The sequence below is a fragment of the Xiphophorus hellerii genome, chromosome 13 (assembly GCF_003331165.1).
Source record: "Xiphophorus hellerii strain 12219 chromosome 13, Xiphophorus_hellerii-4.1, whole genome shotgun sequence".
NCBI lineage: Eukaryota > Metazoa > Chordata > Actinopteri > Cyprinodontiformes > Poeciliidae > Xiphophorus > Xiphophorus hellerii.
This window is the reverse complement of record NC_045684.1, coordinates 17471101-17588710: the sequence shown is the minus strand read 5'-3', so window position 1 is coordinate 17588710 and position 117610 is coordinate 17471101. Positions and strand designations below refer to the sequence as shown.

Sequence of the window (117610 nt, the reverse complement as noted above, 5' to 3'; positions counted from 1 at the left end):
ATCTCATTTAAATTACATTTAAAAACTGTACTTAGGAGGAAAAAAAACTCCTCTCCTGCATATCAAAATTATTCTCATTTGTTTATAACATAACTACAAGAAACAGTGATAGTTGTAGTAGCCTAATAGATTAGAAAAAGAAAAAAAAAAGGATAGAGCAAATCTTCAAAATCCAATATCGATAACTGACACGCATAATAACTTGCACAAATTTGTGGGTTTTTGACGCTCACGGTTCTTTATCTGCTGATGTAACTGGATGTTTTTCATGTACAGCCCCTACAGGGGTTCGTTGCACGCAGATTCGCGTCGCTCTGCAGGACGTCGCCCCATGAGTCATCCCCCGGTGCTGCTGCGTTTCAGCACCACGGACAGCTCCGGCGCCGACTCCCCCAAAACAGCTGAGGACTTTTATTGGCCGAAACAAAGCAAGCCCCATCTCATCCTCTCTGGGTCACATTGATGAATGTGTTGTAGTAAAGAGAGAGAGAGGGGCGGGAGAGGTGGACGGTGAGAGGGGGTACGTCTGTTGATAGTCATCATTTACCATAAATGAGATCTACATGGAGCCGCAGTGGGAGGGGCGACAGGCATGCCGCATTTTTCTGAATGAAATTACTCCACGTACACCGCCCCCCCCCTCCCCTCCACGTCCTCCTTCATCCTTCTCGCCGCATACCAAATGCGTGCCTCTGATTGGCCGAGGCTCCCAGTCACTGACGTCAGCCAAGCTCTCTTGTGGACGAGTCCCGCGGAAAAGCGTCCATTCTGCCCACCGTAAGCGCTCCGGAGAGATTGAAGAAGAAAGACAAAAAGGAGGTGGGGATGCGAACCGAGCTAAGAGACAGACAGAAGCTCGGGGACTGACGTTTTTCTAAACACCCGCGCAGCATCACCTCGTCTTCATCCGTTTTTCTCCTGGATGTGATCAGAGGAGAGTACGGATTATATTCAGCTACTGCGAACCACTTTTCTAAAAGGTAAGGGGCATCATTTGGTGCATCAATAGTCATGCTGTTTTGGATGCACGTTTTCTTTTCTTTTTTTTTTGTCGTGTGTGCGTGAATGTGGTGCAGTGAACCTGCAAGCATGACTGTTACACAACAAGGTTCTCCGCACAAGGAGGTGGGAAATACCTCCTCCTTGCTCTGGGATTGGAGAGCAGGGAGGATGAAAGGCTCCTGCGTGCCGCAGATCCAACTTAAAATAGAAACGAGAAGGTCTGAAAAATAAACTAACAGGAACTTCTATCTGGTATGATTGGTATTTTTTTTTTGGAAGAAAGTAAATTACTGTACTGTAAGTTATGAAATCATGTCAATCCCGGATTTTTACAGTGACGCGGTTTTATGTTGTATGCATTATTAATAATTAATTTGCTGCATTAAGAAGGCCTGTCGATCTTTCAAGTCCTCAAAACTTACCAACAGAATTTGATGTCACTGATACTGTTGACCAACACGTTAACATTTACAAAATCTGATCCTGATTAGCAGAAATTAACTGACTTATTTCACATTTTGTACACGTTATGCACTTCAGAATTTTTTATTAGGATTTTAGCTAATAGACCAACACAAAGTATTACATATATTTGAGAGGTAGAAAGAAAAGGACACATGCTGTGTTGATTTTTCTTTTCTTTTTTTTTAAAAGGGTGAGAGAGTACAAAAACCCCGAAAAACATGGCGTGAATTTCTCTAATACTTCACGATTTGTAGAGAAACATATTTGCTGGAAGTACAGCTGGAAGTTTTTTGAGGGTAAAATTACATCAGGTAGAGATTAGCTGCATGTGAACACCAATTTTTAAAGTTTTGACACAGATTGCCAGCTAGAGGTCCAGACTTTGATTGAGCTCCTTTGACAACTAAAATGTTTCGATCTAAGCAATTCCATTGCAGCTCTGACTGCATGTTTAAGAACATTCTGCTGGTAGAAGATGAACTTCTGCCCAAGTGGTTAGACTTTTAAAACCCCTATCAGGTTTTCTACAGGAATGGCCTTTTTCTTTCTCCAATCGTTTTTCCCATCATCTCAGAGTAACTTCTGTGTTCCTGCTGGGGGGGGGGGGGGGGGGACCTTCGTACAACATGGTGCTGCCAAAACAATGTATTGTTTTCTTTCCAGATGACAGTTATGTGTGACATTGTGTTGGTCTGTAACATATTTTTACAACAAAACACTTTGACAAAATGTGAAGCTCCAGGGACGTGAATGTCAGGCAGTGTAGGAATACATAAACAACTAATGGCCTTTAGAAATCAGTTTACCTAAGATGACAGTTTCTAGATGTATTATTTTGGAGGATACATTTCAGAACAAACATATGATTCTCTACCCAGAACTAGGATTTCCACAGAGACTAAATGAGTGCAACAGCTGAGGTTTTCCATAATTGCATTAAGTACACAATTTCCACGCAACTGCCTAAGAGGCTCAAAACTACACAACGTTCCCTGGAAATTCCAGCTTAATGGACACAGAGAGATGCAATAATGAATCATTAAAGGTACTCTCATTTTCTTCTGTCTTTCTTTCTTTTAGGTTTCACTGGTGCTACTGTTGAACCAGCCATGATCCTCAACGCCTCAGAGCTGCCCTGGGATGAGTCCTCAGGTCTGGAACCTTTCTTCCCGCTGGACCAGCAGGAAAGCTCCACTCAACCCGAGCTCCCACCCCTCACCATCTGGGGCGTGGCCCTCTGCATTTCAGGGACTCTCATTGCCACTGAGAATGCCATTGTGGTGACCACCATCTTGGCCACCCCATCTCTCCGCGCCCCGGTCTTCCTGCTGCTGGCTAGCCTTGGCCTGGCGGACCTCCTGGCAGGCGTGGCCCTCCTTCTGCACTTCCTCTTCCGGTTCTGCGTGGAGCCCAGTGATTGGTCTGACCTGCTGACCTCTGGGCTGCTGGTGACCTCCCTGACCGCCTCCCTTTGCAGCCTCATGGGTGTCGCCCTGGACAGATACCTGTCGCTGAGCCACGCCCTCACCTACGGCTCGGGCCAGTCGCGGCGCAGGGCCGCCACCCTTCTTCTGCTGGTCTGGTTGGGTGCTTGTGTCATTGGCGCAGGACCTGCCATGGGATGGCACTGCCTTCAGGAGCCAAACTCCTGTTCTGTAGCACGACCTCTGACCCGCACCTATCTATCCCTGCTATGTGGTGGCTTCCTAATGGTTGTAGTTGTAACGCTGCAGCTGTACGCAGGGATCTGCCGCGTTGCAAGGCGGCACGCACACGCCATTGCAACCCAGAGGCACTTCCTACCCACCAACCAGCCGTACCCAAGCAGACACAGCAGTGGGAAAGGTTTCTCTCGCCTGATCCTGGTCCTGAGTGTGTTTGTGGGCTGCTGGATGCCCTTTTCCCTCTGGGGGCTGCTCGGAGACGCGTCCAGCCCTCCCCTGTACACCTACGCCACCTTGGTGCCGGCGGCCGGCAGCTCCCTGCTCAACCCCATCCTCTACAGCCTGAGAAACAAAGACATTCGGAAGGTGCTGCTCCACGCCTGCTGCCCACACAGATCCTCAAACACCACGCGCACTCACTACCCAGTCGATGTGTGAGATCAGTCAAAGCAGGACTCAATCTATGCCAGACATATCGTTGTGCATGTGCCAAAACTCTCAGTGTCGTAAACGTTCAAAAAGTGAAAAACTTTTCCCTCCCCCACTGAGTGAAACACGCCTACACGCCCAAGCAGCATTTTTTCAGAGCTGAAGGCTTCCAAATCAGAATGCACTGAAAAGTGCTGGCCGGCAGCCAGCTTGGGACTAAATGTACTGTCCGGTGTCTACTTTGTGCCTCAGACGACTGTAGCTCCGCTGGATCTCCAGAACTAAACAATCAGAGGGACGTTACAAGTTTGGACTACATCAGTGTGAGCACTTTAAGAGGAGAGAGAGCGCTGGGTTTTTAACACCTCATGGTGTGAAAACGTGTGATCCAAAGCCCAGTTTTAATTACTTGAATTGTGTGAGAAACAAGCGAGAATATATTTTGCACATGCTGATAAAAGCACTTTGAGATGTACTGACCGTGTGTTTTTTTTTGTTGTTGTTTTTTTTTGTTGCACAACCTTTTGGAGATGGATGAATGTTTTATACTGATGAATAATAAATAAGTCTTTTTTTCTACTGTATGATGTCGGCACCGTTCTTTTTCTTTTTTTTTTACTGCAGCAGGAAGCTTTTAGTGAATTTGTGTCTCTTTCTCTTGCTCGTTAACTCACTTGTGGATAAACTGATGCTCAAGCATTCCGAATAATTTGGCTGCCAATGCAATCTGCAACCTCATTACAGTCTTTCTGAATCTCACACATCCCTTTAAAATCTACAAAGCAGCCACGGCTTGAGGGAAAAGCGATTATGCAAGAGGGTTTTCTCACTTTCCACTCGTTTTCTGATCTTTAAACACCCCCGCACGTTTAGATCCAGGCGCAGTCGAAAGGTGTCCACTGCTGATAAAAAAAAAATAACAGTGAGTCATGGATAAAGCTTGTGGATTGTTTTTAAAGGTTTATCTCTTAGGAACTATTCATAATGCGCTGCATAATGCTTAAAGTTCATTTTTCACATTATATCATGTCACAACCACAGATTTTGGTGTTTTTTTACTTGACAAACCATAGCAGAACTTCATTGTGAAGTGGAAGGGAAAAGCCACAGTTGGAATAAAACATGAAAAATCCTATCTGCAGTTTGCCACAGCAGACAGCAAGCGAGTGAAGGAAGATGTTTTAGTCAAATGAGCCCAAAGCTGAACTACTTGGGATACATGCAAACCCCAATAGATAGCAGAAATCTGCACATCATCCCCAGTGTGAGACGTGGTGATAGCAGCATCATGCTGTGGGGATGCGCTTCATTCATCAGAGACAGAGAAGCTGCTCAGAGCTGTTGAACGAAGCTAAATGCAGTTCTGGGACAAAACCTTAGAGAAGGCAACATACTTAAAGTGGAGCAGAAGTTCAACTTCCAGTAAATCTAAACATAATAATGACTTAAATTAAAACGCCTGGTGCTATAATGACCCAGTCAAAGCCCAGACCTAAAGTAAGGCTTTCATAAGTTTTACTATGTTAAATTTAAAGGCTTTCGAGCAGAGTATGTTTTAAACTCTAAATCTTTTTGAATTGTGGAAATAAACCTAGTTTAATTCAGCTAGCTCCTCATAACTCGTGTAACTTTTAAAAAAGAAAAGCTTATTAAATTACATTTATAATTTTCTGCTCCGAGATGTGATCTCAGGGCCTGAATTGAAAGCCTTATAACACAAAACACAATGAGCTTTATAAATGCTATACTCACAAAATGCCTGTTTTCAAGCCAAACTTTGTTAAACATAGACTTCCCACCAAGAAGAACCTGCAGATAAGGGAACATAGACATTTTGTCCCTTAAAACCAAATATTAAATACAAGGTTTTGCAGAGACAAAATTTTAAATGTTGTGCTAGTCAAGAGTTTAACTCCTTTTATAGTGGACAGTGGTCCAGTCTTATAATGTTTATAAATACTATTACAGCCTAATACAGTGGACACCTACTAATCTATTTGCAGATTTTTCTGTGGAATGCAACTTCAAATTATTTTCTGGAAATTTGCCTACTGGCTGATTTCTCGTTTCTAAAATATTTTGTAAAAAAGAGTGGAAGGCCAAAATACTACTTGGCACACTATAGGCTGGTATTTACAAAGCAGTCAATCCAGGGGTGGCATTCATCGTACCTCAAGGACAGGTCAGTTATGCCAAGATGGTTTTTACTGTGTATTAATACATATTACGGCAAATGTGGGTCTCAAGTACACACAGGTTTTAGCTACTGAGGTTACGCTGCATAGAACATATGGATATATTTAAAGTCTTTTAAAAATTGCAATTAAAAATATTCAATTTAAGACTGTGAATCCAGCAGACTCTTTGAAAAGACTAGAAAATTACTTTTATATCCAATCAGACTGAGCCAGAGTCATTTTGCAAATAATGGGCAAAGCTTTTAGTCCCTGAGCTGAAGAGGTAAACTTTGAGCTGTAACAGCAGAGAAAGATTTTTATAAAATATTGATTGAGGGGCGCTGAATACATATGCATAACGTTGTTCAGAACAATCTCACAGAAATCTAGACCAGAATTTAAATTCAAATAATATTTATTGAATCAAATCATTTGGAACTTATGGAAGGAAAAGCATCAATTTGGCAAGACATGCTGTGCAACTGTGCAGCAGAACTGATGCACTTTACATAAAAGGCACTTTAAATTTGATTAATCAGTTAAACCTGCTATTAAATAGGCTGAAAAAAAATTAAAGCGTAGACACTAAACTGCCAGTAGAAAGGCACTGGATGAGGCAAACAAATGCCTCATTTGATCAGCGATTATAGCAACAGAGTTTGATTCATCCCCCCCAAGAAAAAAAAATAAAGATAGTCTCAGGAAAAAACATAATAAAAATAAAATTCAATACAAATACCTCATATTTATCTCCATGTGTTCAATATGGCAATATCTTACAACCATTTATGGTTAGTTAATTTATCCGGTTGTTTACCAGTTATTTGTTCCACAGAGAAAAGGAATTAATATAGAAAGATGGGATATAAAAAATGGCAAAGATGTGCCTGAGAGGGGATTTAAAATTACAGCAATAATTTGACTTCATGATGGAATAGAAACACACATCTCTGGCATAAAATTACTTTAAAGTCAATATTTCATGTCTCTTTGGAGGGCACACAGCAACCGTGAATTGAGGATGTTATGCGCGTATGTGCAAACCTGTTCTATTAGTTTTGTCATACAGTGAATGAAACGAGGCATGAAATTCTGAGTAACAAAATAAAAATCAAAAGTGATTCGTTTATGCAGAGGATCAGGAGGGAGACGAGTTTCACGTCACACAATACTGTTACATCAACCACTATGAGTTGCTTTAAGAAGGCTTTGGCAAACTGGGTACAAGCAACCAGTCACACTTTCGTTCTCCACACAGGGCCTCGGAAAGTTTGAATAATTGGAATAAACCGGTAAAGGAATGTGATTATAAAAGCGTCATGGTGCCTGCACAGAGTGGCTTAGAAAAACAAACTGATACTGGAAGAATGTAATACAGATGTTGATCAAGGCTAATAAGGTAAGATGGTGGTAGTGAAGCTGAGAAGAGAAGTCATCATTCAGACCACTCTTCGTCGTCGAACTCTGAGGAGTCGTCCTCGCTGTCGCTGCACTCCACGGCGATACGGCGCGACAAGATGGCGGCCACATCGTTGCCAAAGTGATCACTCTTCTCCTGCTCCCGCTGAGCCTCCACCTTACGCAGGTTGAAACCTAGAAAAAGAAGTTAGTCGATGTTTAGTTTGTAATGGGCTGCAAGGAGCCCCTGCAGAACCAGGAAGATAAAACCTGGTCTGCTGAAAAACTGCATGACCATCAGCAAATGTGAACATTTTGGCAGATTTGTGTTGCTATGCAATCCTAAAGAAAACAATATTCCAGTGACTTCATCCTGGAGTCTGGCTGTTGTAAGCTCAGAGAAGTTTAAAAAAAGCCCAGACATACATTGCCTAAGAAATAAAGCTTGCTTAGCTGCTTGCCTAAAATTGATCGTCTATAAAAATGAATCTGACTTCAACAAACTGCAAGGTTTCAATCCTGAAGAAATGCGAAAAGCACACCCGAACAATAACTTTAAAATAAATGATCTCTGAAGCATGGTGGTGGAGGCCTGATGATTGGGGATTGTTTTCAGGCTGCAGAAAAACTTTTCATTTCCACTTAAGTTTAATTTCTCACTAAGGTAAGAAAACTTAATGTTTATGCATTTATCTTATATCTAAGGTTCAGGACCTGAGTGAAGTTGCCAACCCAACTACTTTAGGTTAAACAAAATTGGTGTTTGTGCAGCAAAAAAAAAATAAATGTTTGTTCCGCTGCCATTTTTAAAGATATAAATAAATGTTGCCAGAGGTCATCAAAAGTCAACCAGCCGGCCAACATTTACAAAATCAAACGAAATAAGGTGTCAATTTTTAAGATTAGATAAAAAGGGGGTCAGAGATCAACCTGTTCTCTGATTCAGATCAAACAAAACTGATATGAATTAATTTTGCTGTTTGTGCAGATAAAAAATTGGAGCACAGTTTATTGACCCAAATTTGTTTGATTTTGTAAAAGTTTGGTTGACCTTTGATGACCACTAGAAACATTTATTAATATCTTTAAAATGACAGCAGCACAAACAAAAATGTTCCTGCACAAACGTTTGACACCAACTTCGTTTAATTATAAGAAGCAAGTACACTCCCCCACCAACAGAAATAAAGAGTTTGAGTTAAATGTCAGCCTTTCAGCTGTACATGATGTCACTTAACACTGGTTATACCAAAACATTAAAATGACTAATTCAATAAAAATTATTGCTCACTGCTCTCAGTGAGTCGGAACCTGTTGAAAGCAGACTCATGTTTCCATTGACGTGTTTCTGCTACGTCTTACCTTGTCGGATGGCCTGCAGCAGGTCACTGCGACCATCGCTGACAGGAGCCGGCTGAGGTTTTGGAGCAGAGCTAGGGGCCGAGAGAGGTGGAGGAGCACTGTAGTCAGAGGGTGGAGGAGGAGGCCCGGGGGGTGGAGGAGGCGGCGGCGGGGGTGGAGGTCCTCCACCTGTAGGGATTGGCGGTGGAGGAGGAGCCATTCCCATATCGGGCGGTGGAGGCGGAGCGGGTGGAGATGGAAAGGAGGGTGGAGGTGGGGAGGGAATGCCATTGAAGCCAGTTGGAGGAGGAGGAGGTGGAGCAAAACCAGAGGGTGGGGGCGGGGGAGGAGGTGCAGGGGGTGGGGAAAGGTTTGGGCGGGAGTTCGGTGGGGGAGACATAGAAGGAGGGGCTGGAGGAGGATGGGTTGGACTCAGCATGCTGATTCTCTGCTGAGCTGCTGTTCCATCATTAAACCTGCAGAGAAGAAGTCGCTATTAGACATTAACAGACCTTAATGGAGACTTCACTTCCCTCCATTAACAATTTATATCTGTGTGAGGTTCACCACGGCTGCTTATGTTCAAGTTAACAAAAAGATGAGCGCAAGGCCACAGCAAACGTGGCTTCGCTTTCACCACATGCTGCCAAGGGCGACCATGTGCCGACAACATGTGTGGGCAGAGTGCATGATGCTACAAGTACGTACGCCATGTCTGGGGGTGGAGGAGGCAGGATGTCGTCAGGGCCAGGCGGAGGCAGAGGCGAGCCAGGCTCACAGTAAGAGTCCGTGCTTTGCTCAAGGACATCTGAGTGGAAGTCCTCCCCGGATCCGATGCTGCCATGCCGTTCCTCTGAGGAATTTCTGAACGCAAACAAAACAACTTCGCTATCAGCGTCAAATCAAGCACATCAGCTGCACCGACCGAGTGGAGGAAAAGATCAGAGCAATAGAACAAATTAGCAACTTCTGCTAATTAGAGGTGAATTTAAAGGAGCAGGTAAAAATAATCCCCTGAACATTTAAGGAACACAAAGTCTAACCTGGAAATATAGAAATCTTATGTAATTTTGATTTTGATTTTTTTTTCTTAATTAAATCCCAAATTAATAGAAAACTCTTCAATCAGATCTTGTTTCACATGGCATGAATAATGCTCACCATCGTCACGTATTCTGGGAAGATCCGGTCATAACATGTTTTTGGCAAGACACAAACAATAAACTGGGCAAAATACTAAGATATAATTTGCTTTTGAATGTCTATGTTATATACTAGAAAGTTAAATACTTGGTTGGAATTCTGAAAGACAGCAATGACAACAAAATGTAATGTAATACAATCGCTATTAACATCAAAAGAAGCAATGGAATAAAACTGACACATATAGTAAGACTGCAGAAAACACAAAGAATAGAAAAATTTAACAAATGGACAAGACCCAGGAGGAAAACTGGTGACTCAGAGTACTGAAAAATAAAATTGTAGAATATTCAATGAAGAGCATCTCATATAGTCATATATATATATATAGTCATATAGTCTACAGATTGCTGCACTGAAATACAAATATTGTTCTTCAAAAGGTTTTTTATATCTGTTGTCGTTAGAACTGCAGTCCCATTCTTACTTAGCGGCACATTTTATTTTACAGTCTAATATATTTTACATTAATACAATCATTTTTACATCCGATGGAAAAGACAAACAATCAAAAGTAAGAACAAAATGGTGGAGGCACATTTTTTGTTGTTTACTGGAGAGATTTTGTGACCATCAGCTCTACACCCTTCCCCCTGAGAACATTCCCAGACAGCACATGCCGCCCCATCAGTGTGTACAGATCCGTTGATAAGCAGGGGGAAGGGGGATGAATCAGATGAGCGGCTAATGTGTATTTTGCTTTGAAAGCCAAATCTGAGGCAATAGATTCAGAAAGTCAATATTTTCACTCCTTAAATCTTTACCATTCATAAGTGATGTATCCCTGCCCTCAGCATCTAAAAAAAACTTAAACACTGCAAAATCTGCATGGAAATAAACACCTCTAGTGGTTCATTACTAAAACTCCCTTCTATTGATCTAGTGACATGTCTGGATCAATATGTCTTGTTTAATTTTGAATGCCGTCAACTTTAGGGAATTTCTTTGTACGTCTGAGCAGTTCTTTTTATCTTGCGTCTGGTCTACCTCAGTCACAGTCTCGCCTCTTTTTCAGTCTGTAACAGTGTTTCTTTGAGGATTTCCCCTCTATTTAGCTCCATCTATCTTCCTATCAAACCTGAACAGCTTCCCTGTATCCTGCCGAGGGATCTCCAGAGCATGATGCTGCCGTCAACATGTCACTGCACGCATGATAGCAGGTAGGAGAACCTTTACAACATTCTTTAGTCAAAAAGTCCAAAACAAATTTTAAAAAATACAACAGCTGTTGGTGAAGGAATGAAATGACTAGCGTCCACTGCCATTTATTCTCTGTTCGATAATAAAGGCTTTAGTTGCTTCTTCTAATAATAAAAAAGGTTAGAGAAAATGTGATGCATTTAAGCTCTTCAAATGCATAACAGCCATTAAAAAGAACAAAAAAAAACACGCGGATGTCGTATTAAAAAAAATTGGTTACACTTTTTTCTTCCTTGAAAAGCTGACAAAAATCAATTGGATACCAGCTGAAAACCATGGCAACCCAGCCTGTCCACTTTAGGTAACCACCAAAAAAAGTATGAGCCAAAAGAACTGAACACAGAAATTGTATTTTTTTAAAAATCTGTCAAATCTATGGTCTACTACAAATACTACAGTTGCTGTAATCCAAACGATCAATAAAAATGTAATAAATCAGGATTAAAATGAAAGGTTTAAAGTTGTTATGCGTGCTGTATCTGCTTGTTACAGTTTCTATTAAAAAAGCCGAAAGCAAACAGAAACTTAAATCATTTGTTCCAATTACTCCTCTTTCTATTTATAGCAATTCAGTGTACACCGAGTTCTAAAAACGGCATCAAACTCCCTGAAAAAGGAAATGAAATTCGTAATCAGCTGAAAGTTCATGACTGAAACAGCCCATTACGCTCCAGCCTGCCGGGTTCATGAACACACAGTACAAACTTCAAAAAGCGGCTCAAGTGAGTAATTCTTTACTCACGTTTCATTCTTTGGTACGACAAACTCCTGTCCCATCTTCAGCCGCTCCCATTCGTCCTTCCTGGTCTTGATCTTCCGAGGATGAAGCGTCCTCGGGTTCACGTTGTCTTTCTTCTCTCTCTGCTCAAAAAACACAGAGTTAAATAAAATGGTGGATGCTGTAACATGTTACTCTAACTTTGGGAGTGTGTCTCACTCTGTGCTTGCGCTTCTCCTTCATGATGTCCTTGGTGTCCTGCAACATCTTCTCCTTCCACAGGTCAAAGAAGTAGGACGGATCCGTGTAAAACTTCAGAGCCTCTTTACCATCCTCCCTGCAAACAATATTTATAGGCATTATTAGCAACAGTCGCACTTTGTTGTGAGCTGTGAGATTATAATCTTTTAAAGAGTAAAAGTACATATAAGCCATTTAACTTCAGTAATAAGATTTCTTCACTTATCTTTCTGCATGTTTAAAATAAACTAATGGTGTCTAATCTAAGTTAACACGTTCCTTGCTTTGCCATCTTCTTGTTATACAAGTTTTTTTTCATGCTTTGTGGGGTAGATGAACTTCATTAAATTAAACCATCAAAAATTACAGCTCTTCTCCTAGTGTAAGTTATGCCCCAGAAACATTGAAAACCTTAAGTTGTAGATGCTAAAATATGTCCACAATTTAAGTTTTGATGCATGTTTGGGGGGTGTTCTTCATATCTGCATGTGCTGCTCCTGCCTACTCCATCCTACCTGTACTGGCTGAGCTGGTTGAGGGGTGGCGGAGGATTACAGGTGGTGTAAGTATCCTGTACAGGGACAGGCAGAGACGGCCTGGTGAACAGCTGCTGATCCTGGGTCAGGCTGCTGCGGAAGGCTTTCCTGGTAGTGATGGCCTGCAGAGAAACTAGGAGAAACAAACGAGAAGTTGCATAAACAACTTAGATCATCAAGAAAGAGGGAACTTGGAGATAGTTTCTGGAGGAACTTCCAGGACGAAGAACTTACCCTCTTCTTCTTTGGGGTCCAGTTGGGTGACTTTAACCTGTAGGCGATCAACTCTTTCGCCCAGCGTGTTGACTCTGGTAGCAAAGGCTCCAGCCTGGATAAAAAGCTCCCCAAACACATCCTCTGCATATTTACCTAAATAACAAAAAAAAACACACCACAACTTTCTTTAGCCTGTTAAATGTTATACAAGTACATTCAACCGGCAGGTATGAGCAACAATAAACTAAACCTGGCTGGTACTCACTGAGGCTGCCGAGCTGCCGGATGATGTTGGCCAGGCTGATGTTGGTCACACATTCCAGTTCGCTGCGGATGTTTGAAGGGATGGTCTGACGGCTCACGTGCCGTGGCTCTATATTTCGAGTCACCAAAGGCATGATGGGAGGCGGCAGGCAGGGTGGCCCAACCCTGACACAAAGGAAGAGAGAGGATTGTTTACTGATCTGTGGAGGTGGGTAAGATGTTGTCCAAACTCAGAATTACTTCCTTATCGATATGTATAGCTACTGATAATACAGTTCTAAAGGTATTCATATCTATCAAACTTTTTCACATTCGCTTTACAACCACAAACATTTTATAATTTATGTCGTAAACATTAATTGTGAAGTCATAATTTGTAGTGTAACTTCATAATTAGTAAGCTATGCTATGACAGGTTTTCTTTCAAGACTTTTTTATTTCTTCCAAAAGAACTGACGAGCTTTCCTGTCCATGTTGAAGGAACGCAACACCACAGCATGATGCTGGCACCACCGTGTTCCACTGTGGGGTGAGCGCTTTTGTGATCAAGTTCACGGCACACAGCGCTCACATGACAGCCTCCGAGGTTTCAAATGCCCACATTGCGCTTTCTGGGTTTGACGTGACAAAATGTGCAAAGGTACAAGGGTGCCGAATATTTTCACAAGGCAATGTACATTTATATATTTTACACATTTATCGTATCTGTAATATAACTGACATTCAATTTATTTAAAAATCTTTCTAACATTTAAATGAGGAACTGAAAAAGAAGAAGAAAGAAGAGCAAAATGTAAAGATGTTTCTCTTTGGCATTCTGGCCTTAAAAGGGCATGTACTATGTACATGCATTTTTTATTGGCTGCTATTTCACAAATTTTCAAATAAAACACTAATTTGCCAAAAGTCTTGTATATGACCATCAGCAAATTAATATTTCATGTTTCACCAAATGCTTAGTGCTAAGATATGAATAATTGAAGAGAGGAATGTTAACTGACAATTTTATTACAAGCAGTCTGTCTGTTTCTTTAGCTCACATTGAAAAATGGCCACACTCAAGAATTTCCAGTCCATATTTTTGACTTTTTAATGACCTGAAGACTAAATACATTTCTTGCCAGCTACTAAAGCGTTTTTGCACGTCTAAATAAGTCAAGAGGCTCATGACTAAGCAAGCACTGCACACACATATAAATAACACAGAACTAAAGCAGAAGCAAAACTGCTGCTTAGCTCAGATCAGCATCTACTATGCAGCAGCTGAGTGAACCAAACTGAAAGGTTAAAATAGAGAAGAGATTGCTGAGGATAGCTAGTTCCCTTCGATTATGTTTGCAGCTGTGTAAATATATGAAGTGATATGGAGCTGACCTGTGTACCTAATATCAGCTGCAGACAGTAACAGGAGAATATGGTTGACAGCTCAGTGCCTTCAGTGGCTCCTTGTTGGGCCCATTTTGGTTGCCTAATTACAAGTTTGTCCAGTTAAAAATGATGTACTCAACTGAAGAGATGATTCATAGCGTAAGCATCACAAAGAGAGCTGCTTGTGTTGCACTTTTTCCTCCACTTGGTAAACTTGTTGCTATGCTCCAAAACCCCAAAATGAAGCACTGACACTGATGGAAAAACTTCAAAAACATAAAAGCCCGGGGACTGCCTGCCCTGTGCTCGGCAGTGACAGTGAGCCAGCCTGTGGATTTGAATAACTGAGTTTTGCTTCATTGCTTAACGTCAACACAGCTTCAGTACGGTCTAATACTACACTTTTATAAATCAAATCGGTAAAAAAAAAAAAAAACCAGCGAACGCTTTCACGCCCAAACATTAGCTAAAACAGGCTAAATGTAAGTTGGGATCTCGGCCTTGTCGGAGCAGGAAGTAAACTTGTAAGCGCTCCTTATCTCGAAGAAACCCTCAAACAAGGGTGCTTTTTGTACCCGTCACCATATATAAACAACACTGAATCAATTTCACTCCCTTACCGTTAAAACGTGCACCTGTAGGTTCACTCTGTTTTATCTGTTGGCTGTTAGATCGGAAGGTTTTCTCAAGAAATGTTGAGAGATACGGCACAGCGAGTCGAGCCTGAACGGCTCGCGCAAGTCCCGGAATCGGCAACTTCTGATTGGTTGACGGACAGGATTTCTCGACGGTGATTGGCTATGGAGGACGTCTTGCGCTTTCGAGCCGAAGAACAGGATGTGGAAATTTCAACGTAAAGAGCGCAACTCCACCCAAGCTAGTGGCAAACATCTGTCCGTAATTTTCGTAAGGGAGGGCAGAGGCAACGCCGCATTCCAGAGTGCGCTCCCAGCGAGCTGGAACGCGTCCGAGGAATGACTGGCACTGGAGCTTTCTGCGTAGGGAAACACTTAAAAGTTCATGGCGGTGAAGTGCATCCTTCCTCTCAGCGGCGGTATTTTAAACGGGAAGTGCCGAGCCTTTCACGGAAAGAAATAATCTGAAAATTAAATTAAGAATGGAACGGCCTAAAATCTGGTACTGTGGCTGTAGGAGAATAGCTATAGATTTGTCTTACTAATAAAAACCTTAATAGTTAGTTTTTATTCACTCATTTTACTCTGACGGCTCTAAATAAAATGCAGTGCAAGCAAGTGCTGCCAGAAATCAGCTAATTAATAGCCCTCCTCCGTGTATTTTAGTCTCAGTACAGCTTTCCTGTAAAGGCCTGAGAGCTTTGTTAAACGATTAGAACAACCCCTGAACTCACCATCACCATTGTGAAACATGGTGGTGGCAGTATTATGCCATACTGATACTTTTCTTCAGCAGGGAAAGGGAACCTGAACAGTTTCTTTGAATACAAATATGCCTCTTTAAAGATTAGAATTTATTTCAAAAGAAAAGATTAATTTCGCTTACGGATTTTATCTTTGCTTGTGCAGGCTGCCACATAAATTTCTGGTGAATTATATTGAATTTTTGCGATTGTAACGAGAGAGAGAAAAAAGGAAATTAAAATAGCTCTGTAAGGCACTGTGTGGCGAAACCAATTTGAAACAGGCTAATTCTCAGAAGATATAGTAAAATTTCTCATTACGATGATCTCTACTGAAGGAGAGAAAAATATTTTAATGTCTGTACTGAGATTTATAACACATTTTTAAATATGCACACTTTTAAAAAGGGATTGATGTTTTTCCACAGATGTACAGAAAAATAAAGCTTTATTAAATATTTTCTTTGGGATAATGTTGGTTAAAACAATATTCCACAAGAGGTTGTGATTATTTGTTCAAACAAATGAGCTTTTTCCAGATAATTATTAACTGTGCATTCAAATAGAGGGCAGTCATTTCAGTTTATGTAAATAGCTCAAACTCAAGACAAAAGTCATCTCAGGATGCCAAGCAAAAAATACATTTCTGTTCTGTATTTTATTACAAGCTTTGCAGAAAATATATTCTTTGAATCACATTATTTTGACCTGAACAAAGAACATCAGCCACTGTTACCAAAGAAAAAGATAATGTAAATCCATTAACTTCCACTAGAGGGCGGTGTTGGATGAAGAAATTTGTGGTTAAAAAAAAGGCAGATTTTTTACACAAAACTGCATCATTTTCAGGCAAAACATTCTTAGTCTTGTTTGTTTCCCTCCATAACAGCATTTTCTGAGTATCAGTGTCGTGTGTTGACCCAGCTGAGGGTGTAGGAGCTGTGAGCACTTTCTACAGTGTGTTTCAGGACACTGTGATCCTCTCCTGAGGAGCTGTGAACCAGGTGGAGTCCAGCGGCCTCGAGGCCCCGCAGCACACTGAACCAGTAGCGGAGCACCTCCTCGTCGCTGCCCCCCACCTCAAAGCCCGCCCAGTGCAGGTGCACAGCGGCGACCAGATGATGAATGTTCTGCAGAGTCCCGGCCTCGATCCAGTTCTGAAAAAGCCGCCACTCAGCACTTAACAGGTCAGCATACAAGAAATGAACCTGAAAGGGGAGGGAAATATTAGCATTTTTAATGTACACTACAATTATTAAAGACTTTTTAAGCATCTACTGAAATAAAGAAACCTTTCAACATTCTAATTCATCGAACATAACTGCATCAATGATCACACAAAAGAAAACAAATGTCCACATAGCTCAGTGTAAGTTCACAAAGTTTAATGAAATACTCTTAAGATTAAAGACTAGTGTGATGTCACATATTTTCCAGTGTTTGTGGTGTTGAACAAGATCTCATGAATCTGGCAGTATGGTTACTTATGACAGATGAGGTGGTTCTATTAGTGTCTTCAGGCTATCGCCTTCGTTTTGCACTGAAGGGGCTCACAACCGAGTGGTGAGCAGTTGGGATGAGACTCACACACCAGCCTGTATTAGTATTTTACCAACATAGAAGTCCAACTCAGACTGCAGGTATGTAACTCCCTCTTGTGGCCGCCGGATGTAACTGGGGCCCCCTGTGTGATTCACTCACTTAAACCGTTGCCATAGCAGTCAGAGATGGCGCAGAGCCCTGTTACCATGGCAACAGCCAAGTAAAAGTGCTTTCCGGGTAAGCTGGGGTAAAAGAGACTCTGAGGTGTGTTTGTTTGGCCAAAGTTTTTATTGTTTGTGCTCGTGTCTCTTACGGTGTGATGCCCCAGCATCGCCATGATGTCGTCCAGCGTGTGAGAAACCCCGCCCGTCCTGCCACTCGCTCCGTGCCTGCGCCTCTTAGGTGCTCGCCACTCCAGCCACAATTTGTGCTGGCTGACGACGCCCCTGTTGCCATGGTTACTGGCCAAACTGTTGCCAAGGTGACCAACAGATGCACTGGAGGTGCCGGGATCAAAACTGTGGGTTTCGCATCCGAGTCTGGAGACGGTGCTCAGAAAGTCTGCATCTCCTCCATCCATGCTGGCGAGACAAAAGGAAAAACACAATAAGGCAGAGGCTCGCAGAAGTGGTTTCTGCATGCGGGATTAAATACGCAACACATTGTTCAGTGCAGCCATGGCAGTGTTACGAATGCCTGATTTTGGGGTCCAGATACCTGAAGGAGTAGGCAACGCAGAGTTTATCTGCAGCTGGAAGCAGCCAGTCCTCGGCACACAGCAGCCAGCGAGCTGAAGCCACAGGGGACGCCACTGCCTGGGCCTTCCCTGGGGGTAAAACCCTGGAGCAGTTCAGCTGGGGACAGGAGAGGAGAAGAAAAAGCACATGACATGGAGCTCTGAGAACCATCTGTCTTATAGCTAGCATTAAAATGAGAGGTTGTTACAGACAAGAAGAAGTGGCTTGATGAGGAGCCTTGTGAAATTTGGCAGTTTTATCCATTTTTAAAACTTCTCTTAATTTTAGACACTTTAAACTTGGGCTGGACAACTAAAAAGCTTAAACAACACTTGCATGCAGCGACATGAGGTGTAGCAGTAGAGCAGGGTGTGCTATATGCAGAGGCTATAGTTTTCCACACAGCCGTCCTGGATTCGATGCTGCATACATTCCCCGTTTTTCTTTCGTCCCCGTCTTGAAGCTGTCAAGAAAAGTCACGGGTGCCAAAAAACAAACACACCAGCACTGTATCCCGCTTTAAGTTTCTTAATAACTTTCCCTTCCCAGTTTTCCAGCACTTGGTGTTGTGTAACTAAAATTCTTTTTGGGAATTTCCAGTCTGAAACATATTTTCTGGCTCCAGAATCGGCAGAATTTCGCTGCCAGCATATTGACAGCACCTGACTGATCGTATTACTGCTGTGTCAACCCCCCCACGCATGTCTGCAGTCAGAGAAGTGCAATGTAGCTTATGAAAGCAGGGGGTTTTCTTCTTTCATTATTGATTAGTGTTCAATTCTGGCAAGATCTATCTCCTACATAAATTTGCAGCCTCTTCTATGCTCAAATGTTCCGGGATACCTCCAAGAAATGATGCATATGTGAGTCTGACAGGTGGTTCAGGTGGACAAGTTGATTGCAAAGGTTGGGGTCTCCCTGAAGGGTCACAATGCTGAGCTGTCGAAGATGCGATTGAAAACAGAAAGTTTTTTTTTCTTAAAACCTAGCTTTTTTTCTCAACTTTACTGAGTATTTTTTGCTGCTAACACTAATTTGTTTTTACAATTTACCTAAAAATTTCAGATGACAGTGCCTATCAAACGTATTCACACCCTTTTTACTTTTCCACATTTTCTTGTGTTATAATTTTAATATGTTTACATTGGATTTTACCGTACAAACTAACAAATAAGTGCAAATTTGTGAAACGAGAAATAGTTACATGGTTTTTCGATTTTTGGGGGGGGGGGGGGGGGGGGTTGTTTTGTTTTTTACAAATAAACATTTGAAAAGTGTGATGTGCATTTGTTTTCAACCTGCTTTACTCTGATACCCTTAAATCTAATCCTTGAAAAGTCAAAATCCAGACCTAAATTTGTGACAGGACATTAAAACTGTTGTTCACAGACATGCTCCATCTAATCTGTACAAAGTTTGAGCTATTATACAAAGATTGAGCAAAACGTTCACTCTCCAGATTTGTAAAGCTCATGGTGTAGTACCCTATAAGTCTTACATGCAAAAACTGCAGCAAAAGTATAGCTCTACAAATTATTAACTCAGTTCGACAACAATACAAATGCATGCCACACTTTTAAGACTTACTCATACAACATTTGGAAAACAACTTACAGTTTTCTTTCGACTTGTGTGTAAAATCCTATTGAAATACCCTGAAGCTCAAGGTGTGATGTGACAAAATGTGAAACGCTAAAGGGGTATTACTACTTTTTTAAAGCATTGCAAGTTAATGTGGGATTTTTCATTTACAGTTCTTCCTCATTAGTGCCTTGTTATGGCTGAAGAGTTTGTAGAAAACTAGAAGACATGTCTGCAATACCGTTGTAAAATTTGCATTATTCAGCCCAATACATTAAACTTTAAATATAGTTTTGCACAAACATTAAATAATAAATTTAGGAATGCGCTGGAAAATTTGACGAGATAACTTTTTGCAGGCCTAGACAGTTCACTGTTGGTACGAAATCTTAAAATGGCTGTATTTGTTGAGAATCAGGGTGTTTCCGTCAAGCCTACCTGTGGCCTTGTGATATACGTGATGATGCGACCGAGTTCTGCTGAGAAGGACGGCTTGTTCACTGCCCATGGCTGCATCTCCATCACTCTGGGTCCCACCTGGGAGCAAATGTAAAAAAAAAAACTATATATCAATATACTGCGGCGAAGGAAATAATAGATGATTCTTGGGAATTAGGAGGGCAGCTGAATAATGCACGGGGATGACAGTAAGAGAAGGTGCAAGGGCTGAGGAGGCAGGTCACAGGCGCTGACCCCAGGGCCCGTTGGCAATTGCTTGAAGCTCCTCAACAGACAAACAGACATGCACACATGCACACAAATACCCCTCTCTACTCCTAACGCCATGGCAACCTCTGCAGAGCAGGAGGGGTGCACCAGAATGAGTCAGAGAGTTTAGCCTTGGGCAGATAAAGAGAGGGAGAGTGAGAAAAAAGGAAAGCGTAGGGGAGCCGGAGAGGAGCGAGGAGAAGGAAGGGTTGGGGCAAAGAAGTAAGGGATGGATGTGAGCTCAGAAACACAGACAGAGGCTGAGGATGGAGGCACAATCTGTCCATCCTCGGGGCAGAGACAGAAAAGACAGACCAGCTGTCATCCGACTCTGATCTGGGGTCAGGACAGGGCTTGCCCCTTACCCCCCATCTGTTCTGACATGCAGGTAATAATCCACAGAGCTGCACACAAGCTGACCTAACCCATGCTGGATGAGGACGCCTCATCAGCTGTGGTTTATTTTGCATTCCTTGGCGCAGAGTGCACAGTTTAAATTACCTTCATCTACTTGGGGGATTGGATTAAGTACTGGTCTCCCACTCACTCTGTGACTGGTTTACCTTAACATGTGACAAACTGAGAACTGGGAAAATGTTTTCCAGCACTTTCAGGAGTAATCTGAATGTCTTCATGCTTATTTTGGTTCTCATAAGGTACTTTATCCTGATATTGTATTACTTTATAACTCTGTCACTCAATTAATTTGCAATCTCTTTCTTGGCATGTTTTTTCATTGTTTAGTGCAGAGGTCAGCAATGTTTATGATCCATGACTTATTCCTGCCTTTGTTGTTGCTAAATTAAATCTGTCTATATATCCACTAAACCTTACGGTGGTTTACAAAAAAAAGATGACTTTTAAGGTTTTACAAGTACTTCTATAAATAAATATAGTTGCTTTGTTTAAGGTTAAAGAGATATACTTTTTTTTTTTTTTTTACTTTTCAAAATCAAGAAAACCAACAGACATTTGCAGAAGGAGAACAAATTATTTCCCTTAATTGAATGTGATATGTTTGTGGAAAATGAAGAAGAAATAAACAAAAACCACAGAAAATCTGCGAACACCTTAAATGCTTGAATATTAACATGTTTCTAATGCAGGAATTCTACGCAGGTGTTGTGTTAAAACATGTAGAAAACACATAGAAAATGTTACTTACTAAAATGTGGCAACATTATTTATTTTTTTGTTATTGGTTTCTTTCAAAAGTTTGTTTTGCCAAATGTCACTGAAGGGGCCTCAGGGGCCCTGGAGCCACAAGTTGCACACCTTAGACTTAATGCTTTAAACACTGTTTAAATCTTTCTTCTCGTCTAATTGTGGCACATCTTTTAATCATTTTCTCACCTGGAAATCCAACTCCTTCTCTAGAAAGCAGTAAATGTTCTTGAGGGTTTAAGCACTCCAATGTCCTCTGGGACAGATTTACCAGTTTTTAGTTTATGTGCTGCCCACCTGCTGTGCCGGGCTGAATTGTTCTGCTAAAACTACTCATTATTTAAAACACTTATACTGCAACTTTTCACTAAATTAGACACTAAACTATTTTCACTGACATAGAAATACAAGTTAAGCATATATTTGAGATTTTCTTTGTGATTTATATGTATGTTGTTGCTATGTTATGTCACTTTTTTCTAGTTTCTTTATTTTCTGTCTCTGTTGTTTAACATGAGTGTTGCTTTAATGCACCACTTACCAATAAACAACAACAAATCCTGATTCTGGTTATGAAGTGACCTGTGACCCCAATAGTGTTCAAGCACTACAAAGTCAATTGGTTGCATCAACAACTTATTTATGGTTTTTATTTATTTATGCGTACTTTTATTTGTATACGTTACAACATTTGCAGCAAAAAAATATACTCATATTATTATAGATTGTGTTTATTACTTTGGTTCCTGAAGTGAATGTCAGGATAGCACACTTGCAGGTGGACAATCATTTGCACACAATACAACAGGCTTATTAACCCAACCGTTTCAGCTCTTTATTCTTGGCTGTATTTCTTTTCACAAAATATAAATTTATTTTTTATGTTGTTCATGCCCGTTTTAGCTTTGATGTTATTCAATTACATGATATGATTCCGCACATTAAACTGTCGCTGGAAAATAAACACATTTATTACAATTTTTTGTTTTTTTTAGTTAAAGTGTAACCTTATGGACTCATCCTTTCTGTGAAATATATGAGTAATAAACACACGTGAACTTAACTTCGAAACTTCACTACAACCTATTTTTATACCAACCTGGCGCTCGTGCATCTCGTTTTCCTCCTCATACGCTCGCGCCCCATCCTTCACCTCCTCCTCCTCCGTCCCCTCTCTCCTGGAGCTGGCTCCCCAAGCCTTGCCTGTTGACCTCCTCTTCGGCTCTATGCTGATAACGGTGAAGGCGACAGCTCCGTCCCTCTCCTCCACCCACAAACGCGCCACGACGAGGAGCTGCAGGGCGAGGAGAACGGGTGGGACCAGCAGCAGCAGGACGAGGCCCGCTCTCGACCGGGGCAAAGCACCCATCTCCCGCACGCCTCCTCCGTGGCAGCGACGCTGAACATCTCCCAGTAATCCAACTTCCCCCTCCGACCTCCCCCGTTTTTCCCCAGGGCAGATAAGAGAGGAAAGTTCCAGCTGGGTCCTCCTTCGTCCCCTCCCTTCATCCCCGGCCTCCTCCTCTTCCTCCGCCTTGTAACCCTCAGGGGAAACTTGTGATGACAAGGCGCATTCTTCAGTCACCGGTGGTCCCCTTCAAAATGCTGTTTTATTTATCTAACAACTGTAGAGTCAACAATTACCAAATGTAGGCAAAGAAAATAGTTTTCCGTCAGGTGATGAGAAACGAAAAAACAAACATACTTACACAGGATTCACATTTAAAAGATCAAGATTAATTTGCTGAAAAGCTCAACTTTATTTCAGACAGAACTGCAATAGCATAGCTACAGTAAAGTCCATGACTGTAGTCACTTATATCTGAATAACTATATTTTCTTGCTGGCTTTCTTAAGATCTATTAAAGTTTTTCTTTATTTACGGATGAAAGTATTTTATTTTTACAAGTAGCTTCACATTGGCCCATTTTTCATTCAACCATATAAGCTCGGCCTAATTTTTATTTTGTATTTGCTGCTATAAATGCTTTGGTCCTGTCGTTTTCTTTCTTTTTATATTTATGATCTATTCCGTAAATATTTCAGTTTATGTTTGAATGATGATGCCTCTCAGTTACTGTATCGCATCTTTAATATATCATTAAGAAATTCATTTAGAAAGTAGCCTAACTGAAGAAAAATATCCATCTTCCTCATTTTATAAGCATAGATGCCCCATTTTATTCTGAGCAAGAATAAGATGGGTCACATTTTACACATAGAGCATCCTTAATAGAAATATCTAAATGGCTACGCCGCCGTTGAGTTTCCCAGTTTCTTTGTAATCTTCACAATGAACTTTGAGCAGAGTTTCAGCCAATGCTGCTTTGTGATTCTTCTTTGTGTTGAGAAAGGATGAGCTCTTAGCCAGAAGGACAAAGAGCTCTGGTCAAGAAACTGCATCATCTTTTAGGTTTCAGCAATCTAGATGATTGTAGAAACTCCCAAAAAATTTTGGGCTATTTTCAGTTCTGTGGCATTCTCTGTTTATCTGGATTTTATAAAAGAAACCTCCTTAAAATGTTAAAGTATTTTTTAATCAAGCTATCTAATGCTTACCACTCATTGTAACACTCAAGTTAGATATTTGTATCTTTGTTTGGTTTTTTGACTAAAACACCAAATATTCATTCAACTGCTTCTTTGTCGCCCAGTGTCTCACCTGTTGAATCTTGTTTATTGTGGTTTTGATTTAAGCACTTAAAACAGTATTTTTGTTCTAGTCAGACTGAAGGACGGCGCCACTTAGGAATATTGGGCTCTTGCCAGCTTTGAAAACCATTTTTCTTTTTACCTTTCTCACAAACTTTTGTTATTCTGTTGCAAATGCTGTCGTTAGCAACGTTTATTGGTTGTTATTTGTCAAGAGTGATGCATTCGTTCATGTCAACGTTTTTTGCGCAGCATCACTTCCTTTAAAATTGCTGCCATTAGCCCTGTGTACTCTCTTTGTTTTGCTGTCTCGTAAAAGGTACCCCTGGTTCAGTGCTTCCATATTTGGCAGCAGATGGCTGCACCCACTGATGTTAGTTGTTCCTGTTAAAAAGGATTGTTTCATTTCCACTATGACCACTTGCTTGCTCAGGATTTAAGAACGCTGCAAAGTCAATGTCCACATAGTTGGCGACTTTTTACCAATTATCTTTAAATGATCATCTGAATGTGACTGCATACGACTGCTTGTATTCAGGTCTGAATTTACACCAAATTTATTCTTTATAGCTGGACATGAATTAGATCTATTTGTGTTTTCCACCGCCTTCAGATAACATTCACTGAAAATTGGCATTCGAACGTTTCAGTACATTAGAATGTGCGTTCTGAAATAACAACCTTTAATCAGGTATTAAACCTACAGTACTTTGCAACATCAAGCCCACATTTCTGTATAGAAATATTTTTTGTTGGTCTGGTGTAATGTAATCTTAGTGTTGTGTTGTAATTAGCCGTTAGCAGAAAATCATAATAATTAACAGAAATAATGGCTTTAAAACATCAATCTGTGTGTAATTAATCTCTACGCTTAGTAAATTGAGTTACTGGAACAAACTTCTCTAATTTGTGGAATGCAACAGTATATAAATCAACTGAACTACCGAAAACCAATGGAGATTAAAGTAGAGAGAGTAAAGTGCCCTCAAATGTAAAAATGTTATATTGAAACCAAATATTGTACAAAGAGAGCCGTGTGGATTAGCTTCAGGGTACAGATGGATTACAGTTAGCAGGGACTTTACCAGCTATTTAAATGCAGATAAAATGTCAGTGTTTTATACAAACATAGAAGAACATAAAAGTGAGAAAGAAAGAGCAGATGCCCCCTCCTCCCCTCCCAGCCGTTCTGTCTGTCATGTCGCGTTGTTGACAGAACGTGTCCCCCCTCTGCCATACAGTGGAATGTCACAGCAAACACGTTTCCTCCGGCCATGTCTGAGTCTATTTAATCAGCCTGTTGACAAACTGTACACAATCTGCGGCCCGTAAACTTCCCCCATCTGCTTTCACTCGCCGTCACTCTGCGCTTCCGTCTGGCATACTCGTACACACAAGCTGTGGATTTACAATATTTCTGTCCATCAGCGAGTTACCTTCTAAACATGCCCCTCACATTCCCCCCCCCCCCCCCCTTTTTTTTTTTTTTGATTGACCCTTTTCACAGTTTCTGCTTTAACTCTTACAGCTGGGATTAGGATTCGAAATGTTAAAGTAAAAGCTCTGTGGATTTCTCTTTCCTGTGCATTTAAACCCTCGTCTGCATTTTTATTTTTTTTTCTCAGTCTGGGTTCTTTCCAGCTACCAGCACATCCCGCATTACTCTCCTCATCACTCATTCCTCTCCTCCCCTCTTTTTTTTTTTTTTTTACTTCCCGTCGAATCGTGTCCTTGTTTGAACTCCTTCCCTCACAGTTGCAGGCAAAGCCCGGCGCTTACAAAGGCTCTCAAATCACACGCAAAACACCTCCTCTTATCTGCTGAAGAAACTGCACGAGACAGACAAGTTTACCAATGGCAAGAACGTAATGTGTATTTAAATATTTTGCACCTCAGATACATACATGATATGTAACAGACAGATATACAATTTTTTTTTTTTTGCAGCACAAAAACCACCAAACAACACAAGACCACGAAAAAAAGAAGGGAGAGAGTGAAAGAAAGAAAGAAATGAGGCCCCACCAAGATTTTGTCATCTCTGGAGCCTCAGTCCTTTAGACCCCACAGGCACACACACACACACACACACGCCCACATACACACATTCAGGAAAAAAAAGCAAACAAACTCACAAATACATGCATCACTGCAGTCACGCAAATCCATCCTCTGTCTGGAGTCCACACACACACACACACACAAAAAAAAACAAGTCTCTTTGGGGCCATTGTGTAATTTCAGTGTCTCTTTCCCTTGTAGTTAAAACAGCAAAACACAGGATGTTGAGTCTCCAAGCTGCAGTCCTCCTCCTACTCCTCTTCTCCCCTCCCTATCGGAGCAGAGAAATCACGGTAAGACGCAGAAGAGAGGAAAGTTGATAATGGCTCCCCCACCCCCATTCTGCCACCATCCTCCCCGCGGTCTTGGAGCTGAAGTCGTATGTACAGATGCTGGTATTTGAAGAGCAGAAACTGATTTAGTCTGCTTTTTCTCTTATGGGACACAAACATCAAGAAGAAGTGCACAGAGCGGGACGTTTGGCTAGGCTCATGGTATTTAAAAAAAAAAAAAAAAAAAAGTCGATTTTTGGGCTCAGATGCGGCTCAGGTTGCGGCACAAGACAGTTGAGTGGTTTGAGTGCAGAACATTGCAGCTGGCTTTAGCGGTAAATGGAGAAGTTTTGGAGACAGGAACAGAAAGAGCGAAACGGAGAGAGAGAAAGAGAGAAAGCAGAGTGATCCTAATTTGTCTATACTGCAGAACAGAAATGGAAAAGGACTCTGCGAGATACTGCATGTGTCACAGAAGGACCCAAAGGGATGGGGATATAGTTTCCTCTCTGTCCACCGCCGTCTGGACTTTGTCTGTCAGATTCCTCTTGGCCGTTCCCAGGACAGAGTGCTCACGTATGATCATGGTTAGGTAGTGATCTAATCTGCACATGCGTTTCTGTCTGTGTGTATGTTTTTCTTTTTCCTTATTTGCCTGTGTCTGTCTGAGAGTGCCGTGAGTGTGCGCGTGTTTTCGTATACGTGCATGCTTGAGTTTCATGGGTTGATCTTGATTGTCAGTGCTGGAGAATTAAAGCTTTACTGTCCAAGGCTGGCAGCTAAATTCTCACCCTTCAGTTCAGTCTCTCACAAAGAAGTTCCCTTTAAAAAATATGTTTGCAAATCTGTAAAAGCTTGACTCGAACCTGAGAAGAAACACAGAAAGAGGGAGAAAAAAAATGTAAAGATATAAACATTTTGAAATTGGAAATCACATTGTAGAACTTTTATAAAATCATTTTGAAAAAGATATTTGTAGACTTGCCATATTGTTAGCAAATTTTAAATATATTTAGGATTATGATTAGCACAAAGTACCTTTCAAAAGTATTGAACATCTTTCTATTTTGACACTTTTCAACCAGAAGCTATATTTCACTAACACTACCTAATAAATAAATATGGTAGAAAGAAAATGAATTGCTTTCACAAAGAAATTTTTGAATAACGCTGCAGAAATTTATATGCATATATAAGGGGCATCGATTTGATGCCTCTTAAATTAAATTAAATAAAAGTGCATTGGTAAATATAGTCCATCTGAATTTAATTGAATTGAATTTAGGTATAAATGCAGCAGAAGAGAACAAACAGCATGATGAAAACCTGACAGCTCAGGGAGAAAATTGTGAAGAAGGAGAAGGTGAGAAGGGCATTAAACAGAGAAGCAGTCAAGAGGCCTGTGGTAATTCCAGATGAGCTGCAAATATTAACAACGTAGATGAGAGACAGGACAACTAAAAGCCACAAACCTGGGCTAATTAGAGGCGTGGCAAGAGGAACAAATGTGGAGACTTAATAGGTGCTTACATGAGCCATATGGGTTACAAAGCAAGCTCACATGAAACCTAAATTAAACTTTTTAGGCTTGATATGAAAGGCCATGTGTGGTGGAAATCACTGCACATCACCCTGAGCGCTCTCCAGCCACACAGAAGCATGGTGGCGGCAGAATCATGCTTCGGGGACACATTTCTTTAACAGGAGCTCTGTGGACGAAGCTAAGCGCATGCAGCCAGAGCAAAAATGCAGTCATTAGAGCAAAGCGTGTTCATGTTTTAACGACTGGTTCAATCTGATGTTCGTAGAAGCTCTAAGTTCAGGCTGACTGAAGTTGAGATGTTTCGTAAAAAAAAAAAAAAAGGGAAAACATGCTAGGGAAGCCATACCAAAAAAAGATTGCTGCTGCTGTAACTGAAGTAATAGGTGATTCTACAAGCTCAGAGGAACTGCACACTTTTCTATTTGTAAAATATTTTGAAATATGCCCTATTTTCAGCTGGTCTCCAACTTCAAATCCCAATATGGTAGCAGTAAAGAGAAAAATCTCTTTCCAAACAGAACTCTCTGAAGTCCAGAATTAGCAGATCTACCTTGATGAAGCTTTGCAAAAGCTATCCCAAAGCCATTTTTAGCTGTTTTCTGACATTTGTTTTGTTTTTAACTTAAGCGCTGCTCAGCTGGGCAGCGATAAGCTAATTGACTCGGCCACTGCAGAGTCTTCTACTTCACATTAAATTTTGGGTTGTTATTGAGTTGTAAGTGCAATCAATATCCGTCCACCTTTGCCGCATTTGGCTGAATCGGAGCTGACAGTGGATCTCTATGCATTCCAGACTTGTATTTTCAGCCAGCATAGACTATAGAAGAGGGACATCACAAGTGTCTAACCTCATTTTTTTTTCAGCGATAAAACAAGCAAAATGGAATGATAACTTATCCATAAGCAATCACATCATGTCGGAAAACGCTACACCTGGCACAATAAAGAGCAACCAATACAGTTGGATAAATGTTCCTTAGCAACTGGGAGATTTCAATAAATCCAGGCATAATTCTGAATGAATATTTTACATTGTCTGTTTCATGACATGGATCCAGTTTTTTAATTGATACATTTTTGACTTATTAATTCAAAAATATGCTTCGATATATGGATCACTGCACTGTAATAAGAACAAAGTCATAATGCACCTCTGCATTGAAACATACCCACAGCATGATGCTGACACGACCATGCCAGACAGCTGCTTCAGTTTTCTTAGGTTTTTACATATTCCTTTACACTTACTTCTTGTCATTGTGGGAAAATAGCTCAACCTTTGTCTTGTCTGAACATGAAACGTTTCTCCAGAAGACATTTGTCTTTTACCTGTGGACGGCTGCAAATTTCATTCCAGCTTGAGTGAGTCACTAATTTGTTGCAGGCCTTGCTACATTGTTGTTCCTGTGTTTTATAACCAATTTTCTTCCATCATGGGTTTACAGGTTTATTCATTTAGTTTACACTTGAACACAATTAATTGCCTGAACAGGACAGCAATCCCAAATACATATGAGAACTGTTTCGGAGTGGATTAAGACTGACATTAGCCTTTTGAAGGGACTTACAAGAGAACAACTTCAACCCTATTGAAAATTTGTGAACTGTGCTTAAAAGCCAGATAAATGAAATATGCATCTGGTCAAAGTTCAACTTGCTGTTGAATGTTTAGCCAAATCTTGGTGGGAGGCGCAAGTATATATTAGAGGTTGTATGTTTAATTTTGACATTTCAGATAATCTATAAGACGTTTTCACTTGATATTGTATTTGCATGTTGTACTTCGTTCCACTCTGGATAAGCAATGACTGAATAAATGATTAAAAGCCTTAAATTAGTGACATTATTGACCATGATCAATATTTCCAAACTTTGAAACAATAATGTATAAATTGAAGAAAAAAAGAAAAAAAAAGGTAACAAGTACCATAAATCCCCCACTTTATACGTACATGAGACCTGATATTTTATTGGAAGATGAAAAAAACATTTTTGGAAGCAGCACCCACAGAAGCTGGAAGAGGCATCGCTGTCACTTTAGTTGATTTATAAGGAATTTTCTGACCGTAGCTCCACATCTGGTCCTTCTTCTGCTCACAAGTCACACTGTATTCTTCTAAGGCTGGCGTTACCAGCGTTTTGTTTCCAAGTGGACATATTGACTTGGTTAAAGCCATTAAAGGGCCAGACACTGGAACAAATTTACTTTCCCGGGAACGAGGATGTATGTTGCTTTAAATGTATTTTTCTCTTTCTGGTCAGTTTTGTAAAAAAAAAAGGTAGAATTCTTCTAGAAAAATGTTCTCTTCAACAGATGGATATTCTTTGGGCATAGACGTCAACTGTTTATAAAGTCAAAACTTTTGTTTGCAGAAATTTAACTTTGTTATTGATCACCTTAAAATTAATTATTGAGATATTGCCTCTTGAGCTGTAGTTCTTGTTCTGACAGTCATTTTCCAGGCAGCGACTAATGTCATTAGTGTCTTGGTTTCAACTCACATCGGCTCATGTGGTTCCTATATTACTTCCACAGCTAAATGTTCTGTCTGTGCTTATAGCTTGCATCTACAAACTAGCTCCTCCATTGCCGTAGCTTCTAACTTTAGTGTAGCCAAACACTTCTTCATAGCACAGTACAACAGCACACAAAAGCACACATTTAGTGGTATTTAAACTTCTGAGTGTATTTGTTTTTAAATATCAGCTGAATTCCTGGTTTGTGGGAACATCTTTTGCTTAGTTAACCACATCAAGAGAATTAAATGTTAATTCATTCTTTACAAAATCAGTTAAGCTCAGTCAGATTGGATGGATAGAATCTGTAAAAATAGAGATTTTAAAGCCTTGTTGCAGATTCTCAATGGGACTAAGGTCTAGATTTTGACTGGACCACATCATATTTGTTCCTTTGTCTGATACTGCTTGCTCTCTCAGACACCTGGGTTATCAGCTGTAGATGTTATCTACAGTTCAGCAGAAAAGATTATCTGATCTTTTTATCCTTGAGTGAGTAAAATTACAGTTACCAGTGCTGCATGTGATTACTATAGGATAACTGTTATTTTTTTAAATTCCATTTTATTTTCTCATGGTTTTTCAGGTACTCAAATAAACACACTTTAGTAGTTTGTGTTCTTGGATAATAAGATGCTTGTCTAAAAAAGAATGAATGAATAAATCATATCAGATTCAGAAATCTGATATGAATGTTCAATAAACTCACCTGCTGTTACAGGCTGGTGACACTGAAGCTGTCATCACTGGCTGGGTCCAGGAGCTGGCACAACACCCCTCCACCCTGAGCGGTCTGGGGGGTATAGCGGTGTCCCACGCCCTGGTAGGATTGCTGGGGCAGGGTGTAGCCACTGGTGTCCTCCTGATGGGGTGAGGTGTCTAGAGGAGGCTTGGAGTAAGGGGAATGAGGGAGGGGACCCTGGCGAAGGCCTGTGCTCATGCTGTGAGGGACCAAATCCCGCTTGTGGGGGGCCATGGCAGAGGAAGGGCTGCACTCCTCATAAAGCCCAGGTGTTGAGTGGGAGAGCAGGCCAGGGCTGGGGTTGGGGTGTGCGAGGGCGGGCAGGTGAGCGTTAAGGTGGGGCTGACTGCTTTGGAGGTGTGAGGCTGGATGAGTGCTGGTGTGTGAGCTCAGGTTTGTGTGGCTCTGGTGTTGTGTGTCACTCATGTGTGTGTGCGTGTTTACAGTTGGGTTAGTGAGGGCGTTAGCATGTGCATTTCCATGAGGACTTGCGTGTGGATTGCTGTGGGCGTGCACGGTTGTGTTTGAGTGCGGACTGGGGCTGCCGCTGTGTGATGTCTGTCCGTACCAGTAAGGAGAGCTGCAGTAGCTGGGGGAGTCATACTGGGAGAATTGGGGGTCTTTCGGAGGCGGTCGGTGCGATGGGCTGAGCGCTGTGCCGCAGTGGGGGGTCAAACGTGGCGAGGGGGAGCAAGAGGGGGAAAAGGTCCTGGATGGGAGAAGGTGGTAGGGCTGGGTCGGAGGAGGGGTGGGCTTCGGGGGGTAAGGGGGAGACGACACACTGGGTGAGAGGGAAGAGGAGGATTCACCAGGGTATAAGGCTGGATATCGCTCTTCAGAGGACGGAGTGGAGGGATGGGCTGAGTAAGGGGAGGGGTACTCACAGGTGTCCTGGAGGTAGCTGGAAGGTGGAGCAGGATTAGGTGTGGCCAGTGGAGAAAGACTGCTACTGTCTCCGCTGTAATAATCCAGCCCCTCCTGGAACAACCCAGAACCCTCTGGACCTCCAGCTGACACCATCAGTCCTGCTCCTGACACAGAGGCCATCTTGCCTCTGCCTTTGGACCCAGTTGGACGCTCTCTCTGACATGAAGATAGTCCTCCTCTACCTCCTCTGGAGCCTCTTCCCCGTCCTCCAGCCCCTCCCCGCTTAGGTCCCGGAGCGGCTGTTGGGGAAGGACTAGACGGTGAATCCGAATGTAAGGCAGAACCTCCTTCCTTTTCTAAATGCAGTTCAGTCCGTTTTCTGCGACCACGCCCGGGTTTGCTCATCCCCCCACCTTGGAAAAGGACATCCTGGCTCCAGTTGTATGACGGTCCTGAAGCACTCTCATGCCAGTCCATCATTAGTTTCTCCAGACTGGACAGACTCGATTGGCCTGCACTCACAGAGGCAGCCTCGTTCTGCCTATAGCTGCCTCCAGTGGAGCTGGGTCCGATAACAGGCGCTGTTGAGCCAACGTGTGAAGAGTCCGAGGAGGATTCTGACAGGCTCTCAGGAAACGGTTGTCGCTTAGCCTTCTGGGGGGTGTAGTTTGAGATATCCAAGATGTCTTTGGACTCATTGGAGCCATATTCACTATAGCCATGATACTGAGACCCAAAGTTGTCTGCTGACCAACCACCAAAAGCTTGCCTGAGGAAAGAGATCATACAAGCAAATTATACACTTGACATTCGACTATATTTTAGATTTCACAAGTTGATGTTACAGTTCCACCAGTCAGAAACAGTTATATATATGATTCAAAGTTTTAAAGGAATTAAACACCCCTTTTAAGGATTAATAGGTGAATACTTTCTAGAGCACACTGGAACCTTGTCATCTAAAAGTTCAATCACGTTACCTGCAGCTCCACTGGTTGGAGTTGTACTGTTTGTAGCCCTCTGTGGCAGAGGAGCTGAAAGGGCTCCCTTTGGCCACAGACATGTACCCTCCTCCAGGTGATGTGGGTCCTGCTGACTCCCCTCTACCCATGGGGGAATGGCTTACTCCTGGATAGCCACTGTAGCCTCTCTTGGTTGCTCCCTGGTAGTTCAAATAACCTATCTGATTGGCAGGTGTCCCTTTGCCACCATACCCAAAGCTGCAGTCAGAGGACCTCTGTAGCCCTACGGGTAGAGAGCAGGAGTAACCAGAAGGGTAGTGACCATAAGAGGCTGGGTGGGGGGAGCTGGGAGAGTGCGAAAGAGATGGCGGTGTGGATTTAGGATACGTAGAGGTGGTGGGAGATACTTGGGCTAAGCTTCCATAACTATAAGGGGGTCTTGCAGAGGAGCAGTGTGCCTGTGCTGAACCTTCCACCCCTGCATTTGTTCCTTTAGTGCTCCACTTGGGGAATGGAGGAGACCAGCTGTGAGAGGCCGCAGAGCTGGATGGATCATAGGCAGAAGATGAAGATTTCCGGGGGTCCGACTGGGAGGAGATGTCCAGGAGGTCTGAGGAGTCATCAGAATCGAGGAGGGATCGAAAATACCCGGCAAATAGTCCTTGTGAGTCCTCTCCTGCTGGCCCACCCCCTTTGCTTCCAGCTGGACCACTGTAGGCCCCTCCTCGTCCAACATTACAGCTGGAGAAGCCCCCCCTTGGAGATCCACAGATTTGATACCCACCCAAAGCTCTTTCCTTATCCATAGCCCCCTCCTCGTCCCATACACCTGTCCCATTGGGCCAGTCCTGCCCCATGGACACCACTCCCCCTTTAAATGCACCATTTTTTCTCATTCGTCTCCTTTTGACAATTTTCTCACCCCCAGGCTCTGTTCCCACCATGCCCCCTCCCCTACCCACTCCTCCTCCCACACCCTTCCGTCTTTTCCTCGGTAATCCATGCTGAGACAGGAGGTTCAGTTTTCGCTTTTTCCCAATAGATTCAAAGAAGTCACTGAAAGTGCTTTTATTGCACTCACTGCCCATGATGCCCCCTCCTGCTCCTCCACCTCTGCCGAGCCCCCCTCCTCTGCCACCTCTGGGTCGCCTAGACCCGGTGAGCCTGTGGAGCAGGGTGGATATTCCAGGGTTTTCCAGGGGTGTGTGAAAGCTTTCTGGCTCACTTGGTGTCCAGCAACGAGGAGGGGAGCAGCGACCAGTGGCAGGGGGCTGCCGGTTTAAAAATGCCAATTTGGAGAGAACATCCCCATATTCAGCTTTCACATCATTTGTGTCATTAACGTAGGAGGGAAACGGACAGGGGAGTTTAGTCCGACGTCGCCTCCTGGGCTTCTTGGGCTGGTCTCCAGTAATCCCAGTAGTCCCAGCACTGGGTACTTCGACCTGTATTCCTGGTAAAGGCTGTTTAGGAGGTCGCCCCCGCCTGCGTTTGAGAATCACAGGGAGCTCTCCAGGAGGAAACATCACCATCACACTTTTCCCATTGTTCTTCATGCGGAGGAGTGCAGTTGGCTCTCGTGTCGCCTCAGACCCCTCCGGACTGCCGTCATTAGTCTTCTCAGTCCCCGTAACAGTTTCCAAACTGGAAATTTTGTAGCTCTTCTGTCGGCGACTTAGGCTAACAGGAATGCGAGGCACCTTTACAACAATCTTCCTTACCTGTTGAGTAATGGAGAAATAGAAAACAAAGCATTAATTTATATGTAGTTTAAGATTGAATGAAGAAGAAATTATAGTACAGTGATATGTAGGCAGCGCTTTGCAAAAGTATTCAGACTTTTTGAACTTTTCTCACATTAAATCTTGCTTAAACTACAAATATGTTACGTTGACATTATGTAAACAGACAAACTCGCAGTTACGGAGACGCTTTAGAACATCCACAGCTTTGAATAACTTACATAGGTTATTTCAATCATTCAAAAAACAAAAGCATGTAAAACAGCTGCAAATCTACCAAGACATGGCTGTCAACCTAAACTGACAGAGCTGACAAAAAAGCATTCATCAGAGATGAAGCCAAAAGTTTCATGGTAAGTCCAGAGGAGCTGAAGGGATCCACACCTGAGGTATAAGAAATGTTGAGTTGTACATTTTACAAATCTGGCCTAAATGGAAAAGAGGCAAGAAGAAAACTATTGCTGAGAGGAAGGCATAAGATGCCTTGTTTATAGTTTACTATAAGTCTTAGGGGACACAGCAAATAAAAGGCAGTAGGTCCTTTTCTTAAAGAGTGATACTAATTTTTTTGGCCTACACTCAAAACCCTGTATGTAGCAAACATACTCACATTGCACAACACCCTGAACACACCAGAACCACAGTGAAACATGGTGGAGGCAACCCCATACTCTGGGGATGCTTTTTTTCAACCGAGGCAAGAAGGTTAGTCAGACTTGAAGACAGGTGAAGCTAAATAAGGGGTAGCCTGGAAGAAAACCTGCTGGGAGCTGCAGAAGATGTGACACTATGTGATTCTACAAAGAATTGTCTAAAAGGGCCGAATACCAAATTTTGAGCTCTTTGTAAAAAGGAAAAACATGTCTCAATGTATCAATTTGAAATACACCATTGTTTGTGGTTGCAGCAAAAAATCAAGCTGTGAAAAGGTTCATTTTGTTGGGAGCACTTTTGCAAGGCACTTTATTTGTTAATATTAATACACTTACACCAACATAACGGCCCTTTTTGCTGTTACTTGGAGGACAGACCCCCATGCCTGCACCACGTTCTTCCTTCATAGTTAACAAAGGAGCAGGTGAAGAAGATTCAAATGTGAGATGAGAGGCAGCACTCTGGCGGAGGGCCTGTGCTGCCAGACGTTGCTTTAAAATACTCTTAGGAGCTGCTTTGTGCACATATTTCAGCGGAGGCTTACATCTGGATTTAGGTCCAGGTCTGTGCCCAAGTCTGGGCCCAGGCTTAAGTAGAGGTTTGGGAGCAGGCTTAGGTTCACTCGGAGTAAGAGGCCTATCTGTATGGCAAGTAGCTGCAGGTAGAACAGCCTCCACAGAAGAACGCTGTTCTTTAGCATCTGCAGTGATTTCGTCCTCTTTAACCATCCAGATCTTCTCCTCTAATGTTTCCTCCTCTTCTCTTCCCCTGTCCCTGCCTTTCCCTCCATCCTCAATGCTTCGATGCAGCCGAGAGGATTTACGCAGATGCAAGGGGAAGCGAGGACGCCCAGAGCTGCGGAGGGCATACTTCTTCTCTGTCTCTACGGGTAGAGAAGAAGGCACCGTTATTGGGTTAGGGCCAGAGGGGAGTGGAGCGTAGTTTGAGGGCGTGTCGAACTCCGCAGTCCGGGCTGCTGGGGCCTCCAGCGGATTGGTAGTTGCAGGATGATTGCCAATCGCCAAAGGCAAAGTCTGAGGTGAAGTTGTGTTCATGGCCTCTACTGTGAGAGTTTTAGAGAGTTCTGAGTCTATAGAATCACTGTGATTGCTGATTTCCATGATTCCACAGTTGTCCATGTGCGGGTTTGAGAAAGCTTCTGCATGCACTTCTGGGTCTACATGTGCTTGCATGTTTCTGAGCGTCTCTGAAAACGTGTCCGCCTCGGCTGTCATGCAGGTGTCAGAGTGCCTCTGCAGGTAGGTGCCGTGCCCCAGCCCTTCCTGCAGGTGAGCACCAGTTGCCAGGGTGGATGGGGAGGTGGGGGCAATGTCAGAGGTTACAAGTGCCAGTACATCATGAAATGGATCTTGGAACGCGCCATGGAGTGTGAGCTCCCCTGACCAGGACTCAGGTCTTTCCAGTTTCTCCAGTCTAACCACAAAACTCTTCTTCTCTGGCCGAGTCTCCCCACGACCTGCCGGAGCGCCAGTTTGGCCTGAATGCTGAGGATCCGATGAGCCACTCATCCAGTGGATAGTTCTGCAGGTTGTGACGCAGGATGTGAAGAGATGGTTTCAGCTGTCTCTGTATGAAACTTTCAACAGCTTGTAGGGGCAGAAGATTTTTACACCTAAAGATGGAAATAAAAATAAAAACCAGGACGGTTAAAATATGTCAACACCCTTGAGTTGAATTTCAGAAATTGGGAAAGACTTTCTTTCTTCTTACTGCTGCTAAACTTTTACAGACCAGACAGTCAACGAATTTGGCAACGTGCCAAAATCCTACTCTGTAATGCACCCTCTTTTATTAACTGTGCCACCCACACACCAGCATTGTAAAATTAGATTACATTTACCATTCATACCCCACTCAGTCGGTTGCTCCGACCAAACGGCCGTGGCGCTGATTTTTGATTCTGAGGCGAGCCTGACTCGGTCTGCCTGACTGGCTCTGTTCTGCAGGGGATCATTGGGTCATCAATACTGCAGTGGAGAGCTCACAGACTTTTCTCTCTCTTCTCCCTGGCTCTGTCTTCTGCCCATGGTTGCTAGAGTGAAAGAAAAAGCAGACGGAGACAGACAGAAGGAGAAAAGGGACAGAGTAGTTGGAGAAGGTGGAGGGGAAGGCACGTGGAGAAGGGAGGAGCACAAAGAGAAAGAGAATAAGTGATTAGTACATGATGTCACAGTGTGAATTGGGCCAGACTGGAATCAGTATTTGAGAGAGGGCTGCACCGTCTCGCATCAGACACAATTATGTTAGAGGATGACTTGCAGTATAAATTGTTTAAGTTGACTTGTGCCTAAAATTTCTGATCTTGTAGCAGATTTTGGGAACAAATTTAAGTACTGGGTGCATGTTATGCTGATCATAGCGTCACGCCGCTGTATTATGTAAGCAGCTGGGAACATTTTGCACATACAAATCTCACTGAACAATTGAAACAATGTACTGTAGCTAACAAAGGGAGAACACATGTACATGTACAGCTAGTGTCATGTTTTTTGCCAAAAACTCTGCAGATTCCTGTTGGGATGCAACAAGAACGAAAATGTGTAAACAACATCTGCCACCAGGGGGAAGCAGAGAGGTGGTGAAAGTCGAGGTATTGAGAGGATGTAGAGATGAAGGTGACACAAAGACAGGAGTGATGGAGGGATAGCAGAACCTCAGAGAGGAGGAAAAGTGCAGACCCAGGTTGGAAGAAACAGAAGAACGAGACTTGGACCACATGTGCTGGCTGCCACGCATGCTCGTCAGGCACAAACACAGGAAGGCTTGCAACATTTGTGAACAGATATGCATGCACGCTGCTGGCTCTTAACTCTGTAGCGCACACACTCCACATTCAACACAATTATGTCCATTGTCAGATCTCTCTGCCTTTCCCTTCCAACATATGGCTCTGATTATGGAGGGAGGGAGGGAGAGAGGACATTGAGCAGGAGGCAAAGAAAGTGAGAGAATGAAAGGGTGGGAATGTATGAAAAGGCGACAGGGCTGCAGAAGAGACAGGAAAGTGAAAGATGTGACTGAAACAGGAGGGAAAGAATCGTGACTGGACAGGCAGACGGGGAAATTAAGAGGGAAAAAAGTTGTGGAGGAGCAGGAGGAAGAGGATGAGGCAGTCGAGGAAGAGGAGAGGGGGAGTTTTGCCGGAGCTGAGTGCTGGGCTGCACGCATGAAGCGAAACAACCTCTGCTGCTCTGAGGAATGACACAACTGGGACAGACAAACATGGAGATGAACACACACACACATGCACACACTGCTCGTACTTCTTTAACCCCATCACCCACTCTCTTCCCTTCCCTTCCCGCTGCCACCTCCCTGACTTTCTCTGCCGTTCTCACTTTCTCTCCGGTCTAATTAACGGCGCTCATTAATCGTGGCTTCATCTGACCAGTTTGTGAGGGAAGGAGAGGAGCACATGCTTTAATTAAGCGCCGCATCACATGTGCTCACACATACACGCTGTCACTCCCCGACACATACCAACACACACATGCAAATATGCCCCTGCAGCTTCGTCCTCCCACACATCGATTTACACATAAAGACAGTCACAACACGCACACACGCATGTGCTCCCCGCACGCAAAAACAAAGACACACATGCAAATGCCCCTCTTCTATGCTCTACAGGGGGCATTTTGACAGGGTTTAGATGCGAGCCAATCAATCCTGCTATGATTCATTGTTTAGGCAAAGCACTCCTGGCATCCTTCAGCCGCCATTCCAATATAATCATACGTAGCGAATGTGTTTTGGTGCATTTTCCCGTGGATGGCTCTGGGGCTTTGGAACACACAGCGGTGTAGTATTGTCTCGGTGAAAACAGACGATGGTATGCGCTGCTCCCACATCATGATCTGTTGAATCTGCCGCACAAAGACGAGCTCTTGTATGAGAAGTGTTTGAACACTTTTGATCTGGTACAGTTTTTCTTTTTTCCTCCACTTTCTTCAAAAAAGTTTTTGGTGTTATTGTGCAAATGCGGGGAAGCCAGCGACAACAACACAACAAGCCACAGAATGCCTGTGCGTTAGTGTGTTTGTGCAGAGACAAGAGGCTGCCAGTTTCGAGTTTGGGCAATTGCCCTGTTACGCAGTCTGGGAGGCGCAATGACTCTGTAGATGGTAGTTGTACAGCATATCTATTCTCTCCTCATCTATCTCACTGCCACAAAGGCTTGCAGACTCACAGGCCTGCCAGCAGAAACCCTCAATGAGGAACTAGACCCAGTGCGTGTGTGTGTGAGCTTGTGCACCCCTACGTGCCACTGATGGTGTGTGTGGACAGGAGTGTGCACATGTGAGAGTGTGTTTTCCTGGGTGTGTTTGTAAAAGCACTCACTGAGCTCTAACGGGTGTGCAGTTGTTGCTAAGAGACAGGCAGCAGCACCGAAACAGCATGGGGGGGTGTAGGGGGGGGGGTTGTGGGGGGGGCACAGAAGAGAGAGGAAAAAGAGAGGTGGTGAGGAGGAGGGGTAGGGGGGAGGGAGAGAGGGAGAGAGTGAGAGAGAGGGGGGGCTCCAACAAGAGGTTTAGACAGATAAGGAAAGGGATGAAGGAGAGAAAGCAAAGAACGAGATGGAGAAAGTGTGCGTGAGGGCCAGGGGAGAGAGGGAAAGAGGTGGGGATAGGGTAGGGAGGGGGAAGTGGGTCAAGGGGGTCCACAGAGACCGAGTGACACGGGGTGGAAACCCAGCCAGCATCGCGGCCCTGCTCCCTCCACATCACCTCAACCCTGATGCAACCTCAACCTGCAGCCCAGACAGCCTCAGCCTCTCGCAACAACAACGGCAAACATCAGCAAGCGGACGAGGAAGAAACGGAACAAGTTGGCGGCTATTTGAGTTTGTCTGTGAGAGAGGTCTGCAGAGGAAGACAGAGGAGGAGAACTTAGTGATGTGTTGCATGATGAACAAGCCACGTCAGTGTTTAATCAAATACTTGAAAAATAAAGTTTAGCTCTATGCAGCGGCGGTTCCTACATGAACGCGGGCGATTTCTCTCCTCTCCATTCTGAAGACTTCCAAATACATAACTTATCAGAAACACTATGAGATAAAACATATTGATTAATCACTAAAATCATCAACAACTTTATTAATAGATACTGTATATACCAATAGATATCTACCTTCTGCACTAACATAATGGCCAGCATCTAGATCCTGACAGGCCTGCAGTCCCGATGAACAGTGCATCCCTACACCTTTCTGTCACAGCCACCAGTAATGTCTTTAGCAATTTGTGCTGCAGTATCCAGTCTGATGAAAGCAATCACGTTGCTAACCTTCACTTCACACGTGTTTTAGCCTTGGTTCCCCATAACCCTGCCACAGGTTCACCATTGTTCCTTCCTTGGATCACTTTTGAAAGGTGCTGACCACTGCAGGCCAGAAACTTCAGACGGGCTGCAGATGTGGAGATGATCAGTCCCAGACATCCAGCCAATAGGATATGACCCTTCTCAAACCTGCTCAAATCTTTACACTTGCAATTTTTTTCTTACTCTAATGCATTGAGGTCTGAGGACTCAATTAGGGATGCACAATGTATCGGCACTAACTGGAGCAGAGAAGCAGTGGTGAAGTCAGAAGTGTGTTTTTTTCTGAGGTAGTGCGATATATGTGTATATATGTATATAATATCTGTAAATATCAATTAACATCAATAACAGCAATATTAATATGGGATATAAATATCAACCCAAATCTTCATATTGGTACATCCCTAGACTCAATGTCCACTTGCGGACATTGAGTGTTACTAGTAAGTGTGACGGCGAACAAATGAGTGCTACGCATCTCACTTCCGGACATAATGTTCTGCCTTGCTGGTATATAAAGTTTTTCAAATCACAAAGAGGGATCCAGAATCGTCATACACTAATTAAGACCAGATTTTTTAGAGTATTTTTGGTACTAGTGCCCTTTATTTGATAGTGAATTGACAGAAAGTGAGTGGTGAGAAATAGGACAAGACATGCAGCAGGTCCTGGTGAATAGGCCAGGACCTGAACCCGCAACAGCCGCGTAGAGAACTAAATGGGTCATGCGCCCTAACACCCCCCACCCCCTACACACACACACACACAAAACGCTGACTGGTTTTTAAATAGTCAACATTCTCATTTATGATAAATCTAGTCAAATTAAATTCATTAGTGGTGAAAAAGTTAAATAATCTTTTAATTGAGTGAACAGTCACAACAACATACCAGCTTCAGTGTCATCAGCGATCTGCATCTGAATTCTCATACAATGGTTAACACGAGGATGCACACATCCTCATAGACTGCACATGAAAAAAAGCAATAGGAAACATAGACCGGGCAACTCCAATAGGACAATATTATGACAATATTACTTCCAATCAGAACGCAACCTCATAGAATAGAATAGAATAGAATAGAATAGAATAGAATAGAATAGAATAGGCAATCTGCAAGACATCTCAAATACCTCTGGCGTCTCAATAAAAGGAATGATTAAACCATGTGAAAAAGAATTGTAACTCTTGAAAACTAGTACTGTTTACACTGATAGAGAATCTTTACCATAAGTACCGTAGTTTAAATATTTGTTTGTTGTTGTTATTGAAAAGAAAAACAACATGATGACATGTGTGGCACCAATCCCTGCAAAGGTTGTGGATTTACAGGACAAAGTTGTTTGAGAAATTTAGGTCCTGATTAAAGTTGGAAAAGCTAGCAGGGACTGTTGGAGCAGGAGTGAACCTACCATTATTTTGCACATTTAGTTTTGAGGGGCTGCAGCTCAGCATGCACACACAACGCACACATGCACATCAGAATCCCACCAACACACTAAAACAAGAACCCCCCCAATCCACCCCTTCCACCCACACTCTCCTTCACCGTGACCTTTCTTCTCCTTCTCACATCCCAGCCACCCTCGACGAAGAAATCCACCACCACCTCCCCAGCTGCAGGAAATTCCTAATGATCTCCATCACCAGTGTGTGCGTGCTGCATCTCCTGCCAAGAGCAGGCACGAGCACGCACAACAAACACGCACACCAGGCGCACAACTCAACAGAGACCAACACATAAACCATATGTGCAGACAAACACACACACAAAAAAAAGCAGACAGACGTTCAGACGCACATCTAAACAGACTTCACAAGGACCAGATACAGTGGCAGCTCAGCCAGAGATGCACGCAGGGGACTGGAGAAGAAGCGGAAAGCACGGGAAATCAGGACCCTCTTCACCGCAACGACCACCAAAAAAAAAAAACACATGTGACTGCTTCGCTCCGATTTGTTTCACAGGAACATGCATGCCGAGGTTATTTTAAGACAAGGACCATAGTACCCCCTTCCTTTCTCAGACCCCCTCTGCTTGTCTCCCTCATGCTCAAGCATCCCCTCTCCTCCCGCCCCCACTTTCTTTCCCACAACCCCCTCTCCCCAAACACTCCTTCTTGATCTCCAACTTAGCCTGACACTCTCCCCTGCTCTTCCTCACTCTCCTGCAGGCAGTTTTCTGGCACTGCTTATGGCCATCCTTTGAATCAGGTCATGTGACCAACAACAACACCAGTGGGGAACAGAGGCATGCATATGTGGATGCGAGAAAGTAAAAACAATACAGATGTAAGAAAAAGAAAACATCTACCTAGCCGAAACCGAGTCCAAGAACTCCAGTTAAATAAAGACATAAGTGATGAATGGGGGTTTCCTGATACCTCCGAGATGTTTTTACTGGCCGTCCCCTTATGAAAATAAGTCTGTGTATCCTCCAGGTTATACATTTATTTCATCCAAGCCTAATTATATAACATTGTTAATTTTAAGGTAAAGCTGGAAAGGAAATAAGCTCTCAATATCTCTAAGAAAGTGTAGGAAGCTTAAACTAGACTTTCTCGGAGTCAAGATGTTCAACTAACTAGCAGAAATTGAATAGATAAAACTACTCGAGGTTCTTTCCAGTCAAAGGCATGAAACAACTGCAATAAAATGTTTTAATGTTAAGTGTACAAACTTTTAGACTGCTTGAAATGTCATTGCTTAAAGATGACATATTTCCTTTGTCAAATGAAACAACTAACACCTATCCTTCAGGTAGCCGGACACATTTGGGACAAATGTTGATTAAAACCAGAATTTGATACGTCCTAATAGTGAGGGAGAAATCTGTCACCCAGTTTTCCTTAATTAAATTAACAGTTGGATTAAAACAAAATGTACACAAATTGGTTTGTAAGTTTTACAGTTCGTCAGGAGAACCTCCTGCGCATGTATTTTCAGCAGAACGCAGCTATCTTAGACATGAACGACAAATAATGAACTCTTCCTCTTCAATGTTAAAAAGTACAGAAAACTTTCATTACAATAATCCTTTGCTGAAATGGCCGTAGAAGTTTAAAACTACAACTTCCTGCTAAAGCTAGCTGCTCTGCAATGCTAGCAGCTAGCTTAACATTAGCTTGTGTTTAACTGGGAACAACAGCAAATAATTCAGTGTCAGATGTGGGGTTTTTTTTCTTTCTGCCCTCATCTAATACAGTGCAATAGCAAAAAGCTAGTTAGAATTCCAGCTCATGAAAAAATTATAATTTTTGCCGTTTGTGGTGTAAATCTGATATTAGGGTAATCTGTTATGTCCTTCAGCCACTATACATGCTAATGACTGGTAGTGAGTAAAAAGGCTATCACAACAGTCATTAAAATCAGAACCATCAACAGCATTTGAGCAGATTAACATAAATTCATTCAATATAAATCAGGGTTCAAATCAGAAGAGGGTTACGTTAAAATTGTGCTTTTTAATTTATGTTAAAAGGATGAAAACAAGAGCTGTTAAGATTTGGTATCAAGGAACACCAAGGTTTTAAAAAGTAATGATTTTAGAGCAGCTTAAATTTTCCCTCATACCAAATACAAAGTTCATATTTATTTTGATAATGCTAGAGAAAATTTCAGAGTGGCTGGATTTTCGCTGACTCTATGCACCGTTGCCAACTCCTTAGTAAGAAAATTAATTTAAAGTCTTTCAATGACATCATCACTAATTTGCATTATTAGTCACTTGCATGTAATTGTAATTGGAGCTGCAGAAGAAATGAACAATCTTGTGAAAGCTACAATACAAACAGGTTCCCTAAATATGTTTAGAACATATACTATAGTTTATATATCAGTTTTCTAGAAAACAGTTTTGCTAAGGAAACTCCATTAAGCTACAGTACAGCAGTTATCTTACAACTTTTCCAACAACCTACGTTAACAACCTGAATGGTCTAAAAAGATGCAAAAAAAAAATGCAGAGAATCATTTCAATGCAGTGATTTTATCACATGCTTTGAGACCAACGACAGCACCCACCACATGTTCAGAAGAGTAAGAAAGAAATTTCATTACACAAAAACAGGAAAAGACAAAAAGCACTAAATTTGTTGGTAATTTAAAAAAAAAAAAAAAGACTGAAAAGTCAATAAACATAAAAACAAAGTCGCTACGGTGGAAATTGCAGCTTTATGGGGCACGGTCGCTCTGTGTTAACACACTCCCCCCACCCTCACCTGTTTCTGCAAACTGTCCATCCCTCATTACAAGAAAGACTCAGCTAAGGTAATGCTTTTTTTTTAAAAGTTAGAAAGTCAACTCTGGCGTAAAGCAGTTCATTACAGGCTGGCATTAACCTTCTAATATTAGCTTTTAAACATTTAGTGTAAGACACTACTAAATTCAGAGGGTAAATATATATTTTTGCTCTGTTAAAACAAACAAGCATTGTAAATTATGCTTTACATAATAGTAAGACACTACTAAATTCAGAGGGTAAATATATATTTTTGCTCTGTTAAAATAAACAAGCATTGTAAACTATTGCACTGTTTAAGCTAATACATTAAATTTTATTTTGCTACTTCTGACAAAGACTAATTGAATCCATGACTTCTGATCAGAACAAATTAGAATAAATGTTGCTTTATTTGAGTTAAAAGTTGCATTGTTTTTGTGCAAATCCAGTGACGAGTGTTGAAGATGCAACTTTAACTGATACCATTACTGGTTGCAGCTAATGAAACGTTTTGTTCTTCTTATTGATTTTCCTGATATTACTCCGTCCCTTGAAGTAAGCGTGAATCAGAAGCAGATCTTAATCTTCTTTTATTTATACACAAACGTTGCTTGGAAATCAAGTTGGCTTGATCCTCTGACTTTTTCATTGTACAGAAAGAGCAGATGAAAGTTGTGCTTCATGCATCATAAAATGTACTATGATGTAAAGTCCAAAATGTGTTCACATATATTCCTAATTCACAATTTCAACCCCACATAAACACATAAACACACATCAACCTCACACACACAAAGGACACACAAGCCAGATGCTTGGACCCCTACAAATGCTCAGACCTTGAGGCCAGCGTGTTGGACAGGGGCCCCCATGCTGCGGCCCTGACTTCCCCAACTCCTCCTCCTTCCTCCATACTCCTGCTCCACAGTTGCTGTGGGAAACGCTGCAGCAGCGCCCGTTGCCAAGGAGAAGGCTGCTGGCTGTTTGAACAACAATGGCCGCCTTGTGAACATTCCAAGTGTAGGTACTGACAGCTCGTCAGCCGCAACCCCAGCAGACACACCTCAGGAGAAGGCACGCGCTCTCGCCGTCCACCCCTGCTGTACCTCTCAGGGCTCTTGGCCCCAAGCCCGAGTGAGGCAACGTAACGCATTCAGACACAAAAAAACCCCCCCACACATCTGTGCTACACTCTGAGAAATTATGACTTCTACTGTCCCTCTGTGTGCCTCTGTATCTCTTTACCATCTCCTTTTCTTTCTTTCTCTCTCTCTCTCTCACGCAGAAACACTCACACGTTGTGCAGTGCATTCATCCATCCCTCCCACCCCCCTCTCCCCGACTACTCTCTGTCTTTCCCTCTTATCTCTTCCTCTTTCCTCACCCCCATCCCACACCTCCCACCCCCTCTTCTTCCACAGCCTCCTGCTTTCACTCGCTTTCCATCTCAGGAAGTGTGTGTTCTCACTCTCACGCACACGCATGCAATCTCTATCTCTCCTGGAAGGTAGCGGATCCCTACAGTCCCTCGGGGGCATACACTTCCTCGGAGAAGGGGGGAAAAGAGAAGGAGAACTTGAAACAAGAGAGGAAGAGGAGGGAGAGGGTGAGAACTGTATTCGAGGTGGGGATTTATAGACAGACCCCTTAGTGCGCTGATTATCGACTCATATTGATGGGACAATACTGATGGTGGACATCAAGTTGGATTTTAATGTGTGTGTGTGTGTGTGTGTGTGTGTGTGAGGTCTCTGCTGATCCTCTGACTCATTGTTTTTTAAAAACACATACCCAGACTCATGAATACGCGCAGAGCAGAACCCAAAAACACTCCGCAAAATCAGACAGACTGTAAATTCTAATGGTCTACAAATAGGTGTGTGTGTGTGTGTGTGTGTGTGAGTGTTGAACGCCAGACGCCGGGAAGCGTGCGTGCGTGCATGTTTTCCCCATCTCTCGCTCCTCTTTAATAATTGAGCTGATTCTGTCCAGCTTGTTAGGGAGGTACACAGCCGTTTCACACTCCGTCTTTCTCCAGTCTTCCTCGTCCTCTCGCGCTCCGTCTCCTCTTTCAACTTGTCCCTCCACTCGCTCGTCATTTATCACCCCTTCTCCTCCCTGACCTCTCTCTGTTCCCTCCCTCCTTTCCCTCCATACCAGCTCTCTCGCTCTCTCTCCTCCTCTCTTTCCTTGGTAAATCCCTCCTGTTCTCTGACCTCTCCCTCGCCTCTTGCAGCCTTGCCGCCCTCCATCCACTTCCATCCATCCATCCCGGCTGCCCTCTATCATCCCTCTCCCGCTGCCTCCCTCCATCCCTCCAGAGGTGAGAGGTCGCAGCTTCCTCTCTGCTGTCAGACTCAAACCGGCTGCAACCAGCTTCGCCTGGGAGGGGGGGTGGTAGAGGAGGTGAAGGAGACGAGGAGAACAAGGAACGTAGGTAAGAAAAAGAAAGGAAGTAGGATGGGAAGGGGCTGACAAAGAGGACGGATAGACGGGGGCAGAGAGGTTAAAAGAGTGAAGGAGGCGAGGGAGAAGAGAGGGGGAGACGTCTTCTTTTTGAGTCACTGCCTTTGGCGCCGAGGAGCCGTTTTATGAATGTATCGTGTGGGAGGTGACAGAATGGAGCATACAAACACTGCTTACACTAACACTAAATGGTTGCTGTGAATGTGTGTGTGTGTGTGTGTGGGTGCACTGGGGTGTGTAGATGAGTGTGTGCGTGTGTGTGTGAGTGGGAGATGAACCACGTTTACCTGCCTTCGGCGAAAGCCATTTCACTCCAGGTGACGTTTAGATTAACGGGAGCAAGAAAGACAGGTCTCTGAATCCTCAAGGGCAAATTAATGACTTATTGTTTTAGCCAGTAGTGGGAATACGGAAAGCTGTCAAATATTCCAAATATATCCTGTTACAAAACATTAACAGAAGAGTTTGGATTTTTTTTTTTACAGAAAATACGTTGGTGAGTGTAATCGCCTCTGTATTCGTAGAGTCGTCTGCTGACAGCTCTATTCATAAGTGGAAGAAAAGCACAAATCAAAATTCTGTTAAAAGGGAAATTTTGTTTTCCTGAAACATGGAATGCCGTGTGAAAAATCAGACGTATGCCAACTCTAAAAAGTTACAGGTTCAAAACCATAAGCCACACCTCCTCTACAGCTTGACGCAGGTGTTGCCTGGTCTGGTTTGGGTGTCCGACCTCCCCGGGGTGAAATCACCGCTGAGGATCTTGCAGAAGAGTTGTGGCCAGATCATTCGGGACACTCACAGCCAACAGTAAAATCCTAAACTCATCGGTGTGTAAATTAAGGAGGGATCCATGAGAATGACAAACTTTTTAAGACTTCTGCTTCCTGCCATTCAACATGGAATAGGTCTCAACATCTTGGTGTTATTGGTTTGTTGCTTGAAAAGGTGGCGCTCTTGTTCACCAGATTATATTGAGCATAAAACGGTTAATGGCATTTAAAAAGTTACAGTTTCCAAAACAATAAACGTTTCTGCCACACTGTCCCTACGGTTTAACATCAGTCCCCTTCCCTCACCTGCTGATGGTCACTGGTGTGAAAGCTAAAGGAGCGCCATCCATCAGTCTCATTAGGGCAGCGCTGTTTTAAGACTACAGCTGGGAATCTATGAGCTGCATGTCTGCTAAGCATCTGATTAGAGACGCTACAGAAGCTGATTAATTCAGTGGCTAATATCGGCTTGTTATACTGTTACTCCAAAACAGCAAAGGACCAGGATGAGAGTCAGACTGTATAATACCACATCCATATATTATAACCACTTTTAGAGAAAGACGTCGGAATGGCAGACAAAAATTGCATAAATGCAACAATTATTCCTACTGCTGTTAAAATATTGATTATTACGTAGTACAATTATTCAGTTATCTTATTTGAATACTTTGACTTAAACTCAAATACAGAAGCTGCAACATTTTGCAGTAATCTTCAAGTACATGTTGCATAAGCCCTTTTGATCGTTCTGCTCTGCATAGACAAGTTAGTATGTTAAATTTGGCTAGTTTATTTGTTAAGATAAGTGCTAAGTAGCCAGATCTACAGTGTTGATAACAGTAGATTTCACAGAACGTTTCCTTAGTAAGAGGGGGTTTGTAGTTAGTTCTCGTGCAATAAGTGTACGCTTGTTTTTCCCATCCATTCTCTAGACCTGTTAGTCCATGAGGAGTCATGGGGGCTGGTGCCTATCCAGCGGTCATTAGGCGAGAGGCGGGGCCACATTCTGGACAGGTTGCAAGGGTAACACAGTCACACACAGGAGACAAAAAAAACCCATGCACACACACTCACATCTAAGTGTGGTTTGTGACTAGCAAAAAAAATCCAAGCAGATAAATTCTTGGAAGCAATTAAAAGAATGAGAACACACTTATTTCAGCAATGGCCCGACACAAAGTCTTGCAAAGTAGCAACAGATGAGGGTGGGGGACAAAGAACACTCTGGTCACATAGACACTTTCTGTGATCTCTGATTAAGATGACTAAAAACCGCAGGAACGACCTGACAAACCACGTCTCTGAGATGTTAAAAAGCCGACTTTATAAAGAGTAGCTCAACAAAAAAAGATATATTTCAGTACACAATGCGGAAGTGTACTCAAAAACTAGGGATTGGCTTTTATTGTATCATTTATTGTTATCGTAAAAAGTTTCTAATAATGATAAGAATTTGATTTATTACTGGTAAGATGAATTTCAATTAATGATGTTTGAAAACACCCAGAACTGACAGTAATGTTAACTATGTACTGACATAGTTAACTGTTGGTTCCATGAGATCATCGATAAAAATCAACAAATTCACCACTATGATTTTTTTTAAAGCTACTCTGTGCAGTTTAGTCATAAGAATCACACATCATGCAACTGATGTCCTGAATAAGGTGCTTTCAAAATGACTATGTTCTATTAAGATCAGTGTTTCTTTGTGGGACTTTGAGGACTTAGTTTGATGTTTGCAAAAAAAATACGCAACCCCCCTGCCTTCTGACCCACACACACACACAAACACCCAAAAAGCTCAAAGCACTTCAATGCAAACCAAAAGCCAAATTCAGAAAGATAAAAAAAGGAAATGGTGTTTTTGAAAATTTACTTAAAACAATTGGATCCGATGAATTTCTTGGAAGCTGATGACTGCTGGAGATAGGCACCAGCCACAAGGGTCGGTGATGCTTATTGACGCATTACCAGTGAGGCCGAGATGCACAGTCTCCCCATCCAGAGGTGATGCATTAATAAAACGTAATGCGACCATTCAACAGGTTGCACGAACCTTGACGTAGTTCCAAACTTTCTCTAAATTCACTGCAGGAATTCAGGGGAATCGCCATTCATGCCGTACCAATCAGTGAGTGTTTCCACATGACTGTCCATTCAGGATACATGCATACATGTGTCCCTTCTGCCTTCTCCATCTCCAAATATCTGTATAAAGAGGGCTCCTGACTATGGCAACCTCACACGCTGATAGGCAGAGGAAAAGAAGACAGGTGATTGGTTGAGCTGTCGGCTGTCATATCGGCAGGGTGTATCTTTGTGACACCGTTAGACGCGCGCACACACGCATAGCTCCACACACACACACACACTGATTTCCCTGTGCTGTCAACCTACACACCTACGAACTGCAGCAAAGTGCAAACAAAGGCTACTTCCCTGCACACACACACACACACAGAGGTAGATTTGAGACGAGATGTGGTGTGTTAGGTGCGCTGACCCTGCCGATGAGGACAGGAGGAACATCAACGGAGCTACAAGGCCGTTGCTATGACAACTAGCCCCGCTGCACAGGTAGGAAGCACAATAGGTCTAAGCTGTTCACATTCACTCTGTTTGTCACACACACACACATGCACACACACCCCCACACGCACGCACACATAGAAGGTAACACACTCAAGACAAGTCTGACAGACAGCAGCTGAATGCCAAGGTAAAGCCATTTCCCTTTCATACCAACATTCACTGTGGGGAAATTATTCATTAACTGCTAATATAAGAGAACTAAGTCTTTACCCAGTGACTCAGATCGTGAGACGGGGTGTGTGTGCGTGTGTGTGAGAGAGAGAAAGAGAGAGAGAGAGAGAGAGAGAGAGACACTCTGAGCATCACTCTGCATACTAACAGCACCTGCACCAGGGCAGCCTGTGCATGTCTCTGAGGGGCCCTTAAATAACCAACTGTCACTGTTGGTGACACTGGCGATGACTTCTTAGTTTTCCTGCACTCTTTCTCCTCCCTTTTGCTAAAAACCACAGGTAAGAGCTCAAAATCATGACTCTCCAAACTCACTGGCTGGATCACCACTGCAGGATGAGCTGCCGCTGCTGCTGCTGCTGCTGCTGCTACGTCCTGTCCAACTAAGTGGGGTGGCAAAGAGACTGGCTGTCCCCGAACTACCCCTCCATCCCCCCGCCTCTCAGCCTTTATATGTAACGCAAACATCTGGGTTTAAACATCCGGTGCGTGGCAGTCATGTGTGTCTGAAAAGTCCGGTCAAACTCAGGTGGAAATCCATGGAGCCAGTCACGCAATTTATGACACAAAATCTGTCTTTGTTGCTGCTTGCAGTGTGTACATGCTGCCATAATGAGGCTAATAGGTGAGATTATTATAAATACAAAGGGACAAAAAAAAAACAACAACAACAAAAAAAAGGTGGGGTTATGTAGGGTTCACTGCGCGCACATTCGCTGTGTGTATTTGAACATCATTATCGCCACATGCATGCATGCCTACAGTTGAGCCCAGATCAGCTGTAGGCATGCAGAGCGGCGGCAGGTAACGGCACCGACGTGGTTAAATAAAAGAAAAGAAAAAAAAAACTCAACGTGAAGCGCTGCCAGATGTGCGCGGCACAGCTGGATGAGTGGACAGTAAGCGTTTTCTCGTGTATCTGCATAAAACACTCACCCCCTGGTGTAAAGCTTGTTTTGCGGGATGTCAAGGCGGGCTGCCTGGCTGGCGCAGAGCTCAGTCCCTCTTCTCGCCCGGTTCACCGGAGCCGTCAGCAGCCGTCACCGAGCGGCGTGTCCCCGCTTAATCTAGAGTTCCTCCGCTGCGCCCCGGCTGGACCACCACCGTCCTCCCACTTAAACCTTTTAAAAGCCGCTCCTCCTCTGGCTCAATATCAGCGTCTGCACCCGCTAAATATGGGAAAGCAAACAAGACAAAAAGGGGAGAAAATGAAGAAATAAGGAGCAAAGAGGTTCTGTTGTAATCTTGTTCCGAGTAAAGGTACTGACAAAGCCCCGTTAAAAGCCTGCGCTCCGGTTTCGGGGACAGACGCGGGACTCCCCCGGTATGCGGGAGCGCGAAAATCGACCGTGCGCCCGTGCGCCTCTGCCTCTGCAATTCCTGCTCTCTGTCTCCTGTGCGCCCCAGTCTCCGTGTGTGCCTCTCCAACGTGCCTGGTTGTCCAAAACACGTGGGCACCCGTAGCTGGCTTTACTCTAACCCTCCGGAGTTGTGGGAAATGTAGTTTTTCAGCTGGAAGGAACCAATCTCAGAAGAGAAACAAAACAGGAAAAAAAAGTACACACGATAAATTAATATAATGCGTTTGTTTTTTTGTTTGTTTTTTTTACTTTAAAAAAATTAAGAAAATTTTTTGTCTTCCTTAATGGTCTTTGAAGCTGTAATGAGGATCTCACTAGGAGCTAAAAACCAACAAAATGTAATGTAGAAATCAACTTAAATACCTCAATGACGGCCAGAGTATATTTATGTCTTCAAACTTCAATGTAATTAATAAGTGACAAACTTAACGGGTTTTGAAAAATTATAATTAAAAAAATTTGGCATTTACTCTCATATCATTAAATCCAGTGCAACAACCAAAAGAAGAAACCCATCTAAAGTATAAATCTAAGGATAAATAGAGAGCACAATTAGGTGAAAAAACAACAATATAAAAAAAATAACAAGCTTTGCACACTAATTATTGTTTAACTCACCCTCAAGATATGCGAGTAGTGAAGGTAGCAAACCCACATACTTACCAAGATATAGTCAACCACCAAAAATGACAGGCTGGGCAAGAAGAACATTATTCTAAGAATCAGCTGAGAGCTGCAGAGATGTAAAGCTCAGTTAGAAGAACAACACTAAAGATATTTATTATATAATAAATCTGAAAGACAGGATAGCTAGTTTTGTATTCCACAAACCTGGACAAAAAGGAAGGTATTGAGGAAGTAAAGTCATACTTGTATCGGATCATAATTAAATATGATCTTAAAAATCTTGATTTTCTGAAAAATGTCAGTTTGACAGCTGAAATTTATTTTCTTTTTATTAACACAATTTAACTTTATAATCTTGCACCTTCAAACGAAATTCTCATGAAATAATCAGGTTCCCAAAGTTTATTCGTTAAAAGTGCACAACCTTCAAAAGCAGTAGCTATTTCTTTAAGTTAAGGTACATTTTAATTTTGATTTACCAAAAGAACTTATAACAACAGTGATAGGTCATTAAAATAAGTCCCCAAACACAAACAAATGAGAAAACAAAACATCACCTGGAAAAGATATCTGATCTTTATTACAATAAAATGACAAAGGAGTTGCAACATGAAGGTTACATTCGTGGAAAAAATAACCATTAAAAAACATTTAAAACACTGTTCCTTTACATTCCGCTGCCAGAGATCTTTCCTCTTTACTTTTTTGCCATTTTCAACCCTCCAGTCTTAAAGGATGACAACTGTATACATAAATGTTTACTAGATATAGAAATGTTTGTGATGCACAGATATATTTCAGTTAAATTAGAACAATGAATGAGACAATTCATACATAAAGCACATTTCCTTCCACTTTGAGCGCAGCATGTTCAAGGAGACAGATATAGCTCTAATATCAGACCGTTTCTTTTTAAATCAAATATCATAACTATAATAAAATCAGGTCTCTGCTCAGTTATTGCTGAAGATCTAATCTTTTTTTAAATATCAGAGTGAACCTGTTAATAATCTGGTCAGATAAAGAACTGCGAGGTTCACTGTCAGCTGTCGGAGCTTTCGAGAGAGATGTGCAACTTGTTGCAGGCGAGACTCTTTTTGCATCAGCACATTTTTCACACAGAAATCAGTCAATCTGATGGCATTCTCCTTGCAAAACTAAAAAAAAAAAAAGAAGAAGAAGAAGAAGAAAAAAGAAATCAAAGGACCTGAAGAAATATGGCAGCTGAACAGATCATGCACCCACTGGACTCTCTCAACCCACCCCTCAACACAAGCATCTACATTTTCTTTCAGTTGCTTGTTGTCATGGTTACAGAGTAAAGCAACATTACTGCAAGGCCGGTTCAGGAGAGCTCCAACTCCTCAGCATGGATAACTGATCTGCTCTGAGCAGGATGCAGTGACGATCAGCAACCAAAAAACAAAGGAAATGTCAAAAGTCATTGATATGTTTCTTCATACGAGTTAAGTGTGGATCAAAAACACTGAGGGCACAAATAAACGCTCAACTTCAACATGCCCCGTCATTGTATTTCTGCACGGTGGGTTAAAAGCTCCGAATCTGTCTGACACGATTCCGGTCACAGGTTTTCCCCGGGCTGGTACTGCGGCTCTGTGGCGGTGAAGTAATCCTCCAGGAAGGACTGCAGGTACTCAAAGGTGGGTCTCTCGTCGGCCTCCCGCCTCCAGCACTGCAGCATCAGTTCGTGGAGCGAGGTCGGACAGCCGTGGGCGCCTGGCATCCTGTAGCCCCTCTCCACCTGCTCCAGCACCTCGCGGTTGTTCATGCCTAAAGGGGATAGAGGAAGAAGGATTGAACTGAATTATGTGCAAAAACAAAAAGAAAAAAAAACACAACAAACATCAAATATATTATGCACATTTGAATAAAAATTCAATAACAAAAACTGTAATGGAACACTTTAAAATATATTAATGACAAAAATAAAAATCCTGCCTTTTCAAAAGTGTTTCTATCTTTTGAACTTTTGGCAATTTGTCTAGAATATACAGTATATTTTATTTGTATTTTTGTGATGCACCAAAATAAAGTACCCCTTACTGTGAGGTGGAAGAAAAATAATGAATGGTTTTTAAATTGTCTTTCTTTTTTTAAAGGTTTTATTGGCTCTAGTGGCCTCTATTTGATAGTGAATTGACAACAAAGTGGGTAATGAGAGGAGGGGTAGACACGTGGCAAGGGTCTCTAGGCCGGGAATCGAACCTGCAACGGCCCCATCTGGGACTAAGGCCTCCATATGTGGGTTGTTCTTAACTCCTGCGCCACCACAGCACCCCTAAACTGTCTTTCTAACAAGAATGAAGGCTACAGCGGTTTGTTAGAGAACAAACCGCATCATAAAGTAGAGAGAACATAGAAGATAGATCCAGGAGAAAACTGTCGAGAACCTTTTTGATGTTACTAGAAAAAAAGGCAAGCAAATTTGAGCAGATCTTTTTTTTTTTAATCTTTCTCTGTCATTTATTTTTGGTCAAAGTTAAGAGCAACTGTGAAGGGACCCAAGAACCACATGCAGCGATGGAGCTGCATGTTGGAGAGCCCTGACCTAAACTGACAGACTGGGGAAAAAAGAGCATTAATCAGAGAAGGAGCCAAGTAGCCTGTGGTAACTCTGTAGGAGCAGCAGGGAACCACAGCTCAGGTGGGAGGATCTATCATAAAGACATCTATAAATCATTACAATCCACAAATTTCTCATTATGAAAGTGTGGGCTGAAGAAAGCTGCTCTTGCAAGGAGGTCATTAAAAGTTCTGATTAAAGTTTGGCATACGCCAGGTAGCAGAGGACACAGCAAATGTGCAAGGCGCTCCGGTAACACTGGGGTGTTTTAGGTGTGTTGGTCCTGATGTTTACTAGTCAGGTTATGTGCAGAAATAGTGCAGCAATTCCAGTGCAACCAAACATCATCACAACTCCAAAACCTCCGAAAGGTTTCGCTTCAGTCTTGGTATTATTGTCCTGGTCAACAAATGTCTCTGCTAAAAGAAAAAACGACTTTCTTTATATCACCTGAACAACAGCAGCAGCATTAATGTGCACACATGCAGAGTGCAAAGAGAGTGTTTTTAACATTATATCAAGAATCTCCAGTGTGCTCACAAGACTGAAAAAAATCAAATCAAATGAAGGGAAGATGCACAACATAAGATCCTTTTACAGGATGAAAAAAATAATAAATAAAAACTTGCAGAAGAAGAGGAGATAAAACAAAATGAACACGTCTTCACTAAGACAACTGGGAGATTATTCAACCCTGTTCCATCTTCTCACACAATTCTTCTTCATATTTTATCAGATCACCAAGTCGAGGTGTAAGGTATCAATAACATTTTGCTCGTGAAGGAATTGCATGAATTATCTCACTTATTAAAACATGTAAACTCGGGAAGCCTCAGGATCTGCATGCTAATTGGCACAGGAGGGTGGTAGATGCTCAAGAAACGGTTACCCCTCCTTTTACCGTAAGTTCTCATCTACAAGTGAGGAAGTGCTTAGGCTACGAAGTCTCCAGCAGAGCAGCTCAGTAGCAAGGTTTGTTAGTGTGAAAACCCACCATGTGTCAATAATCAGCTGTCTCACATGCAAAAACTAAACAGCTTCACTCTGAAATGATCTGAATTTAATCTCAACCAGCCGGTCTGGTCCAGTACCTGGGTAGGGAACACGTCCCTTAGTGATGAGTTCAGTCAGCAGGATACCGAAGCTCCAGACATCTGACTTGATGGTAAAGCGTCCATAGAGTGCAGCTTCTGGAGCCGTCCACTTGATGGGGAACTTTGCTCCTGAAACCATGGTAACACAGTCAAGATGTGTGCTCATGTATTTAGGATAGGTTAGGACTAAAAATGCAGACATAAAAACTAAACAAATAACTTTACAAAAAGATGCAGATGAAGACTGGATTCTCTTTTTCTTACTCGCGCACACATATTTTCAGTTCCAGCCCACAGTTTGTTTCCACTCAACATGGGTATGAATGTCATATTAAATTTAGACTAATAAATTTCATGTTGTTTTTTTTTTTAAGTGTTAGGTTCACAAATATTAACACATTAGAAACTGGCTTAATGCTGTGGATGCTTAAAATTACACATACACAGTTCAAACATTGGCCATTCTTCTTGGCTTCTAGTCAAAGTCTTTGGAAATTTATTCATAAAGGTAAAGTTGAGCCTTTAAAAACAAGTTCAGGTATGCGTTCATATCTTTGTCTGATTAAAACATTCACATGTCTCCACAGTTCCACCACTTGAAGCTGTCACATTTACCTGGAAGGAAACTAAAGCCTAAGCTGATTGGAAACTAAATGGTGATAAAACACCAGTGTTTCTGTCTGCATGAATGTGAAATAAAATATTCCCAAATAAAACAAGCCCTTTCTTCCACTCTAATCTATAATTGAGATTTTATGTGTAATTTTGACCCTGAATGTTTAACAGAAAATCCACAATAAATTCAAACTTGTGCACCTGATTCTTGTTTTTAAAAATGAATGCATGTTCATTCCACCTTTCAGAAGCATTAGTTCAGATAAGTTTTAAAAAAAGCCAAAATTACTGACATTTTCATCCATTCTCATCAAGGTTCTCATCAACCTTGACTTGCACACGTCTGGCAGAAGCTTATGTTTTATTCAGCTACCTTGTCTGGCTGTGTACTCATTGTCCTCAATTAGCCTGGCCAGGCCAAAGTCAGCGATCTTGCACACCAGATTGTCTCCAACGAGGATATTAGCAGCTCGCAGGTCACGATGGATGTAGTTCATCCGCTCGATGTATGCCATCCCAGCTGCAATCTGCACACGAAGAGAAACCAAACATGCTCACATCTGCAGTGGAGCTAAAAGCCTCACTTTTGTCCACCACATGCTGTTCGACTCGAACCTCACCTGTGCTGCCATGTCCACCAGCTGAGGCAGCTTCAGGGTCTGCCCTTCTCCGTCTTTTAAGAAGTCCAGCAAACTTCCTATGAGAAAAAAAAACAAAAAAACAGGCACCTTTCAATGACGAATTGAGAAGGTGGTCGCTTTTTAAAACACAGGAAAATATACTTTCCTCAAAAATTTTAGAAACAAGAATTTTAAATAGAAACAGAGCACTGGTTTTCACTGCACTCTTCTTTTGGGAAGTGATGTAGTAAAATCTTTTTCACACATGCATGGGTGTTTAACAGCGCTACAGCTAAAAATCAGAATCAATATTGCTTCTGTTCTTTTCTTTTCTTACATAAACTGAATCCTTATGATTGAACGAAATCCCTTTGAGTTTTATTAACCATGCGTTTCATTTAAGAATTGAAAAAAAAAAAAAAATTCAAAGTCACTTCAAAAGTTTGACGTCAGCAAGGCTTCCCCCCTGCTGCGGTGGAGGCAGTTCAAACCTACAACATGTCAGAGCGGTGACAGTTTACTCAACCCGATACCTTGGCTCATGAACTCAGTGATGATGTAGATGGGCTCCTCAGACACGACGGCGTACAGCTGCACCAGCTTGTCGTGCCGGAGCCTCTTCATGATCTGAGCCTCCTCCAGGAAGGCCTCGGGGGACATGGTTCCTGGCTTCAGAGTCTTCACCGCTACCTTGGTGGTGCCGTTCCACATGCCTGGCATACAGACGAGTCGATGTTAACGGGCGCACAGAAAAGCAGGGATGTATGTGCCAATTTGTCTGTCCTATTGACAGCTACAGTACATGTACATGCAGTGTGTCTGCTGCATATAAAAAGCAAACAATAAACAAAATGGAGTAGTGAGCTGATACATGCGGTAAATACTGATGCATGCACATGATTGGTATTTTGGAGGGCATGCATGATGTTAATGAGTGAGCTGACGGACAACAGATGAAAGAAGTTTTGTCTGGTTTTCTTACATCAATAAAAGCAGACCCTTAGTCACAGTGTCGGTCAAAAGTATACATACTCTCATTATGGACATAAATTTCATATATTTATTGATTTTAAGGAAACATTAGAATCGTGGACTGATTATAACTATAATCATGGTGTTTGGGAATATTGTTCATTTGCTCCAAACTGGCTTCCTCAACTTTTTTTTGAACTAGGAACCACCAAGATTGCTGAGCCAAAAACACCAGTGTCATTATCTGAATGGAGCAAGTTTAGCATCAACATGAAACACGGTGAGACCAAGAAAAAAGTTCCTGACCAAAAATCAACACCTTCAAATTGACTGAAATCTGCATCTGCCCCAGCAGACAAGCTCCTCTTACCTCTTCTTTATCAGAGGAGTTAAATATTGAACACATTAACAAAGTAGGTTTGGGGAAGTGAAACGGGGGACTTTGAAGCCCAAGAAACGACTATTTAAAGTAACTCTAATATTTCAGATTAGAACAGTGATGAAATATCCCTCCAGAATAGTACAGAGATCTTGGTGATGGCAACAAAAAGAGTTGCTCAACAACATTTTCTAAACTTTAGAGGAGGTATTCAATTCACGCTATAAAAAGAATGGCTCGAATGTGTCCTTAAAGAACCTAAAACAGCGTGAGATTTATGTCCGTGATGGGAGTATGTGGACTACCTGCAGCTCTGTACATGTATGATGCACAGATGACACCAGGATGATAAACCTGTACAGCTCAAAAAATATGTTAAAACACTCAGATTCAATCACTGGAGAACTCTTTCAGGGTTATATATTTTAAGGTAAAAATATCCAGTGTGTTCTCTACTGAGAAACAATACACAGGCATAAAAGGAAATCTTGAATTAGACACTGAAGTAAAGCAAAACAATCTTTGTTTCTCTGTTTTTCCTGACTTTTAGAGTTTGCCTGCATCAGTCTCACCCATCCAGACATCCCCGAAGCACCCCTGTCCCAGCTTCCTTTGCATTGACAGGGTTTCCCTTGGTACCTCCCAGGCGTCCCGCCCAAGGCCCAGGGTGAGAGGGGTGGAGTTGAGGCAGGGCTTGATCAGGTAATAACAGAGTCCATCGTTAGTTCCTAAGAAGAAAAGGAGGGAGAGGGAGTGCCAGAGATGGTGGGAAAGAAGTTTGGTGATGGAGGATGGGAGAAGAAAGGGTGAAGGTGTGGGTTGGAGAGTTGGTGAAAAGATGGAAAGGGGTGACAAAATGTGATGTGAGTTTTAAAAACATGCACATGCAACGAAAGGAGGATCAGGAGAACAACTCAGCACATCTGGATGTGGAGTGGGAACTCAGCTTCCTCTGCGTGATGTGCCCACTTGCAATTTTTCAATTTATGTTTAAGGTAAGAATTTGTTTCTTTCCGGTTTTACGTTAAGAAATGTTCACACTTTCTATCCTGTTACAATTATACATTTTTTAATCAGGCGTGCTTCTGTTGTTCTTTTTCCCCGTCAGCGAATCCCCAACAGTCCTACCCATCCAGACTTCTCCAAACTGGCCGTTGCCCAGTTTCTTAATCAGCTGGAGAGACTCGCGGGGAATCTCCCACATATCCTTGGTCTTCACTGATAAGTCGGCCAGCTTAGGCATGCCCCTCTTACAGCTGCCCATCAAGCGGCAGCACAGTCCCGCCGCTCTCTCTGAGACAGAGAGAGACGGAGAGACATACAAACAGACAAAACATAGAGAAAAACAGAGCAAATGCAAAGGTAAAGACAGAAAAATGCAAATTAAGCAAACATACAACAGGACAACACACATAAACATATAATGTACAAAGCAAAAATATGCATAAATGTGGCAGAAACACCGGGATGCTGTGCGAAAGACAAAGAAAAATACATGTGCCAAGATGCAAACTAAATTATGTGCGCTAATCCCAAAATGTGCCACTAGGGGGCAGATTGACACTTTCAACTAATTTAAGGTAAGACGGAAGTGAAACACATTATGTCATCCAAACTCTTCTTTTTCGAGTTTATAGCTGAAGTAAAATGGGTTTCTTACATTTTAAAAAAGCCAGAGTAACTTCATTCTTCCTATTAATCATATCTAACTCAGTTACTTTTACAGGGACTGTTTATGCTTATAAAAGCACAATGCAAAAAGCAGTATCAGGTAGAAGTATTTAAGATTTCCTTTGAAAGGTATTCATACACTGAACTTTTTCACTTCATGTTACAACTACAATTTTTTTTTTTACATCTTTTAGAGGGATTTATAATGCCCAGGCTCACGTATGATAACCAAAACCAACACAAAGTGGGTTATTATGAAGAAGACAATAATTTTTTTTTTTTAATTACCTAACAAGGTGGTGGCAGCATCATATTGTGGAGACACTTTTCTTCAGCTTCGGTATGGAAATTTTAAGGACTGAATTTAGATCTGACTGAGGATCTGTGGACTTAATAATTGAAGCTCACAGAAGCTTTGCATCAAATCTGACAAAACTTGAACTATTATAGAAAAATAAGCAAAGGTTTCAGTTTCTAGATGTGCAAAGTTGGAACATATCCCCAAATGCATATCCCCAAACACAACTGGTCACCCTGGATCTTAACGAGGGCTGTCAGAGTAACTGGTTCTCAATTCAAATACATCCCACATTGCATTTTTTTCTAAGCCATGCATTATTTTCTCCTGCTTCACAACTGCTGAATCCTCCCAGCTGTGTGGTTCTACTGCAAAGCATCTTTGCACATGACCATTTATAATAGTCATACATTCCTACACAGCACTGGCATTAAAGCACACTGAAGGTCATGGCAGTAACTTGACAATATCTAGGTGAAAAAGTTCAAGGTTTATGCTAAAGACTTGCAAATAATGAAGCAAACATCAACTGAAGCAATATTTCAGTATGACGACACCGAAACAGGAGCTTTGAAAGCTGACAGGCGATCAGAAAAGAGGAGGATGAATTTGTGAATCTGCTGGCGTGTTACCTGTGTAGTGCTCTACCAGCTGCTGAACAGTGTCAAACTGTGACCTCGTGGTGATGTAGTAGCCACCGTTATCTAGTTTGCGGATCTTGTAATGCTTGACATGATCTCCCTTGTTGTCGTCCCAGTCCCGGATGGACAGTGAATAAGCACCTGCATAAGAGAAATGTGAAAGGCTACATGAAGGGAAGGTTGGCTGATGTGAAAGAGTGGAAAGCTTTGATCGTTTTTAGACTCTCTTTAAAGAGATAGTGCATAGACGTGTTGAATGTTTCTTCTCCTCACCTTTGGTGGTCTCACTCTCTCGTATGAGGAAAGTTCCCCTCTGGTTGCCCTGAGCCAGCAGCTGTCTCTCCGCATCCTTCCTCCCCATCTTCCCAAAATACCACCTGTCACCATGAGAGCGCCACACAGGTGATTGGAATAACATCACACATCACTTGACCTCTGCTTTCAGACTACATGTCAATCACTAAGGAAGTCTTAAGTGTTGGCTTAAAGCGCAGCACACACAAAAAAAAAAAACTGTCACTGTTGTGTGTGTTTTAGTTTTCTGGTGCAAACTCACTCTTCAGCCTGTATGGAGTCAACAGGAGCTACGTAGTTGGAGGGGATGTAACCTGAGTTGCCGGTGTTCAACGAGCGAGCTTCCCACCAGTCACCCTCCCTGTAACCAAAGTCAATTTATAAAAAAAATTACAAAAAAAAAAAGAAGATATTGCTGGATAACAAATAAACAGTATTGGTCAAATGTTAACATCATGTAAATTGATTTTGGATTTCCTGAGCAGGACAAAATGTTTTTCAATAACAAAGGCTGGTCGAGATGCCCTGCAGCCGCTGAGACCTCGGATGTTTTTTAATCAGTGACATTTATTCACAATGGGAGGAATTTAATGCATACAAAAACAGTCAACTGACTTAGTTTGGCTTTCACAGAACTCAATATGATGTCAGCTCTTAGATAAATCCATATCTGTTGCTGTGGTCCTTTCATGTAGCGTCTGCAGACATTGAAACGCTGCTTATGTTGTTTCCTAAAAATATTCACCCCTCTTGACCTTTTTCTACAGTTTGTTATTTTACAATCAACGGAATAACTCAGATGTTTATAACCATTCTTAGCAAATACAGATATTAACGATATAAAAAGATATGCATTTGTATTGTAGAGCCACCGTCTTCTGCAGCCATACCTGTAAGAAACATCCAGATTTTTTTTGTCCATTTTTTAAGCACAATAAGCTCAAGCTCCATCAGATCAGATGGGCCAATTTCCAAGTCTTGTTGTCTGATTCTACATTAGATTTAGGACTGAACATTAACTAGGCTACTCTAAAATATGAAAACGTTTTTTGAACCCCCGTTTCAGCTCCTTTAACAGTTCATGTATCATACAGTCATCCAACCCACCATCACCATTTTTCTCAGGTGGTTATGTATTTAACACTGGCATCCTTGTCACTCACGGAAAAGATTTTTTTGGATTGCACAACAATCAGCTGTCCTATCAACAGATTCTCCCACATAAGTTGTTTGTCTTTACAGCTGTTTATTTCTCTAACAATCCCCTCAGGCCTTTGTAGAACAGCAGGATATTTCATTACACACAGACTCTCGTGTTTTCTCATTAGGTGACTTCTGAAAGCAATTGGTTTGATTTTATTAAGAGGTTTCAGAGTAGAGGGGGTTGAATACAAATGGAAACCACAAATCTGTGAAGATTTGATCTTTATGTCTCCCTTTTTCTTCCACTTTATAATTTTACTCAACATGAGCTCGACTGTCTCATACACATCCCATTAAAACACCCCAAAGTTTCTGGTAGCAACATGAAAAGTGTGAAATAGTTTAAGGTGTATGAATACCTACTTTTCAAGTGTGTGTTGTTCTAACTCACGTGTTGTTGATGATTTGGAATTTCTCTCCTTTCTGGAAAGTGAGGTCGTCTTCGGTGCGAGCGTCGTAGTCATACAAAGCTACGAAGAGAGTGACTCCACCACCTGCAGCAAAACAAAACATCCCTCCGTCACTTAACTCCTGTTCTTCAAATATTTGTGCTGGCACAAATTAGAAAACAGACATCGCAGGACAGAGAAATCATTGAAGGAAGATTAGTACTTTAATGTCTTAAATTGGAGATGATTTGCCTACCCATGCCTCCAGGCCGAGGGTGTGCATTGGTGGTGGGAAAGGCTGAAGGGGATGGGAAGGGCTTGTTGAAGTCTGGGATGGTCTGAGTGGGGTCCGGACAGTAGCGTCCCTGGGACAAACCTCCAGGCAGTATTTCTGCATTGTTCGCAGACAAATTGGTAATATCTACTGTTCCTGATGTTGCTCCTAAAGATTTGGCGGACTTTTTCTGCTTGCAACAGGCACACCCCATAATGGCGACGGCGTCTGTAAACGCAAAGAAGATGATTTATTCTTTCTTTGTAACATTTTTTTTTTTTTTCACTTTTAAAAAAATAGCCACTACACATAGAAAGGAATTCGTGTCTCATCACTGCAGTTAAATTAATTACTGGGAGCTGATGTGAAGTGAAAGCAACTCGGATTACTAACACACATTGATCAAAATAACCATGGAGAACTGCAGAAAGAGAAGTCACTAACTTTAAACAAAAAAAAACTTCCCTTAAACAGTAGGAGGTGCAGGAGATGGAGAGTAAGGAATTAATTACAGGGTGGGAAGGAGAAGTTAACTTTTTTCCTCACCTGATGTCTTCCTCTGTCAGATCATCTGTCAATCACCATCGCCACTGGAAAGAAAAAAAGAGGGGAGGAGTTGAGTGACGGGGGGTTTGTGGGGTAGAGCAGGGCAAAGCTGGAATGACGGGCAGAGAACTGGAGAAGGGGAACTGTAGGAGCAGTAAAGCATGAGGCAGTTGCAAGCAGAGAAGTTAGAAGAAAAAAAAAGACAGACAGCTTGAGATAAGGTTTGACAGAGAGAGAGAGACGTGAGGTTAGCCACTTCCCGTTTTGCTTTGGCGTTTCGAGAGAGGCTATTAACTTATTATTTCGGCCAACAGCTGTGTACACATGTACATGTGCGTGTGGATTTTTAGAGTTTGTGGCGTAACAAGCTTTCAAATGTCATCACTGGAGCAGAGGGTAACAGACATAAAGCGGCTCGGCCGTGAAGGTGTGTAATGGCTTTGACAAAGATCATTGTATCAATCCCGACTTCCAGTTTTGAGCAAACCACACTGTTTCGGCAGAATGCAGGTTCACAAAGCAAATAAAAAACTAACGCAAACACAAAGAGGAAGAAACATACAGTAAAAACTGTCATTTTTTTTATTTTCAAGCAGAACAACAAGGGCTATAAACATAAGCTGTTCTGGTTAGTGACGGTGCTTTGAAAATATTACAAGAACGCATTAAGTAATATTTAAAAGATAAAAGTGTTTGCATATGACTACCAGCTGTTGGTTACTGAGCTTAAACTGCATCGATAAGAAGCCATTAGTGCAAATATTCTACAATGTACATGAAGTATCAGATGTTTAAAAAGACTAAAGTTGATCAGTCCCTTTTATCACATGAACTGACTTTACACGGTTTTAATAAAAATAGATTAATGCATGCAAACTGCTTTGCAGTGATGGGGAATTCCTGATCTTCTTATCATTTGACTCAGGTCAGCAGGAAAAATGTCTATTTCAAATCCTATAGTATCACCTCAAGGTTTTGTAAAATTGTTCAAATTCAGCAAAAAAAAAACATGTTACCCAATTATTATTATGAGGGCAAACACGTATTCTAAATATTTTTTTGAGGTGAAAAGCAAAAAGACTTGTGTCTCAAGTTTTTTTGGGTTTTTTTTTGCAACATACTCTTAGCTGCTTTAGAAGAAATTTCTTCAGATGCCAACCTTTTTGTTTTAGGGGATCTTATTACTGAGTAGATTAAAGAGCTTGACTAAAAACAGAGTGCTGCAGAGAGAAACAAGATGCTACATTAAAGCTTTTTTATTATGATGATGTCTTGTTTTTCTACTGAATGTTATTATCAGTTTTTATCCGACATACATTATGTAGTGGTGAGAAGAAAAAAAACATTATAGATTTGTTCTGTTTTTGCTTTTTAGTCTGGCTTAAATGTTCATCAAACAAATTTTAGATTAAACTAATATGACCAGACTTACTACAAAAAGCTCTTTTCTCAATTTGATTTCATTATTAAACGTTATATAAACCAGTCTGACCATATGTTAACATTAATTGGCCTGTAAACCCAATAACTGGTTGTGCCACTTTGGCTGCCAACAAGCATTACAGACAACTGCAGATGAATCTTTTATATCTTTGCAGAATTGTTCTACTTCAGCCACACTGGAGGGACTTCAAGCATGAAGACCCACAAAGACCTTGTGGAAGGTTGTGCCACAATATTTCAACCAGATATAACTTTGACTAGGCCACACCAAGACAATCCTGCTTTTATACTCCTACAATTATACTTTGAAATCTACACTTTCTCAGTTATTTGTTTGATTTTAAAGTGTATTTTGATCACAATCACTTTTGTAAAAGGAGACACCCTTGTGTGTGTGTATATACTGTATATATATATATATATATATATATATATATATATATATATATATATATATATATATATATATATATATATATATCCATGTGCTTTCTTTAATTATATTTTTAAAATGCAGAAGCCCAGAAAAAGCTACATCATTTGATTACACAATTTATAGAGTTAACTTGTCAATACCTTTTCAAGTAAAATGAACTGGGTCTTTCACAACACTGTGAGCTTTCAGCCATTCTAATATGGATATAATTAAGAGAAGCAACTGTAAAGACAAGATAATCTATTTCTGTGTTGGAATATTTCATTAAAGCTCAATTGGCTGTCTTCTAGATGAAGCAAGACAGTGTAAAAGATCATTAAAATATAATCAAGTCAGAACTTATAAGACCACCAATAAAATCCTAATCTCAACCCTCTAATGAAGCACCAAAGTAAAAGCTATGTTAGATGCTTGCTCTTTCTTGTTCCTGCAAAAGATGACAAGAGGATAAGAAATGTTCTGCTTGGTTACGCAATGTTCCTCTTAAAAATAAAAAAAGCATGTTTCATCAGATTATGCATGAGGAGGCATGAAGGTCTAAGCTGCTATTAAGAAACACAGAAAACCAGGGTCAGATATAGTCTTAAAACGAAAGCCGCACCACCCAGCACAAATATTATTACAGTAATGCTGTTTTAAAATTGCAGTTGCTAAGTTACAAAAGGCATGTCTGTCAAAAAGCCCACTGCAGGCTAGCCAGGAGCAGACAGCCTCACTAACTAATCTTGCTGACATCAACAAGATTTCAAAGTTAAACACAAATTTAGCTGATTGTTATTCTAAGTTTTTGTGCTAGTCTATTAAAAAAAGATTACTCTGTCTGTAAAAATAAACATGTTACCACATTTTAAAAGAGTTGGTAATGAATGTTTTTTTTTTCTATGAAAGCATTTAAACCATGTTGCACATTTTTTGTCTAAGATGTGTTGATAGCACTGTGGTATCTTTACTCCAGTGGGTTTTTTTTCTACTTTTCAGAAATATTTCATGTCTCCAAGACAACACAATTAAAACAAATCTTTTGAAAACCTTAAACTTTAACTTTGGGTTCTGGAAACTGTAAAGAAGCAGACAAACAAAAACACGCCAGATTTTTGGAATGGCATCTTTTGATACAAAAACTTCATCAGAAAGGCCTGTTTTGCTATGTTATCATTGACAAAATCAAGACGAAGATGCATGTTCTCCATTCACATAAGAGCCTAAAGAAAAGCATTAACAGCTATTATTTTTTTAAAAATTTTCATGTCACAACCACAAACCTGAACGTATTTTGTGGTTGTTTCTGCAGCTTATCTCGTGTCATAGAGGGAACACAACAAACATGAGGTCAAACCGAGACTTTTTTGGATATGTGCCGCAGTGTGGTGGCAAACAAACAGTGGACACACCGTTCTCAAGATGAAACATGCTGATGGGAGCATCGTGCCAGGGGATCATTTTCTTCACCAGAAACAAGCTTGTCGGAGTTGATGAGAAGATCAACAATGCCAGGACCGTAGAAGACTTAAGACTGGAGACCAACAACATGTTGGTCTTTCATATGTAAATCCATTCAAGATACATTCAACTTTGAGATTGTAACGTGACAAAATGTGGAAAAAGGTTTAAGAGGTGTCAATACATTTACAAGAAACTGAGTATAAACAAATGTTAGAGATCAGTTTGTAGCAGGACTTTTGTATCTATGCTCTGTTTTAAAATGTGTAGTCTATATTTGGAAATTATAAAATGCTGGACCAAACCATCACCACCCAGACAAATGCAGGTTTTTAATTTAGAACTGATTACTTTTGGCTGAGCTCACACATACATCAGGATAATGTCTCCAGAGTGCTCTGAGATTCTAACCTGCAACCTTTCGAGATGGCTAACCTTCCAGGCTGCAGCCACCCCACCTACTCAGGAATGCACAGGAAGTCACAAATGGAGAACAATACAAGTTATGGCAGAGAAGGAAGAGAAATCATTCATTACTTTCATTGTGACAAAATGGCAACTGCAGGTTTACTCGTTCCCCTCTAAAAACCTTCGACGTTCTTATAGAACTTCACAGCAGCAGCGGCTGTTTCGGGGCGATGTAATGCAGCAAAAAATACAGCAGCAAATTCACACACAAAAACATTCTCTCACTATCAGACCGGCCATCGTGAGAGTTACAGGAAGTTAGCCCAGTTAGGGTTTCCTGTCCACCCTACTGATGGCTCCCCCCTTTTCCTGGAAACTGAGGCCAGAGTCCATCTACATACACACCCAGACCAGCTGCAGAGCCGCAGAAATACCCCAAGCTCACACTTACCTTTCTGTTACTGTTCTCCACTCTGCGCTACAACACCTTTCACATTCTCTACATCCACTCCTCAGATGTTGTGCTCGTTATTGAGCGAAGCAAGGAAGGTAGAAGTGACAGGAGGCATAACTGAGGCCATTTTGATTTAACTAGCCTTCCTTTGCCCTTTTATGTTCAATTGTCACTCTTCCTGCCTTTTTGGGACTGGCAGGTGACCACAAACAGGTATGATATAATAAAACAGTCGCAATCACACATATACTGGGAAGTGTTTTATCGGTCATTATTCCCTGTTGGGTTCCTGTTGAATAGATAATCCTGTCATTGTCTTGTTTTCCACCCTCTGCACACAGAAGCTGTAATAAATTTACAACTGGTGTGACTGAAGCTGATTTGTGGGTAGAAAACAAAAACAACATTTTTCTGTGATTGGAAATTCTCACATGCTCAGAGCAACTCACCTTAATATGTTTAATAACCACTGAAGTTCAGGTTGCAAGCTTTCAAAGTCATAACATGTACTAGGGTTAAGAGTATGAGAGTGTGTGGGCGTTTTGTGGTGTTGGTGATGAGTGGTAAAGTGGGGGGTTGCACAGTTAATCTCCTTTAAACATCACACTTAGTTTGACAGTCTAAGCTCACATTTCTTGTTAATTACATATGACAACAATGAGATACAGTGCAGGGGGGATAGCTATTACTGCTAACTTTGACTTTTAAAGAGGAAATATAGCACTCAAAAGGTGCATTAGTGCTTTTTTTTTTAACCAGTATTTATTGAGGGTGAAGTGAATTTTGGAACAATCGCTGTTTTTCGGCTATGGCCCTGCGTAAAATTGCCCTTATTCATGTTCAGGACTGAGCACAGACTCAACCTAATGTTGCGGACTTGTTGATAAATGTCATAGGAGATTTTTATAGCAGCATACTAATACAAAGTAATAATTAGACTACCCTGTGAAACAAAACCTGCTTCCTTTGTTGGAGGAGAAGTGTGATGCTCATCTCTGATACATCTGACTGCACCACTGGTAATATTCACCAGACATCAAAGACCTTTACTCAAGCTTCACATGTGACATTTTTTGTGGGCTGTCATCTCACCTAAATACATATACTTGTGTTTGTCTATTTAAAGTCAAACATGGTTTCCCACTTGACTGACTATAAAATGCTTTAGCGGAAATACCAAAGACGTTGACTATATAAACGGTGAGTTCTCCAGAAACGGAGAGCCACGGCGAGCTCTCCGTTGCTCTGCATGGTCATGCTGTGGAATTAAAGTTATAATAAACTTTTATGTAAAAGTCAGAATCACAGGTAATTGCAGCAGCTGCATGTTTGATTTTTCATTTCATAAAGCAACTTTTCAAATGCAGCTTTTCATTAGAGGCAGTGCTATAATGCTCATGCTGCACGTAGGTGTATTATTTATTATTAATGCTTTACACCAGGGGTGCCCAAAGTCGGTCCTCGAGGGCCGACATCCTGGTGTTTTAGTTCTCTCCCTAGTTTAACGCACCTGGATCCGATGATGGCTCGCTAGAAGGCCTAAGAAGAAAACTGACATGCTGAAAAGGTTGTTACTACCGGCAGGTAAAACATGCAGGACGCCGGCCCTCGAGGACGGACTTTGGGCACCCCTGCTTTACACAATGAACTTGCGCATTCATTTCCGCTTAATTGGTAACGAGAGAACAACATTTTTGTTGGTTTCTGAATCAGAGTGGGCTTAATCAGGACTGATATCTCCCTGTCCAGGAATACCTGACTTTTAAAAAAATTGATCATTATCAGGTTCTTGTAAAACGTATTGATAGGAGATGATTTTGAATTAAACTTGCTTCTTTATCAGGCCTGCAGGACCGCTCCTCTTGTAGAATGGAACTGTGCATGATTATTCTTTAGTCTAAATTTAGACATTTTAACTTCATTTTTTCTGTGAGAACCTCTAATCTGTTTGTTGAATGGAAATGTGTCAGTTCCCATTTTTTGTCCCAAAACCACCTTTGTAAAATAGCTGTTGTATACTTTCACTTTTTTTTGGTTAATTTGTTTTAAAAAATGAACCACATCATGACACTTCTACCACTATAGTATTGAATGGTATTACCCAGAGGTTGTGGATGTAGCTTTTTTGCTGATTTTACTGATTTTGAGGTTAAGTAAATAGATTAGACAGACATGGAGTTTGTAGTTTGAAGACTGTAGTTTAGAAACAGTTTAACTTTCATGTTAGTCTAAACACTACGGCCATCTTTATTTTCTGCAACCCAAGATTGCAAACTTGCATTTTTTGTAAATGGGGTACATGATAGCTTCTTTCAGCCAGCTGACCAGCAGGGGACAGCAACAAAATGGGAGAATTGCAACATTATGTTACTCTATGCTTCAAACAGACAAGGCAAAAGTATCACATTTTTTCATCATCTCATAAAAAACAATTTAAACCATCAGTGCAGCTGTCCTGGGTTTGACATCCAACATTTCCTGCCTGGTAACTGTCAATAATAGCCACTAATGCCCAAAAAAAAAAAAAAAAGATTAGAGTGATTGCAAGAAAACCTTCCAGATCAAACATAAAGTGTCAAAGTACCAGTGCAAGCATATAAACTACAGGGCAATAATTACCAGAAGGGCATGAATGCTGCAATTTTTTCATTGATTATTAAGAAGGCGATAAATATCTTTCAACATTTTGTTTTATGAATTATCAATAAAAACTGACAGATTTTTTAAATTTATGTTCTTTTCTACTTTACATTATGATTGTATGAAATATATATACAATATATATGTGTGTGTAGGCGTGTGTGTGTGGGGGGGGGGGGGGGGGTGTACAAAGGAAAGGAAAAAGTGTTTAATAACTTTCAAAGTGCATATTATATCCTTTCTAGGCATGATAGAACAATCCAGTTCAGTTCAAAATGATGTTTTAGATTTTTAGGTGCAATATGTCTTCCGTTAAAACTGCAAAATAACTTTTTAAGTTCATCTGCGAAGCAGATACGTCTTCATAAACATCAAGAAAAAACTTTATTTTCTTAGGTATTTACACTCTGCGCAACACAAAGAGCCACCTACTCCCAAATAACTGGAGAGGTAGTAGGTACTGGAAGGTGAATCGTTTTGCCCATATCAACTGGCAATCAGACCTTTCTCCATCTTTGATGCAGAAGTTCGTAAAAAACGGTACTGAAGAAGAACTGTGAAAATGTCACTTTCCACTTCCGCACTCGAGTACATTTCAGTATACTGCTGGATTTGTCCAGTTTAAACAATGTAAGGAAGCAACAAAACTTTGACCTAGAAACTACTACCGAGCATTCTGTGCATTCTTCTAAAAATCACAATAACATCAACCCCTCCGTCAACACCGACACTCCCGCCAACATCCATATCCAAGTGACACACCCTTTCCTGCACAGTGGACTGCAGATAAGCTGCTCCCAGAGGGAAAATTCACTGCAGTCAAACACATACACACACGCTCGGTCCTAAATCTGTCCTGTTTTACCGATTTCTCCTTAAAGCCATTACTTTTACCACCCGGTCCTCTTGGTGTATTATTTTTACCTTTTTGTGCTCAGACCTTTCTTTCTAACTCTGCACCATGAACAGGAAACTCAACAGGATGCAGAATGCGAGTGGGGCAGGAATGATAGGACAATGGGAAGCAAACTGTCACTGAACCCTCTCGCACACACTCCAACAGAGGGGAGAGGGAGACGGAGTTAGAGGGGGAACAGTGGAAAAGTAAGGCGTCTCAGCCATCGGGATGTCCTGTTTCTGCATGATGTCATCACATCCTTAAGATACAGAGGCCAGACCCGGATTGTTGTTTGTAACTCTCAGAGGTTTCCCCTGTTTTCTACACATTAGGATCGAGACTTTGTCCAACAAGAGGAAGTTGACTGCCTTGTGTCATATTCAGCTCAAACCCAGGTGTTTAGGACTCTTGCAATGTCCAATTCTAATTCTTCCTACAGAAAATATACACAAGTCCCTTTCCTTCCTGCCTGTATGTAGCTCCAGGGCTATAGACAGGAACTGACCCCGTAAAGAAACAGGAAGTGATGGAGTCCGGCCTAACAGTGGTTCTGCCCATCAAAACTCTCACAATTTCTTCATCGCCTTTAAACTTTTTAAAGTTGTGAAACTTATACTTTCAGAGATTACAAAAAGGAATCTACAAGGATTAGCAACCTGCCCAAGCTTAATGTTAAAACCATAAAAAAAATCATTTTTTGATAGATGGGTATGTTGAGGAAACAGGCAGCCCAGCCTTTTCCTGCAGGTGGTTTCCTGCAGGCATGTACTATGAATAATCTATTAAAGGAATATCTAACACACTGACAGAAATAAAATCTAGCTGGAAAAATTTAGGAATGTGTACCCATCACTAATCCAAACAATATATAATTTGGTTTGCTTTAAGGCAGTTGTTAAGTGACAATGGAGCCATTTTTACCATTCTGCCCTTTATAGAGAAGAGTAAGTTCACCAAGCGGCAAGTTCAGTCTCGATTTCCAGTCTCGGGAAATCGAGACTGTCTGGCAACTTTTGGGAGCCAAAATATTTCCATCAAATTTGTTGTCTTTCAGACAGCTCACTGTCTGTGTGCAGCAACAGACAGAGAAGGGGCTGGGCTGTGTTGGTTTATACTTTATAAAGACGGGAAAAAGTCCTGCCACTTCTCAAAGAAACAGCAACTTTTTAAGATTAGCGTCTCTGGACTGAATGACGGACATTCATCAAGGACAAAAAAAAAAGTTTAACATAAACAAATGAAGTACTGAACAAATAAATACTACATCTCTTGAAAGTCTGTGCTTCACTAAATTCCCTTCAGGGTGAAAGCTTGGGAGGAGACACTGCCAACCCTCTTGATGGCAACACAGGTTATGACCAAACCCTTTAAAGTAAATTCCAATTTTTTAACATTGCAGCATGATTTCTAAACATCCTCTGTGGTAGGCCATGTGTCCATCATGAAAAGTGCAAGAACAAATGCATAACCGCACTTCATCAACTTCTCGTAGGCAACCGTAGCCGAACTTCCCTTTATTTAACAGACAGAAAGTCGCTTCTCAGCTTTCACGTATGTCATCAGAAATTTGACAAATTGATAAGTTAGAAAAGCAGCGTTAAAATATAATTGGACTGCTCGGGATATACAATCTATACAGGTTCTGTATAGATTCTGGTTCTGTTGTCATTTAAACACTTTAATGTGTGTGTGTGTCTTTTTTGACACACACAAGAACCTTTGAACACTTCAAGAATAGATGTAACTTTTTTTTTTGCAATGGAGTTTACATTACAGAAATAAGTCACTGAATTAACTCAATGTGTACATACCTGAGAAAGAAGCGGGCGTTCAAGCGGTGAATCCAGGTGTGGGTTGCTGGAGAAGAGTCGCGCGCTGCTTCAAAGAGCAAAATAAGTGAAGGGGGGAGAAAAGGAGCGCGCGTGCACTAAAAGGACCAGCCCAGAGGGCGGCGCGCGTGGAGCGGACCCGTGGACACTTCATTCAGCGGAAACAATGACTTTTAACGCAATTTCCAAAGAAAGCGGTCTGTTATCTGCACCGAAGGAGGGACGTAACGCACCTGAAATAACTATTAGCGACAGCAGACACGGCTGAAAATTGTTCACCGGATATGGAAGAGGAATGACTTCAATATATCGGCGATTTTTAGATAAATAAACCTTATCTAGATCAAAGTTTTAACTTTAGAAACAAACAAAAAAAACTAAGTCTGCCTTTACTTTTAACAAGTAACTTACGTTTCACTTAAAAGCAGACAGCCATGCTGAATCAGCCTCGGTTCCTGGGTGATGTGCAGTTGCAGCTCAGATGTGACACTTTGACCGAGTGGTGCGAAAGACAGGAAGAAGACTAAGGAGATGTGCGACATCCGCGTCAAAAACTATATGCATGCATGAAAAATTAACGTAACTTCTTAGTGTACGGTACGTTTCTTGACTTTTTGTGCTTCCACGCATATTTCAACTGTGGCAAAATTGACCTCTGGCAACTACAGCACAGATACACATTCACGATTAACTGTGGCCTTTGGTTTACAGACATCCGCTAAACAAGTTAATGTAAGGAAGCTTGCTACCATCTTGTGGTGTAAAAGTGGTACGACATGTACCAATGTAGAAAAGCCCTTTTGTTCAGGTTTGTAACAGCTTAAATATGTCAAAATCCTATTATTTTCAAACCTGTTTTTCGAGTTTATAAATTTCAATTAACGGAAGTAAACCCAGGCCATTGAGCTTAAAACACGTTATCTTGGAGGGTTAAATCAGAGCCGGTCCAAGGCATAACAAAGCAGCAGTGAGGATCCCCCTGACCAACACTCTTCAGATCATTTTCATCTTCTACTCAGCTGGTATTATAGAACTCTAGAAGCCACAAACACGATTTCTAAAAAAATAGTCTTAAAACAAACACTAAAGGAATTGTTGGTTGAGCTGTGGTGCCTGGTGATATTTGAAAATCCCTTGTATCAAATTCGACATATTTCAAAAAGCAAAAGTGGATTTCACCAAATAGATTCTTTAAAGATCAGTTCGTGATCAAAGATAACGTTTACTTTTTGCCAACATTAAAAACAACTGCCAATGTTTTGGCATCTAAGCAAAAGCAAAGGTGTGATTTAAACTAATTGTCTAGATGTTGTGGCAAAGCAATAATAAAAGATATGGTCTTTTGGAAGCCATTTTCAGAAAAATATGATTTCTATCCTTTAAGTTTTAGTAAGGGAAAATATTATAACTTATTTCCATATTAAATTTACTATTTAATAAGTGCCCAGACTTCTCCAGACTTCGGAATCAAGACAGAGGAAAAAAGGCAAAAACATTTCACCATTAAAGTATCTTTATTGCTTATAAAAATACAAGATATTTTAAGTTTCAGCTTACCTGAAGACAGTAACTAGAATCTTGATGATTTTTTCTGAGTAGAGTGTTAATTAAACATCAAAAATAAACATTTCTTTTTAAATCAATGATTTACTAATGCAGTAACAAACTGACCTGACATAACCAGGAGTGTAGCATGTAGATTTTACAGATGTGTGCAAGATAAATCAGAACGCTCAAGGCTCTATTGGGGATTTCCATCCTGACATACTCAGTGCAAAAATAGGTAACATTTTTTTAAATACATCCACATTGCAAAGCAGCATCAAAAACATTTAACACTGAAACATACGATATGAATTTGCAAACATTCACTGTAGTGTGTGAGAATAAGTTTTTCCATCACAGCGGCTCATCTGCAAGAAGGTGTGCAACAAAGTCATTTAATGTAGGCAGTTATCGACCTCAGAGTATAAAGAAGAGCAGCCTGTAGCCGAGCTCCCATCACTATTAGGTTGGCGTGAACCTGCAGGAAAAAAGGGAAAAAACAAAATGCCATGTCATCTACCTCTGGGTAAAAGGGTGAAATATTTTCAACCCCTGTCTGTAAAGCTTCGTTTTCTGATGACATTTAAAAGAGACAGAAACGACGGTAAAAGTCTGAAATGCCAGTGATTCATTCTTTGTTGAGAAGATACCAGGGAGGAGTTGAAATGCCAAGTGATTTGTGATGACAGAGGTCAGGTTAGGTGTGTGTCTGAACCAGTCCGTACCTTTTCGGAGTGTCTGAAGTGTCTCCAGAAGGCGTGGTATGTGCTCGCAGTGGTCTGCTCAGGGTGACAGGCCATGGTTTTAACAAAGACCTTCAGAGAGCGCTCCAATAAAACATTGACACTGCCGTAGTCGTAATCGTCGTACCTGCAGATGCAGAAAAGACTTAAGACGGTGGGAATATGGTGGGCATTCGGTTTAGGAGGTGTGAGAGTGGAGAGTGCTACACCAACCGTATGCCGTAGAGGCAGTGGATGTAGTTCCACAGAGCTTTCCTCAGAGTGTAAGTGTCCACGTCTTCATGCATGGCCATCCTGTTATAAGTCAAGTTGCTCACAACCTGCAAAGTTGCATCACCATCATCAACTTAAACAAGCTTTTTTTATGTTTTTACACACAAAGCGATCACGGTTTTAAATATCCTTTAAAAAGTATTCATATAATCTGCTGAATAAAGCATCCTTGCAAAAGTTAACCACTTGGACTGTATGCATTTTATTTCAAGCATGTGTTGTAGCCAAGTAACAGAAAATGAGTGAAATCCCTGAAACAAGAATTGAAAGACTTTTTTTCTGCAAATTTACAACTGTGATACCCGACAAAGAGGACGTTAGAGTCCTAGCAAATGGTCAAACAAAAACTACTGCCCACTGTCTTGTTTCAGGTGTCTTAAAGTTATTTTGAGTGACAAACAAAAAAAAAAGTAACCTTTTAGATTTTAGTTCTTTATCTGTTAAGGAGATCAAGCCATAAAGGCAGTGTGCTCTTAAATCTACAAGTGATTCATATAGAGTGTGTTTTTGCTCTCGGGTCATTTTCATCCTCATTGTTTTTAGGAGATTAAAGGCGAAAGTACCTGAAATTCCTCATCCAGGAACTGACCCATGTCGGGAAGCAGCCTCTGCACCAGAGAGAATCCGTGATCTTCCCATGAATAATCCTGCAGATCAGATGTTAGGATTTTTAAGATCATCGTAGGAGCAAATGAGATGCACAAGCAAATCAGCTAATAACTGAAATTAGTGATTTTACTCTGGAAAGGCCATGATCAGTGATGGACAGTGGTGAGGAAGTTGTTACTGAGTGAAGACTCGACTTCAGGCCTACAACTAACAATTATTATTCTAATCAATTATTCTATCAATTATTCTGATGATTAACATGATTTAAAAAATGGCACATTTCTGCAGATTTTTCATTTATCCACTTTAGTCTTTATTTTATGCAGTATTGGGACTACAATAAGAGATGCAAATAAGTAATTCAATTTTTTTTTAAAATAAGAAAAACATTTTTGCATAAAATGCAATAACATCGCATTCCTTTAGTGCACACTTGAGCATTTGCAGCAAAAGATGCATCTGCAGCTAAAAAATATTTCTATTTATTTATTGAACTTTTATTTAACCTGATAAGTTGTTAAGAACAAATTCTTAGTTACAATAATGACTTTAACATCAACATGTGAAAAGCTGAGCCCTTTCTGCTCGACTTGGTAACAACACAGTGTAAGGCTGATCTGGTGGTTATTTTTTCATTTAACTGATTAATAGCTAGGTGGCAAAAGGTGCTTAAAATGTTATTTAGTTTTATTTTTGTACTGAATTTGCACCAGGTGAAGCTTAAACTGCCACATAAAGAGTTCTGGGTAGAACATATTTACAGACATTTTGCATTCATCTTAAATGCAAAATGCATTTCTTTGTACTGTTTTGGCTTAATCACTGGTCGGAATATGTTTTTTGAGCAAATGGCCTTTCTTAGTCTGTATACTCCAGTTAACAATGAATCAATTACTATACAAGTTGACAATTACTCATTAATCAATTCATCACGATTGATTTGATTGACCGTTCCAGCCCTACTCGACTTTTTCTTTAGAAAATAATTCAACAACTTTTGTGTTTACAGTTAAAATGTAACATTTAGAAAATATTCGAACAGATAAAACTGTGAACTACCTGTGCTCTCATGATGGGTGGGGACTGTTCTCCTCTGGGGGCAAAGTCCTCATATCTGAACTCAGGTTCCTCAACTAGACACAACACCAGCTCAGGTGGAGCTCCTCTTACCACCGCTAAACAAACGCAGTCAAAGAAGTCGAGTTAGCAAATATCCAAGCGGCCGACGGAGTGACCGACAGTAAACGGGAGTATTTTTACCTGTTGGTATACTCTCGCTCCTCTCCCTTTCAAACCGAGTGACCATCTCCTCCTGTGTGCACTCCTCCTCCTCCTGCTGCTGCTGCAGCTCCACCATTCTCTTCATCAGTACCTCCACCTCCACCGCTCCATCCACCAGCTGCAAACCATCGAAATTATGATGTTTATATACACACAAACGACAAAAACGCCGACAGGTTACCGGCCTTTGTTAAAACCGGTAACCTGTCGGACTGCTGATGGGAATGACTGTGACTCACCTCCTGCCTGCCATCCTCATGAGCCGGGCTGTAAGGGCTGCGAGGAATGTGACTAGGCGACGGAGGATGGAAGGCGTAGCCCCCAATGTGGTCCGGCTCTGGGTTTAACCCACAGCCCCACACAAAGGAGCAGAGCGAGTGAGTGTGTGCCATCAGAATCACGGCATGGATCAGTTCGGCCAGGGACCAACGCGGCTCTGCCCCGGCACACACCAACTCCTGCAAAGATTGGTAAGAAAGAGCTTGATAAATACTTTTGTTGGGTTAGAAATTAGAGATATGGGTAAATAATATGCTCATCATGTGAACACATTTCAAGACTATTTTAATGGCGACGGCCACAGTTTGTCATGAAAAACTGGTAACATTAGTATACCCTCAATTAATAAAGTTGTAGATGAAACGGGATCATATTTTAAATTTTTTGAAAGACCAGACAGATGATATGAGAATTTTGATTGAGAAATACTGAGGTGTCTCACCAAATCCAACCTGAAAATCCATCATGGCTGCCTAAAATTGGTGACAACTGCAGTAAAATGATTTGCTTGGTCTTCTGAAATTTACATCTCATTAAATCTTTCACACAAAGCACTATAAGGCCTGTTACAATAACAAATTTAGTTTGATTATAAATTGTCCCAGAAATTATTGTGATAAACGATAGTGTTGTTTTGAGGCCATTTTCAAATAATATATTGATAATGGCGTAATAATGCAAGTTCGCCCTCCCAATGAACAATAAACTTGAATTTTGGGCAGAACACTCCACACTGGAACTGGAAGACATTTTAAATATTCAAAATAAAACACTCCAAAAACAATAAATAAAACGGAAATAAAACCCACACAAAACCGAAACCATAAATAAAATGGATTATGAAGTCTCTAAACAAAACTGCCTTTCAAAACATATGAACCGTCAGAACGGAAATGATCAAGCTTATTTTAATTTATCGTGCAATTAATTGATTATTTGCTCTTTGTGGCAGGCTTAAGCACTATACATTCTTCTTTTACAAAAATGTTGGCGAGATTTGACCGTCTGCTGAGAAAAATGTAGCATTTTAGAGCAGCTCTGGCTACCTAATGCAAGAACGAAGTTTCCAAAATATTTCACCAGGGGAGTCACCGAGGAGGTGAGTTTGGATGCAAATCAGAAATCTGCTATTAACTATTACTATTAACAAAAAATGGCAAAACATAAAGTTGACTTCAGACAGGAAGTGAGTGGGCGAGCAGCCGATATGTCTGACCTGGATGTGCTGCTGTGTGATGAGCCAGGGTCGGTGTGCCAGCAGCTTGTTGAGGGTGTGGAGGCTGCGGAGTTTGACGGGCGCGTGCTTGCTGCCGCTGAGCCAGCTCTCTTCCCCTCCAGCCTCCAGGAAAGCCTTGCTGTGCTGCTGCACCATGTATGAACAGTGGTGTCGGGCTGCAGCCTGAAAGACACCAGGAAGGTAAACTAAAAATAAACACGGCAGTATTTCCATTGAAAACATGGCCTTATATTTGAGGTACGCATCAAAGTCAAACAATGATAACGGGCGTTTTGTGGTTAGAAACAACAATAAATATCTGGGGTAGGTGGAGCAGTTGGTTTAATAAATGAGAAACGAGTCACTACATTATTATGAAGAAGCAAGTTGGCAAACCTGTTAGTGACTTGTCATGGCAGCTTAAGATCCCTCAAAAACACCACAAATGTGTTTTTTCCCTTGAGTTCTCTGTGGTAGGCATTACTGCAGTTAAGTTAGGCTTAACAACACTGATATTAAATGTTTCACAATAAATCAATACAGTCATAATTGGAAACATAAGCACAACATTTGTTGATGCTCTCATGGAACCAACGGGGGGAAAGTAGCTTGCTAAAAACAACTCGATGAGAATAAGCCCGGTAAATTAAAATACATCTCCAAAGCTCAGTCAGAGAACTACAGAATAGTGTATTGTCGAGGTCAATGTACGTTTGCTTTTTACAGAAATAATTTTAAGCAAATACTTTGAAACATTACATTTTAAGTGGAAGCTCTCTTCCATTGCATTTTTTTTGGTATAATTTAAACAAAATTATTGCATAAATATGAACTTCTGTATTTACACAAACAAAAGCAATATCAACATATATCTTTAAACACAGCAAGCCTAGTGAAAAATAACATTAAAATAAAAATCTTAAATCATCAAGTTATAACCTCAGGGAAATATGGCAGTTAGTGCAACATATTAAGTGGCAGGTCTGTTGCATTATTTCTGAACAGAGTGAACTCATAATTATATTAACTGATAACTGATTTTGTTGTTTTTCCAGATAAATAATAATAATAATAATAATAATAACAACAACTCCTTCTAAATAGCAACAGGAATTCAAAGAGATTTCCTTACCATTACGGAAACGTAATGTCTCCAGTCACGGGGCAAAGGGCCGTCCAGTTCAAACAAAGCATGCTGGATCCTCAAGAAGCAGCTCAGATAAGACGGGTGGAGCGCCATGACCATGGTGAGATGATCGACTCGACCCAGTGAAAGAAAAGACTCAATGAGGATGTCCTGGTTTAGCCCTTCTATCAACATCTGAAAAACAAAAAGAGGTTCAAGTTCAAACCTTGTCGAGGAAATTTTTACTTTTTCCTATTGTAGATAATGCGGCTTTATTAAAGAATCCAAAATTTCATCTAAATATTTTATTTTTTTAATAACATCTAGCTAATAACGCAATAATTTCTGTTGCGGAAATTAAGCTTCATGAGCCACATTTAACAGGAGTTTTGGCAACAAAACTCTAGTATTGCATCTTTCACAGGCTAATGCAGCTCCTACGGCAATGTTGCATCAGAAACGATGGCCTCACTGTTTCTGAGCCAGTTTTTTTACCCGGCTCATTTAGTCATAAATACATAAATGTCAGAGCATTAAAGATAAGAAATCTAAAGAAGAAAAACAAGTACCATGTATATTGTCACTTTATCAGACAGTATATGTATATTTATTTTATTTATTTTATGTATATTTATTTAGTATATTTATTGAATGTACATGTTATTCACTGCAAACAAAGGTAGAAAATTAATTTCGGTGACTTGTTGAAAACTCAGAAACCTTAAACATAAAGCGCTTGTCTGACAGAATACGATCAAAGCCTGGCCAAATGCATGGAAATATGATTTGAATATTCATTTTCAATATACGCATCAAAATTAAGGACTCCCATCAGTTTTGGTTTATGGATGCTTTTTTCAGTTGAAAAAAGAGAAGATAAGGATTAGAAACAAATCTGACAAGCATGAATATGGACATTTTTGTAATTCCTTAATGTTCTGATGGTTTTAAAACTCCTGTTGATTTTAAGTGTAAGAGACCTTAGAATGAGAAAAAAAAACAAAAATGGAATCAACAGTTCAGACCTCAAAGAAAGTTGAAAATCAGTCCATATTGTTTTCCGTTTTCTATTCTATTATGGTTCTGCACAAAGGTGCTTGATATCTGGTATTCTGTCTTTGGATTTGCATCAATAGACATTAACAATGTGCAAACACACAACAACATTATTGGCATACTGTAGAATTTAACTACAATCAAGTAGGAAACCCCTTATAGAGGAGGTGATCTGTTGGTTTTAATCCAGAAAGGTGGCAATGGGTGCTGCAGTAATAGTATTATAAATCAAAGAGAAAAACCAATATAAAGGTCTAGTGGTAGTTTAGTGAATAGTGAGACAACAAATTGTTCCAATTTACCAAATCTTAACATTTAAAGCTTAATGTGAACCTCATTTAAGCATCAGAAATGTCTGCAGCTACACACCTCTTTTGCAGGAATGAAAGCACTTGGACCAGAAGCCAAGGCTCGAGGTACTTCAATCCCCTCCTCCTGGAAATAGAGAATAACACATTTCTGTCAGATTGAATCTGATGATTATTCTATTTGAAGAAAAATGACAACCTTCTTCATTGTAGCAGCAGACATATTTCTTCATTGTAAATATGGCTTTATTGCTAGTTTTAGTGCTTAACCAGAAGGCTCCTGCTCCTAAAAAAATAAAGTACAAACTTCAATTAAAAAATAAAAACGACCAATTCCCATAAATAAGGGAAGATATGTAATTTTGCTTTAAGTAGAATTACATTACAAACAGCTGATTATTAGTTATCTATTGACAACCTTTGTCCAGCTAGTCCCAGATACAGAAAGTCTTGGATCTGGGTTAAACCATTGTTCAACTGTTAGTAGGCAACCATAAAAGTCACGTATTTACCGTTTAACGAACATTTTTCTACATTTTTCAGCACAAACCATACTTTGGTAAAACAATAAATGAGTAAAAAAAATAATAATAATAACCGCATGAAATCTAAAACCCCGATCAGACCACAGCAGCCGACCTGCAATTGGACACCCGTTTCATAACAAGCAGTTCTTAAAAGAACGCAAATTGCAAGTGAAAAAAACTCACCGACATCTGAACACGAGAGATAAATACTTCAAGTGAATCTCCTTGTTGCTTCTAGCAACATTAGTTAGATTAATAAAAAAAAAAATGGTAGAAATGAGTCAAGCCGGTGTGACTGTTACTTTAGAGCGCTGCTTTGGGACTAGGGGGGTGTGCCTGCCTGCTGCGTGTTTTTCAGGGCAGCGGGAGGAGGCGTGTCCGGCCTGCTTGTTTGTGCTCACAGCAGCAGGAGCTTGCATCACCTTCACTTCAGTGTCTGATGAAATATCCCGCAGTCTGGAGGTAATCAGGACCATTTCCAGCTGATAAATGATTATCAGGTCCAAGTTTATGGTGACTGCGTGGGTTACTCGTTCTTAAAAATAAAAGCCGTGCAGAAACCAACTTGTATGCAGTTCTTATTTGCATAATAGCTGCATCATCGAGCTCCAGGTTCTCTGTTGTTGCGATATGAAGCACAAAAAAAATTGCTTTTGAACAGCCCAACATTACCTGTGCAATACACAGCAGCTCGGTGGCCCTTATCCGAACCTCCTGAAGGGGACACGACCTGGACAGCCGGAGTAGATGAAGAAGCGTCTGTTTGCTGAGCCGAGCCGAACCGGCCCGGTCCAATTCCAAACACTCTAGAATCTTCTGGCTCAGCTTCTCCAGAGCCGTGGCCCGCTCATCTTTGTCCCTACTGCACAGCCGAGCTAAGCTCTTCGTCGTCGGGCAGATTTCGGACTCTGAATCGGAGAGGTGACGACATGAGCTCCCGGAGCCCAACACCTGCCTCGGGTTGTCTTCTCCATTAGCCTGGAATGTGAAGCTTGGTGGGGAACTGCTGGCCATGTCCTGGTACACCTGAGCTGAGGTTGCCTGTTGTTCTCAAGCTAGCTCAACCTAAAGTAAAGGTAACTCTCAGGTAGTTTGAATCAAACATTAGTTTACGTCAACGTCAAATACTTGGAACAATATTATCGTTCACTCCGCATAAACTCACACAAGGATGAATGAGCAGTCAGAGCCTCCCCCCGTCCTTCCTTCTACCCGGCTGCCTGAATGTGTCGCTTCCGGTTAGCTCGCTAAACTAGCTTGTAGCGTCAGCTAGCAAATGCGTTAACGACGCTTTTAAAAGCGGCAGACTCGTTTATTTTTAAACATGGGGGTGAGGTCTCCAGCTCTTGACAGAAATACACGTTTAATACAACGTATGATTATTTACTCTAATTAAATTGCAAGAGCCAAGGAACTTTCTGGCATTCCTGGCTGTTTGTGTTCAGATGTTTTAGAGCCCGTTTTGTGACGTCACTGTGGTGAAACTTTTCATGAATACTTCATTTCTTAGTTTAACACTCTACAAAGCTTTAGATAATATCCAACTAAACATTTTCTAGCTTAAGGAAAGGCATAGAAGTTGTTGGTTATGTCATGTATCTTATAAACTTGCTTTCACTTCTAAACTGCTTTGATTCAGTTTAAATTACATTCAAAAATCTATTTATTGTATCTCATTATTTTATCCAATTTTCTTCTAAGAGGTTTTGTAAATGCTGATGGCCGTAGACAGAAAGGCTCTCCAGTAGCTGTCTGTATTACAGTGAATCTGAAGTAGCCTCTGAATGAAGACATGTTCTGGAGTTAATTTACTGATTTTTAGTGCAGCACAGTGTTTTCTTCTGTTTCTCTCTTTACACTAAAATGTTTCAGATATTTAAACGAAATATCATGAATGAATAGCGCTATTCAAATAAGATGGATTCTTCATAAAATAAGAGCATTACAGACAACTCTAAGTATGTTCTTTACAGACTAATATTTAACAACAGCATGTCTTCAGTCAGCGGCTTCTTCAGGCTGTTGTAATACAGACTGCTACTGCTTCCTGCCCACAACCATCAGCATCTATACAACAACTCTGAAAAAACTTGGATGAGTCACATTTAACTTCTTTATGGAATTATAAAACTATGTTTAGCCAAACTAAATTGAACTGACATGAATGGCATTTAATCTTGGGGGGCCAAGATACAACAGAACCTTTTTTATATATCAGATGGTCCCAAGTACCGCCCACTCTGCCGCTCTGGGCAATAACCCATATTGTCTACATCAAAACCCACCTCTTGTTTCTTTGACTTCTCTCTTGTTAGGTATCTTCTTGTGACAACCCGTTTTGCTTTATAGATATATATACATCTATATATTACTTTATTTTGTGTCATATTAGTTGCATTGTATGTACTTCAGTCATTCATGCAGCCAATTTGCAAATTTTTGCCCTAATCATTTTTAAATGATCTTTCAATATTAAATGATAATAAAATAATCAAAGTCATGGCTTAACAGTTTTTGCTGCTGGATTTCTGTTTAACACTACTTTGATCTTTTCATTTGTTCTTTCATAAAGGCATTTCACTATCAGAGTTTTGTGAATCCTTTCATAAACGGGGGGAATCAGCTAATGTTCTGTTTTGTTTTCATACAGATATTTGCCCCTCGAGAAGCACTTTAGCACTTAAAGACTATTATCCAAATTTATAGTGCAATTAAGCTAAGCTGCAGCAGGTAACCCAAAGATATCCAGCATTTTTGGTCCTCATGAGCCCACTACATATTTTAAAACCACACACTGTAGCAATTTTAATTTGACCTGTTTTATACTAAAATAATATGAAACTACAATGAACTATGTGCATTTGTGCTTTGTTTGCTTCATAACTTTTTCTGACCCATAAAGACCACAACCTTGTTAACTTCCTGAATCACCTTTATTTAGCAAAATAAACATCACCTTTGTATTCTTCCTGTCAGATATAAATCTTATATTAATTTACCGGTATAGGTATAAAGCTGCCTTTTAAATAGAAAGAAAAGAAAAGAGAGGCAGGTAGCAAAAAGTAAAAACAGAGAAGCAAAGGTGATGAAGTTGCCTCATTTAACTTGGCAGAGGTTGTTTCCGGCCGTGACAAAGAAAAAAACATTTAGTTAACCATCACTGTTTCCCTATGAGGGAAGACTTTTATTAGCACACAGGCCGGCTTTGGAGCGCAACCTACGGAGAACATGCGCATATAAAGGCTGGTCCCCCATGGTAAGTTGAGGTTTGTGTCCCAGGAGAGATGGAGAAAAATCAGGGATAGAGTTGGCAGGAGTTGGTCGGAAGAATCTGGAGAAATTCAGGGCACAAGCAGAAGTTTGGATTCATATACTCGAGTATTTTACTGAATGCAACATGGTGAGTGTGCAGAGCCATAAGAGATGAGTTGCATGGGAGGCTTCAAACAATTTTGTTCTCCAGCAAGGCAATCCTCTTCGACATACTCTCTAGTAAGATGTTGTTAAGGGCAGAAACAGAGATAGTCAATAACACAGACATCCGACTCATTATTACAATCATTAATTATTCCTAGGAGTAGGAGTGAGGTCAGACTATTAAGTGAGAGAGTACGTTTTATAAAACAGGGTTTTAGTATTTTTAAACAAAGGCAACATGTTTATGGAGTTCACACACTGTCTTTAGCATCTTACTTTAGAGATTAGCACTGGTAGCACAGCTAGCTTCTTTTAAACAACAGTTATGATGAGTATTACCTGAAGACAGTAAACTCTTGCCTAAACTTGGAGACTTCCAAAAGGCCACCAAATCCACTATGGTTGATGCCAAACAGATACCGAAATTTCAAAAGGATAAAACTGCAACTTTGTTGTAATATGTTCAGCCTTCCTGTTATCCACCAATAGTGTTGCACTCTCGTACTTTCTTTTAAAGCCTAAATGTACAGCAAACATGTTTCAACATGACACTACAGTTGCTTGCATATCTGTGCTTCCTCTGACTTTATTATTGTTGAGATATTTATTTCAAATATCTCACTCCATAATGAAAATTGCTCATTTGCATTCTCTTTTCCTCAGTAACAGCTGCCACACTAAAGATTATTGACGTTACACACACAACATATTTTTTTACACTCTCAGTCACCATAAAGGATATATTTTTTGTTTAGTGCTTGTAGGGCATCCTCTACTTTCTTCTGGAATTTTACAAGAGTGTCGCACTCACAAGGGTCTTCACCTGTGGCATTAAAGCACAGGGTTAAATCTTTGCTTTTCTTGTAATATAAGTATTTGTTCAGTTTGTCGATTTTGGTAACTACCATTGCAAACGTTAATTTGTAGCTTCTTGGCAATCTGGCTCATTGCCTTGAAGTCAGCTGTGTAGAAGTAATGCTCTCCAATTGGGTCAGAGGCAATCTGTTTTAGCTCACTCTCCAATGCATTGCCCACTCCAACAGCGTACATCTTCAAACCTGTGAGGCACAAACACATTGTAGCATTATTTTGGCATTTACCTTTCAACACTATTATATTAAGTAGATTTCTTTTTCCTCCATCTTACCAAGTTCCTTTGCCTTCTTAGCCGCATCTCCAATGTAGTCCTGGCTGCGTCCGTCGGTAAAGACAATGGCGACTTTTTGCACTCCAGGCCGGGCTCCCTGAGCGATGCTAAAGACACTATCAGCCATGTGGCGTAGAGCCATGCCTGTCATGGTTCCCCTCTCCATGTAGTCCATCTTCTTCACAGCCTCTTTCAGGTCTTTCTTGTTGTTGTATCGGCCCAGGGGAAACTCCTGTGTGTTAACAACAGCAGAATCTCGAAATGAGAGGGAAATTAATGGCTTGTTGTGGCAGCACCGAGAGTAAAAACTGAAACTTACCGTTCTGACTGTGCTGGAGTACTGCACAAGACCAACATGAGTATTTTTATCAGACACATCCAGTTTGTCAATGATTTGGTTGATCCACTTCTTGACCAGTTCAAAATTCTCAGGACGCACGCTTTTTGAGCCATCAATCACAAATACCGTATCTATCGCAGCATTGCCGCAAGCTGTTGATAGCAGAAAATACATCGAGGGGATAATCTTAATCAAATTGCACTATTATTAAGCTGGCACAAATACGTTCAGACACACACACTCACCACTGCAAGTGCGACCATCGTCCATTAGGGTAAAGCCATCTTTGCAGGCACACTTGTATGATCCTGGGGTGCTGATGCATACCTGCTGACAGTCGTGATCCCCAGTGGCACACAGGTCTGATACTGGGTCTGTGTGTGTGTGTGTGTGTGTGTGCACAGGACACAGTGCACACATCACCATACGGAAAGGTGCAAGCACACACACGGGGGTTGTTGATTAGGGTTAGGAGGTAAAAAAAAAAAAAAATATGTCAGTTTGAATTTCAGCGAGCCTTTTAATGATCCACTGCAATCTGCAGTCATTCAAAAGGGATATTACGCTTTGTGTATTTGTTCTTAAGCAAGGTTTTGAAGAGTGTCCATGAGTAGTCAATGTCTTTACTTCAAGAGACACCTGAGTGGTTTCTTGTGGATAGCCCAAAATATTGCAAGATGAATGGTCTTTGCCATATGTAATCAAAAAATAGCTTTGTCGATCTGGTTAGATAGTTTAAGAAGCTGTTTGGCCCTATTCTGGTACCATTAGCATACTTAGCAAAGCTAACTATACTTAGCATTGGTGAAGTTAGTGCTGTATCTAATGGGTTCAAGAAGATATGTTGTTATAGGGCATTTGTCAAATAAAATGTCTGCAGACTGGACAGTCACTAGACAAAATGGTGAATGCCCAGTATCAGAGATGTAGGAAATTGTTTTTTTTAACAAAATGACATCCTACCAGAAACCATTAAGTTACAGCTAAGATTTAAGTGTTCCTATGTAGTGCATGATCCACTCAACTGTGAAATGTGTGCGGCCTACATGCCATCATATGTACTCACAAAAGTTGACTTAGTTTTTCTGCAAATACTAACATGCAGAGTGTTTGCTCCAACAGTGATGATAAAACTCTCCTTCAAAAGTGGTAAACGTAGAGAGACACTGAAGGTTGTCTTTCTATGACATTTACTATTACTTTGCTCTTTTGTCACTTTGTACCTTAATTTCGTACCCAAATATAAACCATGAGTCATAATACTGAGGTATTTAGCCCATGAGTGATTTTCTTTGAACATCTCTCCATCTCTCTTAAGCCAACTCTTAAATGAGATTCATTTTTGGGGCCAGACAGATTGTTGCCTGCTACAGATAAGTCATTAACTGCTCATGTACGTACGCCACATAACTCCACTTCAAAAAGAACAAACTATCCCTTTAATATGTGAAGGATTATGCACATTTCCAGTGGATCTTTAAAACAAATAGGTGGAAAAGGCTGCCGCAGCATGACTTTTTAAATATGTTGTGCTAATTTCTTTATGTTGTACACATTTGTCTCCATTATGAAGTAAAAGTGCCGTCATGCAGCTCTGCCCTTGGAAGAAACGTCTGCAATAAGACAGGCTTCTACAGAGCCAGCAGCACAAAGCCCTGAATACTATCGCAGGCTGAGACCGCCGAAGGGCATCACTAATTCAGTTTTAATGATTGTCACTAATAAATCTGTAATTACAGATGGATCAGTCTCGCTCCTCGATTATGAGAGAGTTGAGAGAGGAACAGGAGCAAATCTCCTTCCAAAAGATTGTTTCTGCCCTAATGTCCTCATGAAGCGGGAATTTTAAGGAGGTTTGACATGAATAGATGAAATTAGCCCGTCCATTATTTGAGTTTTAGTGAGGAGGCACAGAGGACAAAAGAGAGGACACAATAAATTGGAATAAAAGATGATAGTCCTGACATCTTACCCTCTGTACAAAGGGGCCAGCAGAAACTTCTCCACTGTGATGAAGACATGGATAATAGCCATCTAACTTCTCTTTCATTTGTGCTTGACTAATCTCTCCTTTCTGCTCCCTCCTCTTACTGTAAACATGGGTGGCTCTCTCATCTTACCACAAAAGACCTCCTGAAACTTCTTGGTGAGCTTCTCAATGACACTGTAGCTCTCTACATAGTCCACATGGTCATCCAGAGGCTCGCTGGCCATCTGCTTCAGGGTGGTCATGTCCACACGTCCCACACCGATGGCGAAAATTTCAATGCCTGCATCACGTGCACGCTGAGCCACTTCCTTCACGTTGTCCTGTGGACGCCCGTCTGTCACGATGATAGCGACCTGTGAAAGCAAATTTGTTGTGTAAACTGTCCACCAGGATTGTAGAATGGTCTGAACTGGTTGTGTAAAGCTTCTGAAATCTACATTGGACCTTGCTGACATCAGGAGATTTGGGCCGAGCTCCCTCAGCCTCGCTGAAGGCCACGTTCAGGGCGAACTGGATGGCCAATCCAGTCATCGTTCCAGTGGAAAGAGGCTCGATTTTGCTCACAGCCTTGACCAGAGCAGTTTTGGTACGGTGAGTCTTCAAAGACACCTACAGATCGGCAATGACAACAAGGACTGAGGGCGACATTTCCATTTTAGAAATTTCCATGACTCAAGTGTCAAGATTTTTCTGTAAATATTCTTACGACATTATAAACATTTGAGAATATGTGTTTTCTTCAAATTATGCACAATGCTAAACCAAATCAACAATGTAGGTCCAGTGTAAGCTTAGACTTCATAATCTGTAAACTCAACTTTCATGTGTCTTAACCTTTCCAGACTTGGACAATAGTAAAAGTCCAAAAGCCTTAAAACAAATGAAACGTTTGCTGATGTGCCCGTGCAGCAAAAGATAAATACCATCTTCTAAATCTAAATCAGATTTGTTTCTTTCAGATAACTTAATAACATCTAAAGTATGGAAACTCAAACACTTCTCCATACTCATTTTTCCAGACTTGATAAATAATCAACTTCCACACTATGCAAGATTTGTCAAGCTGTTGGGAACTGATCTCTACCTCATTCTTGACACGGCTGGCGTAGTTGACGACTCCGACTCGGGTGGTGTTGGGTCCCACGTTCAGCCCGTTGATGACGTTTGTCAGAAAAACCTTCACTTGCTCAAACTCTGAAGGGCGAACGCTACGACTGCTGTCTATGATGAACACGAGGTCTGTGGGACGGGTTTTGCACAGACCTGCCGCTGCACATGGAAGCAACCAGAATTATTTTTCCTGTACTGTATGTTTACATTTGTGACATTTTTGAGAAAAGGAAAACATAATTACAGCTTTTAGTAATGAAGGGCTATTAGATTAAAAAGCAGAGAAGGGCGGGGAATTGTGGGAGGAGACGAGAGGAGAAAGAAGGCAGTGGGAATGGATGGGAGAGGGGACGGAGGCTGCCAAAATGTATTTATGAGGAAGTGGGTGGAAACAGAGACGACTCGGCTTCAGAGATGGAATGACAGAGGCAGAAATAGAGGAAAGACTGGGCAGAAAAACCTCAAGAATTTTATATAAAAGCTCAATAAATCATGTCTAATGTGAAAAACAGCAAGGTATCTACTTTTAGTGATTAAAAATGAATTAAAAGCTGATTCATAATTCTCTGTATTAAACACAGCTTTTTTTAGCGTGATCAAAGAGATTTGGGGCCTTTCTCCAGCAAACGTGCTCAGTTTGGACAAATACTAATTGGGTCTGGGCTCACAATGGGGTTTTGTACATGGTGTCCATTTGGGCTGACAAAGCACAGCCCATACCAGAAGAGCCAATTGGACTCTCTATGTAGGTCTTAGCTCTGTCTCAAATGGGTATTAAGAAACTCTGCTAAAGATGCACATTTATATGGGTCCCACTTTTTTACCCAAAGTTGTCCAGCATCAAATCTATGTAGGCAAATAACACGGAGCTATTATACAATAATCCAATCTTTTGCTGCCAATTTCCTATCTAAATGGACCCCAAAAGTAAATACTGGGTGGGTCTAAACTAAACACAAGCTCACTCTTGTTTTCAATCTCAACTTTCACATTTCCTTCTGTTACAGTTGTTTTGTTTTTTTTAAATCTACCAAACTTTCCCCCTAAAAATAGACAAATACACTCTACCTTCAAATGCCACACTGTGTTCACACATTTTCCAAACTTTATAACTGTGACCCACAACTTCCAAGCACCGTAGATGACTTACCAAAGTATTTAAATTAACAAATGCCAACAAAAAATATGGATATATAAACTAAAACTGCCTATACAACTTTAATAATCTTCAATTTTAGGCCTGAAAAAAATAATAAATACATCCAGATTTTCAATCTTTGAGCTAAATCCCAAATACTTTTGCCTAAATTTTTATTTTTACAAATTAGAAATTCTAACTTTTCTTTATAGTACCACAGGTCAGCTTGTGTTGAAACTGATTTGAATATTTAATATTACAACCACTAATTTATAATGAAGTCTATATCTACCAAAGCTGTAATACAGGATTTTTGATAGCTGGTGAAAAACTTATATGTATCTGTTACAAAGCTGTATAATGAGGTGAAGAAATTGGGCAGGTTACGTGCAAAAGCACTAGAATTACATTCCAGAGTTGGAAAAATTTCACCTTCAATAAACAAAGGTGTATTAGACTTGCTTAAGTATTTGAGCAACATAATTATATGAGGTTAACTTACTTAGGCTAAATAAATAATGATGGTTCTCTAAAGCTCTTAAATCAAAATTAGTGAAACCTGAAGAAACCCTGATAAATTTACATAACCAACCACAACAGAATCAGCATATTGACATAATTTATTTTATTCAATCTCATTTCAATCACAATAACTGAACTTGTTTTCTCTTTTAATTGTGATTATTCTGTAGGTTTTCTTCTTGTATGTATGTGTATATATATATATATGTAGTTTATAAACTCTTTCATTCAGACACACACATACATATGTGAATAGAAAAAAGAAAAAAGGTTTATTTTTCAGTATAGTCTTAGCATTGATCTAAGTTGGTGATATTTTGATATACTTTTGCATACATTTTTTTTCAAACTATATTATGTATGGTTTCAAGTCTGAGAAAGTATGACAAGGAAATTACTTCAGATCTTTTCATAATTAGAGTCCAGTGTTAGGTCTCATCTAAGTTTTTGAGTTAGGCTTCAGGGGTTAAAAGGTCATTCTTACCCATAGCGGCGGCCATACGCTGATCAAAGGTGGCCTGAGCTCCGATAAGGCCGAGCAGCAGCAGGAAAAGCGGCACGGTGGGCGTCATGGTGACAGCTAAAGGTAGGGGGTCCGAGCGTGGCCACAGACGGTCCAGCAGTGAGAAGCAGAAAGGAGACAGAATGGGCCGGAGGACGCTCCAGGTGATGGGGACAGCCACAAAGTGAGACCGAGTGAGGCTGAGCTGCAGGTTATCAATGCAAGAGCTTCATACACTCTGCCCACAAACAGCACCCCCCCTCTCCACACCTACAGTGTGGGTACGTGTGTGTGGGAGGGGTAGAGGGGGTGGGGAAGGAAGGGAAATACCTGCCAGGGAAGGACCTAAATGGTGGGCAAGGAAATACAAACACCTTGATATGGCTAGGATGTCCAGGTAAACGTGTGTACAGCAGGAGATGTGTGTGTATGTGTATGTCTAGCTGGGGGTGCAGGACCAACTGGGGTTTGGTGCACAGCGTGAGCGCCAGCTCTGCAGCTTCAGGTTGGATTTGGCCGAAGCTCAAATAAACACCAACATGAATTCCTCTTTTCTCCCCATGTTCACTCGTATAGCAAACACACGTTTCTGGGACGGAAGTGAACGAGAGCCATCATACACAGCCTGCAGTGTTCCCGCCGTTCTGCATGACGGGTGTGTGTGTGTGGGCGGGTGGGTGTGTGTGTGTGTGAGTTTCTGTTCAAATTCAAAAGTACAAGCTACTTCCTGGCTGCTGAGTACAGTATGTAATAACCACCATTTTGTGAACTTCTGTCATTTTTTTCCATCGGTCAAAAAAATATTCAATAAACTTCACTAGTTAAATCTGTTGTACCCCTAAAACAGGTAAAAATAAAAATTTAAGATTTCAAATGTAACTAATCAGACTTTTCTTTGAGCCCTGCGTTAACTTCTGTCTAGTGTCAGCAGGGCAAGGGCCCCAGTGGAGCAAACACACTATAAAAACACATTTTCATCAAGAAGCTCATATACACTTCTTTAATCTTTCTAATCTAAAACAGAGACCCCTCTTTTCCCTTCAACGTCCCGCTCCTCCCCACCCTCTCTACTCTGCATTCCTCCGTAACGCTCCCCTCCGACCACCACCACCTCACACACACCATGAACAAGCCGCAATTGAGGGGAGCGGCCTGTACAGTACAGGAACTACCTGAACAGATTTTCTCCTCAATGAGCGGCAGGGCTAACTGGAAACGCTACGTGTTAAGCGTGATGATGGGTTCAGGATGAAAAAGGCAACATGTTTTTCTGGGACTTCATGTCATCTTTGGGGCGAAGGGTTTTTTTTTATTCCTTAGGCAGAATAACACACACAGTTATTTGTATAAGTGTATTAAAGGGGGTAGGAAAAAAAACACACACACGCAAACACCTGTGGTTATGTAATTTTGTCATCTTGGCAGATTGAACTGAACCCAAACAAGTTCTACCTCCATCAGTATCTTATATAACAATCAACACTAAAGAGTTTCAATTTTGAGTCATTTGAGTATTTAAAATTTCATATCCAACGACCAGTTCACCAAATAATACTTAATAGTTCATTCTATGTTGAATTTATTAATAAATAAATGATCTATTGGACAGTTTTATTCTTATGCTCTACTGTATAATGGATATAATTAGTATGGACCTCAGAAAGGAACCCAACTTGGACTATTCTAAGCAAAATAAATACAAACCTGTTTCAAAATTATAATTTTATAGTTTTAATTCTTTGAAAATTTGTTGTGGATGTACTGATTTAATTTCTGGTGCAACAGAGAATTTTGGATAAAACCTAAACATTTTTAACAGATAGATAATGATCGTTGGCAGCACTTGTGTCACTTTTTCCACTATTATATGTGCGACTCGAGTTCGACTTGATTCTAAGTCACATGACTTCAGTCCACACATCTGGTTTTTCATTAGGGAAATTAAAAAATGATTGTTTTTAAAAATAAAAAAATCCACCAGCACCACCGTTACTGGCTTCCAGTTAATTTCTATAAAATTTATGCATTTGTACGGAGCCCCTGAAGGAACATTGAAGGAAAAAATAAACCTTCTCCATTGCCGAGTTGACAGCTACTGTATATTTGATCAGGTTTTAAGTTTTTTTTATACGCTACATTTTCAGTAAAGATATTGAACAGTGCTCCATAACGTGTATGTTACTTTATGATCTACCCTTTCTGACCTATTGGCTATTTTTCTGGGTTGTCATGATATGGTTTCCTAATTAGGAAAGAAATTTGCTGCGCTTGCTTTTTTTTTTTTTTTAGAGGTATTATACTAAAAGTGAATAATGTACAAATGCATGCAACACTTTTCAGATTTTAAGAAAATGTTAAGTCATTTTCTTTCTTCATGTATGTGCTACTTTCTGTAGGTTTACAAAAAAAAAATTGATAAAATATATTGAGATATGTTGATGTGATAAATACATTTAATTATTTTTCTATGGGACTATAAAATGATTTCAAAACCAATCCTTACTGGAACTCACAGTTTCACCTGTTTGTTTACCTTTATCCAGCATGCATATTTAGCGTGTTTGCTGGGTTTTTTATTTATTTATTTTTTCCAGAAAAAGGAAATGTTCCTGTAACTTCTCTTTTCTCTGCCAAAGCAAACCATTCTGGCCTGTTTGATTTCAGAAAGTATTCCTCACAATAGTTCTGCCGGTTTATTTGCATATGAGTGGAATCCAGTGTGAAGCAAACGACTCCATCAGAGCCTCGCTGTGTGGCATCACGCATATTTTGTCCACAGCAAAACAGAAATATTTACCATCAACAGTGAGGTGAGATATTTTGTGCTTTTTGCCTTTATTTTTAAATTGATCAATGTTTGTCTCCTTATTCTGTAACCAACCTCTATGCTTTCAATCTGTCATATTAATAAACTTTGTTCACCACTTTCAATAAACCCCAGTATTTGATTTAACCGAGCAGCCTTGGACTGCTCGGTCAGGCCGTGTGCTCGTTTGCTCTGTCACAAAGTTTGGAAAGACTGGGAGGATTTCATGTTTTTGACCACATCCATAAATATTGAAACAAGTTGCCTTTCTTCAAATCTCAGAATACTGAGCAAATATTGGCATGGTGGGGAGCGGGCTGGACCGAAGCATCCCATACCTGTGCTCCCACACACACACATCCTCAAAGACAGCTGTGCTCTGAGCTTCCTTTGTTCATACGAGGGAAGTCCTGGAAAAATTAATTACATGAAGCTCGCCTCAGTCACATGACACATGAATATGAAGCAGTTTGAGTAGGCGCACAGCAAAAGAAGACGTGTAGTGTGTCAAACTTCACCTTGAAGTAAAATACGATCCCGAGTGAAAACATCACTGCAGAACGTCTGAACAGAGCTCTCACTCTTCATTCTAGAAGAGAAGCGGTGTGTGTGTGTGTTTCTGTACAGGAGAAATTTTTATGCATGTGTGAATTTGCGTGTTTATGCTGCTCTTCCCCTGCCAACTATAACAGCTCCGCAGCCAGCATGCAGGAAGAAAGAGAGAGGTTCATTTAAAACCCAAATACGACTCTTACATAACCAACAGTTCTGTTCATCCCCAAAACCCCCCTGTTCCACCAACGCACACTCTCTCTCTTCATCCCCTCCACCGTTGTCTCCCTCCCACGCCGGCTGGCAGAGTCCACCCAATGTCCTCCTCTCGTCCCTTAGCAACAGCTCATCCCTGTTCTCCTCCCTTGTTCCCAGGCCAACTCACAGCCTTTGCTCCTGTTATCTCCTTTACGAACTCCCCCTTTGGTCCCTCCCACCACCTCCTCATCATCATCAAATAGTCCTTTCTCTTTCCTCCTCTATCATCTAAGCTCTGTGTTATTGGAGAGCTATGAACATAGAATATTAAGTGGAGCTCCAACAAGAAACTTTTTTGTTTTACTCGCACTGCTGGGAGAAAACCTGGCACTCTATTCCCCAAATGTTTTTTTTTTCTTTTTAATTCCAGTCTGAGGGAAAATGTTTTCAGCTGTTTCAGAGGCAGAGATTCATACAGGGATTTGGTTTCCACATGCTCCTGTTACTGCCTTGCATACTAAGATTAAACAGAGCAGAAAGTGCAGTTAGTGTGCAAACACAGCAGATGGCAACACAGATTAAGGATCAGGCCTGTATATTTACGAATGTCTGGGATGCTTCTGTTCCAACGACGGCTCCGTCCATATTTCACTGCATCGGATTAGTCACATATCCACCAACTTCTCTTCTCCAGTGGGGAGACGTCTCAAAAACACCCTGCTAATCAAGAGTCTAGGATCTTTGCACATGACTAAACAGTGCCCACTGGTGGGGTTAGGTTGTAGTCAAGATGAAGCTACATGCTGCTAGGAGGTCTGAAGCAAATGTCCAGTTTTCTAATTCATATTTTATTAGTTTGTTTAGCATCCAGAATTAGATATTCTAATGATCTGGCACCAGATTTTTTCTTCCCATTCTCGCCCTCAGGAGAAAATAGACTTATTTATGTATGAGAACATTCAGGATTTTTGAAAAAGAGTTCACGACCCTTGGAGAACTGATGCAAATTCAACAAGCTGAGGTACCAAGGGAACATCTTCTGAACATTGACTTTATTTGTAATCTTACTGGAGATTAAAATTGCTGAATCTTCTTCATATTTATAATATCAAAACTAATTTATTAAGTTTCCTTGACTTTACACACATGAACATATTCTTAGCCAAAATTAGTGGATACTGTCTGTGTGGTCAATAATAATATTGGATAGGAAGACTGTATGTTTAGATCAAACTGAGCTGTCAGAATTAGCAACATTCATTTCTCAATTAATTTTGACAAAAACTATTTAATGACTAAAAGTCAGAGCTAGTAACTGTCACTTTCTACCTACTGATGACTTCAGTAGAAGTTGTTTCTTGACAAATGCCAGACGAGGTTGTGTCTGGCACCTGGATGTTGGCAGGAAAGACTTTGGATGGGGTGGAAAGTTTTATCAGGGTTCCTGACTGAGTGAAATATCCTGAAATATCCAGGTGGCAGAAACTATAAGGGCTGGTTAACCGTTCAACTTTTTTTTTTTAAAAGGCAACAGCAAACACTGACTTGACATTTATAAGCCAGAACTCATGGATATTTGACGTGACCAGAATCTGCACAGTTCTGAACTCAAAGCAACATTTTTGACGCCTGCTCATGTTTTAGCATTTTAAAAACAGATCCATCTAAAATTATTCAACTCTTACTGCAAAGTAGGTATTCAGGAAAAATTTCCAAACTAGTAGCTGTTTGTAGCAAACAATTCAAATAAGAACAAATGAAATAGTTGAAACAGTTATTACGAGGGGTTTCTCCAAAATACCAGCACTTTATGAAAAGCATTGTTAGTTCTTAAATCTCCTTATGGATGTTTAACCAACTGAAAATGTGTTTCATACCCAGAAACCAGTTTCTGTCAATGTTCCTGAGAAACCTTATCCCACTTCTGAAAGCGCCATGACTGAAAGCGACATGATTGTGTTTCTAATTGTTGTTCAATGTATATATTACAGAGCTGCTGCAGAAACATAGTTGCACAATAAAACAAAAATTTGATTTGACCTGTTATTATGGTCACTGAAATCATTCAATTTATCCATTTAATTTAAGGGACGTATGAACTGTGATGCTGTCATTACACCTAAATCATACTTTACACATAGAAACTCATAAGATTGTACCCACTGGGTTAAAGGCTCCAGGTTTGAGAAATTTGCAGAGTAAATAAAGTAAATATAGTTTACTTGTGGAGACAAGAAAGCTATATTTTCTGATCCGGTTAGATCACTAGGGCTTTACCGTTTATACGAAAATGTATTTACTTCTACAAAATAACTTCTTTTTTGCCAACCACTTTGCCTCACACCATAGTAGATTATGTAAACTTTCAAAAATGGGCATGGAACCATCCTACATCTTATTTTAAATCTGAATAAAATAAAAACAGAACTAAATAAGGTTTTACTTTTGTATTTGTTTACACCTTTCTTTTTTTAACATGTCCTAGCTCAGTACCAATCTGCCTTTATAGTACCCAAGATAAATAAGGAAACTTGTGCATGCTTGCTAAGATTTACAGGATAATAACCAAGTTGTGCACTTAAAGTCCAAAACAAAACTGTCTTGAATAAAAATGTATATGATTTGTTAGCAGATCTGTTTTAAATGCAATTTAAGCACATAAAATGAACCTTTCCATTTGCATTTACTGGAGCTGAGCTTTTACGCAGCCCAACAGAGTATTAAGACACAAACATTTCCACTGAGAAGATTATATTAATAATACCAAATATACAAAAATGTTACACTATTTACACACAAGGGAAACTCAAACACGGATTCAAAACTGTATTGGGGAGAAATTACAGTGGAAGTGACTGTGAATCTCTCGAGGGCTGTCATACTCCAATTTAACACAAGAGGGTGCTGAAGGGCTTTGAGGAGATGTGGAGCTGACCTGAGAGGGAAGCAGCGATGAAGAACTGGTCGGAGTAGTCTCAGCTCTGAGACAGGAGGGTCGCAGAGTGGACACTGGTGGGAGGACGGTGGTGCTGGTGGGAATGTGTGACTGGGTCTCTGCTGCTTGCTGCAAGTTTGTATGTGAAGGGTTATGCTCCCCCACCTGAAAGCCAGGATGGACAGGCAGGCTGGAGGTAGAGGGGGTCTGGAGGTCTCGAACGGATCCTAAGCTGGCTGAGAAGGTGGAGGGACACTGGGTGCGCTGGTGGACGCCCGGCTGACTGTACAAGTTACTCCACGGATACGACTGGTACGATGCCACCCCACCTGGCAGAGGAAAAAGAAAAACAATAAAAAATGAAAACTGCAGCAAATAAGCTTTTAATTGAGAAAAATCACCAAGAGCAGGAATTTCTATTAAACTTTTTCATGGAATATTTCACCATTCAGTATCGCTGTCATGACACCCACAACATGGTGCAGTTGTGGGAAACAGTTGCTGTGTAAGCGCTTTCTGAGAGGAAGAGTTCATCGCTGAAGTATCAGCATTCCCTGTGGGTTATGGACGTGGAGAAGACTCTCAATGTACACTAAAAATGAGAAAAGCTATCCAGGCTTAGAAGTAGCACAATTATTTAAATAAAGTTTAAAAAAAATATATAAACAGAATAGCAATAATTGTTTCCAATGCTGGCTGAAAAGGTTTGGACAACCTCCCATTAAAGTGATTGAGAAGGTGTGTCCAAACTTTTGATTGATTGAAACTATGTCCAGTAAGGAGACATAGTTGCCTTACTGGAAACTATGTCCAGCAAGTTTCCAGTAGAAATGGCCATCTATCTGCCATTTCCCACTATAAACACCAAAAGATAAAGAGTCAAGCCCTGAAAAGCAGCACAGATGAACCAACTTGATCTGGATGCTATTCCTTATTCAGTTCCCATCATATTTTTTTCTCTTTCTCGTCCCAAATCTCTCATTAAGCCCAACAGCTGCTGCTAGTTCTCACAAAAGTCTTACTGCACTGCAGCTGTCAGCCAGCTTCATCATTCTTATCTGCCACTCTTGTCATACATTTTATCCTCCATGGTGATGTACACACAGATCCCAAAGACCAACACAAAATGTGTCTGATTATAAATTAAGCAGTTCTTCTTTTTTGAGACTCAATCCGGCTCCTTGCCCAGAGCGCCATGCAGTCAGAGAGCAGCAAATTTGAATTTAGTCAATGAGGAGAAATGACTTTTCAGAAATATCTTACATTTCTGAAAACACAAAACAGGATAATTTCCAATGCTCTTTGGCATTAGAACCAGTTTCCAATGAGAAAAGTATATGAACTAATCAACCTGGATTGAATTATGTTGCATAATTACAGATCCTTTAAAATCAAGTTCAAGTGCCATTCATTTATGAACTATTACTGCATTGATATGTACAACAAATGTATGACGATTCATAATATATACAATATCTGAATGTCTTATTGTTATTAATGCCAAGTATATGAACAGAGCCAGAAAAAGGGCTTTGAATTCACTGAGCACAATCCGTGGAATAGCTATTAAATTGAAAATTAAATATAGTCTTTGAACATGATTAAATAATGATTGAATAACTTGCAGACAGAAACAGCTGGATGCAGATCTTTCGATTTTGACAAAACACTGATTGTGTATGCGAGTATGTTGTTTCTCTTTCTCAGATTTTCTAGCCGAAATAATATATTTTAATCCTGCAAGAATGAGGAAAATGAAGACAAATTTACAAAATATACGTACATTATTATTGTTATTCAGCTGCTCATATAATCAAAGCTTTCTCAGGCACATTTTTGACTCATCTCAGCTCATTTAAATTAGTTACATGTGTAGGACCATATGTTGCTTTACAGCCCGTATCTCAGTGCATTCACAGATGTGCAGATTACCCATCATGTGGGCACCAGCCCTTCTCAGCAGCAAGAATTTGCAAGGATTGTTTGCAGTGATGAACAGCAAACACAATCTGCAGCTCTGAGCAATTACTGCATTTAATTGAGTGAGATTTCCGTAATGCTGCTTTAAATTCAGCGAGGATTCAGAGGCTGAAGACAACTAAATGCATGCTTATTCTATGCTACACATTTAATGAATTTCCAAACAGCTTTGGTCTCAACCCAGTGTCTCACCATGGTGGCCGGTTGGCTGCAGCAGGATCTGTCCGGTCCTCTGGGGCTGAAAGAAGGTGTGACCACCTGTTGAGTATGTGACCAGTCTAGCTGAGCTTCCTCCAGGTCCAAATGTAAGGTAGGTGGTAGGGTTGGAATCTGGAGGGTTGGGGGTGAGGTAGGGTGATGGAGTAAGGTAGGCCATGTGGGGTACAGATGTTTGAGGCTGATGCTGGCTGGTTGGAAAGGAGTTTTGAAGCTGATAAGACAAGGAGTTGCTCTGCTGGCTCAGCTTCTCCGCAAAGTCAAAGAGTAAGCTGCGGGGATCACAGAAGACACATTAACAAATATAAGTATATATCCACTGAGTTACAAAAGAGGTTTAACTGGATGCTGCTGACAAAGCACTGCAAGGTTTAAGCTTCCAGTACCATCAGTCCAAGAAACTGTCAGCTCAGCAGCTACAGTTTTCACAACTTGGCAGGTAATGTTTGGGGTTAAGGTTAGAGGTTCTCAGATTTGTTCCAATATTTTTTTTGTTGAAGTTTTTCCCCTCACCACCCCAGAGCAGCAACAGCATATTCTTTATGTGTTCACTTAAAGTAAAAATAAAACACAATACAGCCTTTCAAAATCCTGTCTTTTCCTAGTTCCAACATATATAAATGTAATTTGGGTCAACTGATTGCTTACGTATTTTTCAAAGTGGATCTTGCTCTGTGTTGCATTTTGAGTCTCCCATTTCATTGGTGGAAACTCTAGCTGCTGTAAAACAAAGCTGACTTTATTCAAATCGATTTATTAACTACAACAGTCTCGCAGCGTGACGTCTGAAATATTTCAGACCACCAGCTGTCACCCACTCTCTCGTACAACCATCTCTGTGTGAGCCATCATCATTTCACAGGATCCCTCTCTGCCTACGCTCAGTCTCCCTGTCAGTTGTTGCACGTCTTCATGTTTGAATTATTCTCTAGTACTCATAACGCAGTTTACTGAGTTTTAAACTTACCTGGTGTCATTCTGGTGAGACTGGGTGTCGAAATGAGCCAACGAGGCACCGCTCTCCAGAGCATCGAGAAACAGGGGTGGGGTGTGGGCTGGGGTGTTGAGGAGAGACGGAGTCGGTGTGACGGAGTTAAACACAGGAGGAAACAGAGGGAGGCTGGCTCGTCGCAGGGGGGGAGGGCTGTGCATGGGACGGGGCTGATGATACTCTGGCAAATTCCCCAAGCTCATTTCTCTCCCTCTACTCTGACCTTCAAGATAAAACAAATGTGTGAAAAAATCCCATTCATCAAAAACAACTTATCATAATATACTAAGAAATAAACTGTTTGGTAAAACATAGCAGTAGTTGAAGGAAACAATTCAAAGCATCACTTGTCTGACCACTACCTTCTGCTGACACTTAGAAATACAAAAAATAAGGTCAAAACAGAGCTACAGTTAAATTATGTCGAGCTAAGACAAAGCACTGGGTGAAAGAGCTGAAAATGTATTCCTTCATTCATTCCCAAGAGAGTGGGCTGCAGATGATGTTGTAGAAGTAGATGTATGTTCTCTCAAAAGATGTGTGGCGGTTTCTTCCAACCAAACCAGAAATAAACAGATGAAGCTGAGGCACCAGATAGTCCAGTGGACTCTGGCCAGTTGTGGACCAAAGTTGCAACATTTTTCCATTTTCAGCTGGGGCGATTTGCTTTCACTTTGCATCAAACGAGCCAAACCTTTTGAAAGACCGGTTCACCCCCTCGCCTGTGGTGGCGCTGCACCAAAAACCACTTAAGGAAATGATCTAAAAACTTCTGAAGAAGACATTGAGTGCAACATTCTTCTGCAAACAAAATTTGAATGGCATCAGATTTTAGCGATTGCAGGATTTTCCTTTTGTCTTTGACTAAAGACCACAAGCTATTTCGTCCTCTAGCATTAGACTCGCATGTTCGTTTTGGTTGCATTTAACCAGAATGCCATTCGCGTTAGTCAGCTTCCTGCTTTTGGAGCGGTTTCCAGTTCACTTGGCATTCACATGTGAATTCAAATTGCACAAGACTTCATTTCAACCAAACTGAAACCTGGGTTTTTAGGCAGATCAGATTTCGCTTTTTTCAGCGAAATCTGAATTCGATTGCACATTCACACCTCCCAAAACAAACGGGACTTTCTAAGAAAAGAAAGAAGAGTTCAATTAAAGTGGACTAAACAGGACTGATGTGGATGCACCCTAGAAACCTGTTAAACTGGTATTCGGATAGTTATCCTTATGAAAAACATGGACGAATTTCATTTAATAACACAATCAGTCAGAGCTGGGTTTGCAGCTGATCACAAACTAATTAACTTTCAAAAACTGCAGCTTGTGTCGAATCAGAAAAAAAACACACAAATGCATTTCTTTTTTCCAACACATCCTGTCTGACATTGTCTCAGACTTGTTGTCTGAGTGCCAAGTCGGGTCCAACAGATTTACACTCACAAGTCTAGACTTATTGCTGTCACTATGACACCCTAATTGTTATGTATATAAAACTTTAGTAGAATTTGATTTGGGTTTATTTCAAATGTAATGGGCATGGAGACGGAAAAGAAAGAGGAAAAGAATGCAAGAAAGATGGGAGAGAAGAGAAAAGAAGGAAAGAAGAGTAGAAGAGAAAAAGAAGGATAGAGAGAATACAACAGAAATGCATTGTAACTAAAGGCACTGGGACATATCAGTTCTATTAATAGTTGTTTACGTACCTGGGCTGTTAAGACTCTCCAACAGACTACTGAAGGAGGATGGCGTTTGAGTGGACAGTGTGGGAAAAGCAGCTGCAGAGGCAATCTGTGGTACTGAACCTGCAATATGGCCAGAAAAAGAAGGCACTCCTTTCCTAAACCGAGTAAAAAAAGAAAAGAAAAAAAAGACGAACACTATAAATGGTAAATCTGAAATGTTACCTAAAATGCAATCACTGAAAATAAGGTTCTTACTGAAGTACCTGCTGGATGTCAGCATAGCTAAATGAGGATTGATTTTATGATTTGGACTATTCGTACTGTGTTCATCTCTGCTCAGTGCAGTTTCAGCCTTAGCTGTAATTGAACGCACTTTCCTCCACTTCGCCCTGCGGTTCTGAAACCAAACCTGACAAACAGCAACACGGAGAAGAACAGGATTAAATCAATTTCAGTTCAAAAACTACAGTGAGTGAACATAGAAACTGATTTTAAAAGAATGAAAGATGACGAGCAAAACTACAAAATAGGGAGTTGAGAGTTGTCTGCGTTAATGATCTGTTCTTCGTTGTAGAAAGTAAATGACCAAATAATGAATGTGTTCATTAGTTTGTGGAGATCAGAAGAGCAGAAGGATGGTCTGACCATAATCCTCTGAGGGGTGACACCAACTGATGCAGCAATAATTTTCCTCTTCTCTGCATCAGGATAGTGATCCTCCTGGAACAACGCCTCTAAATGCTCCAGCTGGTCTGAAACAGCCAAATACACAGACATCAACTACTTGAAAAACACTTCAACCTTTGAACACTGTAGCATTTTTGAATTACAATTACACATTTCATCTTTCTAAGAAGGATTTTATGTGAAAGATGTGTCTAATTGTGAAACACTACAGCAAATCTGCATGATTTTAAAAACTTCTCAGAAAAACAAACATCTGATAAGATTTGAATTCTTCCTTTATTTAGCTAAACTACAGTTTTAAGCGTTTTGGATTGCATCTTTACCAGCTTTGCAGATTTACAGACAAACTGTTGCAAAAAAGCTCAAGCTCAGTCTGATTAGATAAAGTGTGTTTGCAAACATAAATTTTCAAGTCATGCCATTTGTTCTCGGTTGGATTTAGATCTAAAGTTTGACTTTAGACAGATACATAGGCTAATCTAAACCAGGGGTGGAAATTAAAAATTTTCTCCACCAGCCACAGCGGCTGATAGAGAAATTTTTTTACTGGCCACTCAGACATTTCACCAGCCACTGATTTTTCTCTTTCGATTACAAACCCCACCTGTACAAGCAAGTTCTACAAAATATACGATTTATTCTTAACTCTATGAAAACCGATTTACTGACAAAAAGTTTGCCATACATATGTACGTCTACAGAATAATTTAACATAGCAAAGCATGGACACCTTAACACTTTACACCTTAACAGAGGTATAAAGCAATAAGTTCACTTGAAGTACACAACCCTACAATTCTTGCAATCATTTCCTCCTTCAGCGGTCGATAAAAATTATATTTCATGTACTGTTTTTGTTAAATTATGACAGCCTAGGGCCGCCCCATATTACAGTATGTGCATTAGTCTGTATCCCAGATGGTCAGTCCTCCCCTGGACAGAAGTTCAAACTGAATGGAGCTTTTTTTTCTGTTCAAATTGTCAACCCGCCACAGTGGCGGGTGTGTTGCTCCAATTTACACGCCACTTAATGCTTTTCCCTGCATTTGGCCAGTGGCGGGTGTTAATTTCCACCCCTGATCTAAACTACTGAATGGTTGTTCTGGCTGCATGAGAAAGGGATGCCTAATGTCTTTGCAGTATCCAACAGCTTTTGTTTCACTGTTCCCTTTTCTATTTAGATTTACTCATTTTTTGTAAATGAGTAACAGCTTCCTGTCGCTGCTTGAGCAAAGGACGCCCACAGCATGATGCTGCTCCCACCATTTTGCACTATAGCAATTATATATTCAGAGTAAGAGCCAGCCTCTTGGGTGATGCTACCCTTGTCACTATCAGTAAATGGCCACATCTTGATAGGTTTGCACTTTGCGTCATATTCTTTCCATTCTAGATGATGGTCAGAGCTCTGAGATGTTCAAAACGTGGGATGTTGTTGCGCCACAACATGCATGCTCTGTTAAATGTCAGTGTTTCGTGTCAATCTGATAATTTTGGGAACTTTTACGTGCTTGTGTGGGCTAGTATTGGCCTGATGTGGTCTGCTGATAGACTTCTGCCAAAGAATGCCGACTCCTAAACCTGAATCAAAAGCTGCGATTACAGTTTTGTTTTAACGGTGGGGACTCTTGTCTCACCAGGTGATTGTACTTTCGTTGTTTTTCATCATTTTAAACATTCCTTGTTATCCAGATATTTTCTTGCACACATGTCACATTGTTGAGATGATTACCTATGTAATGAAGCTAAATAATGGTGTGTGTATAAAACAGACACCCTCTACCTGTACTGTAGAGCGTCCGTGTCTTCTTCCTCGGGGCAGGTGGTAGTGGGACGTAGTCCAACAACTCGGACCCTGACGGCAGAGGACAGCTGAGCGCCCGACCTCGGCCTCTGTTGCTGTATCGGATGGAGCGTCGGGTGGAGTACACTTCACTTATCTCTATCTGCAACAATATAAATCAGCATCAACTCAAGAACGATATCCTGTCAAATTCTTGGTTATTACCATTTATTTATCTGTATGTCTTCTTTTTAAGAAAATAAAATTATTCTAATTTTTTTTTTCATTTCAGAAGACAATTTCAAAATCTAACTATGAATCTGTGGCGGATAAATCAAGTGGACATCCTGGAAATATGGAACCAAAAAAAAAAAAAAAAAACACACACTCAGAAAGGAACAGGGATAAATGTATAGGAATATAGAAGCGCTTGTCATACTTGGAAAATGCTTAAACCAAATTTAAGGCTCCTCCAGTCTATGCAGGCAGCCTACTGATAAACATGATATCCTGTCGTTTGAATGTCACAACCCACTGAAAGCAATGCTGCTGTGATTTTCTAACAACAGAAGTTGGCTTTGGACTTTAAGGAGCAAGCTACTAAACACTTCCAGTGTTGGCTGATTATGTTTCTTATGCACAACTAATATGTCTGTACACAGGGGCTGTAGGAAGCAGATAATGATTTCCTCAGTTTTGTGTTAATTGGTTAGTCCACTAAAAGAAAAAAAAAAAAAAAAGAGAGATCTGCAATTACGCAAGACCTAAGGTTGTATTTAAGTCAATTATATCATCTAGATCGCATTTTTTATAAAGGCATCACGTTTATCATTTAAATATAAAATTGCCACTGCAAGACATTTATTAAAGTGTGAAAATATATTTGTTTTTCTACAAAACTTTTCCAAAATGGGAGGTTATTAGTTAATAAAGTTATGAATTACCTGATCTAATCTGTATAAACATCATGCTCACCCAGGATGACAAACATTTGAAAGGCATAATTTGACTGAAATAATCCCTAAATGAACAGATCAAAAGTTTTTGTAGATTTGACATTTAAAATACCGCTATAATCAATTAGAGATTCACTGGTAGCTTGGCTGGTGACTAGAAATGGGCGAGTTTTAACAAGTTTAAGCACTACGTTAGGCACTGAAAATATCCTTTACTAAACCAGCTCTTTACACATCAGGCTTTGTGACAGACGACCACTCACACTTAAGCAGATCTTCAGTGTGCACAGTTCTGTCTTTCTTTCCAGCAAAGCACATTAAAGTCAACTTGAAATAGACAAAGAGGCAGGATTGATGGATGCAACAACAGTCATTTAATCCCTCTTTGCCTGGCTGATGTCCAGAGTCCAGTCAAAAATAAACTAGCCTAATTAGCCGACATCTAGGGTTCTTCGTCTGCAGTTACTTAAAAATATCCTCATCGTAGGTATTTTTAAAAAAACATTAAATGTAGAAAAGCCAACTCTAAAAACATGTTCAGTGTGTTTATTGGATCATTATCACTTTTATGTCTAAAAATACAGATACTTTATTGTTAAAGTCATGTCACAGTTAAAATTCCTATTTAAACAAAATAAGAGCAAAAGTATCTGTATGCACAGGTTGATAACTAGAATAAGAAATTAAAATAACTTTTTTGTACTTTGATTTGACATTTGTGAAATGGCGCTACATAAGAATGTTGAATTGAATAAATTGCTTAGCAGTACAGGGTTTTATTTATTCTTTTATTTTTTAATTTATTATCAAATAGACTATTTGATAGTGAATGTGTATTTTTTCTGGGATATGTTTATAAGACAGTGTTATATTTAAAGATAAAGAAAAAAAAAAGATTCATTTTTGCAATATATTATCATCATTGCCAGAGGGATAACATTTTAAGTTTCAGTACTTTGGGTTGCTCTTTGATTTAGGAAAGAGCTGTTGAATCCTGAAATACAAGAAAAACTTAAACTCTTGCAACTCAAACCATGAACAACAAAAAGAAAACAGATTTCATGGTGAAGGTGCTGCTTTCAACTGGAAAATAATGTGAACACACAATCTGACGCTTCTCTCACGCTCGCTGTAAGCTTTAGAGAGGCTCCATTACCAAATGATAACTTCACACCTCAAATTAAGCTTTAATATCCAAATGGCATTTTCACAGGTGCTTCATTAATAACACAGACGTTTGTAGGTGTGCATCATTTCATGCACATTAGGCTGTAATTATATGTGGCAAATGAGTTATTAAACACCTGTTTGTTTCCCCAAAATATGCAGAAGTATTATTAAAACTGAGGGTGATAAAAAAAAATCAGACTCAGCAGAACTTGGTCAGTCAAACCAGCAGAACTTATATATAAACTACAACATTTCTGAAGAAATTTAAATGGGGCCTGCCAAAGTGTGCCCGTCGGTAGCAACAGAGCGTTCTGATGCTAAAAATTAGCATCGATGCTAAAGTAAGCTACAATGTACTCAATAGCATGTGGAGAGTCACAAGCATGTTGAGCAACATGGACTTACTCCATTCATGTTAAAATTAGTGTATAAACTAAAATTAGCCAAAATGCTAATGTTAGCCTAAATGCTGCCATTCAACGCAAAAGTAAAAATCTGATTTATACTTCGTGTCAGTTCGTTACTAGAAAAAAACACTCATCTCTAAACACCAAATTAATAGCAAGTAGTATTATTGTTTAGAAAACATAAACTCTTTTGACATATGCTTATCTGCTTAGACACAAGAAATTTACAGATGGTAAATTTTGCAAAAGTAAAAATCAGATGTTTAGTTCGTGGCACTTGGTTACCAGAAAACACTCTCGTCTCTTAGCAACAGATTTACAACAAATATTGTTATTGTTCAAAAAACATAAGATTTCTTCTGCTCTTTTGAAATACTACTTATCTTACACTACTTACTACTTAACAATAATTGTGCAGTTGGTGGATTTTGCAGAGAAGTGAAAAACAATTTTGTTTTGTCATTGGTGGTAAATATATTATAAAACAAACATTAAACACAAAAGTAAAAATCTGATTTATACTTCGTGGCAGTTCATTACCAGAAAATAAAACGCTCGTCTCTTAACACCAAATTAATTATTGTTTATAAAACATAAGCTTTTGACATATTGCCTATCTGCTTAGATAAGAGATTTACAGTTTGGTAAATTTTGCGAAAGTAAAAATTAGATTTATACTTCGAGGCACTTGGTTACCAGAAAACGCGCTTATCTCTTAGCAACAGATTAACAAATATTATTATTGTTAAAAAAAACATAAGATTTCTTTTGCTCTTTTGAAATACTATTTATCTTACACTACTTAAGAATTGTGCAGTTGGTCAATTTTTCAGAAAAGGGAAAAACAAATTTTTGTTATTGGTGATAAATATAAAACCAACATTCAAAGCAAAAGGAAAATTTTGATTTATACTTCATTGCAGTTCACTGCCATAAAAAAAGCTAATCTCTTTACAGGAAATTAATAATAAATAACATTATTGTTTATGAAACAATCACTTTTGAAATACCATTTATCTGCTTAGACACAAAAAATTTACAGTTGGTGGTAAATTTTGCAAAAGTAAAAATCAGATGTTTTCATTTGTGGCACTTAGTTACCAGGTTACCAACGCTCATCTCTTAGCAACAGATTAACAACAAATATTGTTATTGCTCAAAAAAACATACGATTTTTCTGCTATTTTGAAATACTACTTATACTATTTAACAAGAACTGTGCAGTTGGTGAACTTTTCATAAAAGTGAAAATGTTTTTTTGTCATTGGTGGTAAATGTATTATGAAACAGATATGCAAAGCAAAGCAAAAATCTGATTTATACTTCGTGGCAGTTCATTACCAGAAAATTTACCACCAACTGTAAATTTTTTGTGTCTAAGCAGATAAATGGTATTTCAAAAGTGATTGTTTCATAAACAATAATGTTATTTATTATTAATTTCCTGTAAAGAGATTAGCTTTTTTTTTATGGCAGTGAACTGCAATGAAGTATAAATCAAGAATTTTACAGTTGGTAAATTTTGCAAAAGTACAAATCAGATGTTTCCTTTGTGGCTCTTGGTTACCATAAAACACTCTCATGTGTGAGGGAGACAAAATTCTATCTCTGTTTTGAGCCAAACTGACACAAAACAGTGCAAGTTGGAATTTGTTTTCATTTGAATTTGGCTCGTTTTTTTTGCTAATTATGTCGCCATGGTTACTCAAAATGTCAATAGAAGTAATAGCCCGCATGACGAGATCCAGCCGCATGTTTTGATATATATATTGTAGGGGTGCACACAGCGGTACGAGCCGCATTAACGGTGAAAAGAAGCGGCAGTTATTTTGAGGTGTAGAGTAACAGGTGCCTGAAATGCATTGAATGGAAGGCATTGAAATGCATTGAAATGCATTTCAATGCTCTCCTATGCTCTGCTTTCACAGGCCCCAACAAAAGAAATCTGTAAAAGGTTTGTTTTTAAAAATGGAGGAGAGGTGACAGCAGCGATACTTCACCTGGAGCGGTTGGGGGCTCTTCTGGGGGAGACAGTGAGGCTGAGAGGGGCTGTGGGGTCGTTTTGTCCCACCGTGTGATGGCGGCGCTGCAGACTGGATCGGGACTGGTGGCTGGGCCGGGTACAGCACTGGAACAGGGGCCGGGGGACAGTACAGCCCAGTTGTCTCCATACCCAGATAAACGGAATCAGACAACTCACAGCTACTAATCAGGCCTATTGAGGGATCAAACTGAATTGAGCTCTCCTCTGACGCCGTCACTGAGACTTCCTGGGTCCCGCTTTTCTTTTCCTCCTCCAACATCACACCGACAACCTTCTTTCCACCTTTCCTGGTTTTCACGTGCTCATTTTGCTTCTTGCCTCGCCTCTTCCTGCTCTTTTTCTGCACAGTTTTCTTTTCTGTAACTTTTTTATTTTTTCTCGCTCGCTTATCAACAATTGTTTCACTGCTAATCTCGGTCTCTTTATCTTGCTTCTTAACATCCTGTGCTGCCGCCTCATCCTCCGCTTGCAGGCTCCTCTCAGGCTTCACCTGCTCCACTTCCTTCGTCTCCATCAGTTCCTTCTCTGACACAACAACTTTATTTTCCCCATTTTCCTCCCCCTCGTTCCTCTCTTCATGCGCCGTCTCCCCTCTCGTCTCTTCATTATCTCTCTGATTTAACGCATTCTCATCTCCTTCTTCCCTTCCTCTGCTCATCTTCTCTTTCGTGTCCTTTGTTTCCAGATCTTCCAGGTCCTCACACAGCAGGCTTGGACCGTCTGAAACAGGGTAAAGTAAGATCATACAACCTTTTTCTTTTTGTCTGAAGTATAGAGCTGCTAAAATGTATAAATAAAGATGATTAGTTCACTTATCTTCTTCAGAGACGTCATTACAATGGAACATCTAGCGCTTCTTCTAGATAAATGCAGAACCTAAAGATTGTTTCTGATCTAATCAAAGTTAAATCCATCCTACAATTATTGTGCAGGTTTTTGACATGTTTGAGGATTCATTAAATATATTTGTATATAATTTGAGTTTCAGAAATGCTAAGTTTTGTTCACTAAAAGAAATACGCACTTTGGTAAAAATGTGTCTCCTATAGACTGGATTAAATGATTTTCCAACAGTTTTTACCAACATAGACATATCTATAGCTTAATTCACAATTACTCATTCACCTGACCAAAAAATTTAAAATATATAGCTGTGGATGATCATTACTGATGTAAAGAGAGAAATAAGGTTTATTTATATACCAAATCTAAGGATATCCAACATGTTTCATGCCTCAAGATAATTTAGCAATGCAATTTTGTTTTTTTAAAAACACATTGTGTGTTCACTTAATGTTAAAAGTAGAGCCTCTTTCAAAATCCTGGATTTTCCAGTTTTGTAAGACACTGAGACCACGATGAAACATTTGCAAAGTTTTACAGAACTAATGTGGCATATATGCTGTACAACTTAACTTAAGAACAAATCTGTCAGAAAGAAAAATATAGACTTCTTTAATGTTTAAAAACAAGTAGGTTAAATAATTGAGTCCACCCATGTACTCTGAACACTTTCTGATTTAATTTCAGCATTCAGTCTTAAGAGTCCCTCCATTAATTCTTATAACTCTGAAAAAAAAAACATTCAAGACTTTCCTGACATTTATTAATTTGCTAAATTTACAGGCCACAAAGGATCACAGGATTACATTTTTGACTACAACTGATGTTTGTTAAATTGAGCAAGATATGCCACGTTTAAAGTGGACAATAACTTATTATGGCGTCTTAAGAGAGGTGTGCACACTTTTGCGAGCCACTACAGGTGTAGCAAAGGCCAAAAGCGTTAATATTCAACCCACCTGCATGTATTACATTGAAATATTATACAGTTAAAATGAAATCCTGCCTGACTGGTCACGTGTTGTCCTGCAGGCAGCATTACACATGACTGATGTTCCTCAGGAGAAACATGCGGGCTGCAGTGACCTAATTAGTGTCCCAGGTGTGCAACGCCTCGCGCCGCCTCACCTGTCGGTTAATTAACTCCACGCTGCTAGCTCCCGCTGCTAAACCTTCTACCCGGTCCCCATGTCCAAACATCGGGTCGGGAATGTTAATAACACGGCTTTTAAAGTGTCTCCTAGCACCACTGGGAGCTACACCGTCGCAGGAGATGCTGTGAATTTAAATAAGTCTGGCAAAGTTCAAAAACCAGGCATGGAAAGTGACGACAACGAGCCAAAACGCCACAAACGAGCCAATTAAACAATAAAACAATTAAACGCCGGGCTGATTGTCCTTACCGAAATCTTCACTTAGGTCGCCTTCCTTTTCCATATCACGCTACCGTCAAAGTAGCGTGATAATCAAATAATCCAATATGTCGCTCAGGGTTAGGCAGCGGGGGGACGCAGCGCAGCGCCTTAACGAGCCTGATTGATTGATTAGGCCTCTGCGATGTGACAGGAAGTGATCACGTGAAAGGTGAAGCTGATGCAGCCAATCATGGAGGAAATAATTCACTGCACATGAACTTTGTTTATGGTTAAGGCAAGATTGTTTTTGGAGACAGACGTCGTTGTAAAAATAATTTTTAAGACATTTGGAAGGATTTAGGAAAAAAAAAAAGTATCGATATCGGAGAGTAACGACAGCTTGGTCTAATTGACAACAGCTCTTTGTGTAATTGCTATATTTTAACATCACAAAGTTTGATGTTAAAAAACTTTGAAAATATATATATATATATATATATATATATATATATATATATATATATATATATATATATATAAAGAATATTTTAAAAAATATATTTTTTAAAATAATTTTTCTAAAATTGAGCTGCAAAAATATATTTAGCAAAAAAAGATAAGAAAAGAATAAATGAAAGACAGATTTTTATGACTTTTTTAATCTATTTTTTTGTACCACTGTCTTTGCATCTGAAACATATTACTAGTTCAAATGTTTTAGAGTTTAAATAAGTCATATAGGCTGCTGCTGTGGTTTGTTTATGTCACAAGTCTTTAATATAGACTTGAGTAAACTCTTAAGATTAATCACATACTTGTATATTTCAAGTCTTTATTTTCTAATAATTTTTCCTGTAATGAATTTGGCTTCTGGGAAATTCTAGATTCTTGGAAATTTAGAATTTACATTAGGCCAGCAAAAAAGAAGAAAGTAATAATGTTATGTGACGGCCTACATAATCAAAGAAACTGCTGACTTGACTGCTATTAAGCTGGAAGTCACTCACACCATCCTCAGGGAGGAGGCTGAGCTTCAAAAAGTCATCACTGCTAAAGAAGCTGCCTGTTCATGGAGGGCTGTATGCAAACTGATCAATGGAAGGTTGGGTGAAAGGAAAAAGTGTGGCAAAAAAAATTAGCAAGAGCAATAGGGATAAGTGTATCAGTGAAATGATTGTGAAATGAACCGGTTTAACAGTCTGGGGATGATTCACAAAAGGTGTGGACAGCAGCTGAAGCCAGAGCCACACGAATAGGACTACAACTGCAGCATTTTCTGTGTTGAGTCACTGCAGATCCTCAGAAAGTGTCAAAGTGTCTGATCTGGGCGAAAAATAAACCAGAATGTTACTCTGTGGTCTAGAGTCCTCTTTTATTCAGCCCAAAGTTAACTTTGCATTTAATCTGAAACTCATGGTTCCAGATGGAGGAAGAGTTGAGAATACAGGTTGCTTGAGGTATAGTGTCCTTCAAGCCTTTGTAAGATTTGTTATTTGTTCACTCGAACCTATGCACAAATAATATTTGGGGGAAAAAATGCATTTAGGTATTTCTATTTATCACCATATACAGAAAATGTGAAAATCTAAAATAATTCTGTTTATGTTGGGTTTTACTCTTTGCTCAATAAACCATCTACGTAAAAAAAAATGTTTCTCTTGTGTTGCTTAGTCTACATTTGCACCTACCAATGATCTAACCCATTGTAGAAATCGGAAATGATACAAACACTCAACAGATCTGATAATAAAACCAAATCTTCTCCTCCCCCAACCCCAATTACAGCCCAGAATGTCAAACGGCAAACCCCAAGAAACACAACGGTACCTGCAGAGTGTCTTAGCATAGTGGAGAGCGTTTCTATGTTCAACAATCCTGCATCTAAGTTATTAATAGATGCAGCCAAAAAAGCCAGCTTTGGGCTATTTTCCCTCCTCACATTGTGGTTGTTCCTCTCTTACCCACCAGATGGGGCACCAAATAGAGCCATGGCGTCTAACTAACAGGACTGGCTCATGTATGATGCATCTATCAGGGTTTTCTGGAGCCATATTCAAATATCAGCAGCCCACCTACCTAAACCAGGACAGTTCGTCTTCTGCAAATCCTCTATGCCTCTCCTTCGGCTAACCTTATCAGTTGTGGTCATGAAAATTTAAAACATGAATACTAAAAGACTGATTTTCTTTCCGGTGTTTTCACACATCCCTATGGACGGTCTGAGTGTGACACATAAAGAATAATTTCCTTGCTTTGAAACAACACAGAGTTAAACATGTTTGAGTCTGGTGTAAAGAGACTGTGATGGCCCACATTCAGATGTATCGCCCTGCATGTTGTTGCAGAGAAACACAAGCTGAGGGACTTATCAGTGGGCTGAAAGAGGTTTAGAGGCTAAGTTAATGCTGGTGTGTGAATTTACAGGGGTGGGGGGGAAACTGTATCGGCACGCAGTTTGTTTTGATTGTATCTTTCCAGAACCTATTTATCTGATGTTTTGTTTCACAGCATAAATTTTGAGCGGGACTGGAAGAGTCTGAGAATATAAAGGAGAAGCTCACTTCCTTTGACTAAAGCATGTTTGATCAGATCATGACCTCCAAAAGCGTTCACACCCCTTTATTTCTCTAGATTTTGCCAGCACGGGTTTTTTAGGTGCTTTTCTGATTAATGATCTCTTCGGCATTGCCTGCCAGTTTAGGCGGACGGCCATGTTTTGATAGATTTGCTGTTGTAACACACTCTTCACTTTCAGATGATGGACTGAACGGTTTTGGATTCAGAGTGAAGGAAGGAAGCTGAATACAAATGTGCATCTCACATTTCAGATTTTTGTCTGTAAAAATAGTTGAACACCATGCATCCTTCTCTTTCTCCTTCTTCGTCACATGTATGTACTCCTTTGCTTTGGTCCATTACATAAAACCTCAGGAAAACACATTGATCATTTTCAGTCATTGCATGATAAAATGTGGAAAAGTTTAAGGGGTGTGGACACTTTTGCAAGGCACCGTTAACTCCACGAAGCTCTGCAAGATGTGCTGCACTTTCGGCTCTTTGCTTCAGGTTTCCCACTGTATTTCTCCACAATAGCAAAATGAATACAAATGGAGTTTCCTTTGTAATGCTGTCAGCACGGGAAGAAATGACATTTAAATAATTCAGCAGTTGCATGTCTTTCCAGTAACAATGTCCTGGTGGATAAGCCGCAGAGCTCACTGACAGCAGCCTCCACTGGAACCAGGAGGAAGCTGTGATGTTGATAGCTTGTTCTCTCGATTACATGGACTTAAGAGATGTTGGAGACGTTGGCGTTTCTGGGAGAGTCTCCTGATCTCAGTGAGCGGAACATGTTGTCAGACGGAAGAGGAGATGCGAGGTATCGAAACATGTCGAGAAAGAATGCGCTACCAAAAACGTTGATGTAGCAGTAAGGTCAGGACAATAGGATTTTACATGCTAAGCCTTTTTATTGCAAGTAAACTTTCAGTATAGGGTTCATTTTATTTTGAGCTTTTCTTGTTTCTGTAGTTTTGATCTTACACAGCTTCTCCTTTCATTTTGACTGCTTAGCACTGAAATTTGATATGACTATATTACAAAAAAAATCTGTGAGTTATTAGACCAAACAGTTGGAACATTTTTTTAAAATAATTACTCAGCATTATCCAGGATTTTTATAACTTCAGCTGGTGCAGAAGAGATGCAGATGTTGATGTGAAACATAATGAACAGATCAGCTGCAGACCTAAAGCTATCAAAAGTCTGAACAAAAGTCATTGGTTACACTCAGTTCAGTAGGAAAACCATAGAAAAATCTAAGAAAGAAGGTTACTTTT

The 117610-nt window shown here is 40.6% G+C and overlaps 8 protein-coding genes across 14 annotated transcripts; 1 reads left to right on the top strand and 7 right to left on the bottom strand.

Moving 5' to 3' along the window:
* Positions 1-719: 719 nt before the first annotated feature.
* On the top strand, positions 720-4144 carry gpr3 (G protein-coupled receptor 3). The gene is made up of 2 exons (XM_032581225.1): positions 720-980; positions 2548-4144. The coding sequence occupies exon 2, from the start codon at positions 2577-2579 to the stop codon at positions 3567-3569; it is 993 nt and encodes a 330-aa protein (XP_032437116.1). The 5' UTR covers positions 720-980; positions 2548-2576; the 3' UTR covers positions 3570-4144.
* A 1990-nt stretch (positions 4145-6134) lies between these two features.
* Positions 6135-14981, bottom strand: wasf2 (WASP family member 2). The gene is made up of 9 exons (XM_032581224.1): positions 14842-14981; positions 12855-13018; positions 12608-12742; positions 12353-12506; positions 11817-11934; positions 11622-11740; positions 9185-9340; positions 8498-8952; positions 6135-7330 (listed from the first exon to the last, which is right to left on the bottom strand). Exons 2-9 carry the CDS (start codon positions 12985-12987, stop codon positions 7173-7175), a joined length of 1428 nt encoding a protein of 475 aa, XP_032437115.1. The 5' UTR covers positions 12988-13018; positions 14842-14981; the 3' UTR covers positions 6135-7172.
* A 1049-nt stretch (positions 14982-16030) lies between these two features.
* Positions 16031-22916, bottom strand: LOC116731860 (methyltransferase-like protein 24). The gene is made up of 5 exons (XM_032581722.1): positions 22431-22916; positions 19898-19996; positions 17859-17995; positions 17455-17722; positions 16031-16807 (listed from the first exon to the last, which is right to left on the bottom strand). The coding sequence occupies exons 1-5, from the start codon at positions 22698-22700 to the stop codon at positions 16502-16504; spliced, it is 1080 nt and encodes a 359-aa protein (XP_032437613.1). The 5' UTR covers positions 22701-22916; the 3' UTR covers positions 16031-16501.
* A 2914-nt stretch (positions 22917-25830) lies between these two features.
* ahdc1 (AT hook, DNA binding motif, containing 1) lies at positions 25831-52346 on the bottom strand. 2 transcript variants are annotated; one of them, XM_032581380.1, is made up of 7 exons: positions 52187-52346; positions 51855-52087; positions 37205-37396; positions 35679-36976; positions 32966-34668; positions 31086-32754; positions 25831-27182 (listed from the first exon to the last, which is right to left on the bottom strand). In XM_032581380.1, the coding sequence occupies exons 4-6, from the start codon at positions 36870-36872 to the stop codon at positions 31092-31094; spliced, it is 4560 nt and encodes a 1519-aa protein (XP_032437271.1). In that variant the 5' UTR covers positions 36873-36976; positions 37205-37396; positions 51855-52087; positions 52187-52346; the 3' UTR covers positions 25831-27182; positions 31086-31091. The 2 variants fall into 2 exon arrangements, with proteins under 2 accessions (XP_032437271.1, XP_032437272.1); XM_032581381.1 differs by having other exon boundaries at positions 37214-37396.
* Positions 52347-53459: 1113 nt separating this feature from the next.
* Positions 53460-74572, bottom strand: yrk (Yes-related kinase). Of its 4 annotated transcripts, XM_032581339.1 has the most exons (14): positions 74446-74572; positions 74017-74080; positions 64487-64530; positions 63923-64168; positions 63669-63771; positions 62337-62435; positions 62054-62157; positions 61772-61921; positions 60299-60463; positions 58353-58532; positions 57820-57896; positions 57573-57726; positions 56582-56713; positions 53460-54697 (listed from the first exon to the last, which is right to left on the bottom strand). In XM_032581339.1, the coding sequence occupies exons 4-14, from the start codon at positions 64152-64154 to the stop codon at positions 54489-54491; spliced, it is 1605 nt and encodes a 534-aa protein (XP_032437230.1). In that variant the 5' UTR covers positions 64155-64168; positions 64487-64530; positions 74017-74080; positions 74446-74572; the 3' UTR covers positions 53460-54488. The 4 variants fall into 4 exon arrangements, with proteins under 4 accessions (XP_032437230.1, XP_032437231.1, XP_032437232.1 ...); XM_032581340.1 differs by lacking the exon at positions 74017-74080 and having other exon boundaries at positions 74446-74557; XM_032581341.1 differs by lacking the exons at positions 60299-60463; positions 74446-74572 and adding an exon at positions 59743-59898 and having other exon boundaries at positions 74017-74361.
* Positions 74573-75528: 956 nt separating this feature from the next.
* Positions 75529-84263, bottom strand: sesn2 (sestrin 2). 2 transcript variants are annotated; one of them, XM_032581323.1, is made up of 12 exons: positions 84163-84263; positions 83670-84062; positions 82532-82597; positions 81113-81301; positions 79981-80163; positions 78725-78943; positions 78465-78603; positions 78264-78379; positions 77159-77242; positions 76536-76642; positions 76305-76449; positions 75529-76057 (listed from the first exon to the last, which is right to left on the bottom strand). In XM_032581323.1, exons 2-12 carry the CDS (start codon positions 84009-84011, stop codon positions 75971-75973), a joined length of 1677 nt encoding a protein of 558 aa, XP_032437214.1. In that variant the 5' UTR covers positions 84012-84062; positions 84163-84263; the 3' UTR covers positions 75529-75970. The 2 variants fall into 2 exon arrangements, with proteins under 2 accessions (XP_032437214.1, XP_032437215.1); XM_032581324.1 differs by lacking the exons at positions 83670-84062; positions 84163-84263 and adding an exon at positions 83181-83343.
* Positions 84264-85911: 1648 nt separating this feature from the next.
* matn1 (matrilin 1) lies at positions 85912-93414 on the bottom strand. Of its 2 annotated transcripts, XM_032581325.1 has the most exons (10): positions 93146-93405; positions 90976-91160; positions 90336-90500; positions 90022-90244; positions 88147-88275; positions 87881-88053; positions 87562-87793; positions 87320-87472; positions 87157-87237; positions 85912-86489 (listed from the first exon to the last, which is right to left on the bottom strand). In XM_032581325.1, exons 1-10 carry the CDS (start codon positions 93231-93233, stop codon positions 86440-86442), a joined length of 1479 nt encoding a protein of 492 aa, XP_032437216.1. In that variant the 5' UTR covers positions 93234-93405; the 3' UTR covers positions 85912-86439. The 2 variants fall into 2 exon arrangements, with proteins under 2 accessions (XP_032437216.1, XP_032437217.1); XM_032581326.1 differs by lacking the exon at positions 88147-88275 and having other exon boundaries at positions 85912-86491; positions 87158-87237; positions 93146-93414.
* Positions 93415-99151: 5737 nt separating this feature from the next.
* nobox (NOBOX oogenesis homeobox) lies at positions 99152-103058 on the bottom strand. The gene is made up of 3 exons (XM_032581327.1): positions 102818-103058; positions 101827-102122; positions 99152-99983 (listed from the first exon to the last, which is right to left on the bottom strand). Exons 1-3 carry the CDS (start codon positions 103042-103044, stop codon positions 99538-99540), a joined length of 969 nt encoding a protein of 322 aa, XP_032437218.1. The 5' UTR covers positions 103045-103058; the 3' UTR covers positions 99152-99537.
* Positions 103059-117610: the final 14552 nt, after the last annotated feature.

What these genes read in the sequence shown, in the direction of transcription:
- gpr3 (XM_032581225.1), top strand. Translation starts at nt 2,577, where the DNA reads ATGATCCTCAACGCCTCAGAGCTGCCCTGGGATGAGTCCTCAGGTCTG.
- wasf2 (XM_032581224.1), bottom strand. Translation starts at nt 12,987, where the DNA reads ATGCCTTTGGTGACTCGAAATATAGAGCCACGGCACGTGAGCCGTCAG. An exon ending in CCTCCACCCCCAGACATGGC is followed by an intron (nt 8,953 to 9,184) that starts GTACGTACTTGT and finishes TCTTCTCTGCAG; the next exon opens with GTTTAATGATGGAACAGCAG. An exon ending in GCTGCAGGCCATCCGACAAG is followed by an intron (nt 7,331 to 8,497) that starts GTAAGACGTAGC and finishes TTCTTTTTCTAG; the next exon opens with GTTTCAACCTGCGTAAGGTG.
- LOC116731860 (XM_032581722.1), bottom strand. Translation starts at nt 22,700, where the DNA reads ATGGGTGCTTTGCCCCGGTCGAGAGCGGGCCTCGTCCTGCTGCTGCTG. An exon ending in CGTATATCACAAGGCCACAG is followed by an intron (nt 17,996 to 19,897) that starts GTAGGCTTGACG and finishes TCCTGTCCCCAG; the next exon opens with CTGAACTGCTCCAGGGTTTT. An exon ending in TGCGTTGCCTACTCCTTCAG is followed by an intron (nt 17,723 to 17,858) that starts GTATCTGGACCC and finishes TTGTCTCGCCAG; the next exon opens with CATGGATGGAGGAGATGCAG.
- ahdc1 (XM_032581380.1), bottom strand. Translation starts at nt 36,872, where the DNA reads ATGAGTGGCTCATCGGATCCTCAGCATTCAGGCCAAACTGGCGCTCCG. An exon ending in AAAAGGGCCGTTATGTTGGT is followed by an intron (nt 34,669 to 35,678) that starts GTAAGTGTATTA and finishes ATTACTCAACAG; the next exon opens with GTAAGGAAGATTGTTGTAAA. An exon ending in TCCAACCAGTGGAGCTGCAG is followed by an intron (nt 32,755 to 32,965) that starts GTAACGTGATTG and finishes CTCTTTCCTCAG; the next exon opens with GCAAGCTTTTGGTGGTTGGT.
- yrk (XM_032581339.1), bottom strand. Translation starts at nt 64,154, where the DNA reads ATGGGGTGTGCCTGTTGCAAGCAGAAAAAGTCCGCCAAATCTTTAGGA. An exon ending in AGAGAGTGAGACCACCAAAG is followed by an intron (nt 61,922 to 62,053) that starts GTGAGGAGAAGA and finishes TCTCTTATGCAG; the next exon opens with GTGCTTATTCACTGTCCATC. An exon ending in CACTGAGTTCATGAGCCAAG is followed by an intron (nt 57,897 to 58,352) that starts GTATCGGGTTGA and finishes TTTTTCTCATAG; the next exon opens with GAAGTTTGCTGGACTTCTTA.
- sesn2 (XM_032581323.1), bottom strand. Translation starts at nt 84,011, where the DNA reads ATGGCCAGCAGTTCCCCACCAAGCTTCACATTCCAGGCTAATGGAGAA. An exon ending in CTTTCATTCCTGCAAAAGAG is followed by an intron (nt 81,302 to 82,531) that starts GTGTGTAGCTGC and finishes TTTGTTTTTCAG; the next exon opens with ATGTTGATAGAAGGGCTAAA. An exon ending in GACATTACGTTTCCGTAATG is followed by an intron (nt 80,164 to 81,112) that starts GTAAGGAAATCT and finishes GGTGTCTTTCAG; the next exon opens with GCTGCAGCCCGACACCACTG.
- matn1 (XM_032581325.1), bottom strand. Translation starts at nt 93,233, where the DNA reads ATGACGCCCACCGTGCCGCTTTTCCTGCTGCTGCTCGGCCTTATCGGA. An exon ending in GTTTCAGGAGGTCTTTTGTG is followed by an intron (nt 88,276 to 90,021) that starts GTAAGATGAGAG and finishes ACACACACACAG; the next exon opens with ACCCAGTATCAGACCTGTGT. An exon ending in ACTCCAGCACAGTCAGAACG is followed by an intron (nt 87,794 to 87,880) that starts GTAAGTTTCAGT and finishes GTTAACACACAG; the next exon opens with GAGTTTCCCCTGGGCCGATA.
- nobox (XM_032581327.1), bottom strand. Translation starts at nt 103,044, where the DNA reads ATGAGCTTGGGGAATTTGCCAGAGTATCATCAGCCCCGTCCCATGCAC. An exon ending in TCTCACCAGAATGACACCAG is followed by an intron (nt 102,123 to 102,817) that starts GTAAGTTTAAAA and finishes TGATCCCCGCAG; the next exon opens with CTTACTCTTTGACTTTGCGG. An exon ending in GCAGCCAACCGGCCACCATG is followed by an intron (nt 99,984 to 101,826) that starts GTGAGACACTGG and finishes TTCCTCTGCCAG; the next exon opens with GTGGGGTGGCATCGTACCAG.